Genomic DNA, 112,015 nt, shown 5'->3' on the forward strand with positions numbered 1-112,015 from the left:
GTAGCTTAGACCTTTGCTTCGTCACCGCTCAGGTACTGCTCCGCATTTGTCTATGGCTATTCCTCCGTTGATAAAGACTGTTTCACACCATCCTCCTTTAGTTATTGCACTTGATGGCAACCAAATTCTGAGGTCATTCCTCAGGGATAACTAGGGCGGCTTCGCAACTGAAGTCTTCATTTAAGCCTGGAACTGACGGAGTTCCTTCCGTCTTTCTCAAGCAACACATCGATAGCTTGGTGGCTCCTCTCTGCCTTCTGTTCGAAAAGTGGGGTGTTTCCTTCCTGCTGGAAATCAGCGGAGATGTTTCCAGTGCATAAGAACAGGCTTGCAATTGCTTATTACAGCTAAAATGCTATTTTTCGTTATTATGAAACAATGGGATACTATGATGATAATTTTTATTTGTAAGATGCAAGAAGCGGTGGTAATGATTGTATATCTATCTATCTATCTATCTTCTATCTTCTATATATATAAAAATGAATTTCTGTCTGTCTGTCTGTCTGTCTGTCTGTCTGTCTGTCTGTCTGTCTGTGTGTCTGTCTGTCTGTCTGTCTGTCTGTCTGTCTGTCTGTCTGTCTGTCTGTCTGTCTGTCTGTTTTTTTTTTTTTTTATAGTAAGGTTTAGGAAAGCTTCAAGAAGCCTGGCCTGTAGTGAAGGTGGCACGGTGTGGTATCCACTAGTTGCCTAGTGCAGCTCCACTAAAACCCATTCCTTACTCTCTCCTCTGCCTGGATCCCCCCGGGACCACTGTGAAGCGACTACTTCGGGGGGTGGCTGTGCTCATGCACTTGTCGTACTCTCAGCGCTAGCTGGCGTTGCTAGATCGCTGCTCTTCTCTCCATTTACGCTGCAGCTCTGACATAATCTGTGTGACTGCCCTGCTGACGGCATTCCAAGAGTCCTCCTCTCGACACATTTCATCAACGACATTCTCCACGTTAAGGACGGGCATCTCCGTTCGCACTGCCTCGAACCTTGGACAGTCAAAGACCACATGCTCCGGCGTTTCATCGACGTTGCCACACTCCGGACAGAGGGGTGACGCTGCGTGTCCGAACCGATGCAGGTATTTCCTGAAGCAGCCGTGGCCAGACAGGAACTGCGTTAGGTGGAAATTGACTTCTCCGTGTTTTCTGTTCACCCAGGTCGAAAGAATCGGTATTAGTCTATGTGTCCATCTACCGTTCTCCGTCGTGTTCCACTCCTGTTGCCACTTAGCCAATGACTCCACTCTCACAACTTTCCGTACTCTTCCGGCTTCCCTCTGCCTGTAGCACTCGCTGTCCTCCGCCAGGGTGATGCCGATAGGGATCATACCGGCGATAACGCATACTGCTTCCGACGAGATGGTTCTGTACGCACTCACGACTCGCATGGCCATGAGCCGGAACGTACTGCTCAGTTTCCTTTGGTTCTGCTTCGTTTCCAGCGCTGCAACCCAGGCTGGACCTCCATATCTCAGTATCGATGATGACACGCTGGCCAGAAGACGCCTCTTGCTACTGCTGGGACCAGCGTTGTTCGGCATGATTCTAGCTATCGCGTTGATGGCCTTCGAAGCCTTCTCACAGGCATATTCGACGTGGCTGTTGAAGTTTAGCCGGTCATCGATCATCACTCCCAGGTATTTTAACACACGCTTCGAGGCTATGGTGTGCTCCCCGACGGTGATTTCTGCCCGCTGTACCGCTTTACAGTTACTGACCAATAACACTTCCGTTTTGTGGTGGGCTATTTGCAGCTTCGCTCCTTTCATCCAGTTACCAATCATGTCGATTGCCTCGGTTGACAACACTTCCACCTCTTCCAGCGTCTCGCCTGTTACCGTCAAGACGACGTCGTCCGCAAAGCCAACGATCTCAACTCCTTTGGGCAGTTTCAGCGTTAGCACGCCGTTGTACATCCCGTTCCAGAGCGTTGGACCTAGGATGGAGCCTTGTGGAACTCCCGCTGTGATCCTAATCGATCTCTGTCCCATGTCTGTCTCGTAGACCAGAACCCGGTTCTGGAAATAACTCCTCAGGATCCTGCACAGGTAGTCAGGGACCCTCATTCTATGCAGTGCTTCGGTGATGGCCTCCCAGCTGGCGCTGTTGAACGCATTCTTGACGTCGATCGTTATCACGGCGCAATATCGATCTCCTCTCCGCTTCTGTTTGGACGCCTTTTCAGCTCTCTCGACCACTGTCCGAATTGCATCCACCGTCGATCTCCCTTTCCGGAATCCGAACTGCCTCTCCGACAATCCGTGCTCACTCTCCGTGTATTTCGTCAGCCTGTTTAGGATGATCCTCTCCAAGAGTTTTCCGAGTGTATCCAGCAGGCATATAGGCCTGTATGATGCTGGATCCCCCGGCGGTTTTCCTGGTTTCGGCAGCAACACTAGCTTCTGTATCTTCCACCTGTCAGGGAAGTGACCCTCGTTCAGGCATTTCTGCAGCACCATCCTGAACATGTCCGGGGATGACTGGATCGCCGCTTTCAACGCTACGTTGGGGATTCCATCCGGACCGGGAGCTTTCTTCACCTTCAATCCTTTCGCCACTACTACGAGCTCCTCGTTGGTGATTTCGACGTTATCTCCCTCTCCTTCTCCGTACGGTGTAGGTGGCCAGGTTGTTGGGTCGTGCTTCGGGAAAAGTCCTTCCACGATGACTTTCAGCTTCTCTGGGCACATTTCAGCGGGCATCGTTGGACCTCTGATCTTCGCCATCACGACTCGGTATGCGTCGCCCCAGGGGTTGGCATCAGCGTCTCGACACAGCTCCTTAAAACAGTTCGACTTGCTCTGCTTAATCACTCGTTTAAAAGCGGCCCTGGCCGCTCGAAACACTTCTCTTCGTTCCTCTCTGTCTGCTTCCGTTCTTGCTCTCTGAACACGTCTTCTGGCTCTGAGACAACTGTATATCTATCTATCTATCTATCTTCTATCTTCTATAAATGAATTTCTGTCTGTCTGTCTGTCTGTCTGTCTGTCTGTCTGTCTGTCTGTCTGTCTGTCTGTCTGTCTGTCTGTCTGTCTGTCTGTCTGTCTGTCTGTCTGTCTGTCTGTCTGTCTGTCTGTCTGTCTGTCTGTCTGTCTGTCTGTCTGTCTGTCTGTCTGTCTGTCTGTCTGTCTGTCTGTCTGTCTGTCTGTCTGTCTGTCTGTCTGTCTGTCTGTCTGTCTGTCTGTCTGTCTGTCTGTCTGTCTGTCTGTCTGTCTGTCTGTCTGTCTGTCTGTCTGTCTGTCTGTCTGTCTGTCTGTCTGTCTGTCTGTCTGTCTGTCTGTCTGTCTGTCTGTCTGTCTGTCTGTCTGTCTGTCTGTCTGTCTGTCTGTCTGTCTGTCTGTCTGTCTGTCTGTCTGTCTGTCTGTCTGTCTGTCTGTCTGTCTGTCTGTCTGTCTGTCTGTCTGTCTGTCTGTCTGTCTGTCTGTCTGTCTGTCTGTCTGTCTGTCTGTCTGTCTGTCTGTCTGTCTGTCTGTCTGTCTGTCTGTCTGTCTGTCTGTCTGTCTGTCTGTCTGTCTGTCTGTCTGTCTGTCTGTCTGTCTGTCTGTCTGTCTGTCTGTCTGTCTGTCTGTCTGTCTGTCTGTCTGTCTGTCTGTCTGTCTGTCTGTCTGTCTGTCTGTCTGTCTGTCTGTCTGTCTGTCTGTCTGTCTGTCTGTCTGTCTGTCTGTCTGTCTGTCTGTCTGTCTGTCTGTCTGTCTGTCTGTCTGTCTGTCTGTCTGTCTGTCTGTCTGTCTGTCTGTCTGTCTGTCTGTCTGTCTGTCTGTCTGTCTGTCTGTCTGTCTGTCTGTCTGTCTGTCTGTCTGTCTGTCTGTCTGTCTGTCTGTCTGTCTGTCTGTCTGTCTGTCTGTCTGTCTGTCTGTCTGTCTGTCTGTCTGTCTGTCTGTCTGTCTGTCTGTCTGTCTGTCTGTCTGTCTGTCTGTCTGTCTGTCTGTCTGTCTGTCTGTCTGTCTGTCTGTCTGTCTGTCTGTCTGTCTGTCTGTCTGTCTGTCTGTCTGTCTGTCTGTCTGTCTGTCTGTCTGTCTGTCTGTCTGTCTGTCTGTCTGTCTGTCTGTCTGTCTGTCTGTCTGTCTGTCTGTCTGTCTGTCTGTCTGTCTGTCTGTCTGTCTGTCTGTCTGTCTGTCTGTCTGTCTGTCTGTCTGTCTGTCTGTCTGTCTGTCTGTCTGTCTGTCTGTCTGTCTGTCTGTCTGTCTGTCTGTCTGTCTGTCTGTCTGTCTGTCTGTCTGTCTGTCTGTCTGTCTGTCTGTCTGTCTGTCTGTCTGTCTGTCTGTCTGTCTGTCTGTCTGTCTGTCTGTCTGTCTGTCTGTCTGTCTGTCTGTCTGTCTGTCTGTCTGTCTGTCTGCCCTCCCCCTTCTGTAAGGGGGGGCTCCCATACAAATGAAACAGACATTTCTGCATAACTCGAGAACTAATCAAGCAAATGGAACCAAATTAGGCATGTGGGGGCGAGTGTGGGGGTATAAGGAGATAATCATAGGGGGTAGCCCCTTAGATAATAGGGGGGGGGGGCTACGTACAATATAGCATGCTTTTTTTAAATCGGTGCATAAACTCAAGCTAATATTGAATCCCGAGCAAGACCGGGCACACTCAGCTATTGACATATAAAATTTGTCAATTTTGCTTTCAGAAGGTCACAACTATATCGCAAGTCAGTCCCATCTGTAAAAAACTGGAAATGAGAAATCGGCGTTCAACGATTTTTCAATTCACATGATAATTCAAAGCCATATCGATTGGCGGTCAAACTGAGTATCGTAAGAACTATATTGGCCACATCCGGACATGTTCCAGATACCATAGGGGAAGTGGGCAAAATCTGTCTTGACACAAATCTCATGATGCGATGTGTTGTCTAACATATTTTTTTTTCTAATGGAACTGACTTACGGTTACTTTTGGCTGTGGGACAATTTGACTTGGTATTGTTTTTCATTTTTCATGAACAAACCACCTTTTTTCAATAGCACATCTCAAAAAACATAGAAAGATAAACTAAATAATGATGCTAACTCAAAGTTGATAAAAATGCAGATGGGACTGACTTGCGATTGTACTTCCACAAAGTTTCTTGAACTTAAACTCAGTTCCACGAGCTCAAACAAAGCTCCCTTAACTTCTTCCCAATCCCAATTCATTGAACTTATCCGAAGTTCCCTGACCCTCTATTAAGTACATATCCTGAATTTATAAGAAGTTCTACGAAATCGTGGAAAGTTTACGATTTGTCCATAACTTACAAAAAGTAATAGTTCAGCCACAAACAAACAGGCATAACACTCACAAGTTGTTCATCGAACAAGCATTTAACGGTCAATTTAAAAGTATCTCAGTTGATAGTACTGCCACCTGTGGCGCGCATAGTCAATTCCCTTGCGTTTGACATTTACACACTACCGCCATCTGTTCAGCGTACTACCCACCCCAGCTACTCAACAGATGGCGGTAATGTTTTAGCGACGATGTTTTACAATGAGAAATATTCCATGAGTTATGTATGTTTGTCTGTGGTTCAACTATAGGAATTTCTGCCAAGATTTCTGAATTTGTACGTATTTCTTATAACTCAACTGTTTCCTGAACATCTACAATGTTGCCTGAACTTCTTCCAAGATCCACACTGAGGCAAAAGTACTTAAGAATTTCATAACGCATAACTTATGAACCCGGATGATTTTGATTTCATAAGACGCTTATGCATTTCATAAGCGTAACTTATGATTTTCAGAAGCGTCGATGAAGTTATCATTTTTGGATTTGAAGTCAGTTTGTCAAAATGGCGAATCATGGAAGCCTTGTGTTCAACGAACAGAGATTAATCGCAGATTTAATTTCGAATGTACCGGGTGTGTGCATTGGACTATTTCAGCAGGCAAAACTACGCTTAATAGACTTGCTAACGTTGGATGAAGCTTCTTTTTGTTCGCTGTTTTCGAATTACTCGCTTCCATTTGAAATCAACCAAATTTGGAGCTGGGTGCTGGATTGGCGGCAGAGAAATGTAAGTATTTGCATCCTATTTTAAATGATTTATGCTTTTTTAATTGATTTCATTTCAAGCACCTTCAAAACTGTTTGCTAGTGGAAGAAGTTCCAGATTTCGCTAGAAGTGGCCAGCTCCGGAAAGAAAAAGCAGTTATAATCGGAAATCCGATCGATGTAAGTTCTTGTTTCTTATTATTTCCTCGTGTTTTACCCCATTTTGTTTTTTTTTTTTCATTTTCACAGGATCTCCGAGTGTTTAAAGAGGAAATTCAAGAAAGTTATCCATCCGCTGATGAAGATTTCAGCCATGTAAACAAACCAGTTAACGAAATTGATGATTCGAGTGAGTTTGTTCTACCAGCAGCCTCGAGTTCAGCAACCGGAAAGCAGACGACAATCACGAACGCAGCTGTATTTAAGTTTGGAATTACCACTGAAGAGTCAAATTTGGTAGCGGAAAGTGCAGAAAAATTATCTACAGAAAAACTCGAGAAAAGAGGATTATTTTCACTTCGAAGTACTCTCAGTGAGCCTACATCAAATAAAAAGCTTCCTCCAGCTGTACGTACCGTCGAGGTTTTAGAGCCAGAAGTAGCAGAGCATTTTCCTGCGAACAGAAACGTGGAACAAAACAACGTAAGTTATTTTATAATATATTTGACTAAGTTCTAAAAATCTACTTCTTTACTGCTTCTAGGAAAGAGAAGAATTTTTGACATCAGCGAACAGCGAATCACCTCCTTTTCTGTCGCCAAACCATCTCCGAGCTCTTTTGGTAAAAACAGATTATGGAAAACAAGTGTTGAAAGAAGCGACAACGCACAAGCTTTCTAACGCGGGTCAAAAGCTAGTCGTCGACACGGTTGCCCGATTCCATTTATCTTTGGGACGAAAAACCACTGCAGAGTCAATAAACGACCTTAGTGAAGTCATTATTCGCGTTTTTCCCAAAGAATCAAAGGTAAAACTTAGTGAGAATATGACACGATTAAATGATAATGTTTTCAGTGAATGGTGATTTTATTTTTAGACAATTCTTCCGTTTATTATTGACAGTCAAACATCAACGCTAAGGGTTGTACTTGTACACCCTACAAGTAAAAAATTGACGGAAAAACAAATCATTTTATTATAGAAATTAGAATTTTGGATAATCTGGCATCATTTGCATCTTTCATTATTTAAGGATACATACTACCTACCGAAAGCTGATAGATCCAATCCTGGAGGAAAAGTTTTTAGCAGGATCAACTATATTAAACAATCTGAGCGTCAAAGAGCTAAACGAGACAAAGAGCACTTCGCCCCAATTGCCGAAGGAGACATCGAGTCGCAAGAGCTATCAGCAGAAGTGGAAGCAGCAGTACAGTGGCTCACCGTAAACACTGCTCCCTGGACAACTGTTATTGCTTTGTGGGAAGTTAGTTATCACGCCAGGAAGCGATATTTAAAACAATACAGTCGGGCTCAGAAGTTGATTGACGATTACCCACAGCTGCGAGAAAAGTTTGGGTTCCAACTGGTAAACAATTATTTAATTATTCTCAGTATTACATTTAATAACCCAATAATATTGTCTTGCAGCTTGACATCGACTTCCGGAAGCTCAGTTTGGGAAAACCTACAGATCACTCCCGGAAGTGGGAAACACTTTTCGAACCTATAGCACGTTATGCCAGCAAACATGGCAAAGACTCTTCGACAAAGCGCCTCATTGAAGGATTACGAAACCCGACATTTTCGACAGGTAAGAAAATGTCAAAATGGAAATTGTATGTATGATAATTTTAAACTAATCGATTTAGATTACAATAGTTTTGATTACAGATATATTGAAATATCGATAAAAAAATGTCGACTACTGTCGTTTTCGTTTTTGCGGTGTAGTAACACCGGTGTTACATCGCCGTACACCGACAAAATTCAGGGTGTAGCTATCGGTCTCACCTTTGTTAACAAACAAATTATGTTGAGTTGTCAATGACTCGCGCTTATTGCTGCTTACACTACACCGGTGTATTGTAGCAAAAACGAAAACGACATAAGACACTTCTGATGAGTACTCCACTTGACAAGTTTTAGCACGCATTAATGACTTTTGTATAGTAATATTATTTATGTATTTAATTATTTATTTATAGATGTTCACCTACTACAGCTTCTTCACGTGCTAAGTACAGTTCTCGTTCCTGTCAAAGCATCCAAGGGGTTCAAGCCTACCGTAACAGTTGCGCAATCGGATACCTTTCTGTTGGCCAGCAACATAGAATTAGGCCGCATCAAACTAAAGGAAACTCTGGAAATCTATGACAAGCAGAAGATACCTGTAGTGCCGAAATTGATTGTCATTGGAGAAGCTTTAGAAACAGCCTGTGGAGTTTGCTTTGTGGTGTATAAAGCAATTGAATATCAGCTTCCCACAATCACGAAGGGGATCGACGTGTTGTTGAAACTACACATTGTATTTGGTCTGCCTGTTTCTCGGTTGTCCAAGTTGGTTTGGATATTTATAGAGAAATTTGTCTATAATTCAGAGCCTTTGCAAGGAGGATACTTAGCTGTTAACAAGCTAGTGGATTACTTACGAAATCAGCCACAATGATCATCCCATGTTATGTTCCAGCATGCAACACGAAATTCGACACAACTGCTGATTTCTTGCATCACGTAGAGAAAGTTCACAGACTACCCTCGGATAATCACTTCAAGTGTCCTTTCATTGACTGCATCCAAGTTTTCACTCAGTTATCTAGTTTTAAGAAACACATTAAAAAACATGATTTCAGCAAGCTTATTCATGATTCAGCAGAACAAATGGTTCAGGAACCACAATTTCAAATAGATGTACCTACAAAATTAATTAGACTAGAGAAAGAAAAAGTTGTAGAACATGATGTTGCATTAGACAAAAATTTGAAATCCATACAGCAATCAGCAGTACAGTTCACATTGGATATGCATCGGAGAAATAACTTTACAAGACAAGACGTAAGACACATTCAGAAAGCAACAGAAGAATTTTGTACACGATCGGTGGAGAAAATTGAAGCTGTTAAGGTTGACTCTCTTAGTACACAAACTAAATATGAATTAGATAAATACCTAACACAAATCAAGACCGCCTTTCATTTTATTGACACTGATTACAAGTTTTTTGCGCACTTAAATGATTTGAAGTTATATGAAGGTCCAAAGACATTCGTTTTAGAACAAAATGAGGCAAAAGTGTCAACTAATGAGAATGGCAGAACATCTTGTTTGGTATTAAATCCAATAGAATTTCAAGTCCAATCTTTTTTCAAAACAGTTGAAATCCTTGAGAAGACTTTGCAGAATACTCCCTAATAAAAATTGTATGGTTAATTTGCTTAACGACGTGTTCTGGGTATCATCCAAACCATTTGTGGAATAGTTCAATGATTTGGGTTATCGTTCGTTTATGGTTATTTTTTATTAGGGCTGCTAATTTGGAAAAAGCTGACAAGATCACACACTTTGTAAATGGAACTGTGTGGGAGCAAATCAAAGCAAGGTATGTTCAAGATGAGGAAAACTATATTTTACCAATCTGGCTTTATGCTGATGAATTTGAGGTCAATGACCCATTAAGCTCCCACAACAATATAGATTCCGTATGTGGAATCTATTACAGTTTTCCGACCCTTCCTGATGCGTTTAGATCGAAGCTTTGTAACATTCTGGTTGCAGGATTTATCAGAAAAGTTACCATAACACAATCAGGCGTGAACAAACAAGTAGAGAAAGCATTAGAACCGTTCAAAAAACTGCAAAATGAGGGAATATTTTTCAACCTGAATTCGCATCTGATTAAAGTCCGTTTCATACTATGCTTATTTCAAGGAGATAACCTTGGAGTTCACACACTGTTACAAATGTCAACCGGGTTTAACGCAAATTATTACTGTCGTTTCTGTCGCAGGCATAGAACAGATTTACAAAAAGATACCATGGAGTGTGAAGAATGTTTGCGAAACACCATAAATTATGAACAGGATGTAGAGATTGGTAAACACTCGGAGACAAGAATTGCTGGATATTCTGCGTTTAATCAGCTAGCATCTTTTCACGTAATCAATAATCCTAGCGTAGATGCGATGCATGATCTGTATAGTAATGGAGTATGCAAATACGGTTTACTTTCAGCCCTCCATTATTTTGTGTACGAAAAAAGATTTTTTAGTAGGACGACTTTAAACACAAGACTAAATTTCATTAGTAGAACATCAGCTGATGTGAGCTTAAGTCGAATGCCAGATTTCGAAGAAGTATATACAAAAAAGACTAAGGGTAAAAATATAACTGGTAGAATGACGGCATCAGAAATGAAAGCATTCTGTAAGAATGTCTGTCTGTCTGTCTGTCTGTCTGTCTGTCTGTCTGTCTGTCTGTCTGTCTGTCTGTCTGTCTGTCTGTCTGTCTGTCTGTCTGTCTGTCTGTCTGTCTGTCTGTCTGTCTGTCTGTCTGTCTGTCTGTCTGTCTGTCTGTCTGTCTGTCTGTCTGTCTGTCTGTCTGTCTGTCTGTCTGTCTGTCTGTCTGTCTGTCTGTCTGTCTGTCTGTCTGTCTGTCTGTCTGTCTGTCTGTCTGTCTGTCTGTCTGTCTGTCTGTCTGTCTGTCTGTCTGTCTGTCTGTCTGTCTGTCTGTCTGTCTGTCTGTCTGTCTGTCTGTCTGTCTGTCTGTCTGTCTGTCTGTCTGTCTGTCTGTCTGTCTGTCTGTCTGTCTGTCTGTCTGTCTGTCTGTCTGTCTGTCTGTCTGTCTGTCTGTCTGTCTGTCTGTCTGTCTGTCTGTCTGTCTGTCTGTCTGTCTGTCTGTCTGTCTGTCTGTCTGTCTGTCTGTCTGTCTGTCTGTCTGTCTGTCTGTCTGTCTGTCTGTCTGTCTGTCTGTCTGTCTGTCTGTCTGTCTGTCTGTCTGTCTGTCTGTCTGTCTGTCTGTCTGTCTGTCTGTCTGTCTGTCTGTCTGTCTGTCTGTCTGTCTGTCTGTCTGTCTGTCTGTCTGTCTGTCTGTCTGTCTGTCTGTCTGCCCTCCCCCTTCTGTAAGGGGGGGCTCCCATACAAATGAAACAGACATTTCTGCATAACTCGAGAACTAATCAAGCAAATGGAACCAAATTAGGCATGTGGGGGCGAGTGTGGGGGTATAAGGAGATAATCATAGGGGGTAGCCCCTTAGATAATAGGGGGGGGGGGCTACGTACAATATAGCATGCTTTTTTTAAATCGGTGCATAAACTCAAGCTAATATTGAATCCCGAGCAAGACCGGGCACACTCAGCTATTGACATATAAAATTTGTCAATTTTGCTTTCAGAAGGTCACAACTATATCGCAAGTCAGTCCCATCTGTAAAAAACTGGAAATGAGAAATCGGCGTTCAACGATTTTTCAATTCACATGATAATTCAAAGCCATATCGATTGGCGGTCAAACTGAGTATCGTAAGAACTATATTGGCCACATCCGGACATGTTCCAGATACCATAGGGGAAGTGGGCAAAATCTGTCTTGACACAAATCTCATGATGCGATGTGTTGTCTAACATATTTTTTTTTCTAATGGAACTGACTTACGGTTACTTTTGGCTGTGGGACAATTTGACTTGGTATTGTTTTTCATTTTTCATGAACAAACCACCTTTTTTCAATAGCACATCTCAAAAAACATAGAAAGATAAACTAAATAATGATGCTAACTCAAAGTTGATAAAAATGCAGATGGGACTGACTTGCGATTGTACTTCCACAAAGTTTCTTGAACTTAAACTCAGTTCCACGAGCTCAAACAAAGCTCCCTTAACTTCTTCCCAATCCCAATTCATTGAACTTATCCGAAGTTCCCTGACCCTCTATTAAGTACATATCCTGAATTTATAAGAAGTTCTACGAAATCGTGGAAAGTTTACGATTTGTCCATAACTTACAAAAAGTAATAGTTCAGCCACAAACAAACAGGCATAACACTCACAAGTTGTTCATCGAACAAGCATTTAACGGTCAATTTAAAAGTATCTCAGTTGATAGTACTGCCACCTGTGGCGCGCATAGTCAATTCCCTTGCGTTTGACATTTACACACTACCGCCATCTGTTCAGCGTACTACCCACCCCAGCTACTCAACAGATGGCGGTAATGTTTTAGCGACGATGTTTTACAATGAGAAATATTCCATGAGTTATGTATGTTTGTCTGTGGTTCAACTATAGGAATTTCTGCCAAGATTTCTGAATTTGTACGTATTTCTTATAACTCAACTGTTTCCTGAACATCTACAATGTTGCCTGAACTTCTTCCAAGATCCACACTGAGGCAAAAGTACTTAAGAATTTCATAACGCATAACTTATGAACCCGGATGATTTTGATTTCATAAGACGCTTATGCATTTCATAAGCGTAACTTATGATTTTCAGAAGCGTCGATGAAGTTATCATTTTTGGATTTGAAGTCAGTTTGTCAAAATGGCGAATCATGGAAGCCTTGTGTTCAACGAACAGAGATTAATCGCAGATTTAATTTCGAATGTACCGGGTGTGTGCATTGGACTATTTCAGCAGGCAAAACTACGCTTAATAGACTTGCTAACGTTGGATGAAGCTTCTTTTTGTTCGCTGTTTTCGAATTACTCGCTTCCATTTGAAATCAACCAAATTTGGAGCTGGGTGCTGGATTGGCGGCAGAGAAATGTAAGTATTTGCATCCTATTTTAAATGATTTATGCTTTTTTAATTGATTTCATTTCAAGCACCTTCAAAACTGTTTGCTAGTGGAAGAAGTTCCAGATTTCGCTAGAAGTGGCCAGCTCCGGAAAGAAAAAGCAGTTATAATCGGAAATCCGATCGATGTAAGTTCTTGTTTCTTATTATTTCCTCGTGTTTTACCCCATTTTGTTTTTTTTTTTTCATTTTCACAGGATCTCCGAGTGTTTAAAGAGGAAATTCAAGAAAGTTATCCATCCGCTGATGAAGATTTCAGCCATGTAAACAAACCAGTTAACGAAATTGATGATTCGAGTGAGTTTGTTCTACCAGCAGCCTCGAGTTCAGCAACCGGAAAGCAGACGACAATCACGAACGCAGCTGTATTTAAGTTTGGAATTACCACTGAAGAGTCAAATTTGGTAGCGGAAAGTGCAGAAAAATTATCTACAGAAAAACTCGAGAAAAGAGGATTATTTTCACTTCGAAGTACTCTCAGTGAGCCTACATCAAATAAAAAGCTTCCTCCAGCTGTACGTACCGTCGAGGTTTTAGAGCCAGAAGTAGCAGAGCATTTTCCTGCGAACAGAAACGTGGAACAAAACAACGTAAGTTATTTTATAATATATTTGACTAAGTTCTAAAAATCTACTTCTTTACTGCTTCTAGGAAAGAGAAGAATTTTTGACATCAGCGAACAGCGAATCACCTCCTTTTCTGTCGCCAAACCATCTCCGAGCTCTTTTGGTAAAAACAGATTATGGAAAACAAGTGTTGAAAGAAGCGACAACGCACAAGCTTTCTAACGCGGGTCAAAAGCTAGTCGTCGACACGGTTGCCCGATTCCATTTATCTTTGGGACGAAAAACCACTGCAGAGTCAATAAACGACCTTAGTGAAGTCATTATTCGCGTTTTTCCCAAAGAATCAAAGGTAAAACTTAGTGAGAATATGACACGATTAAATGATAATGTTTTCAGTGAATGGTGATTTTATTTTTAGACAATTCTTCCGTTTATTATTGACAGTCAAACATCAACGCTAAGGGTTGTACTTGTACACCCTACAAGTAAAAAATTGACGGAAAAACAAATCATTTTATTATAGAAATTAGAATTTTGGATAATCTGGCATCATTTGCATCTTTCATTATTTAAGGATACATACTACCTACCGAAAGCTGATAGATCCAATCCTGGAGGAAAAGTTTTTAGCAGGATCAACTATATTAAACAATCTGAGCGTCAAAGAGCTAAACGAGACAAAGAGCACTTCGCCCCAATTGCCGAAGGAGACATCGAGTCGCAAGAGCTATCAGCAGAAGTGGAAGCAGCAGTACAGTGGCTCACCGTAAACACTGCTCCCTGGACAACTGTTATTGCTTTGTGGGAAGTTAGTTATCACGCCAGGAAGCGATATTTAAAACAATACAGTCGGGCTCAGAAGTTGATTGACGATTACCCACAGCTGCGAGAAAAGTTTGGGTTCCAACTGGTAAACAATTATTTAATTATTCTCAGTATTACATTTAATAACCCAATAATATTGTCTTGCAGCTTGACATCGACTTCCGGAAGCTCAGTTTGGGAAAACCTACAGATCACTCCCGGAAGTGGGAAACACTTTTCGAACCTATAGCACGTTATGCCAGCAAACATGGCAAAGACTCTTCGACAAAGCGCCTCATTGAAGGATTACGAAACCCGACATTTTCGACAGGTAAGAAAATGTCAAAATGGAAATTGTATGTATGATAATTTTAAACTAATCGATTTAGATTACAATAGTTTTGATTACAGATATATTGAAATATCGATAAAAAAATGTCGACTACTGTCGTTTTCGTTTTTGCGGTGTAGTAACACCGGTGTTACATCGCCGTACACCGACAAAATTCAGGGTGTAGCTATCGGTCTCACCTTTGTTAACAAACAAATTATGTTGAGTTGTCAATGACTCGCGCTTATTGCTGCTTACACTACACCGGTGTATTGTAGCAAAAACGAAAACGACATAAGACACTTCTGATGAGTACTCCACTTGACAAGTTTTAGCACGCATTAATGACTTTTGTATAGTAATATTATTTATGTATTTAATTATTTATTTATAGATGTTCACCTACTACAGCTTCTTCACGTGCTAAGTACAGTTCTCGTTCCTGTCAAAGCATCCAAGGGGTTCAAGCCTACCGTAACAGTTGCGCAATCGGATACCTTTCTGTTGGCCAGCAACATAGAATTAGGCCGCATCAAACTAAAGGAAACTCTGGAAATCTATGACAAGCAGAAGATACCTGTAGTGCCGAAATTGATTGTCATTGGAGAAGCTTTAGAAACAGCCTGTGGAGTTTGCTTTGTGGTGTATAAAGCAATTGAATATCAGCTTCCCACAATCACGAAGGGGATCGACGTGTTGTTGAAACTACACATTGTATTTGGTCTGCCTGTTTCTCGGTTGTCCAAGTTGGTTTGGATATTTATAGAGAAATTTGTCTATAATTCAGAGCCTTTGCAAGGAGGATACTTAGCTGTTAACAAGCTAGTGGATTACTTACGAAATCAGCCACAATGATCATCCCATGTTATGTTCCAGCATGCAACACGAAATTCGACACAACTGCTGATTTCTTGCATCACGTAGAGAAAGTTCACAGACTACCCTCGGATAATCACTTCAAGTGTCCTTTCATTGACTGCATCCAAGTTTTCACTCAGTTATCTAGTTTTAAGAAACACATTAAAAAACATGATTTCAGCAAGCTTATTCATGATTCAGCAGAACAAATGGTTCAGGAACCACAATTTCAAATAGATGTACCTACAAAATTAATTAGACTAGAGAAAGAAAAAGTTGTAGAACATGATGTTGCATTAGACAAAAATTTGAAATCCATACAGCAATCAGCAGTACAGTTCACATTGGATATGCATCGGAGAAATAACTTTACAAGACAAGACGTAAGACACATTCAGAAAGCAACAGAAGAATTTTGTACACGATCGGTGGAGAAAATTGAAGCTGTTAAGGTTGACTCTCTTAGTACACAAACTAAATATGAATTAGATAAATACCTAACACAAATCAAGACCGCCTTTCATTTTATTGACACTGATTACAAGTTTTTTGCGCACTTAAATGATTTGAAGTTATATGAAGGTCCAAAGACATTCGTTTTAGAACAAAATGAGGCAAAAGTGTCAACTAATGAGAATGGCAGAACATCTTGTTTGGTATTAAATCCAATAGAATTTCAAGTCCAATCTTTTTTCAAAACAGTTGAAATCCTTGAGAAGACTTTGCAGAATACTCCCTAATAAAAATTGTATGGTTAATTTGCTTAACGACGTGTTCTGGGTATCATCCAAACCATTTGTGGAATAGTTCAATGATTTGGGTTATCGTTCGTTTATGGTTATTTTTTATTAGGGCTGCTAATTTGGAAAAAGCTGACAAGATCACACACTTTGTAAATGGAACTGTGTGGGAGCAAATCAAAGCAAGGTATGTTCAAGATGAGGAAAACTATATTTTACCAATCTGGCTTTATGCTGATGAATTTGAGGTCAATGACCCATTAAGCTCCCACAACAATATAGATTCCGTATGTGGAATCTATTACAGTTTTCCGACCCTTCCTGATGCGTTTAGATCGAAGCTTTGTAACATTCTGGTTGCAGGATTTATCAGAAAAGTTACCATAACACAATCAGGCGTGAACAAACAAGTAGAGAAAGCATTAGAACCGTTCAAAAAACTGCAAAATGAGGGAATATTTTTCAACCTGAATTCGCATCTGATTAAAGTCCGTTTCATACTATGCTTATTTCAAGGAGATAACCTTGGAGTTCACACACTGTTACAAATGTCAACCGGGTTTAACGCAAATTATTACTGTCGTTTCTGTCGCAGGCATAGAACAGATTTACAAAAAGATACCATGGAGTGTGAAGAATGTTTGCGAAACACCATAAATTATGAACAGGATGTAGAGATTGGTAAACACTCGGAGACAAGAATTGCTGGATATTCTGCGTTTAATCAGCTAGCATCTTTTCACGTAATCAATAATCCTAGCGTAGATGCGATGCATGATCTGTATAGTAATGGAGTATGCAAATACGGTTTACTTTCAGCCCTCCATTATTTTGTGTACGAAAAAAGATTTTTTAGTAGGACGACTTTAAACACAAGACTAAATTTCATTAGTAGAACATCAGCTGATGTGAGCTTAAGTCGAATGCCAGATTTCGAAGAAGTATATACAAAAAAGACTAAGGGTAAAAATATAACTGGTAGAATGACGGCATCAGAAATGAAAGCATTCTGTAAGAATTTTACATTCATTGTTGGCCCGTATGTTCCACACGACGATCCTTTGTGGACGTTTTGTAAAGTTTTGATCAAGACTGTAGATTTAATTCTTCATAACACATTTACAGAATATGATTTAAAAGAATTGAAAAACTTGATACAATCTCATCATTATTTGTATCAGATGCTCTTTGAAGACACTCTTAAACCCAAGCAACATTTTCTCGTTCATTACCCAAACATAATAAAAAAAAGTTGACCGGTTGAGCGAATGATGTGCTTCAGAAGCGAAGCTAAGCATCAGGTCTTTAAAGAATATGCGCATGTCACTTCATCACGATTGAACATTGCATATACTTTATGTATTAAATCTTGCTTGCAATTTAGTCACGGATTTGGAAGTTGAAGGTGAATTTAATGTTAACACCCTACAATCGAGACCATACTGTTCGAAAATCGCGAACGAATGCCCTTTCAATGTGAAAGAAAAAGTTTTTTTTGCACATTCGATCCAATTCAAAGGTTCACAATTTAAAATAGGTCAATTTATAACAATATCGGAAAACGCATCGATCAAATTGTTAGAAATAGAAGAGTTTGTGAAACATAGAGAAACAATATATGCAATGTGCAGAAATTGGGAAAAAGGAGCATATGATGATCATTTATTAGCTTATGAAGCAGTAGAAAAATGTGATTCAATGTGTATTATTAGTATTAATGCAGTGATTGGATCTCCATTTTCTATTCATGAAGTGAAAAACCATTATTATTTCAGGATTAATAATGATTTTAACTAGATGTAGAGAATATTATTAAGTTTAGTATTATAAATAAACCAATGTTGTTAATTAATTATATTTCAATAAAAGAACATTTAAGCCGTAGCAAATGATTGAATATTTTACAGCAAGAAAACATAAGTTGATCGAGCTTTGTCCATCCTTAAAATAAGTGACGGTTGGATAAATTTCGAGCAACATATAAGCTTCTGATATTTAAATTTCTATTAAAAAATAATTCATATAACATACTTATGAATATTATAGCAAGTTAATAATGATATTCATAACTACGCATTATGATTTTCACAAGTAAATACGAATGTTATTCATTACACATGAATATGATTTTCATAAGACAACTTATGAAAATCTTAAGTGGTATGATGAACAAATTCCCATCCGAAGTCATAAGATAAACTTATGATTTTCATAACAGATCCTTTTGTCGTAAAGTCATTAGTCATTCTTATGGAATTCTTAAGTACTTTTGCCTCAGTGCATAATTATATATACACAGACAAACAGACGTAACTCTTTGAAAAAGTTTTTATTGATAACATAGTATATCAAAACGTAGGACCTCAGTAACGACATCTCTCGGGCTTCTCGCGGAAAACAAGCTTGCTCGCTAACTCACAAACAACATTGCATAAAAGTTCTATAGAATGTATAGGAACTTCAAAGCGATCTGATGCTAGCGCTGCGGCGAGTAGTTCGCGGAACTGATAATATTCAAATCTACTGTTAAATGCGTGAACGAAGATACACAATGAAGAGTTACGTCTGTTTGTCTGTGATATATATATATACATCGGAGAAGCAGTTCGAGAGCAATGGTATGCAGCAGTTGGAAGCCGTAGAAGGGTAGAAGTACCAAGATGTTTTTTCAGTGGAGCCAGTGATGCAGCGTATTCATGTGTCGCCTATCTTCGCATAGTAGATATGGGTACTCCGTTGCTGCAAAAACGAAAGTCGCACCATTGAAGCCACTTTCAATACCTCGATTAGATCTGCAGCAGCGATGATAATCATACGGCTGGTCCACAACATAAATGTACACCTTTAAGCCTTCCTATCAAACAGCGTTTCCTGTGGGTGGATTCTGCAACAATTTTAGCCTGGTTGAGATCCGATGGTCATCGCTACCATCCCTTCGTTGCATTCGGAAATAAAGCAAAAAAAAAGGAGAGATTTTCAGCTTGATCCCCAGAATGCCATTTCCCAGAATGCTATTCCCCAGAATGCACCATTTCCCAGAGAAAAAATCCCCAGAATGAACCATTACCCAGAAAAAAATCCCCAGAATGTACCATTCCCCAGAAAAGCATTCCCCAGAATGTACCATTCCCCAGAAAAGATGATGAAATTAGTAATTTTCACTTTTCTTTTTTTCTACTATTGATAATACACTATCACAGACAAACAGACATAACACTCGCAATTTCTTCATCGAACAAGCATTTAACGGTAAATTTAAAAGTATCGTAGTTGGTAGTACCGCCGCCTGTGGCGCGCATAGTCAGTTCCCTTGCGTTTGACTTTTACACACTAACGCCATCTATTCAGCGTACTACCCACCACAGTGTACTCAACAGATGGCGGTAATGTTTTAGCGACTATGTTTTACAGTGAGAAATATTCAATGTGTTGTGTCTGTTTGTCTGTGACACTATGTTTACTTTTATGGAACTATGTATTTATCAATTCCAAACCATTTTTTAGCTCTTTATAAAATGACAACCTTCAAGTTTTCGTGCACTTCGTTCATCATTTAATAAGTCAAAGGGTCTATTATGCAATCCAATTCAACCAGCCGGAAACTGTTAAACCTTATCGAAGAATTGTTCGACTTGAGTTGAAGAATTTCTCGCGATGGATTATAAAATCGGTGCAACTACCGGTTGAACTAATTTATAAAATTATTCCACTCATTATTATCCCAAATAGTCATTACCCCGAATCTCTTGCGAAAAGCTAATAAGCCGTATGAATAAAAAGAGTATGTATACTTTACTTTCCCATGCTTTTCTTACGGGGAAAGTAAAGTAAACGCTTTTATTCATACGACCTATTGATTATATATTTTCCTTATATATTAAAAGAAGGGAATATTCCTTTCTTTATCGTTTATCCAAAGAATTAATTATTTCCTTTTCTTATATTTTCAAAGAAGGGGATATTCCCTTCTTTATCATATATTTGACGAATTAATGATGTTCTCTTCTATATATTCAAAGAAGGGAATATTCCCTTCTTTATCGTATATCCAAATAATTAATTCCTTCTTTTTGTTATATTTTAAAAGAAGGGAATATTCCCTTCTTTTTCATATTATTTACATATTTAAAGTAGGGAGTATTCCATCCTTTATCGTATATCCAAAGAATTAATGATTTCCTTTTCTTAAATTTTCAAAGAACAGAATATTTCCTTCTTTATCATATATTTAACGAATTAATGATGTTCTCTTCTATATATTCAAAGAAGGGAATATTCCCTTCTTTATCGTATATCCAAATAATTAATTCCTTCTTTTTGTTATATTTTAAAAGAAGGGAATATTCCCTTCTTTTTCATATTATTTACATATTTAAAGTAGGGAATATTCCTTTCTTTATCGTTTATCCAAAGAATTAATTATTTCCTTTTCTTATATTTTCAAAGAAGGGGATATTCCCTTCTTTATCATATATTTGACGAATTAATGATGTTCTCTTCTATATATTCAAAGAAGGGAATATTCCCTTCTTTATCGTATATCCAAATAATAAATTCCTTCTTTTTGTTATATTTTAAAAGAAGGGAATATTCCCTTCTTTTTCATTTTATTTACATATTTAAAGTAGGGAGTATTTCATCCTTCATCGTATATCCAAAGAATTAATGATTTCCTTTTCTTAAATTTTCAAAGAACAGAATATTCCCTTCTTTATCATATATTTAACGAATTAATCATGTTCTCTTTCATATATTAAAAGAAGGGAATATTCCCATCTTCATCGTTTATCCAAAGAATTAATTATTTCCTTTTCTTATATTTTCAAAGAAAGGAAAACGCCTTGATCCATTAAGAAGTTTTTCTATTCTTTTTATATACGCGAAAGAAGATTCCAGGAGTGACTATAATAAACAAAAATAGTCAATCTAATACATGGCATGCTTTTCTTGGGAATAGTCCGTTCTGGGGAATGGTACATTCTGGGGAATGTCATACAATCACTAAAACAACTAAGCTCAAGCCTGTCATGATTTATTATTATTAAAATCAGTAGATGAAAATTTTATTGTACCCACGAGGATCAAGAAATTGAAGATTACCATATCAGTTCAGTATTGTTGTCACCATTCTAACCGCTCATTCGTCTCACGCTCCCACGTCAATCTTGCCGAACACATCAATTATGTTATCAAAGTTGTTGAAGTTTGGTCGCCGTGGCGCTGGTTCCGGTGGCAAGTACGGTTCGAACGGCACGTTGCACTTGGTAATCGGGCGCAAAAAGTCGCCCAGTTCCGGTTCCGGGTCGCGCTTTTCCTTCGCAATGTATCGACTGCTGAGAGGTTTCCGGCCGGTAGGAATCAGCACCGAATCGTTCACATTCACCGGGACCAATCCTTTGAAGACATTCTCGTCGTGTTGAAAGTTAAGTTTTTTGCTAATCTGGAAAGGTGTTAGATGCACAGTTTCGGTTATTTGTTGTGTTCTCTCAAAATTAATCATCGGATACCACTTTACCTGATCGCGGACAAACTTTTTGCTCTTAGGAGTAAGTTCACCTATGCTCGTCGGAGCTTTCGTGTGCGTGGACTTGACCTTTTCTATCTCCTTCCGGACATTCAAAGCACTGTGTAGTTCTGGTTGTTTGAATTTGTTCGAATCAGTGGCTTTGCCGGTGGAAATTCTGTTCTGTGTTGGAGCCCTGGAGGTCGCTGCTGCGGTAGTGATTTGTGTTGGTTTAAGAACTTTTGCCTTACTTCTAGCCAGAGGGATTTCAACGTTGCGGAGAAAGCACTTCCGGTAATTAGATTTGGAAAGTTTGCTCATTATTATTGTTAAACAACTTGAAAACCGTTATTTTTTGAAGCTGATGGAATAAAGTTCGGTGCAAAATTGCGCTAGGATTTTTCTAATTTGTTACAAAACAAACAGTCAAAATGTGACAGAGATGTTATGCGGTTTATATACAATGACATTTATATAAGGTCTGGGCCAACAGGCAGCTTGCTGGTGTTAGAAGCAAAAATGTTGTAAACATTGCTGAACATCTGCGAACAGATAGATATACGTCACTGCCAACATACTGAGAACAGATAGATATACGTCACTGCCAACCAATGACGTTTATATAAGGGCTTATTGGTGTTAGTGAAATGTGCAAATGGTTAGTGGTGTTCGTATTATATTGCAATGTTTATCTTTTTACACGAAACAGCTGTTGGCAGTGACGTATATCTATCTGTTCTCAGTATGTTGGCAGTGACGTATATCTATCTGTTCGCAGATGTTCAGCAATGTTTACAACATTTTTACTTCTAACACCAGCAAGCTGCCTGTTGGCCCAGACCTTATATAAATGTCATTGACTGCCAACAGCTGTTTCGTGTAAAAAGATAAACATTGCAATATAATACGAACACCACTAACCATTTGCACATTTCACTAACACCAATAAGCCCTTTGGCCCAGACCTTATATAAACGTCATTGTAACAAACTTGCACTTGAAAATGGGATTACGCAAGTGTGTGTGTTATAAACGTCAGAATGGTCAACAGGGGTGAACATATTTTGTTGTTTAGAATCGAGGGGAACGACACTCATCCGTTCAACTTCGTAAAAAATTATGGAAATGTACTGCGCATTCCTCACCAAACTGGACAAATCTAGATCAACATTTGAAAAGGGTGGAATTCCAAAATCACCATATCGAGAAAACACCATAAACACCAGTTTTAGTTACAACCAATGTGAATTAAATTTTATCCAACTTTTTTTTTGCATTATTGGGGCAGTCCACCCGCATAAACGCGAACCATAAATTGACCTTACCTAAAATGGTTAAAAATTGTTTATAATCCCTGCTAAACTTTAACTGAAATGGTTATGGAACTTTACATGAACGTTTAATGATAAAGTTTCAACCTTATGTATTATGGTTTTTTGGAACTGGACCTTACAAATAATGGGTTGTTAAGAACCATTACCATTCCAAATTCTTGTTTTCTCCATACATTTTCAGAAAGAGAACTATATAAGAACGTTTTTACTTATGATTTGAGAACATTAATGGTAATGGTTATGGTAGTCAGTAAGGTCCATTAATGGGTTTGTATTATCGCTCAACTTTACGTGGAATATATCGTGAATTGGTAATCAGTAAATTACAGGCAACCAATTCGCGATATATTCCACATAAAGTTGATCGATGTTACAAAACCATTCGTGGACCTTACTGACTACCATAACCATTACCATTAAAGTTCTCGAACCATAATTTAAAAGGTTCTAATATAGTTCTCTTTCCGAAAATGTATGGAGAAAACAAGAATTTGGAACGGTAATGGTTCTTAACAACCCATTATTTGTAAGGTCCAGTTCCAAAAAACCATAATACATAAGGTTGAAACTTTATCATTAAACGTTCATGTAAAGTTCCATAACCATTTCAGTTAAAGTTTAGCAGGGATTATAAACAATTTTTAACCATTTTAGGTAAGGTCAATTTATGGTTCGCGTTTATGCGGGCAGTTGAAGTAAGTGTGATAGCTAACTCAAAAATTAACGTTAAATCGTGTCTTCGGCGCACTTTTTCCTTGATCCATAAGGAATATTAAGTGGGCAGAATACACCAAGACGGTACCACGTAAAAGCGTGCTTTTATTAGCGATTTTTGAGGATGTCCAGTCAGAAATGCAAACTACAAAACATTATTTTTTTTATCAAACTGTGCCAAGACTAGTCACCCTATGGCTTCTAAACAAAAGTGAGGCAAATTCTAGCCAACGACAGTAAAAAAGAGTAAACAAATTTTGTTTAATAAATTAATTTTGACACATCGCACACCCTCCACCAACAGCTGTGCAGTGTGTCGACTGTGTGTATCGCTCGGCTCTTCGTATCTGTTTGTATTAACCGGGCAGTTCCATTTTTTTTCATCATCGTTATCAGTGCGATAAAAAAGAAAATTTTGCTATCTTGTCGTAATTTGCAATCGAATAACACTGTTCGGAGCTAGTAACAATCGTAAACCTTGTCCAGGATTACAGGGTTGATAGTGAATTTCTACGTTTTCTCTGTGCGAATAACAAGTGAAAATTATGTAAGGAATGTTTGGATAAGCAATTTTCACCAAGCAGAGCGTGAAAAACAAACAGTTACTAAGCTTTTTAAGAGCTCATCTGCGCCAAGGCCAGTCGGGCTGAAGAGGTGCGAAACAACAAAGAAAATGCGTTTTACAACTGCAGCGATTGCACTGATCGCATTCATCGTGATATTCTCGATATTCGTGGCAAATGTGGCCAACTTGGTTGGGATCGATAGCAAACTGAACAAGCGGCTGAATGCGGCTTACAGTAAAGGAGAGGAGCGGTGGAACATCGAAAAGCAATTAAAGCTCGACGACAGTCCACGACATGTGATGTGGTTCTTGCAGGTGAGAGCCCGGGTGAGGGAGTTTGTGGAAAAGCTACAAGTAGTCATAATTTGATTTCGTTTCAGATTTCCGACATACACATTAGTTTGTACTTGGATCCAACTCGTGTGTCCCATTTGATCGATTTTTGCAACCGTACGGTGGACATCATTCGACCCTCCGTTGTGCTAGCTTCAGGGGATCTAACGGATGCGAAAACAGCCAACTTCCTAGGGTCCAAACAGCACGAGCAGGAATGGCGTTGGTATCGGGATGTGTTGCGAGATACAAACGTGCTGAATAAAACTAGCTGGCTTGATATCCGAGGTAATCACGATAATTTCAACGTTCCCGCTTTGCAAACCAAACAGGATCTATTCACGAACTATTCTGCTCAAGGAAAGAAACACGCTCGATCCTATATGCATCAGGTGACGAAGGATGGCGAACGGTATAGCTTTATTGCGGTAGATGCCTGTTTGGACCCGGGCCCGAAGAGACCATTCAATTTCGTTGGAATGCTGTCCATGAACGAAACGCAACATATTATGAATTTGGCCGAGAAATCCCGTGCGATGGAAACGAACTATACGGTTTGGTTCGGTCACTATCCAACGTCGTGTATTTTGACGCCCGGGTTGGGAACGAGCGGAATCCGCAATCTGATTGGCAAGTATCAGGAAGGATATGCGTACCTATGTGGACACTTTCATAAGCTGGGCGGAGCAGTTCCTCAAATGTATACGATGCAGAACGAGGGTTTCCTAGAACTGGAACTGGGTGACTGGATGAAAAATCGAATGTACCGATTGGCTGCGTTCGACCATGGCCAGTTTTCATTCACAGACCTGCAGCACAACCAGTGGCCTGTAGTGTTGATAACAAATCCAAAGAATGTCCTTTTCAACATACCGGGAAAGGAGGATCCTCGCATCCAGTTTGAGTCAAGTCACATTCGAATGTTGGTATTTTCGCCGGCAAAAATTACCGAGTGCCAGGTTAAGGTGGATCAAGGCGAATGGATCGATTGTACTAAGGTTAGCCGAGAGCTGTTCGTTGTGCCATGGACGCCGGAAAGGTATGCTCGAGGATTGCATAAGATATCGGTATTCATACGTGATGAGGATGGCCGATATCGGGTGGTGGAGCAGGAATTCACCTTGGATGGATCGAGGCGGAAATTCAGTACCCTGGCACGGTTTGTGCTCATGTACGACACGAACAAAATATTCCAAGCTTTCTTTAGTCTCGCGTTGATCATCTGCCTGCTGCCGCTGTGTGTTTTCCGGATATGGCATATGCTCGTTAGAAGTGAGTATTTTTCAAATCAAGTTTCCCATGAGAAGCAGTCTATCGTGCGTTATTTTGTTTTCCAGATGGTACCGTCGCTCGACCCCGCATTCGAAGGTACTGCTTTCGAGGTTTGATCCGAAAGATGTGGATTCTTTCGACGGTCGATCGTTTGGTATTTCCATTAATCGCCTACTGTCTCTTTGTGACCTGTGGACCATGGTCGTTCGGCGAAGTTATCGATGGGCACGTCGGAATAGTTTTCGTGTGGGGCATTTTCGTCAACGGTACTTTTCTTCCGGGAACGCTAACATACTTCTACGGATTCTTCCAGCTGTTGTTCTGCCAATTTCCGCTGATCGTCATCTATGCAAGCAATGCTCACAAAAGGTCTTCCCATCAATTATTAAATTTGAACAAGTTCAAATCTAACGCCGATTCTTCTTTATTCCACAGATTGTACAGCGGCCCGGCGAGTGCGGAAAAGAAGCTTAGCTTTCTGGCTGCCACCTGGCACAATCTTCCCTTCCTGTTGATTATGCTGGTCGAACTGCTGCTGGCTCTCATCTTCTGGAATGCCTACGGTACGTTGGCATTTATCATCACGCCTCTTCGCACCTGGTCCATCGTGCTGAATCTGATCCTGTGGTACCAGTCGAAAAATCTACCCGAAAAGTGTCTTCGTTCGGCGGCGGCCCTCTGGTCTACATCGCCCGAATCTAAAACTACCCAGCTTTCCCAATAAGCCTTTCGGCTTTGCCTGTGTGTTTGTGTGTGTGTGTGTGTGTGTTTGTACATTAGAATGGAACAAATTTTCAGGAATTGAGTGTCATAGGTACCTATCTGCGGCAGTAGCTTTCGTAGAGCCAAACTGAAACAGTAGAATTTGATGCCTGTCTGTAGCTGACTTATTGCTTTAACTACTTATTTACTTTAAGCTATTATTATTCGTATGGTTTCGAAGTAAAAAGACCACTGACTGAACTGCGTAGAAATATTTTATTTTGCTAGGAAAAAAATTCACTTTCATTGCAGGTATTCGTATATTGTTTAATAGCACTAAAGATTATTTAATCATTTAAGTAAGAATATTTAATTCATTTGTTTATTACTCAAGAAACATTTCAAGTTTTACTGAGGATTTAAAGCATTCTACAAGTCTAAATTATTGCTTACAGAACCCTCATAAAATCCAAATTGTTACTTGGGTAATGTTTATTTATAAATAATACATTTGTATTTACACACATTTCTACAATATGACTAGCGTTTTGTACTACTTGTATTAGAGCGATTGTTTATGAAACACCACCGACAATTAGGAGCGGACTTTAGCTCCAACCATCAGATGATATTCTTTTAAGATTATAGTATTGACTGTTATAAGCAAACATATATGTGTATTAATGTGATAATAAAGATTACAGATTGATAGAACGGTTATTGCTAATTTTAAATTATTCCATTAAGATTTTCCTCAATGACAGATAGGGAATAACTAGAACACTGCTGTTACCATCTCTATGACTTTTAAGGCTCTTGGAGACGGTAGCTGAATGGAGGTGTTATTGTAAACATCAAACTTAACCGATTATGTGATTCGAGTCGAGCGTCACATATCAGAGTGACGACTAACTGGAAAAACCTAGAAAATCACGGAATTCATTTTTGGACCTGGAAAATCAGGGAATTTTTCTTAACCATAAAATATTAATTAAAAGTATGACTGAGCTCGCTAGTTTCATATACAAGAGTTAAGTTCCGTGACTTTTTTGCTACAATCCCCACTTTATCCGCTGTAGATTGAGAATTGTTAGGAATTTCAAATGTTAAATTTGAAATAGAGTTGCGAACTTGTGGTTGCTAAACTGAGCAGAAATTACTTTTATGATAAAAAAAAAAAAAAAAAACAACTGGGTTTTGACACATCACTGAATTGAACTCTGAATGGCGGGTTGGTATAAAGCAGTAGTTCCCAACATTTTCAGCTCCTCGGCCCCCTTTGTGAACAATTGGGTGTTCCGCGGCCCCGTGGAAAGTACCTTGTATAAATTACGCTGAGATGAATAAAAACCATTAATTTGATCAACTAGCATATCAACAAACAACAGCCAATCTAGTGTGGATCTCAAATCTAGTTACGATGCAGTGAGTAAAAATGAGCAATCATTTCTGATTAAAGATCATAGTTTAGCTCGTTCGCTCTTTTGTCAGTCGTACTTCAGAGTCTATGGAACATGGCAACATTTCCAATACTAACCTTTCGGGATTTGAGTGCTTGAAGATCGTCTTGGAAGTGAATTAGATGGGTTTGCTAGCCCTCTGAGATGAATAAAGTATTAAAAAAAAAAAAAAAGTTTCCAGGCCCAGTAGTTTCAAATCCAGCGAATTTTGATACCCAACAAATTATTGAACAAACGAACACTAAAATTAGCAATGAAATCATTTTTCCCTTGAACTTCCAAGAACATTTTGATTTCGTCCTTCATTGCCATTTGAACAAGCAGCGCACAACAGTGTAGAAAAGAAGAACTATGTGATCTGAATTAATTTGCTTGTAGAGTTCTTTGAATAAACGAGTGTTCAGTGCTCCAGATTTGATATAGTTAACAATTTTGATGACAGAATCAAGTATTTTTAACATTAGTTCCGGCAGAGTCTTGCTCTTGCTGACAAGGGCATACGGTGCGACTTAGCAACATTTTACTCAGGTGCTTTTTTATTGTAAATTTTTAGAGATGAACTAGCCTAAGGCTAAAAATCTCTTTAATAAAGAATTAAAAAAAAAATATATATTGTAAATTTGGTGTACTTTCATTAATTAAAGTCTAAACAGTGATTGGACCAAGTTTTGGATATTTTTGAAAAAACTTGATTTTTTTAAAAATCATAATTTATTTGTCCATCATTTCTTCATCTTGACTTAAAGTGCAATAGATGTCATTTTTCGTCCCCTAAAACATATCAACTAATAAAAAAATACATAAATTAATTTTTTGAGAAAAATTGTTTTAAAGATTTTATTTGAAATTAAAAAAAAGTTGGTTAATTTTTTTAGCGTGTTTTTTTTTTTTATTTCAAATAGTCTTATTTAGAGTCGGTGTATAATGAGTCACGCCAAGAGTGAAGCCAAGTCTACCTATTTAACTGTCAAATCGGCTACCTATCGTGCAAAGTAAATAAACATTACGATGCTATGAAAGGTCTACGAAAAGTATTGCAATGAAATATAAAATAAAATTAAAGAAATCATCATAAACACGCAGCGAGCATTAAATGGTCATGGGATACGTTTGGTTTTGATCAGTAATGAGAATTTCTTCTATTTTTTGATAAGATAATTTGACAAAATCACTGATATTATGATTCACTACAGCCGTTATTTTTGGTTCTCGCTAGAAGTCATTTAAAGTTGATGTAGAAGTCCTCTGTTGCCAAGTGAAAAGAAAGGGAATCCTTCGGAAGCCGTGATGCGAGTTCAACTGTTTTTCTCTTGGCGTGACTCATTATACACCGACTCTAGTCTTATTTATTATCTGCAATATTGCTGAAGACACCAAACCGATCGGGAAAACAGTTTTCGAGTAAAACTTTACTGAATATTGTGACTCATAGAAAGCAAAATTTACAGGTTTTATGTTTCAAACGCATACTTTGTAGCCTCGTCTTGTAAGTTACAATTAAAACATGTCATTATACCATCTTTTGGTTTTATTATTCCGAAAAACATTATTTTAGCTGTTGATTATAGAGTTTGAACATGCAACAATCACAAAAGCCCGGGACGGGACTTGACAATCGAGCTTCTCCTTCTTCTTAGTGTTTTTGAAGAATGCCCTTCGGAAATTTGTGCGTGGTGTTTCACGGAGTTGACCAATGATGCCAGGAATGAAAAAAATATTTTTTTCTATTTTAATTTAGCAGCTTGTACATCATTTTTGCTAAATATAATAAAAACAACCATAAACAAACAACAATATCCATCGCTTAAAGCACACAGTGCACTCAATTTTACAACTTTCCGTTGGCAAATATAAACAATTAACAACACCATTGACGTCAACATTGATTCCGGCATCACTGCCAGCCAGATTAATGCAATCCATATGTCCTTCCACGATTGCTACTGCCAAATCGACCAATCAGAAACTGGCTCGGATTGGACAGCAAATTTGCTCGAAATTGCTACCCAATTGTCAAGTCCCGTCCCAGACAAACGCAGGTGCTCAAGAAAGTGACAGTTCACATCACAAAACACATTAACATCAGCATGATGCTAGATAATAATTCTACCACATCCGAGATTATCGATGAATAGTGTATGAAATCGGATAATATCGACAGGTGCTTGTTATTATTCATTACGACTCGAATTTATCTTAGAATATCGAAATTTTGAAGCAAATTTTATTGAAATCCGTTACATGAAATGTAAATCGGATTACTTTCATCCCCCTTGCGAGCCCCTCATTTTATCTGTCAAACTTTCATAGCGAATCAAAACAAACATAGTGTAGTACTAGAATTTCGACTAGAATGGGGTACGTTATTCGATTTGCTTGGGACCAATAGGCTAGTAAAGTAGTGAGCCAATTTAAAATCGTTAGTTTCCACCAGTCTTCAAGGTTCAGCATAGCACTGATGTGCAAGCAGGCTTCTGCACTTACCTGAGCATTCATTCTATGTTTACGCATGCACTCAGACAAATGAACTTGCACCCCAGCATGAGTGCAACCCAAGTAACAATTTCCAGTTGAAGAAACGCTTTCGTTTTGATTTTGTTCAGCTGCATGTTGAATAATAATTGCACAATGTGTTCACCACAACTTTTATAAAACCCTTGTTTACACTCGTTTGGAGAACCTATACAACTGCAACACAAAGGTGTTGTCTAACGTATTCAGTAAAACGTTTGCCTAAAATCAATTTCTTGTTGAAGAAACGCTTCCATTGTGATTTTATTCAACTGCATGCTGAATAATAACTGTACAATTTGTTTATTACAACTTCTGTAAAACTCTTGTTTACACTGGTTTGGAGAACCTGTTCAACTACAGCATTATATGTCTACGCGGTATAGGAGTAGACGCAACTTTTATACAACGTTTATAGATACATATTTAAACTCAAGCTTTATTATTTTGGTGAAAGCTCTTATACAACGTTTGTAGACACTTCTTGACAGCTGCTTTGAAATTTAGTAGAGAGTAAACCTGAGAGGCGTTTGTTGCACTCTTTTATGACTCCTAAATATTAATTGAACAGCAAGCGGTGAAAAGCGTTTACAGCACTTTTCAATGACTCCTTAACAACCGGATAGAAGCAACTTTTATGCAACGTTTATAGATACATATTTAAACTCAAGCTTTATTATTTTGGTGAAAGCTCTTATACAACGTTTGTAGACACTTCTTGACAGCTGCTTTGAAATTTAGTAGAGAGTGAACCTAAGAGGCGTTTGTTGCACTCTTTTATGACTTCTAAATAATCATTGTACAGCAAGCAGTGAAAAGCGTTTATAGCACATTTTAATGACTCCTGAATAACCGTTGTGTAAGTACTCACAATATTCACAGATTAAAATTAATTTAACAATTGTTGTGGTACGCCACAATAATTGCTTGTACAGTTTTTATTAATTTAATTTATTTGTGCACATTGACAAAATATGTAATTATGCCATAATTCACATTCTGTGATCATGGAGGAAGTAGTAGTAACTAGCATCGGTTTAATCTTTGATTGATATTCTTTCAATTAATCTCCCTGATAATTAATTGAGAGAATTTATCTAGAAATGTTATCGTTGATTATATGATATATGTCTTAAATTAATGTTTGCTCGAAGCAAGATTCGAACTCATGATCCCGGATTGCCAGCCGCTTCTGTTTCCATCTGCTCTATTCTTGAATACATATTTTGATCATATGAGAGAAGTATATGAAGCTCATCTTGAGTGACTTCTCTTGCAGTCGAATAATCATTGCCTTATGGTCATATAAACGTGCCTATCACTTGTGCTATTTTTAGCAACAAAATTGTGGTTGGTGGTTGGTCGAACGTAAACAATCATTTAAGAGTGCTCCAAGCAGCTTTTGAAGCTTTTAACCAAATGGCAATACAACTACATTCTTGTTCAACTCTGGAAGCTATTATTCAACGTTTGATCAACTCAGGTGTTCTATAAGAGTTCCCAATGGTTTGTTTTGATGCGTTTATTCCACGTTCTATATAGCTCTTGTCAATCGGTTTAACTAAGGTGCTATAAAAGTTATCGTAGGTCTTATAAAGCATATAGTTAAACCAAACGTAAACAATCATTTAAGAGTGCTCCAAGCAGCTTTTGAAGCGTTTAACCAAAAAGGCAATACAACTACATTCTTGTTCAACTCTGGAAGCTATTATTCAACGTTTGATCAACTCAGGTGTTTTATAAGAGCTCCCAATGGTTTGTTTTGATGCGTTTATTCCACATCCATTATGGCTCCTGTCAAACAGTTTAACCGTATGTAAACAATCATTTAAGAGTGCTCCAAGCAGTTTTTGAAGCTTTTAACCAAATGACAATACAACTACATTCTTGTACAACTCTGGAAGCTATTATTCAACGTTTGATCAACTCAGGTGTTTAAAAGAGCTCCCAATGGTTTGTTTTGATGCGTTTATTCCACATCCTATATGGCTCCTGTCAATCGGTTTGACTAAGGTGCTATAAAAGTTCTCGTGGGTCTTATAAAGCAAATAGGTAAACCGAACGTAAACAATCATTTAAGAGTGCTCCAAGCAGCTTTTGACGCGTTTAACCAAAAAGGCAATACAACTACATTCTTGTACAACTCTGGAAGCTATTATTCAACGTTTGATCAACTCAGGTGTTGTATAAGAGCTCCCAATGGTTTGTTTTGATGCGTTTATTCCACATCCTATATGGCTTCTGTCAAACAGTTTAACCGAACGTAAACAATCATTTAAGAGTGCTCCAAGCAGTTTTTGAAGCTTTTAACCAAATGGCAATACAACTACATTCTTGTACAACTCTGGAAGCTATTATTCAACGTTTGATCAACTCAGGTGTTGTATAAGAGCTCCCAATGGTTTGTTTTGATGCGTTTATTCCACATCCTATATGGCTTCTGTCAAACAGTTTAACCGAACGTAAACAATCATTTAAGAGTGCTCCAAGCAGTTTTTGAAGCTTTTAACCAAATGGCAATACAACTACATTCTTGTACAACTCTGGAAGCTATTATTCAACGTTTGATCAACTCAGGTGTTGTATAAGAGCTCCCAATGGTTTGTTTTGATGCGTTTATTCCACATCCTATATGGCTTCTGTCAAACAGTTTAACCGAACGTAAACAATCATTTAAGAGTGCTCCAAGCAGTTTTTGAAGCTTTTAACCAAATGACAATACAACTACATTCTTGTACAACTCTGGAAGCTATTATTCAATGTTTGATCAACTCAGTTGTTGTATAAGAGCTCCCAATGGTTTGTTTTGATACGTTTATTCCACGTTCTGTATAGCTCTTGTGAATCAGTTTAACTAAGGTGCTATAAAAGTTATCGTAGGTCTTATAAAGCAAATAGGTAAACCGAACGTAAACAATCATTTAAGAGTGCTCCAAGCAGCTTTTGAAGCGTTTAACCAAAAAGGCAATACAACTACATTCTTGTTCATTTCTGGAAGCTATTATTCAACGTTTGATCAACTCAGGTGTTGTATAAGAGCTCCCAATGGTTTGTTGTGATGCGTTTATTCCACGTTCTGTATAGCTTTTGTGAAGCAGTTTAACTAAGGTGCTATAAAAGTTATCGTAGGTCTTATAAAGCATATAGTTAAACCAAACGTAAACAATCATTTAAGAGTGCTCCAATAGCTTTTAAAACTTTTAATCAAATAGCAATACAACTACATTCTTGTTCAACTCTGGAAGCTATTATTCAACGTTTGATCAACTCAGGTGTTTTATAAGAGCTCTCAATTGTTTGTTGGGAATGCTTACGTTCGAACATTGCTTGCTTCAGCGTTTGAAAAATGTCGTTCGTACTCAAGTGCAGCTCAGGTTTGCTTTCCGTTGTCATTGTGTGACTGGCAAACGCGGTACATTTTCAGCGTGGTGGAAAACTAATTTTTATCCAAAAATCTATTATTGGAAGGAAGTTATTGCTGGTAAGTACCCCGGAAGCGGCTGTTATTGTGAAGCTATCATGTGCTATCAGCTATAAGTAAATTTCAACAAATCCCATAAATAATTCTCCTGCTGGTTATTTGCTGTTGCGTTTCACAATTACCTGAATTTGGTAATTTGGTTCACACAACCAAATTGTAAGAGATCTAGGTGTAATCTTAGACTCCAAACTAACTTTTATAGAACATTACAATACTATCATTAGACAAGCAAACAGAATGCTAGGCTTCATTAAAAGGTTCAGTCATAATTTCGAAGACCCATACACTATTAAGCTATTATATACCACATATGTAAGGCAAATTCTGGAATACTGCAACCTAGTATGGAATCCATACATTTCCATACACGAGGAACGCCTAGAATCTGTCCAAAAACAATTCCTTTTATATGCTTTACGTAAATTGAATTGGACTGGATTTCCATTACTATCTTATGAAGCGCGCTGTATGCTCATCAATATACAAACACTTAAGAAGCGCCACCAATTTGCAATGCTTTTCTTCATCAACGACATTATTTCAATGCGCATAGATTAGGCAGAAATTCTCGCACAATCAAACTTTTACCAACAATCAATACGAAACTAACGATTTTAAATTGGCTCACCACTTTAGTAGCCTATTCGTCCCAAGCAAACGATTAACGTACCCTATTCTAGTTGAAATTCTATTACTACACTATGTTTGTTTTGATTCGCTATGAAAGTTTGACAGATAACATCAGGGGTGTGTGGATCACCCCCCGAGCATCTAGACAGAAAACCTTAGTTTCACGTACCCACTTGCAAATTGTAGATGTCTCCACCATACGTAAACAATGGGGTCAGCCATCGTTGGTGGCACAACTTTTTTCACATCAGAAAACATGTTTTTGTTTCACTTCATGTGGACGTCGAAAGCAAACCAAGAATAAATTTTGAGTGAGACGTATTACTTTATTAATCCACCAGTGGTGTGATCTGGCACTTCTTATTTCTGTAAATTCTGATATTCTTTTAAAAATTACCCCGAAAGCACCACCCTAATAAAAATGTTCCATACACGAACCATAACCCAAATGGCTTAACCATATGACACATAGTTCGGAACCGGCACAGGTTTTTAAGCACTTTTTATGGTTATTTCCTATGTGGGCACTGGGCAGTAACCCGATTAAAGGGTTTCGTTTATTTCGGTTATGTGGTTGCCGACAAACATCACTTAGTTCCCGGATTTTAGGGTCTTGTTCCGTCCACATATCCGGAACCAGTTAATCGATTGAAAGCCTATTAATTAACATTCTATAGAATCATGGTAGCTTTCATTTGGTTGTTGTTGCGTTCAATTCGGTAGAGTGGTTGCCGAGAAATACATATAAGAAAATTGTCTTACGCGCTCTCTCACACACATAAATAGACAGACATTTTCCGATCCCGTCATGCTGAGTCGATTGGAAGACTATTAGAAAAAATATCAATGTTTTTATAAAAAGTTAAAAAAAAAACAAAAAACTTAAAAACGGGAAAAAAAAGTTGATAAAAAAATAAGACCAATTGTAAATTTACTCCACCATTATTCGATTTGACAGAACCAGAGTACCAGAATTTTCGGGGTACATTAGCATTACACTGGAGCTGTTTAGTTGCTCCCGGGGTGGTGTGGATTCATGCAGAACATGCAGGGGTGAGTAAAATAGCTTGGGACTGCTTGGGACCGTTGTTCTGGTACTGAGTGAGCCAAAAATAATAATGATTTTCTTCGGGACCCAGTGGTCTTAGAGTTACCTCTATGCTTTTACACACCTTGTCGATATGTTAGATCTTAGAACACGGAATTAATTTTCCGAAAAATCGTACAGAACAAAGGGCCTGTTCATAAACTACGTAGACAGTTTTTTGGGATTCTTGACCCCCCCTCCCCCTGCGTAGACAATTGTCCATACAAAATATTTAAAATTTGTATGGGCCGTGGAGAATTGTCAACCCCCCCCCCCCCTAAAATGTCTACGTAGTTTATGGACAGCCCCAAACTATACAAAAAAATAGCCCAATCAATGGAATGATGCGCCTGTATAATTTGCATTGCGGAACTATTGACATCACTATGTCCAAGCAGCAAATAAAAACTAAGCTAAAACAGAATAGAATTAATGCATAGTACACACTAAGATTATTTTACAGATTTCTGCAAAATTTTACCAAAATCTCAACAGCTGAACGTTTGGTAAACAATTTTACAGTTTTACTGTAATTATTTACAGATATCTGTGAAACATTCACAGATATTTGTGAAAAATAGCAGGAAATCTGTGAAACTGTTTACCGAACGTTCAACTGTTGAAATTTCGGTAAAATTTTACAGATTTCTGTAAAAATTTCAAAGCGTGTATGTAAGTAAACATTGTAATAATCATTGTATGTAGTCTACACTGGCTTGACGAAATATATAAATAAATAAATAAATAAATACCAACCGGTGGAAATTACCGATTTTAAATTTGCTCACTACTTGACCAGCCTCCCAAGTACCCTGCGCTTCGGTCAGAGAGCGTATAGGGCGTCGTTGTGCCAATTTGGTCGTGGCACATTTCGAGTATGAGAGAGTAATTGCAGTTAGATCAAAAGTGCCTGAGAAAAATGCAAGTACTTTCGCAGATTACCCGAAGTTGCGATAGTGAAGGTATGATCACAGAAAAGCAGACATAACACTCTTAAAACATTCATCAAAATCGTTTTAACGGTCAATTTAAATGTTTCTTAGTTGGTAGTACTGCCATTTGTGGTGCACATAATCAATTCCCTAGCGTTTGATGTTTACACACTACAACCATCTGTTGAGTGTATTGCCGGTAGGGTTTACAATTATAAATGTTCAATGTGTTGTGTCTGCTTGTCTGTGAAATAACATTGAGGTAACGTAAGGATAAATTCAAAACATTGAGAAATATTACGCATCACTTTCAGAAATACTTCACTTCGCAACCGATGAACCATTCTAACGGCCATATGAGTACCCAAGTAACCATATAGTCGCAATATAGCTTGTATATTCTTACTTTGCTTGAGTATGGTTAGTTGGGGAATCTGATAAAACTGTCACTTCTTGAAACTGATCCCTTTCGTATTTCTTTCATTCTCCTTTCGCAAACGGTGGACCAGTGACTTTGGACGTGAGCCTCGTCCCAGATCACCATGGCAATTCAATAACATATGGTGGACATCAAACCGACCAAAAAAGGCGGAATCATATTAGAACCAACCAACCAAGGACGGTCTACGGAAAGAAATTGCCGGTGAAGCACGGAATGAAATACGAAGCGTTAGAGAAAAAGTCCAAGGGATTCCAAAAGAAGCAAATAACGACGGCGGAAGAGCAGAATATAATGAGAGCTTTCCATATATTAAAAAAAAAAAAATAAATATCAAAATTACACTAAATACATGCCAGGGTCGAAAAGAATATTTTCGAACCTGGAAGTGTGTATGTATCACCAATATCCATTTGATAACGGTGATGCATACATGCGGGACTTATTGTGAGTGAAAGTAACCTCGGAATGGGCGTGACTCTCCAGACATTCTGAAATGGGTTGCTGGATCTGCAATAGAGCTATCACCTTCTAACTCCCGGACTAAAGCTATCTACAATGACCATAAATGCGACATTGTAGAGAGAGTTCTTCCATAATAACACTGCCGGCCAGTGGGGGTTAGAGGGAATACACACACACACACACACACACACACACACGCAGACACACACACGCACACACACACACACACACACACACACACACACACACACACACACACACACACACACACACGCACACACACACACCCACACACACACAGACACACACACACACACACACACACACACACACACACACACACACACACACACACACACACACACACACACACACACACACACACACACACACACACACACACACACACACACACACACACACACACACACACACACACACACACACACACACACACACACACACACACACACACACACACACACACACACACACACACACACACACAGCTTTCGACAAGGATTTGTTCGTTGAGGCACTTCGTGTGGACGGGAGTCCCGTAGATCTAAATGCGGACGAGCTGACAGAAACGTTAGTGAGAGCATGTGACACGACCATGCCGAGGAAACTGGAGCCAAATAACAGACGGCGTCCAGTCTACTGGTGGAACGAGGCACTTAGTACTCTCCGCGCTAGTTGTCTCAGAGCCAGAAGACGTGTTCAGAGAGCAAGAACGGAAGCAGACAGAGAGGAACGAAGAGAAGTGTTTCGAGCGGCCAGGGCCGCTTTTAAACGAGTGATTAAGCAGAGCAAGTCGAACTGTTTTAAGGAGCTGTGTCGAGACGCTGATGCCAACCCCTGGGGTGACGCATACCGAGTCGTGATGGCGAAGATCAGAGGTCCAACGATGCCCGCTGAAATGTGCCCAGAGAAGCTGAAAGTCATCGTGGAAGGACTTTTCCCGAAGCACGACCCAACAACCTGGCCACCTACACCGTACGGAGAAAGAGAGGGAGATAACGTCGAAATCACCAACGAGGAGCTCGTAGTAGTGGCGAAAGGATTGAAGGTGAAGAAAGCTCCCGGTCCGGATGGAATCCCCAACGTAGCGTTGAAAGCGGCGATCCAGTCATCCCCGGACATGTTCAGGATGGTGCTGCAGAAATGCCTGAACGAGGGTCACTTCCCTGACAGGTGGAAGATACAGAAGCTAGTGTTGCTGCCGAAACCAGGAAAACCGCCGGGGGATCCAGCATCATACAGGCCTATATGCCTGCTGGATACACTCGGAAAACTCTTGGAGAGGATCATCCTAAACAGGCTGACGAAATACACGGAGAGTGAGCACGGATTGTCGGAGAGGCAGTTCGGATTCCGGAAAGGGAGATCGACGGTGGATGCAATTCGGACAGTGGTCGAGAGAGCTGAAAAGGCGTCCAAACAGAAGCGGAGAGGAGATCGATATTGCGCCGTCATAACGATCGACGTCAAGAATGCGTTCAACAGCGCCAGCTGGGAGGCCATCGCCGAAGCACTGCATAGAATGAGGGTCCCTGACTACCTGTGCAGGATCCTGAGGAGTTATTTCCAGAACCGGGTTCTGGTCTACGAGACAGACATGGGACAGAGATCGATTAGGACCACAGCGGGAGTTCCACAAGGCTCCATCCTTGGTCCAACGCTCTGGAACGGGATGTACAACGGCGTGCTAACGCTGAAACTGCCCAAAGGAGTTGAGATCGTTGGCTTTGCGGACGACGTCGTCTTGACGGTAACAGGCGAGACGCTGGAAGAGGTGGAAGTGTTGTCAACCGAGGCAATCGACATGATTGGTAACTGGATGAAAGGAGCGAAGCTGCAAATAGCCCACCACAAAACGGAAGTGTTATTGGTCAGTAACTGTAAAGCGGTACAGCGGGCGGAAATCACCGTCGGGGAGCACACCATAGCCTCGAAGCGTGTGTTAAAATACCTGGGAGTGATGATCGATGACCGGCTAAACTTCAACAGCCACGTCGAATATGCCTGTGAGAAGGCTTCGAAGGCCATCAACGCGATAGCTAGAATCATGCCGAACAACGCTGGTCCCAGCAGTAGCAAGAGGCGTCTTCTGGCCAGCGTGTCATCATCGATACTGAGATATGGAGGTCCAGCCTGGGTTCCAGCGCTGGAAACGAAGCAGAACCAAAGGAAACTGAGCAGTACGTTCCGGCTCATGGCCATGCGAGTCGTGAGTGCGTACATAACCATCTCGTCGGAAGCAGTATGCGTTATCGCCGGTATGATCCCTATCGGCATCACCCTGGCGGAGGACAGTGAGTGCTACAGGCAGAGAGAAGCCGGAAGAGTACGGAAAGTTGTGAGAGTGGAGTCATTGGCTAAGTGGCAACAGGAGTGGAACACGACGGAGAACGGTAGATGGACACATAGACTAATACCGATTCTTTCGACCTGGGTGAACAGAAAACACGGAGAAGTCAATTTCCACCTAACGCAGTTCCTGTCTGGCCACGGCTGCTTCAGGAAATACCTGCATCGGTTCGGACACGCAGCGTCACCCCTCTGTCCGGAGTGTGGCAACGTCGATGAAACGCCGGAGCATGTGGTCTTTGACTGTCCAAGGTTCGAGGCAGTGCGAACGGAGATGCCCGTCCTTAACGTGGAGAATGTCGTCGATGAAATGTGTCGAGAGGAGGACTCTTGGAAAGCCGTCAGCAGGGCAGTCACACAGATTATGTCAGAGCTGCAGCGTAAATGGAGAGAAGAGCAGCGATCTAGCAACGCCAGCTAGCGCTGAGAGTACGACAAGTGCATGAGCACAGCCACCCCCCGAAGTAGTCGCTTCACAGTGGTCCCGGGGGGATCCAGGCAGAGGAGAGAGTAAGGAATGGGTTTTAGTGGAGCTGCACTAGGCAACTAGTGGATACCACACCGTGCCACCTTCACTACAGGCCAGGCTTCTTGAAGCTTTCCTAAACCTTACTATAAAAAAAAAAAAAAAAAAAAAAAACACACACACACACACACACACACACACACACACTCACACACACACACACACACACACACATACACACACACACACACACACACACACACACACACACACACACACACACACACACACACACACACACACACACACACACACACACACAGGGCTACAAATGGTGAATTGACAACCTGGGAAGAGCGTTTTTCCTATCTCTGGTCCTCACAAGTTCCTACCTCACACCTCCCCGTGGTGTAGCCTGGGCAATGTTGTCCTTCTGACAATAGCAAAGTGAGGGGGTGCGACGCGAACACTGGCGCGGTAACCATAACACGGCGATCGAGGAAATGCTTCGTCAACCCGCAGGAGTGCCAACCGGCACATTAGGATCGACGCCAGTAAGATCCTTATTACGGCATACTGGATACGGCATGGAACTATGGACACGACACGGCACAATGGATTGGATACCACGCTACAGGGCTGACAGTCGTGCTATTCTGCTCCCTAAGTAAAGAAGGGTGACACCTTCTTGAAATGGCGAGTGGGCTAATAGTGCGGCTGCCCCCGTCCCGGTAAAACCTTGGCAGGCCTCCGGATACGTTCAAAACTCGTCACCAATTGGTGATTGGTGAGTAGTAGACTCAGATGTAACATTCCTGACTTACGCCGATCTGGCTCTGAACACGGCCCCCATGAAGGACCGTGTCAACCCTAGCATGGCCTCCCTGCTTGCATAGATAACCATGGGATCACGATAGGCGACTACATACAACGAGTGGAGATAGCGGCCCGGAGGGGGGACCCAACAGAATGGAGAAAAACGGAGAAAAAAACAAAAAAGAAGAAAATGAGAAAACCCAAAAAAATATGAAGGACGACGGCAAGACGCCAGAAATTGAAAACGGAGGAGCGAACGTGTTCGCAAGGAGCGGGATATTGCAGAGATCACCAGTGTTGAACCTGGAGGCAACAGCGAGTTCCAACAGCAGCAGTAAGCCCCAAGGTGAGCAGCAAGGACACCAAGGAGAGCTAGGTCTTATGCTAAGCCAGGTGTTCACACCGAAATCCAGCAGTAGCACACCCCAAGAAGGATTGCAGCTTGGGAAGACCAAATTGATGGAGGTCCGGAGGAGGATCAATGAACTCCATGACTTCATCAAGGATAAGAGCAACGTCCACAAGGCAATAAAGGAAATGGTGACGGGCATCAAATCCGCCATTATTGCTGCCGAACGTGAACAAGATGCGCTGAGGACGAGGTCCGTAACTGCCGAAAGGGCACTGATCGAGGCCAAGGAGAAAGCAGCAGCTGAAATACAGGAGACGCCAAAGGGACCTCGAAATCCACGCTCGGAGAAGAGGAAAAGGGAAACTCCAGGAGAGGAAGAGGAGTTGAAAAAAGTCAAGAACGACAAAGAAGACAACAAGGAGGAAGGCTGGCGTACCGTCGAGAAGCCAAAGGAGAAGTGGAAAAAACGAAAGGAAAAAGACGTGAAGAAGAAAGCTGAACAGAAGAAGGAGATACCCAGGACTCGTCGGGAGCGAAGTAAGGGCGATGCTCTGATCGTCGAAGCTAAGGACAAAACGTCGTATGCAGCACTCCTCCGGAAGGTACGAGAGGATCCGGAGTTGAAGCAACTAGGAGAGAACGTGGTGAAAACCAGGCGAACCCAGAAAGGCGAGATCCTCTTTGAGCTGAAGAAGAATCCTGCTATCAAGAGCTCAGCCTACAAGGAGCTCGTTGAAAAGTCTCTTGGCGAAGGGGCGAGCGTAAGAGCTCTATCCCAGGAGACAGTGGTCGAGTGCAGGGACCTGGACGAGATCACCACAGAAGAGGAGCTAAGAAGTGCGTTGAGAGTGCACTGCGATCTGGGAGATGTCCCGATGTCAATCCGCATGAGGAAGGCGTACGGCGGCATGCAAACGGCGGTTATACGGCTTTCGACAGCTGCAGCGAATAAGCTGTTGGAGACGGGCAAGGTCAAGGTTGGCTGGTCATTGTGCTCGCTGAAAGCCACTCCTCGGGTTACCAAGCAATTGGAGCGATGCTTCAAGTGCATGGGATTCGGTCACCAGGCGAGGAACTGCAATGGCCCTGACAGATCTGATCTGTGCAGGAAATGCGGAGAGAAAGGCCATATTGCAAGAGGCTGCACGAAGCATCCGAGGTGTATGCTCTGCAAAAAAGAGGACGGTAACGATCATACGACGGGAGGCTTCAAATGCCTAGCATACAAAAAGGCGATGGCAGGCCAACAGTAATGGAGGTAACCCAAATAAACCTCAATCATTGCGACATTGCTCAGCAACTGTTGTGGCAGTCGACAACAGAAACAAAGTGCGACGTTGCAATCATTGCGGAACCGTATCGAGTCCCTCCCGATAACGGTAACTGGGTTGCGGATAGAGCTGGGATGGCAGCTATACAAGTTATGGGCAGATATCCCATTCAAGAAGTGGTTGCGAGCTCATACGAAGGCTTCGTCATCGCCAAAATCAACGGAATCTTCATGTGTAGTTGTTACGCACCCCCCAGATGGACGATGGAGAAGTTCCACGAGATGCTTGATGGACTTACCGAAGAGCTGGTCGGACGACGACCGGTAGTCATCGGAGGAGACTTCAATGCTTGGGCAGTGGAGTGGGAAAGCAGGTGTTCCAATGCAAGAGGGCACAGTCTGCTGGAAGCTCTGGCAAAACTGGAAGTTATGCTGGCCAATAAAGGCACCAGCAGCACTTTTCGCAGAGATGGCCGAGAATCCATTATCGACGTTACTTTCTGCAGTCCGTCGCTGATGGCAAACATGGATTGGAGAGTGTGCGAAGGATATACCCATAGCGACCATCAGGCGATACGATATGGCATCGGTCAACGGAATACTGTGGCAGTACGGAGGACGAGAACTTGTGACCGAAAGTGGAAGACGAAAGCTTTCGACAAGGATTTGTTCGTTGAGGCACTTCGTGCGGACGGGAGTCCCGTAGATCTAAATGCGGACGAGCTGACAGAAACGTTAGTGAGAGCATGTGACACGACCATGCCGAGGAAACTGGAGCCAAATAACAGACGGCGTCCAGTCTACTGGTGGAACGAGGCACTTAGTACTCTCCGCGCTAGTTGTCTCAGAGCCAGAAGACGTGTTCAGAGAGCAAGAACGGAAGCAGACAGAGAGGAACGAAGAGAAGTGTTTCGAGCGGCCAGGGCCGCTTTTAAACGAGTGATTAAGCAGAGCAAGTCGAACTGTTTTAAGGAGCTGTGTCGAGACGCTGATGCCAACCCCTGGGGTGACGCATACCGAGTCGTGATGGCGAAGATCAGAGGTCCAACGATGCCCGCTGAAATGTGCCCAGAGAAGCTGAAAGTCATCGTGGAAGGACTTTTCCCGAAGCACGACCCAACAACCTGGCCACCTACACCGTACGGAGAAGGAGAGGGAGATAACGTCGAAATCACCAACGAGGAGCTCGTAGTAGTGGCGAAAGGATTGAAGGTGAAGAAAGCTCCCGGTCCGGATGGAATCCCCAACGTAGCGTTGAAAGCGGCGATCCAGTCATCCCCGGACATGTTCAGGATGGTGCTGCAGAAATGCCTGAACGAGGGTCACTTCCCTGACAGGTGGAAGATACAGAAGCTAGTGTTGCTGCCGAAACCAGGAAAACCGCCGGGGGATCCAGCATCATACAGGCCTATATGCCTGCTGGATACACTCGGAAAACTCTTGGAGAGGATCATCCTAAACAGGCTGACGAAATACACGGAGAGTGAGCACGGATTGTCGGAGAGGCAGTTCGGATTCCGGAAAGGGAGATCTACGGTGGATGCAATTCGGACAGTGGTCGAGAGAGCTGAAAAGGCGTCCAAACAGAAGCGGAGAGGAGATCGATATTGCGCCGTGATAACAATCGACGTCAAGAATGCGTTCAACAGCGCCAGCTGGGAGGCCATCACCGAAGCACTGCATAGAATGAGGGTCCCTGACTACCTGTGCAGGATCCTGAGGAGTTATTTCCAGAACCGGGTTCTGGTCTACGAGACAGACATGGGACAGAGATCGATTAGGATCACAGCGGGAGTTCCACAAGGCTCCATCCTTGGTCCAACGCTCTGGAACGGGATGTACAACGGCGTGCTAACGCTGAAACTGCCCAAAGGAGTTGAGATCGTTGGCTTTGCGGACGACGTCGTCTTGACGGTAACAGGCGAGACGCTGGAAGAGGTGGAAGTGTTGTCAACCGAGGCAATCGACATGATTGGTAACTGGATGAAAGGAGCGAAGCTGCAAATAGCCCACCACAAAACGGAAGTGTTATTGGTCAGTAACTGTAAAGCGGTACAGCGGGCAGAAATCACCGTCGGGGAGCACACCATAGCCTCGAAGCGTGTGTTAAAATACCTGGGTGTGATGATCGATGACCGGCTAAACTTCAACAGCCACGTCGAATATGCCTGTGAGAAGGCTTCGAAGGCCATCAACGCGATAGCTAGAATCATGCCGAACAACGCTGGTCCCAGCAATAGCAAGAGGCGTCTTCTGGCCAGCGTGTCATCATCGATACTGAGATATGGAGGTCCAGCCTGGGTTCCAGCGCTGGAAACGAAGCAGAACCAAAGGAAACTGAGCAGTACGTTCCGGCTCATGGCCATGCGAGTCGTGAGTGCGTACAGAACCATCTCGTCGGAAGCAGTATGCGTTATCGCCGGTATGATCCCTATCGGCATCACCCTGGCGGAGGACAGCGAGTGCTACAGGCAGAGAGAAGCCGGAAGAGTACGGAAAGTTGTGAGAGTGGAGTCATTGGCTAAGTGGCAACAGGAGTGGAACACGACGGAGAACGGTAGATGGACACATAGACTAATACCGATTCTTTCGACCTGGGTGAACAGAAAACACGGAGAAGTCAATTTCCACCTAACGCAGTTCCTGTCTGGCCACGGCTGCTTCAGGAAATACCTGCATCGGTTCGGACACGCAGCGTCACCCCTCTGTCCGGAGTGTGGCAACGTCGATGAAACGCCGGAGCATGTGGTCTTTGACTGTCCAAGGTTCGAGGCAGTGCGAACGGAGATGCCCGTCCTTAACGTGGAGAATGTCGTTGATGAAATGTGTCGAGAGGAGGACTCTTGGAATGCCGTCAGCAGGGCAGTCACACAGATTATGTCAGAGCTGCAGCGTAAATGGAGAGAAGAGCAGTGATCTAGCAACGCCAGCTAGCGCTGAGAGTACGACAAGTGCATGAGCACAGCCACCCCCCGAAGTAGTCGCTTCACAGTGGTCCCGGGGGGATCCAGGCAGAGGAGAGAGTAAGGAATGGGTTTTAGTGGAGCTGCACTAGGCAATTAGTGGATACCACACCGTGCCACCTTCACTACAGGCCAGGCTTCTTGAAGCTTTCCTCAACCTTACTAAAAAAAAAAAAAAAAAAAAAAAAAAAAAAAAAAAAAAAAAAAAAAAACACACACACACACACACACGCACGCACTCACACACACACACACACACACACACACATACACACACACAGAGACACACACACGGGGCTACAAATGGTGAGTTGACAACCTAGCTCTGGTTCTCACAAGTTCCTACCTCACGCAATAGCAAAGTGAGGGGGTGCGACGCGAACACTGGCGCGGTAACCATAACACGGCGATAGAGGAAATGCTTCGTCAACCCGCAGGAGTGCCAACCGGCACATTAGGATCGACGCCAGTAAGATCCTTATTACGGCATACTGGATACGGCATGGAACTATGGACACGACACGGCACAATGGATTGGATACCACGCTACAGGGCTGACAGTCGTGCTATTCTGCTCCCTAAGTAAAGAAGGGTGACACCTTCTTGAAATGGCGAGTGGGCTAATAGTGCGGCTGCCCCCGTCCCGGTAAAACCTTGGCAGGCCTCCGGATACGTTCAAAACTCGTCACCAATTGGTGATTGGTGAGTAGTAGACTCAGATGTAACATTCCTGACTTACGCCGATCTGGCTCTGAACACGGCCCCCATGAAGGACCGTGTCAACCCTAGCATGGCCTCCCTGCTTGCATAGATAACCATGGGATCACGATAGGAGACTACATACAACGAGTGGAGATAGCGGCCCGAAGGGGGGACCCATCAGAATGGATAAAATTGGAGAAAAAAATAAAAATGAAGAAAAAGAAAAAACCAAAAAAAATATGAAGAACGACGGCAATACGCCAGACAGTGAAAACGGAGGAGCAAACGTGTTCGCAAGGAGTGGGATATTGCAGAGATCACCAGTGTCGAACCTGGGGGTCACTGCGAGTTCCAGCAGCAGCAGTAAGTTTCAAGAAGAGCAGCCAGGCGTTGGGCTAAGCCAGATATTCACACCAATATCCAGTAGTAGCAAATCCCAAGAACTGCAGCTCGGGAGAACCAAAATGACGGAGGTCAGGAGGAAGATCGATGATCTCTATGTGTTCGTGAAGGATAAAAACAACGTACACAAAGAGATCAAGCAACTTGTGACCGGTATCAAATCCGGCATAACAGTGGCAGATCGGGAATGTCAAGAGTGGAGAAAAAGGGCCGAAAATGCCGAAAAGGCTCTGCTGGAGGCCAAGGAGAGCATAAGACTGGCTCAAGCACATGAGACTCCGAAGGGACCCACAAATCCACGTCCTGAAAAGAGAGATAGGGACACGCCAGGAGATGAGGAGGAGCCCAAAAAACGCAGGGACGACGAGGAAGGCATCAAGGAGATGGGAGAAAATGGTGCGTGGCGTAAAGTCGAGAACCAGAAGGTGAGGAAGAAAAAACAGAAGGAAGATGAAGTGAGGAAGAAGGAAGAGGAAGCGAGGAGGAAGGAAGAAGAAGCGAGGAAGAAGGAAGAGAAGAAGAAGGAAGACAGGAAGAATAAGGAGAATCCTAGGCCTCGTAGGGAGAGAAGCAAGGGTGACGCTCTGGTTGTTGAGGCGAAGGACAAAACGTCCTACGCAGCACTCCTCCGGAAAGTGAGAGATGATCCGGAGTTGAAACACTTAGGCGAGAATGTGGTGAAAACCAGGCGAACCCAGAAAGGCGAGATGCTATTCGAGCTGAAAAGGGACCCTACGGTTAAGAGCTCAGCTTTTAAGGAGCTCGTCGAAAAATCTCTTGGCGAGACGGCGAACGTAAGAGCCTTATCCCAGGAGTCAGTGGTCGAGTGCAGGGATCTGGACGAGATCACAACAGAAGACGAGTTGAAAAGTGCGCTGAAGGTGCAATGCAACCTGGGAGACGTACCGATGGCAATTCGGTTGAGAAAGGCGTATGGTGGCACGCAGACGGCGTCGATACGACTTTCTTCGGACGCAGCTAACGAGCTGCTGAAGACTGGCCGAATCAAGGTTGGGTGGTCAGTGTGCCCGTTGAAAGCTATTCCTCGGGTATCTAAGAAAATGGAGAGATGCTACAAATGCATGGGCTTCGGTCACCAGGCGAGACACTGCAAAGGCCCTGACAGATCTGATCTGTGCAGGAAATGCGGAGAGAAGGGGCACGTTGCAAAAGACTGTACAAAGCAACCGAGGTGCATGCTCTGCAAAAAGGAGGACGGAAACGGCCATGTGACGGGAAGTTTCAGGTGCCCTGAGTTCAAGAAGAAGATGGTGGGCCAGCAATAATGAAGGTAACCCACATAAATCTCAATCATTGTAACACAGCACAGCAACTGTTGTGGCAGTCAACAACGGAAACAAAGTGCGACGTTGCAATCATTTCAGAGCCATATCGAGTCCCTCTCGATAATGGTAACTGGGTGGCGGATAGAGCAGGAATGGCGGCCATACAAGTCATGGGCAGGTATCCCATACAACAAGTGGTGGCAATCCCATACGAAGGTTTCGTGATCGCCAAAATCAATGGAATCTATGTATGTAGTTGCTACGCACCCCCGAGATGGACAATTGAGCAGTTCCACCAGATGCTAGATGGGCTCACCGAAGAGCTCATTGGACGGAGACCAGTCGTCATCGCAGGAGACTTCAATGCTTGGGCAGTGGATTGGGGGAGCAGATGTACCAACGCAAGAGGGTATAGCCTGCTGGAAGCTCTGGCAAAGTTGAACGTCAGTCTGGCCAACGAAGGAACCATCAGCACCTTCCGCAAAGATGGTAGGGAATCCATTATCGATGTTACTTTCTGCAGTACGTCGCTAATGGCAAATATGAACTGGACGGTGTGCGAGGAGTACACCCATAGTGACCATCAGGCGATCCGGTACAGTATCGGCGAACGAACACCGGTGGAAATGCGGAGGACGAAAGTAAGCGAGCGGAAGTGGAAGACGAAGGCATTCAATAAGGATCTCTTCATCGAAGCTCTAAGGGTAGACAGCAGCGTCCCGGGCCTAAGCGCGAATGAGTTGACCGAATTATTAGCAAGGGCATGTGACACAACTATGCCGAGAAAACTGGAACCAACGAACAGGCGGCGTCCAGCCTACTGGTGGAACGAGGAAATTAGCACCCTCCGTGCTACTTGTCTTCTAGCCAGAAGGCGTGCTCAGAGAGCAAGAACAGAAGCAGACAGAGAGGAGCGCAGGGTGGTGTTCCGAGAGGCCAGGGCTGCACTGAAACGAAAGATAAAGCTGAGCAAGTCAAATAGTTTCAAGGAGTTGTGCCGCGATGCCGATGCCAACCCCTGGGGCAACGCATACCGAGTTGCGATGGCGAAGATCAGAGGCCCAACGATGCCGGTTGAAATGTGTCACAACAAGCTGAAAGTCATCGTGGAGGGACTTTTCCCACAGCATGACCCAACGAACTGGCCACCTACACCATATGGCGAGGTAGATGAAGACAACGTTGAACAAGTCTCCAACGAGGAACTCATAGCAGCAGCGAAAGGGTTGAAAGCGAATAAAGCTCCCGGCCCGGATGGAATTCCCAACGTGGCGTTGAAGGCGGCGATCCAGACGTTCCCGGACATGTTCAGGATGGTGCTGCAGAAATGTCTGGACGATGGTCAGTTCCCTGATAGGTGGAAGGTACAAAAGCTTGTACTGTTGCCGAAGCCCGGAAAACCGCCGGGGGATCCTGCATCGTATAGGCCAATATGCTTGCTGGATACGGTAGGAAAGCTCTTAGAGAGGATCATCCTCAACAGGCTGACGAAATGCACGGAGAGTGAACACGGATTGTCGGAGAGACAGTTTGGATTCCGGAAAGGGAGATCGACGGTGGATGCAATTCGGACAGTGATTGACAGAGCCGAGAAAGCTTCCAAACAGAAGCGGAGAGGAAATCGATACTGCGCCGTGATTACGATCGATGTCAAGAATGCATTCAATAGCGCCAGCTGGGAGGCCATCGCCAAGGCGCTCCATAGAATGAGGGTTCCGGGCTACCTCTGCAGGATTCTAAGTAGTTATTTCCAGAACCGGGTCCTTGTCTACGTGACAGACATGGGGCAGAAATCACTTAGAATCACGGCGGGGGTTCCCCAAGGCTCCATTCTAGGTCCCACGCTGTGGAACGGAATGTACAATGGCGTGCTGACGCTCAAGCTGCCCAAAGGAGTTGAGATCGTTGGCTTTGCGGACGATGTCGTCTTGACGGTAACCGGTGAGACGCTGGAAGAAGTGGAAATGTTGGCGGCCGAGGCGATAGATACGATTGGTAACTGGATGCAAGGAGCGAAGCTGCAGATAGCCCACCAAAAAACAGAAGTGATGTTGGTCAGTAACTGCAAAGCAGTGCAGCGGGCAGAAATTACCGTTGGAGAGCACACCATTGCTTCGAAGCGCATGCTTAAGTATCTGGGAGTGATGATCGACGACCGACTAAACTTTAATAGCCACATCGAATATGCTTGCGAGAAGGCGACGAAGGTCATCAACGCAATAGCCAGAATCATGCCGAACAATTCTGGTCCAAGCAGCAGCAAGAGACGTCTTCTGGCTAGTGTTTCCTCATCAATACTAAGGTACGGAGGTCCAGCCTGGATTGAAGCGCTGAAAACGAAGCAGAACCAAAGGAAATTGAGCAGTACGTTCCGGCTCATGGCCATGCGAGTCGTGAGTGCGTACAGAACCATTTCGATGGAGGCAGTATGCGTTATCGCCGGTATGATCCCAATCGGCATCACCTTGGCGGAGGACTACGAGTGCTATATGACGAGAGAAACCAGAGGAGTACGAAAAATGGTGAGAACGGAGTCGATAGCTAAGTGGCAGCAGGAGTGGGATGCAGCAGAGAACGGTAGATGGACACACAGGCTAATACCGACTCTTTCGACCTGGGTGAACAGGAAGCATGGAGAAGTCAACTTCCACTTGACGCAGTTCCTGTCTGGTCATGGCTGCTTCAGGAAGTACCTGCATCGGTTCGGACACACAACGTCCCCTTCTGTCCGGAGTGTGGGAATGTGGAAGAATCACCAGAGCACGTGGTCTTCGAATGTCCTAGATTTGATGATGTGCGAGAGGATATGCTCGCCCTTAGCACGGAGAATGTCGTCGAAGAAATGTGTCGAGAGGAGGGCACCTTTAACGCCGTCAGCAGAGCAGTAACGCAGATCATGTCAGCGCTGCAGCGAAAATGGCGGGAAGACCAACTAGAAAGTAGTAATGTGCTCACACAAGTGCGAACTGAAAGCCGAAGCCGGGAGAACTCTCCGTCAGAGTAGGCTGTATCCACCACCAGGGATAACCGAGTAGAACGTGACGCTGGGAGATAAATGGCTCACAAATTGGAGAGACGATCAGCGAACTGGAAGCGCCAATTAGCTGAGGTAAAGTGAGGTGCGTAATGCACGGCCCCCTCCGAAGTAATACGACAAGTGGTTCCGGGGGAAAAGGGCAAGGCGTCTAAGGAGGTTTTAGTGCGGTAAGAATCCCACACACCGTGTCACCGCGACTGTGCGCCCAGTCGTCAAGCGGTGGCACGATGGCCTTTTTGAAGGTTTCCTCCTTGCCAAAAAAAAAAAAAAAAAGAGACACACACACACACACATGCACACACACACCACACACACACAGGGCTACAAATGGTGAGTTGACAACCTAGCTCTGGTTCTCACAAGTTCCTACCTCACGCCTCCCCGTGGTGTAGCCTGGGCAATGTTGTCCTTCTGACAATAGCAAAGTGAGGGGGTGCGACGCGAACACTGGCGCGGTAACCATAACACGGCGATAGAGGAAATGCTTCGTCAACCCGCAGGAGTGCCAACCGGCACATTAGGATCGACGCCAGTAAGATCCTTATTACGGCATACTGGATACGGCATGGAACTATGGACACGACACGGTACAATGGATTGGATACCACGCTACAGGGCTGACAGTCGTGCTATTCTGCTCCCTAAGTAAAGAAGGGTGACACCTTCTTGAAATGGCGAGTGGGCTAATAGTGCGGCTGCCCCCGTCCCGGTAAAACCTTGGCAGGCCTCCGGATACGTTCAAAACTCGTCACCAATTGGTGATTGGTGAGTAGTAGGCTCAGATGTAACATTCCTGACTTACGCCGATCTGGCTCTGAACACGGCCCCCATGAAGGACCGTGTCAACCCTAGCATGGCCTCCCTGCTTGCATAGATAACCATGGGATCACGATAGGAGACTACATACAACGAGTGGAGATAGCGGCCGAAGGGGGGACCCATCAGAATGGATAAAATTGGAGAAAAAAATAAAAGTGAAGAAAATGAAAAAACCAAAAAAAATATGAAGAACGACGGCAATACGCCAGACAGTGAAAACGGAGGAGCAAACGTGTTCGCAAGGAGTGGGATATTGCAGAGATCACCAGTGTCGAACCTGGGGGTCACTGCGAGTTCCAGCAGCAGCAGTAAGTTTCAAGAAGAGCAGCCAGGCGTTGGGCTAAGCCAGATATTCACACCAATATCCAGTAGTAGCAAATCCCAAGAACTGCAGCTCGGGAGAACCAAAATGACGGAGGTCAGGAGGAAGATCGATGATCTCTATGTGTTCGTGAAGGATAAAAACAACGTACACAAAGAGATCAAGCAACTTGTGACCGGTATCAAATCCGGCATAACAGTGGCAGATCGGGAATGTCAAGAGTGGAGAAAAAGGGCCGAAAATGCCGAAAAGGCTCTGCTGGAGGCCAAGGAGAGCATAAGACTGGCTCAAGCACATGAGACTCCGAAGGGACCCACAAATCCACGTCCTGAAAAGAGAGATAGGGACACGCCAGGAGATGAGGAGGAGCCCAAAAAACGCAGGGACGACGAGGAAGGCATCAAGGAGATGGGAGAAAATGGTGCGTGGCGTAAAGTCGAGAACCAGAAGGAGAGGAAGAAAAAACAGAAGGAAGATGAAGTGAGGAAGAAGGAAGAGGAAGCGAGGAGGAAGGAAGAAGAAGCGAGGAAGAAGGAAGAGAAGAAGAAGGAAGACAGGAAGAATAAGGAGAAGCCTAGGCCTCGTAGGGAGAGAAGCAAGGGTGACGCTCTGGTTGTTGAGGCGAAGGACAAAACGTCCTACGCAGCACTCCTCCGGAAAGTGAGAGACGATCCGGAGTTGAAACAACTAGGCGAGAATGTGGTGAAAACCAGGCGAACTCAGAAAGGCGAGATGCTATTCGAGCTGAAAAGGGACCCTACGGTTAAGAGCTCAGCTTTTAAGGAGCTCGTCGAAAAATCTCTTGGCGAGACGGCGAACGTAAGAGCCTTATCCCAGGAGTCAGTGGTCGAGTGCAGGGATCTGGACGAGATCACAACAGAAGACGAGTTAAAAAGTGCGCTGAAGGTGCAATGCAACCTGGGAGACGTACCGATGGCAATTCGGTTGAGAAAGGCGTATGGTGGCACGCAGACGGCGTTGATACGACTTTCTTCGGACGCAGCTAACGAGCTGCTGAAGACTGGCCGAATCAAGGTTGGGTGGTCAGTGTGCCCGTTGAAAGCTATTCCTCGGGTATCTAAGAAAATGGAGAGATGCTACAAATGCATGGGCTTCGGTCACCAGGCGAGACACTGCAAAGGCCCTGACAGATCTGATCTGTGCAGGAAATGCGGAGAGAAGGGGCACGTTGCAAAAGACTGTACAAAGCAACCGAGGTGCATGCTCTGCAAAAAGGAGGACGGAAATGGCCATGTGACGGGAAGTTTCAGGTGCCCTGAGTTCAAGAAGGCGATGGTGGGCCAGCAATAATGAACGTAACCCAAATAAATCTCAATCATTGTAACACAGCACAGCAACTGTTGTGGCAGTCAACAACGGAAACAAAGTGCGACGTTGCAATCATTGCAGAGCCATACCGAGTCCCTCTCGATAATGGTAACTGGGTGGCGGATAGAGCAGGAATGGCGGCCATACAAGTCATGGGCAGGTATCCCATACAACAAGTGGTGGCAAGCTCATATGAAGGTTTCGTGATCGCCAAAATCAATGGAATCTTTGTATGTAGTTGCTACGCACCCCCGAGATGGACAATTGAGCAGTTCCACCAGATGCTAGATGGGCTCACCGAAGAGCTCATTGGACGGAGACCAGTCGTCATCGCAGGAGACTTCAATGCTTGGGCAGTGGATTGGGGGAGCAGATGTACCAACGCAAGAGGGTATAGCCTGCTGGAAGCTCTGGCAAAGTTGAACGTCAGTCTGGCCAACGAAGGAACCATCAGCACCTTCCGCAAAGATGGTAGGGAATCCATTATCGACGTTACTTTCTGCAGTACGTCGCTAATGGCAAATATGAACTGGACAGTGTGCGAGGAGTACACCCATAGTGACCATCAGGCGATCCGGTACAGTATCGGCGAACGAACACCGGTGGAAATGCGGAGGACGAAAGTAAGCGAGCGGAAGTGGAAGACGAAGGCATTCAATAAGGATCTCTTCATCGAAGCTCTAAGGGTAGACAACAGCGTCCCGGGCCTAAGTGCGAATGAGTTGACCGAATTATTAGCAAGGGCATGTGACACAACTATGCCGAGAAAACTGGAGCCAACGAACAGGCGGCGTCCAGCCTACTGGTGGAACGAGGAAATTAGCACCCTCCGTGCTACTTGTCTTCTAGCCAGAAGGCGTGCTCAGAGAGCAAGAACAGAAGCAGACAGAGAGGAGCGCAGGGTGGTGTTCCGAGAGGCCAGGGCTGCACTGAAACGAAAGATAAAGCTGAGCAAGTCAAATAGTTTCAAGGAGTTGTGCCGCGATGCCGATGCCAACCCCTGGGGCAACGCATACCGAGTTGCGATGGCGAAGATCAGAGGCCCAACGATGCCGGTTGAAATGTGTCACAACAAGCTGAAAGTCATCGTGGAGGGACTTTTCCCACAGCATGACCCAACGAACTGGCCACCTACACCATATGGCGAGGTAGATGAAGACAACGTTGAACAAGTCTCCAACGAGGAACTCATAGCAGCAGCGAAAGGGTTGAAAGCGAATAAAGCTCCCGGCCCGGATGGAATTCCCAACGTGGCGTTGAAGGCGGCGATCCAGACGTTCCCGGACATGTTCAGGATGGTGCTGCAGAAATGTCTGGACGATGGTCAGTTCCCTGATAGGTGGAAGGTACAAAAGCTTGTGCTGTTGCAGAAGCCCGGAAAACCGCCGGGGGATCCTGCATCGTATAGGCCCATATGCTTGCTGGATACTGTAGGAAAGCTCTTAGAGAGGATCATCCTCAACAGGCTGACGAAATGCACGGAGAGTGAACACGGATTGTCGGAGAGACAGTTTGGATTCCGGAAAGGGAGATCGACGGTGGATGCAATTCGGACAGTGATTGACAGAGCCGAGAAAGCTTCCAAACAGAAGCGGAGAGGAAATCGATACTGCGCCGTGATTACGATCGATGTCAAGAATGCATTCAATAGCGCCAGCTGGGAGGCCATCGCCAAGGCGCTCCATAGAATGAGGGTTCCAGGCTACCTCTGCAGGATTCTAAGTAGTTATTTCCAGAACCGGGTCCTTGTCTACGTGACAGACACGGGGCAGAAATCGCTTAGAATCACGGCGGGGGTTCCCCAAGGCTCCATTCTAGGTCCTACGCTGTGGAACGGAATGTACAATGGCGTGCTGACGCTCAAGCTGCCCAAAGGAGTTGAGATCGTTGGCTTTGCGGACGATGTCGTCTTGACGGTAACCGGTGAGACGCTGGAAGAAGTGGAAATGTTGGCGGCTGAGGCGATAGATACGATTGGTAACTGGATGCAAGGAGCGAAGCTGCAGATAGCCCACCACAAAACAGAAGTGATGTTGGTCAGTAACTGCAAAGCAGTGCAGCGGGCAGAGATTACCGTTGGAGAGCACACCATTGCTTCGAAGCGCATGCTTAAGTATCTGGGAGTGATGATCGACGACCGGCTAAACTTTAATAGCCACATCGAATATGCTTGCGAGAAGGCGACGAAGGTCATCAACGCAATAGCCAGAATCATGCCGAACAATTCTGGTCCAAGCAGCAGCAAGAGACGTCTTCTGGCTAGTGTTTCCTCATCAATACTAAGGTACGGAGGTCCAGCCTGGATTGAAGCGCTGAAAACGAAGCAGAACCAAAGGAAATTGAGCAGTACGTTCCGGCTCATGGCCATGCGAGTCGTGAGTGCGTACAGAACCATTTCGATGGAGGCAGTATGCGTTATCGCCGGTATGATCCCAATCGGCATCACCTTGGCGGAGGACTACGAGTGCTATATGACGAGAGAAACCAGAGGAGTACGAAAAATGGTGAGAACGGAGTCGATGGCTAAGTGGCAGCAGGAGTGGGATGCAGCAGAGAACGGTAGATGGACACACAGGCTAATACCGACTCTTTCGACCTGGGTGAACAGGAAGCATGGAGAAGTCAACTTCCACTTGACGCAGTTCCTGTCTGGTCATGGCTGCTTCAGGAAGTACCTGCATCGGTTCGGACACACAACGTCACCCTTCTGTCCGGAGTGTGGGAATGTGGAAGAATCACCAGAGCACGTGGTCTTCGAATGTCCTAGATTTGATGATGTGCGAGAGGATATGCTCGCCCTTAGCACGGAGAATGTCGTCGAAGAAATGTGTCGAGAGGAGGGCACCTTTAACGCCGTCAGCAGAGCAGTAACGCAGATCATGTCAGCGCTGCAGCGAAAATGGCGGGAAGACCAACTAGAAAGTAGTAATGTGCTCACACAAGTGCGAACTGAAAGCCGAAGCCGGGAGAACTCTCCGTCAGAGTAGGCTGTATCCACCACCAGGGATAACCGAGTAGAACGTGACGCTGGGAGATAAATGGCTCACAAATTGGAGAGACGATCAGCGAACTGGAAGCGCCAATTAGCTGAGGTAAAGTGAGGTGCGTAATGCACGGCCCCCTCCGAAGTAATACGACAAGTGGTTCCGGGGGAAAAGGGCAAGGCGTCTAAGGAGGTTTTAGTGCGGTAAGAATCCCACACACCGTGTCACCGCGACTGTGCGCCCAGTCGTCAGCGGTGGCACGATGGCCTTTTTGAAGGTTTCCTCCTTGCCAAAAAAAAAAAAAAAAAAAAAAAAAAAAAAAAAAAAAAAAAACCACACACACACACACACCACACACACACACACACACAGGTACACACAGACACACACACACACACACACACACACCCACTGACACACACCCACAGACACACACACACACACACACACACACGCACACACACACACACACACACACACACACACACACACACACACACACACATACACACACACACACACACAGACACACACACACACACAAACACACACACACACACACTTACACACACGCAGAGACACACACACACACACACACACACACACACACACACACACTCACACACACACACACACACACACACACACACACACACACACACACACACACACACACACACACACACACACAGACACACACACACACACACACACACGCACACACGCACACACACACACACACACACACACACACACACATACATACACACACACATACACACACACACAGACACACACACACACAAACACACACACACACACACACACACGCACACACACAGTCACACACACACACACCCACACTCACACACACACACACACACACACACACACACACACACACACACACAGGTTCAAGATCTCTCCTGATGCTTAGAGAAGGTCATGAACAGGCATGGGCAATTATTTACATTCCTTTACCTCTAAATTTTGTCATCAACAGAGTTCCGTAAAATGATGTATGAAGCTTTTGTAGGTTTTGATATTTGCTACAAGTTTTGTAAACAACACAAATCTTTATCTCTTATGCATGATGAACTAGAGCGGGCAGAATTCTATATTGATTTTCAGTTAATGTTATTTACATTCACTGAAAAACAATGGTGGGTTCTGTTCGCTCTGGTTCATCATGCGTTAGAGATAAAGATTTGTGTTGTTGACAAAACTTATAGCAAATATCAAAACCTACAAAAAATAAGTGTATCGTTTTATGGAATTTTGATGATGAAAAAAGTTAGAGGCCATTATGGAACTTGGAAGAAGTTGATGAAACTTCGTAGAAAATTTTCATTAAGGGGGTATTCCCGATCTTTTTTTTTCAAAAAATCAAATTTTTTTTTTCACGTTTTTTTGTACTTTAGACTATATACTTTCATCCCCCCAAGCCGTTTTCCGATCAGCGAGTTCGGTGTCCAGGCATAGCTGACTAATGGTAAGAACCCCCAAATGGTTTTAACTAAAGTCAAAACTTTAAACGCGTTTTTCTCGAAACCACATTTTTTTTACCGGGCGAAGATTTTTCTCAGAAACTATAAGAGATATTGACTTGAATCTTTGCGCATTTTGTTCCTTATTAAGTTCTTTGGAGCTTCTCCCACTTTCAGCCAAAAATATTAACATTTAACATTGTTTGAAGCACCTTAAAGCTGCAAAAAAGCGGGCTTAAAATCGCCTATTTTTTCATATGGCCGCCATTTTGTTAATTTGCAAGATTTTTTGCTGCCAACGGGAGAAGCTCCAGAGAATCTTATGCAGATTATTAATTTCATCACGAAATCTGTTTCAGATGAAGCCGTTCCAGAGAAAGTCTTCGCCCGTCCAGGCGTTTGCGGCGAACAGGGGTCTGTTTGCCGCCATTTTGTGACGTCAATAATGTCTTTTTTTATGTCGAAAAAAATTTATTTGTAAACTTCAATGTTCAATAAACAAGAATCCTAAAGAATTAGGCGCTTTACTATTCATTTTCCTTGAAAAAAAATTAATTGAAAAACAGGCCGAAAAAAGGCAAAAGATTGGGAATACCCCCTTAAGTAAAGATTAGGGAACTTTGTTGATGCTCATCAGGAAAATTAGAGCAATTGTTCTATTCTTGATTTGAAGAAATAATTTTTCGTTGACAATTCCATCGATAAGTTTTGGATTGGCTGTTCCACGATAATTACGTACGTCAGATTTTTTCGACCAGATGTAAAGATAGCAACTAGGAAAGAGTTTTTCCACATTTTGGTGAAGTAATTATAATAACATAATAACCACCTCAAGAACAAAACAATTTGTGCACACATTTTACTTCTTCCACGGACAACAAATGAATGGGAAAGTTCTCAACACAGGCAAACAATATGTCCTAATTCCATATGGTGCCAGTCCGCGCCCAGTCCTAAAAAATCCCATGAAATTGAATAGAAAATTGCTCCCACAAATGATTTGTTACAGATACAGTTCCAAACATGAGCAGAGTGTAGCAGAGTAGAGGGAAGCAGCATTGAAAGCAAGACTATAGAGGGAGAGTGTGTACAGTTACAGAGCTTTCTGCATGCATGGATAGAAAGTGGTCAAATTGTCATTCGTCACATTGTTTTCTGTTCGGTCGTGTGTCCTATCCGGATGTCCACCATAAACTGGTTTGCCCATGTAAGATGGTTCTGGACGGAGGAGCAAGTATTACCTACTGTGTACCGTAACACAGTGGACAGTGGAAACACTACAGTACCTACTATGGCAGAGATACTTATTCACACATCCGCACAGATGTGATGCAACAGACCATGGCCAAGGGAAGGGCAGGATAGGAGGGGGTGTAGATGACGAACTGGTAATCCCAACTGGTAAATGCAAAAGTTGGGTCCCTGCTCTTCTCGGGATTGTTGCGCAGAGCTGTGAGAAGGGTCCCGTCCGTGAAAGATACAATTCACATTCGGGAACAAGCATATAGGACCGTAGGAATTGGTTTGTGGGTGGTTTCGAATAGCAGCAGCAGCAGCAGCATCAGTGCAGTGGTTTGAGCGGGCGGATGTCTCCAGAAACAAATGTATCTCGGTTTGCTGTGCTTGCTGAAATGAAATAAAATGTGTGGAACATAAGACGAAGAAAATCTAGCATTGTGAATTCGGATTGCTGGGGATTGGTGCTTGTAGAGAGGAACAGCACTTTGCGGTGGATCGGGTGCTGGGTGGAGATTGAGAATATTAAACAGTTTTCAGATAAAGTGAATTTTTCATTTCTCCATGCTGGAATGCAGCAGCACATGTTTTTTCTTCTTCTTGGCTTCTTTGACATCTATTCGTTTCGTTGGTTTGCTATAGTAGCATGGTGCGATACTCGTTGCCAGGATTGTTGTGTAATAAAAACTTTTAAAATAAGTATTTATATTATTAAATTACAGTTATTTAATTTAGGTGCACCATTTTTGATGTTTTATTTCAAGAGAAATTTAACAAGTCTTCAAGTGGAAGAACGACGGAACACCTGAGTTCTTGCAATCGCCCAACTTGCTTTTAAAATTACTAGGTCAAGAGGTTTGCAGATTAAGCATACATACCATACCAATCAGGCTAAGGCCTTGATGTCCTCGGCTGAGCATTAGCATTAGCATGACAGACCACCGGAGGATGCAACTCCGTTATTGCCAGATCAGCTGCACTTACACAGAGAACCAATAGACGTTGCCTGGGACTAACAATCATCCTTAATGTATATCTAAACAAGGCAATACCAGCGCCGGCCACGTCCGAATGCTGATCAAGAATGGAATGGGTAGGAATATGTTGACGTAATACTCGCTTTAATAAAAGCCGACAACATCTCTGCACTTCCACGAGAAATCACTGGGATATTGGATAAAAGGGTTAGGATTGCAGCAGGATTCGTTTTGGTAAATGATATGCTGAATTGATGTCCTAACGATTCAATAGCGTGAAGGAGCTTGAGCTTGAACCTACTATCATCTGCTCAGTAAGCAAAACCGGTCACCAGTAGACCACCGAGCTCCTTATATCACATAACAATTACGATCAAGTTTCCGTTCAACTTGTTGTTACCAGGTTTCGATCCCGGCGGCGACCCCACCGACGACGACAACAACTGCTATTTAGAAGGATTTGATATGGATTTCCGATGAACACGTTTTTCCTAAATCTCAAATATTACTTCTTTTACGTACCGAATTTCATTACGCTTTACATAATATTATGAAAGAAAGACGATTTAAAGTATATCTCCAAAATGTGAGCTAAGGCCTTGATGTCCTCTGCTGTTCGATCCATGGCCACACGTCACCAGCTTCGTAGTTTGTGAAGGGTCCGCAGGTCGCCTTCCACTTGGTCGATTCATCTTTTGCTTGCTGTGCGCCGCTTCTTATTGTTCCAGTTAGGTCAGTTTCGAGAACGTCATCCAGGCGTAGTGAGGGGTTGGTAAAAGTTTCCCTCGCCAGGGGCGCTGAGTTACAGGGGCGCCCAAATCTACGATTGACTTTCAGAAATTTACCCTGCTGTACTTATACTGCTCATAGTTAAACTATTACCAGAGATTACGCAGCCAGTATACCTAAATTACTTTCTATGGAACTGTACAAAAGATGTTCAAATATTCAAATGTTCTTAATCCATAATTGGAAGTAACGTTAAAAGAATATTTCGATACAAGATGGCCGTAAAACGACAAGTAGTGCCAGCTATAGAAAGACAAATTTCTTCCTTCTTACCAATTTAACCGATCTGACAACTTATAATATTGCCAAGGTGTACGGGAATCAAGTTTTATTGAAACAAATTGATTTAAATTTTTTTTTGTCTGCTCGATTTATGGGAGAGAAACCTCATTAAAATTATCAATGTAAACGAATCATTGCAAACAACAACCATCACCACAGACATGGCAATTATACTTATCAGAGGCTAGCAAACATATTTGAGGAAATGAAAAAGGATGGAGATGATCGTGCTATCCAGTACGCAAATGAAAAATCCATTGAGCATAAACAACAACTCAAAGACAGCGAAAAATGAAAATGATCGAGCTCCCCATATTTGACAAAAAATTTATAACAGATGGAACAGCGCAGAGAGGCAATCGTTTATTTTTTTTAAAGGAAACGGACTGACAGTTATTCATATTCATCAATCGGGCTTTACTATTATTCTGATATTAATATAGTGGAGCATGTATCAGAGATAGACGTATTCAAAACACACACACTTAGAAAAATTCATGTAAATTTAGGTGCCCTGAGGCTGACGTATACGAGCGTCAATTTTGAAATAAAATTGATTCATAATAGACGCGAAGTTCAGCTCAATCAAACGTACTATCGAACTTTTCAGTCTCGGAGCACTTAATTTTACATGACATGTTTGTTTACGTCTCATCCTTTATGTCAAAGATGGATTGCGGCACGTGTAAGATTAAGTATTGCTAAGTGTGCAGATGAAAGAGCTATTACCGGAGCTGAGCTCTTCGACTCCTTTAAACCCTCTGAATTGTATCCTTGTCGCTGTTGTATTGTCACTTCCTGTTACAGTGATATCGCTTGAAAACAGCTTCAGCTATTTCAAAATTATAAAAAAGTTATCTACGTTCGCAAATGAGCCACTACGTTCCGGCATGGCTATTCTCTCAAAAGAAAAGGAATCGCTTCAGAACTTAATTTGAAAGATATTTTGAATCAGTTTTCTGCAGGCATTTATTTGAATTTATTTTATTGGGTGGCATGGTTGAAAATAGAAGAAACAACAAAGGTAACAATTCTTCAATGCACGAAGCGTAAAAATTTACATAATTGACAAATCTAAGGTAACCATGACATTTTGATCTTTGACAACAATGTGAATGAAAAAAGAGTCAGGATCTGCCATGATTACCTGAGTTTTGCCAATAAATAGTAAATGTTTACGATTTGTACAGCGAAGAATAGAACGAAAATCAAATTATTGCTTTGCTGTTATTGCGAATTGTACACTGAAAATATTTAATCGTTAATACTCTTACGCTCGTTTCGTAGATAAAACACATTTTTCGTAAATTGTACGAAACATTCGTATTGCCTGTCATCTGGCAAAATACTAATATTACGCCTTATTTTTATATTTGTACAAAGTATTTTAAGAATGTCCAGGAATATTTCTGAAAGATAGGGGAAATGGCTCTAATGTTGGCCTATGGATCTAACATTGGGCCAATTGCTAAAACACTGCTTTTTTTCAATTTTATCTAGATGAACGCGTCATTGGGACGGTACTTATCGATATTTTTGGTTGTTATTGAATTATTATTAGTCGATTGCTGAATTTTTGTATGGGCTCAAATTAGGTACATTTAGGCCGAAATTACATCCATTTCCTCTATCTGATTTAATGGAATTTATTCAAAATAATATTAATTTTTATTTAAATCACTGGTAAATTCTATCTGAGAGTGAATTTCAGCTAGGTACGTTGGTCATGACCGATCAGAAAGAGTTTAAGGTATATCATATGATGGAGTTTTCCAATCAACAACATGCGTCTCCATAATTGTTTACGATTTTAAACGTTTTTGTTAGCGATAAGTAGATTTTTAAGAAATACAAATAAAAAAAAAACACTGTTTTTTGTCTTCAAAGTTTAATGGGGCTAATTTTTTTCGAGAAATCCAATTCCGTGGTAAGAATTTATATGAGGGGGATTCTCTTCATCGACTTTCTATTTCGTTAATAATTCAGCTGCAAACACATTCCTTGATTCGTGTGCCATTCTGGTTGCTAGATGAGAACCTCCTTTATCAAACTATGTGGCAGAAATAGCGCAGAATCTGTTTGTAAAGCTATGGTCGACGAAGAGAATCGATCAAAGTCACTTACACCCCTTTTCAGGCATGGAAAATCATTTGCATTCATTTCATACATTCATTTACATTAATTTGCCTCTAACTTTTTTTTATCAACAGCATTCCGCAAAATGATGTATAGAGCTTTTGTAGGTTTTGTTATTAGCTACAACTTTTGCTCACGAAATGAATGCAAATGATTTTTCATGCCTGCCCCTTTCCTTCTAACCTCCTCATGAATAAACGGATTTAAAAAGTTTAGTACTAATATTTAAGTGAAAATAAGTGGTACGTTAAAAATGAATTACAGATTCGCAAAGTACGTATTTGGTACATCAAATTTCCCTGGTCGATCCACGCGTTAATTGCCGAAAGCGTATGTCTATCCAGCGGGGCACGAGTTTCCCGGGAAGCTTTGATGTACGTTCAAAATTCTAGAAGCTACGCTATGGTACGCTATTGGGACATTCCAAAACACGTATCAACTTTGAAATTCGATAAGTTTGTCCCGTTGGATAGATTGACGACGTCAACTCTCAGCTTCATTTTTACATGTCGTGAATTAATTGATGATTATGCCAACACTGGTTCATAATTTGTGTATCCCAAGTAACAATTCAAGGTAAACAGTAAGAACATAAGCTGAATATTGGTTGATTTAAGGTGTACAAAACTGATTAACATCAAGCTGAAATATAGCTGATTAGTAGTGCATGAAGTGAATTGTGTCCCCATACTTCAACCTCAATAAGTTAGCCTAACTGAAGACTGAACAAGAAATATTTAAACTTAACACTACTCCACAAATCAGCAATGCGCTACAAATATTTTGGTAGCTTGATAGAATAATATGATTGCACAATATTTTTAAATGTCGTCAATGCCACGCGTTGCAATTCGGGCATTTTAGTTCTTGTAAATTCACTGCCCATCTTACTAAACCCAAGCAGCATCAGGAGTATAGACAAGGAAGAGGATGTTTTTAGGAATATCTTCAGGTAGAAGTGGACTGCGACTACGTATTCCTGCATTTTGACTTGATTGTATACACTCACTGCACTGAATTTTCGGACCACATTCCAAAAATATAATGCAATTATGGTCCATCCAAATGACCATCGAAATAAATCCATACCAGTAGGTATGGTTGACGTCTGTGTCAATGTCTGAGGCTTGCTGTACTGGAGTGGCGTTTGGCACAGGCCTTGGCCTTGATGACGCACCACACTGAATAATTCAAAGGGTTAAGATCGGGGCTGGATGGCGACTACATATCTTTCGGCCAGAACGGCAGATGTTCCCTCAGTCATTTCTGTATGCGGTTCGAGGTGCTCCGTCTTACTGAAAGACCACAGTTGGCTCCGGTTCATATTGCTCAGAAATCTACGGAAGGACATACTTACTATGAATGCCGCATACGGTATTTTAAGTATGAAGAAGTTACGAAGTCTTAAGAAGTTATTTTATGTTTTAAGAACTCAACAAACAATTTGAGTTGATTAATAGTTGAATAAGCTATTTTATAGCTGTAGGTGCATATTTTTGCATTAATAAGCTCTTATTCAGCTTTTAATGTTTTTTGGGAAGTGCTCTGAAGCTAAAAAAAGAACTTTTATGAAGTTTCTTAAAATAAACCAGAGTTCCCATAGCTTCAACGAAGTTTCCCAAACTTGTATAAGGTTCCCAGTTCTTCATAGTTTTCCAGAATTTATACAAAGCACCCTAAATTCTTAAAAATTTTCTGAAGCTCTTCCTGGATTTATATTAAATTTTCTAAATTTCTTTGATGTCTTCTGTATCAACAATTTAAAAAATCTCATCTCACTGCGTCCTAGCAAGAAGTACGGTCGACTTGTTTCGCGCTCCGTTGTTTTGGAAGTTTTCTCGGTATTCGCTTGATATAAATTATCAGTTTTTTTCTCACTAAGTGACTCCTGGCATAGTTCCCGGTAAATTGATCGAAAAGTGAGTTTTTTTTTAGTAGAAAGTGTCATTTTCGGAACGAGTAATCCGTGCTATTGGAAATTCGTGAACCAATTTGGGCATCATCGTTGCGTGGTCACGCATACGCGCTTACGCATACCCGCGCACGTATCATCATCATCGAGTGTGAGCACCCGTTTCTACATCTACATCGTTCATCGCCTGTGTGCGCTGTGTACCGAGCCTCGATCAAGTGCACCACAACGAAGATCATCCACGCAGCGCGTCTCTTCCAGCCATCTGCGTAAACGCCTACACATATAACGCTCGGTGGTAGTAGTATAGAGTAATCAGATAAGTTTTTGTTTTTTTTTGTTTCTTTTCCTCCCCCATTAGTTAAATTTTCATTTTGTATTTCTGTGTTTGTAGTGTTTTCTGTGTATTGTGTCTGTGCGTTCAGTGGGAGAGCGTTTTGCGCTCCCACTAGTTGAACAAAATGGATGTTTTGTCAGAAGACGACATGGATGACCATTCATCTAAGAAAAATGATGATGTCATCCATGGTTCGTCGTCTCAGTCTGACAATGGGCAGGCTGAGAAAAGCTCCAGATTGCGGTCCTACCCGAATGACTCGACTGGCCCATGGGTTGTCTATTTTCAGCCCAAAAACAAACCCTTGAATGTTGTTCAGATATCTGATGATCTGACAAAGCGATTCTCTGCCGTGACCGAAATAACGAAGGTTAGGCACAACAAACTTCGTGTGACCGTCGCTAACCTGAAACAGGCCAATGAAATTGCTGTTTCCCAGTTTTTCACACTGGAATATAGGGTGTACATTCCAGCCTCTGATGTGGAGATCGAAGGCGTGGTCACTGAGGCGAGCCTGAACCCCGAGATACTGGAGAAGCAAGCGGTTGGCCGATTTAAGAACCCCTTGCTTCCTCCGGTAAAGATACTGGCCGTTCATAGAATGAAGTCAGTATCGCTCAGCGAGGGTAAAAAGAGTTTTACCCCCACAGACACGTTTCGGGTGACCTTTTCTGGATCTGCCCTTCCTCAATACATCGAGCTGGGAAAACTTCGTCTTCCTGTGCGGTTGTTTGTACCTCGGGTCATGAACTGCCAGCATTGTAAGCGGTTGGGACATACGGCCTCCCACTGCGGCAACAAGGCACGCTGCTCCAAATGCGGGGAGAAGCATGAGGATGGCGCCTGCGCAGCTACTGCACCAAAATGCGTGTACTGCAACGGAACTCCTCCTCATGCTCTCTCGTCGTGCCCGGCGTACAAACAGCTCGGGGACAAAATGAAACGCTCCCTTAAGGAACGTTCCAGGCGGTCTTTTGCAGAAATGCTTAAGACAGCCAAGCCATCGACCAACGAAACAAATCCCTTCGCTCTTTTGTCAGATGACGAGTCTGGCTCTGACTTGGCTGAGGAGGGAGTTTCTTTCAGTTTTCCGGAAGGTTCTGCCCGGAAACGAAAACGCATCCGTTCGCGGAAAGTTGCAGATCAAGAACCCCAAATCAGCTTGCCCAAATCAAGGAGTGGTGGAAAAAAGGAGACTTCTACTCCTCCTGGATTCCGCAGAACTGATTATACCCAGGATTTTCCACCTCTTCCGGGGACATCCAAAACCCCTGATGCCCCAATTTTAAGAACAGAAACCCCTTCTTCATCTGGGCTGTTCTCATTTGATGACATTGTGGACGGTATTCTCAAATACCTCAACATTTCTGATCCTATGAAAAGCATTGTCCTCACATTGCTTCCGACTGTGAAATCCTTCTTGAAGCAATTGACTTCAAAATGGCCCCTTCTTGCAGCTATCATCTCCTTCGATGGATAATTTTCCAAACGAGGTCGGGGATTTGATCACTGTTCTACAGTGGAATTGTCGAAGTCTTATTCCGAAATTAGATTCGTTCAAGTATTTAGTCCATAACAATAATTGCGATGCATTTGCCCTCTGTGAAACATGGCTCTCTTCAGAAATTGATCTCCCTTTTTTTGATTTTAACATTATTCGATTGGATCGTGAGGATTCACGTGGAGGAGGGGTACTTTTGGGGATCAAAAAGTGCCATTCCTTCTATAGAGTGAATCTTCCCGAATTCCCCGGTATTGAAGTTGTCGCATGTCAGGCTACCATTAAAGGTAAGAGCCTTTGTATTGCTTCTGTATATATTGCTCCTAGAGTCTCTGTTAATCGCAAACAACTTTTCGACATATGTGCGGTACTTCCCGCTCCATGGTTGATCATGGGAGATTTTAACTCCCACGGTACAGGCTGGGGGGAGCTGTACGATGATAACCGTTCTACTTTGATTTATGATCTCTGCGACAACTTCAACATGACAATACTTAACAATGGAGAAGTAACACGTTTGGCTGGTCCATCCTCGAATGGTAGCAGATTAGACCTCACCTTTTGCTCCAATTCACTATCGTTGGATTGCACTTGGCATGTAATCCAGGATCCGCACGGTAGTGATCATCTGCCGATCAAAATTTCGATTGCCAGTGGGTTCAACTCGTCAGAATCCGTTAACGTCGCGTATGATCTAACCCGTAACATTGATTGGACTAAGTTCCAATCCGCGATAGACGATACAGTATCGTCAGTGGAAGAGCTTCCGCCGTTGGAGGAATATAATTTCCTCTCTAATCTCATCGTCGACAGCGCACTTCAAGCTCAAACACGACCGGTGCCGCGATCGTCTATTCGTAAGAAAACACCATCGCTCTGGTGGGATCAACAATGCACGGAGGTTTACCGTAAAAAGTCCGACGCGTTTAAACTTTTTCGGAAACGCGGAACACGCGAGCATTTCGACGCATACACATCTCTTGAACGCGAACTCAAGAGCCTCATCAAGGCCAAAAAACGGGGTTACTGGCGGCAGTTTGTAGACGGATTGTCGCGCGAAACGTCTATGAATACGCTTTGGAGTACGGCGCGAAGAATGCGTAACCGGTCTACTAACAACGAAAGCGAGGAATGCTCGGATCAATGGATTCTTAAGTTCGCGCGAAAAGTGTGTCCGGATTCCGTGCCGTCGCAGTTGATTCCTCGCGAAACCGCGAATTCGGTAGACGAAATCAGTCAGCCTTTTTCAATGGTGGAACTTTCACTCGCTCTCCTTTCGTGTGGCAATTCTGCCCCGGGATCTGATAGAATCAAGTTCAACTTGCTGAAAAACCTCCCAGACGTCGCTAAGAGGCGCATGTTGAACTTGTACAATCAGCTCTTGGAGCTCAATATTGTTCCCGACGATTGGAGACGAGTGAGGGTGATAGCCATTAAAAAGCCTGATAAACCCGCGTCGGATCACAATTCATATCGGCCCATCGCGATGCTGTCGTGTATTCGGAAATTGATGGAGAAAATGATCCTTTTTCGCCTCGACAAATGGGTTGAGACGAACCACCTTCTTTCAGATACTCAATTTGGTTTCCGTAGGGGTAAGGGAACGAACGACTGTCTCGCGTTGCTTTCCTCGGAAATTCAGTTAGCTTTTGCTAAGAAAGAGCAAATGGCTTCTGTGTTCTTGGATATCAAGGGGGCTTTTGATTCAGTATCCGTTGAAGTTCTTTCAGAGAAACTCCACGCTTGTGGATTGTCTCCATTAATGAATAATTTTTTGTACAATTTGCTGTCAGAAAAACATATGAGCTTTTCTCATGGAAACTCTACAGCTTTTCGATTTAGCTACATGGGTCTCCCCCAAGGCTCATGTTTAAGCCCCCTTTTGTACAATTTCTACGTTAGAGAAATTGACAATTGTCTTAATGACAATTGCACGTTGAGACAACTTGCAGATGACGGCGTAGTGTCTATCACAGGGCCAAAAGAGGTTGACCTGCAAGGACCCTTACAGGATACCTTGGACAATTTGTCTACTTGGGCTATTCAGCTGGGTATCGAATTCTCCACGGAGAAAACTGAGTTGGTCGTTTTTTCTAGGAAGCATAGCCCAGCACAACCGAAGCTTCAACTTTTGGGTAAGCCGATCACTCATTCCAAGTCTTTCAAATATCTTGGGGTCTGGTTCGATTCCAAATGCACCTGGAGATCCCACATTGAGTATCTGAGACGAAAATGCCAACTAAGGATCAATTTCCTTCGATCAATTACCGGAACGTGGTGGGGAGCCCATCCACAAGATCTTCTGACGTTGTACCGGACAACGATTTTATCGGTTTTAGAGTACGGCAGTTTTTGCTTCCAGTCGGCAGCTAAAACGCACATCATCAAGCTGGAACGGATCCAGTATCGTTGTCTTCGTATCGCGTTAGGATGCATGCACTCGACTCATACTATGAGTCTCGAAGTGCTGGCGGGCATGTTGCCACTATCCGTCCGTTTTTCAGAGTTATCTCTGAGGCTCCTCACCCGTTGCGAAGTAATGAACCCACTAGTGATCGAAAACTTTGAGAAGCTTCTGGAGCTAAATCCTCAAACATGTTTTATGACTATGTACTACCTTTATTTAACACAGGATGTCAGCCCTTCAAGAAATATTCCCAATCGTGTAGTCTTCTCCTATTTCGGCAATTCAGTGAATTTTGATTTATCTATGACGCAGGAAATCCGTGGAATTCCAGAGCATCATCGTACTATGATTGCTCCGTCATTATACGCTGCAAAGTTTGGCCATATTGATTCTGCAAGAACGTTTTTCACAGATGGATCTCGAATAGAGGAGTCCGCTGGTTTTGGTGTATTTAATGAATTTCATAGCGCCTCTCGAAAACTTGAAGCTCCTTGTTCTGTGTATGTGGCTGAACTGGCAGCAATTCACTACACTTTGGAAACTATTGCTTCACTTCTTCCACACCACTACTTTATTTTTACGGATAGTCTCAGTTCTGTCGAGGCTATCCGTTCCATTAGGCCGGTAAAGCACTTCTCGTATTTTCTCTTGAAAATACGAGAACTGCTTAGTGCTTTATCCGTGCGCTCTTTCATCATCACCTTCGCGTGGGTCCCTTCGCATTGCTCAATTTTGGGCAATGAGAAGGCGGATTCACTTGCGAAGGTGGGCGCTATGGAAGGCGACATTTATGATCGACAGATCGCCTATAGTGAATTTTTTTCTATTTATCGTCAGCAGTTGCTCGTTAGCTGGCAACATCAATGGAGTGAAGGGAGCTTGGGACGATGGCTACATTCAATTATCCCTAAGGTGTCGAAGTTTGCATGGTTCAAAGGGTTGGACTTGAGTCGAGACTTCATACGCGTGATGTCTCGTCTCATGTCCAATCACTATTGTCTAAACGCTCACTTGTTCCGTGTGGGGTTGGGAGACAGCAATCTCTGTGAATGTGGACAAGGTTACCAGGACGCTGATCACATCCTTTGGTCTTGTGCGGAGTATCGTGGAGTCAGATCACATTTTTATGATTCCCTTCGGGCTCGAGGTAGACAACCTAATGTTCCAGTTCGGGATATTTTGGCTAGACGCGATCTGGAGTTTATGAAACTCATATATGTTTACTTTAAGGATATTAACCTTAGATTATAAGTTTGATTAACCTTGTGTTTAGTTTGTATTTTGTACGTGTGGGGTTTTTTTTTCAATGTTTGTTTCCAAGATGAATAGAAATAATTTCATGCTTTAGGATTAATTAAATAGTTGTATCGTAAACCACATTTCAAACCTCCTTCTTCCCTTTTCCCATCCAAAAAATTGTAAATCTCCACTAACCTCGAGACAACCGCGAGTACTCGGTCCAGTTCCTTTAACTTTAAATTTAAGACAGTAATAATGTATAACGCAAAGAATAACTCGGCTCTGTAAAGTTTATTCGATTAAGCCTGTACAAATAAATTAATTATAAAAAAAAAAAAAAATTTAAAAAATCTAATGTAGTTAAAGAAAATACGCTGAACGTCAAACAAAATATCCTGAATTTCTGAAAAATTCGCTATATTTCTCTAAAGTTCGCATACTTTCAACAATGTTTGAAGAAGTTCTACAAAATATATGTTTTGGTCCTTAAATTGTGTTCCGTCGATCTGTTTTCCGTGCTCAGCACCAATGCTACCAACGCCAGGGAGGCAGCTTTCACACCTGGACCCTACCTATCGACCCATCAACTCATGAACCGGGGCCTAACGGCTTTACTTCCCTAATTTGAACTTATAGAACTTCAAGTTTTCATGTTGTATAAAATTCTCTGAAGTTCTCTGAAGTTCACTGAGCTTCTGCAAAGTTTGCTGAGCAATGTAGAAGCAATGTTCAATGAATGTTTAGAAAGTTTTCGTAGTTCTTCGATAAAGATCTATGAAGGTGCTTGAAATTCTATAACTTTTAATTTCAAGAAGTTCTCAAAAATAAAATCATGGTCTCCTAACCTTTAAGAATTACTCCTGACTGCTTAACCCTCCGTTACTCGCGCTGTTGTACTTTGTACACACACATGAGTTTTCCATTGTCATTTTGTTGCTGAGTTACCAATCGATCTGAAACCAACGAATATTCCTTAAAAAAACTTGTTTTGATCGAAACAAGCTAAACTTTGATTACAATAAACACCTAAAAATGCGGATAGTAAGGAAAATGTAAATGGAAACCGTGGGATTACGAAACCATACTACGTGGGATTTGACTTCATTGATTACAATATGGAATAAATCGAGATCCTGACCAGATAGAAAGTTACTGTCTCCGACAAAATTGTTCAGGAGCTCATAGTCTTGTCGCTGGTGGACAGTGGTTCAGAATTTCCTCACTATGTAGCGCTAGTATACATGTGAAATTTTAGCATGTGATATTTCTCAAGATCCTGACCAAATAGAAAGTTACTGTCTTTCAGTATACACGTGAAATTTTCATATAAAAAATCTCGAGTTCCCAACCAGATAGAAAAGTACTGTCTTCGGCATAGTTCGCAGGTGAACAGTAGTTCAGAGTTTTCTCACTTTGCGGCGCTACTATACATGTGAAACTCTTGCATATAAATTACCTCTAGATCCTGACCAGATAGAAAGTAAATGTATTCGGCAAATTTTTTTGGGAAGTCAAGATCTTTTTGTTGGGTGACAATAGTTCATAATTTTCTCACTATGCCACGCTAGTATATATACGTGCCTTTCTCGCATATTTAATAGCTCGAGATCCTGATCAGATAAAAAAGTTACTGTCTACGACAAAGTTGTTCAGGAGGTCAAGGTCTTTTGGCTGGTGGACAGTAGTTCAGAATTTTCTCACTTCATGGTGCTAGTATACATGTGAAATTCTCCCATATAAAATATCTCAAGTTCTTGATCAAATAGAAAATTACAGTCGTCGGCAAAGTTGTTCAGGATATCACAACATTTTTGCTCGTGGACAGTTGTTCAAAATTTTCTCACTACGTAGCGCTAGTGAAATGTGCAATTCTCGCCTGTAATATATATCGAGATCCTGACCAGATAGAAAGTTACTGTCTTAAACAAAATTGTTCAGGAGGTTAAACCCTATTTTTTAGTGCACAAAGTTTCAGAATTTTCTCACTACGCGGCGCTAATATACACGTGAAATTTTCACGCATAAAATATCTCGAGATCCTGACCAAATACTGTCTTGGGCAAAGTTGTTCAGGAGGTCAAGGTCTTTTGGCTGGTGAACAGTAGTTCAGAATTTTCTCACTGCGCTGCGTTAGTATACATGTGCAATCATCATATATGCTACAGCTTGAGATCCCGAACAGCTAGAAAATTACTGTCTTCGGCAAAGTTGTTTAGGAGATCAAAGCTGTTTTGCTGGTGAACAGTAAATAGTTCAGAATATTTTTGGTATGCGGCGCTAGTGTGCATGTAAAATATTTGTATATGCTATAGCTTAAGGTCAGAAGGTAACTGTCATCGTCAAAGTTGTACATGCGGTAAAGTTCTTCCGGATGGTAAACATGCAAATGTGTTTTGTTCAAAGCTCTCTCATTTTACGTCAAATTTTTGATCTCCTCAGGTTATTTGAATGGTATAGAAAATGGTATTGAGCCATTTGCCTATTCGAATTTCCAATCAAAATTTTTCAAATGTTCTAAAAAGAACGAAAATTGGACGTTTTTAGGGGGTGTCCTTAAACTTATGATCGGGAGTGTACGGTTTTATAAATGTCTCCATTCAACTGAGCAAAAGAGCCTAACTCTCTGAGTTAGTCTCGTTTTCCGTGCACACGTAAATACAGTTTTTTTTTGTTCTAGACCCCTCGATAAGACATTTTGGAACTAGCCTAGAATGAAAGGGAGACTCTAAACATTAATTTGGTGGCAGATTCAGCGATATTGATCTTTTAAGATAATGTTTTCCATCTGAGATACGTGTTACCACTAATTTATCAGAGGTATACAAGTGGACTCCACTTACTCCAATTTATGTATCCACAAATCTGCATGAAAATCTTCATCAGTTAAAGAAAACCAGAATATATTTGTCTTATCCCACTTAGGCTGATGTAAATTGTATTTTCATTTTATGATATTTGATATGCGAGAATTGCCCAACAATTTCTGAACTACTGTTCATCAGCCAAAAGATCTTTATCTCCTTAACAGCTTTGCCAAACACAGTAAATTTCTAGCTGTTCAGGATCTTGAGATATTATATATGCGAAGATTTCACGTCGACCAACGAAAAAGTTTTGATCTCTTGGACAATTTTGCCAATGACAGTTTAGCAGGTCTCGAAATATATCTAATGCGAGGATTGCACGTGTATACAAGCGCAATTATGTAGAAAAAAAAATGAATTTCTGTCCACCAACCAAAAGGCCTTGCCCCCCTGAACAACTTTGCCGAAGAAAGGAATATTCTATTTGGTCAGGATCTCGTGATATTTTATATGCGAGAATTTCTCGTGTAGTGTGAAAATTCTGAACTATTGTGCACCAAGGAATAGGCATTGACCTCACGAACAACTTTTTCGAAGACAGTAATTTTCTACCTGTTCAGAATCTCGAGCTATAGCATACGTGAGAATTGTACACGTTTACGCCAAAAATCTGGGCTACACAAGATCACAGAGAACAGACGTTCAAGCTCGATCAGAAACTTGTGTAAAATAAGTGGGAACGTCGCCGTTACGTGGTGTTAGCATCTCCTGATTTTCTCTATAAATTTTCCACTTTGGCGCTAGTATCGATAAATTTTCTGTTGAAAATTGCCACTTGGCGCTACTAGCACTTAGTGTCTAGTGTAATTTGTGCAATGCCAGCGCCATCATGTTGTCAAAGAGGATTTTTAGGTGGAGAAGTCGCCGTTAGTGGCGCTTAAGTCAAATAGGAATCTTTACACAAGTTTTTAGAGAAATTTTGTTCGAGCCTCCATGTCTGTTCTCTGTGACAAGATGTTCCATATAGTCTAAAATTATCTAATAGTATTTTAATTTCGTTTTAATGGCTTTCTCAGTCTACACACTTAGTTTTTTTTTCTACCGAGCTCGGCTGCGCAAATCTGGGCAAAAAAAGTTTTACTGAGATCTCAGCAAACATTTCATTTGTTTGCTGAGATTCAGTTAACACTCCGAATACGGTGGGTAAAAAACTTTACGCCGACTACGAAGCCTCCGAAAAACGTGTAACGGCAAGTTTGCAATGGCTCAACTTAGCCATTTCTTAATGAATTTCAAAAATTGTGGTACCTTTAGAATTACTAGGATTTCTAGATGATTTTCATTGCAAAAAACTTGAAAATAGAGTCGTCTACTTTTTTAAAAAGCGAAAAGAGTTGTTACACGTTTTTTTGAAAGGTGTGTTTGTAGGGTTTTGCAAGTGGCGCAAGATCTGTAATTTAGATTAATGGGTACAAATGTTCACAATTAGCCATAATAAAGTCATGGTTCCTATATATGGATCTTGGAGACAACGGAACGGTCCTCGAAAAATCCGGCACATCCATAAAAATGGTCAATCCATGATCCTGATCCTAGAGCTCTGCGGTTTTTTTGAAAACATTAGGAACTGTGATATACACAAATATTTGGGGTCGTGACAAAAACATGTACCTCGATGGCCATGAGACCGTCCTCCGGAAGATCCGGAACATCCGTAAAAGTGGACAATCCATGAAACTGATCCTAGAGCTTCGTGTTTTTTTTAACATTAGGATCTGTGATATAAGAATGGATTTGGGTCATGGACCAAGATGGCCATTGGACCGTCCTCCGGAAGATCCGGAACATCCGTAAAAGTAGTAAATCCAAGATCCTGATGCTAGAGCTCCGCGTTTTTTTTATAAACATTAGGAACTGTGATGATAGAAAGAATTTGGGCTTGTGACATAAATATGAACCTGGATGTCCATAGGACCGTCCTCCGGATGACCCGGAACATCCGTAAAAGTGATCAATCCATGAAACTGATCCTAGAGCTACGCGTTTTTTTTTTAACATTAGGGTCTGTGATATAAGAATGAATTCGGGGTCATGACATAAACACGTACTGGAGACGAACCAGCCCAGAGCTGAAAGTCTCCTTAATAAAGATAAAAAAAAACACGGACCAGGATGGCCATAGGACCGTCCTCCGGAAGATACGGAACATCCGTAAAAGTGATCCAGAAGTTTCACAGTCGTATCACAGTGTTTAAAAAAGAACTGCAGAGCTCTAGGATCAGTTTCACAGTATAATAAAATTACGGATGTTCCGGATCTTTTGGAGCACAGTCTCATGGTCATCTGGATCCATGTTTATGTCACAACCCTAAATTCTATCTAAAATCGCAGTTCCAAGAGTTTTTGAAAAAAAAACCACGGTTTTTTCACAGTTTCATCGATGATCCACTTTTACGGATGTACAGAATCTTCTGGAGGACGTTCCAATGGCCATCCAGGTTCATGTTGATGTCTCGACCCTAAATTCTTTCATATATCACAGTTAGAAGTGTTTTCGACAAAACTACGGAGCTCTAGAAACAGTATCATGGATGGACCATTTTTACGGATCTTCCGGAGGATTGTCCCATGGTCATTCGGTTCCATGTTTATGTTAAGACTCCAAATTCATTCTAATATCGCAGTTCCACGGTTTTTCGTTCTTGGATCAATTTTATGGCTTGCAATCGGGCTAAGATCTTGTTGTCCTCTGCTGTTCGAAGAAGTCGTATCCACTCTGCTCGATCCATGGCCAGACTTCACCAGCCTCGTAGTCGGCGAATGGTCCGCAGGTCGCCTTCTACTTGGTCGATCCACCTTGCCCGCTGCGCGCCTCTTCTTCTTGTTCACTGCGTCGTCGTGCGACATTCTTACGACATGCCCAGCCTACCGTAGTCGCCCAATTTTTGCAATGTCAACGATGGATGGTTCTTCCAACAGCAGGTGCAATTCTTGGTTCATTCGCTTCCTCCACGTTCCGTCATCCAAGGGCGCGTTTGTCCTCCACGAGCATAGTCAAGGTCTCGTGGCTGTAGACGACCACCGGTCTAATCAGCGTCTTTTAGATAGTCAACTTCGAGACTAATTTTATTCGACCGGAGCGTCCTCCGGAGTCCAATGTAGGCACGATTCCCTGCCATAATGCGTCTTTGAAATTCTCTGCTGGTATCATTTTCCACGGTCACCAGTGAGCCCAAATACACGAACTCATCGACCACCTCGATTTCGTCACCGTCAATCTGAACTCGGGGTGGGAGGCTAACATTGTCTTCCCTTGAACCTCTTCCTTTCATGTATTTTGTGTTTAATACGTTGATGGCAAGTCCAATCCACCTAGCTTCAGCCTTCAGTCTGATGTACGTTTCCGCCTTCAGTCTGATGTACGTTTCCGCCTTCGTCTCAAAGTTCCGTGCCATGATGTCGATGTCATCGGCGAAGCCAAGAAGCTGGATGTACTTCCTGAAAATCGTGCGACTCGTGTTTATCCCTGCTTTTCTGATCACACATTCTAACGCGATGTTGAATAACAGACACGAAAGTCCATCACCTGTCCCCAATACTCAAACAACGCATATCACTTGATCCATCGTTGCCTTGACCAATTGCGTCAGTTTATCTGGAAATCCGTACTCGTGCATAATCTGCCATAGCTGATAACGATCGATTGTGTCGTATGCGGATTTGAAATCGATGAACAAATGATGTGTAAGCAAGTTGTATTTGTGGCATTTCTGCAGAACCTGCCGGATCGCGAATATGAACCCATGAATCCCTGCTGGTATTGCCCAAGAAATCTCTTGCAAATGGTGACAGGCGGTGGCGTATAATTTGGGAGAGTACCTTGTAAGCGGCGCTCAGCAGTGTGATCGCGCGGTAGTTGCAGCAAACCAACTTGTCGCCCTTTTTGTAGATTGGGCATACAACACCTTGCTTCACTCCTCCGGTAATATCCCCTCCTCCCAAATCTTGGCAATTACCCAGTGCAGCGCTCTAGCCAGTGCTTCACCACCGTATTTTAATAGCTCACTTTGTTGTTCTTCTCTGTTGTTCAACTTCTTGAAGATCAGGGGCCAGTAGCCTGTCGTCTTCTGCACGTGCTCCAAGGTCTGTTGCCGTGCCACCTTCGTTTTCTGCTGCATCACCGTTGAGGTGCTCGTCATAGTAATGCTTCCACCTCTCAATTTTATGAAGTGACCATTTTACGGATGTTGTTGATCTTCCGGACGACGGTCCCATGGCTATCTATCATGTTTAAGTCACGATCACAAATTCATTCTTATATCACAGTTCCTAATGTTTTTTGAAAAAAACTGCGGAGCTCTAGGATCAGTTTCATTGATTAATCTCTTTTATGGATGTTCTGGAATTACCAGAGGATGGCCCCATGGCCATTTGGGCCCATGTTTATGTCATGACCCCAAAATATTTCTTATATCGCAGTTCCACATACTTTCAAAAAAACCGTAGAACTCTAGGATCAGTTTCGAGCATTGACCATTTTTAAAGATGTTCTAGATCTTGCGGAGAACGGTCCCATGGCCTTCTGGGTACATGTTTATGTCACGACTGCAAATTGATGTATATATGACAGTTCCAAGTGTTTTCGAAAAAAAAAAACGTGCAGCTGTAGGATCAGTTCCATACATTGACCACTTTTACGGATTTTTCGGATCTTCCGGAGGACGTTCCGATGGCTATCTGGGTCCATGTTTATGTCACGATCCCAAAATCATTCTAATATCAAAGTTCCTAACGTTTTCAAGAAAACCACGGAGCTCTAGGATCAGTTTCGTTAATTTTCCACTTTCACGAATGTTCCGGATCTTTCGGAGGACGGTCCCATGGACATCCAGGTTCACGTTTATGTCACAAGCCTAAATTCTTTCTGTCATCACAGTTCTTAATGTTTTCAAGAAAACCACGGAGCTCTAGGATCAGGATCGTGGGTTTACCACTTTTACGGTTGTTCCGGATCTTCCACTGGACGGTCCGATGGCCATCTTGGTCCATGACCCAAATTCATTCTTATATCACAGATCCTAATGTTAAAAAAAACGCGTAGCTCTAGGATCAGTTTCATGGTTTGATCACTTTTACGGATGTTCCGGATCATCCGGAGGGCGGTCCTATGGACATCCAGTTCCATGTTTATGTCACAAGCCCAAATTCTTTCTATCATCACAGTTCCTAATGTTTATAAAAAAAACGCGGAGCTCTAGGATCAGGATCGTGGATTTACTACTTTTAAGGATGTTCCGGATCTTCCGGAGGACGGTCCCATGGCACACGCTTATCGTGGTAACAAACAAAAAAAAAATGACGACAAACGGTAGACTGTTTTACTCTTGAAAAAGGCCACAATAAACGGCTGAAACGTCGGGCAATGCACAACTAGCTGTTTGGATTACCCTAGACTGAGAAAGCCATAACACCGAAATCTTTAGTATTTTAATTGTTAGTCATTAGTTGAACTGTTGAAACAACAAGAATAGATATGGATGAAAATAATGAGCACACATAAAAAGTTAAATCAATGCTGACTATTTTATGCTATATGGACAAACTTAAGACGGACCGAAAAGTTCTGGATCACATGCTACCATGTGAAGAAATGGTCTTTGCAGTTTTCCTTAAGGTTTGACTAGCTTCTAAATCCCGTCAAAATGCGAAGAAAAAAATCCACCCTCACGTTATTTCCCTGCTCGACCAGGAAGTAGCCACAACTGCCAGAAAACTCCCCACACACACGACACGTCTTACGTCGTCGTCGTCGGCTGGTAAGCAATGCCATGTTTATAGCACACAGTTGTATTGTGTGACCGTGCGCCAGAAGAGGAGTATTATCACATTCTATCCGTGTTGATCTGGTCGACATATTTCATGCTCGGTTCAACTCGGAAATTCCACCAATATTATATGTATTTCAGCAGCAGAGATCAGCAGTAGTAGCAGCGTACAACAATGTGAATTGTGGAATGCCATCAGTGAACGCTGTTATTATTCAGTGCCTTGGTTATTGGATATTTCGGTCTTGGTCTTGCGTCCGGTCTCGGCTAGTAGTGGTCGCACAGTAGACAAGCACTGGAATGCTGATAGTTCCGGTTTCTTCCCTCCTCCGTGAGGCTCAGCCACGTCACACTGCTGGCCCAGTTGACGGTGGACTTTAGTGGAAGAATGTGGTAGGGATTTCGGGATTGTGCTAAAATGCAGACATAGCGTGTAAATATGAGGTTATCATTTACGAATGTAATGTATTCAATTATTGGGTGCTGCATCTTGATTGTACCTGAAATAGGTTTCATATAAGTAACCACGACTGTTAGGTCAATGACATATGTGCTGCTTGAGTAAGAGGCATTTGACGATTCTCGTTAATTCGTTAAGTTTTCAAGAAGTTTAGGGTCCTGCTGGCCTTTTTTAACACTATGATTTGTTGTTCAAATACAGAAAGTACTTACAGCAAAGTCTCTCCGGGTAGAAACTTTGCTATTGATATCTAAAATTCATATAATATGATGAAGTCATTTTAAGAACCTTTGTTCAAGACAAAAAACTATAAGGGACAGCCCTATGGGGCTGTATGCAATGGTGACGTAGGACTACGTGATCTTATATTATAAATTTTATTTGTTAAGTGCAGCAGGAGCTTGTGTTTTGTGTAGGAATAGGAATTTGAGCGGGGATCTCTCTGTTTATACTCTTTAGCATGACGCGCTTGGAATAGATGACCCACAGCGACTCACGAAGAGCTACTGATTCCAATCAATAGCGATGCAGCTTCTTCCTCCTGCTGCTGCTGATGCCGACGACCGGACACAACCACACATGGTGATTGGAACTGAATCCGATCAGCGGTTGTGAGCACCCACACACTTATTTTTTTTTTCACCGAGATTCCAACAGCCGAGTAGTTCTGCAATTTATTTCGCTGAGATTCAGTAAAACAATTGCCGAGACTCAGCTAACAAATATCATTTTGCTGAGATTTCAGGTAACAAACAGATATTTTGCAGATACATCAGCCAAAGTAAATACCGATATAATCGGCTGTTGAAGATTTTACCGAGCTAGATTAAGTGTGCATCATAGCTAGCTGCTTGCGGGAAGCCTTTCGTTGTGTACTGGAGAACACCACCACTCACCACGCGGTGATTGAATAAACACCGTTTGGTGAGACCGGATGGAATTCAACTTTGAAATCGCTTTTCGCAGGCAATCGGTGATAATTTCAATTATCGCAGCAACAGTTGCACATTCGTGCAATTTTCAATAGTGACATTTTGAAAAATGATAGTCCTAAATTTACCAGGTACGTAGGAATATTTCTGATCTATTGATGATAAAATTATTGAAATTGGTCCAGGCGCAGCTGAGTTATCAACGATCAAAATCTTTCATAATTTTGTTTCATGTTCCATTTACGGTTTTCACAAAGTGTACCCCCATATAGAAATCACAGACGTAGTCCTACGTCAAAACATCTCTCAAGTGGACGAAATTAAAGGGTGAAAATGGAGTACAAACTTTAATACCACTTTAACCGCATTTTCTTACCAAATATCGTGCCCAAACAGCAAACATTCCTCATAATAAGTTGCTGCAACTTTATTGTGACTGAAATAAGTTTAATATAAGTAACCGCAACTGTTCAATGACATATGTGCTGCTTGGGTAAGAGTCATTCGACGATTCTCGTTAATTCGTTAAGTTTTCAAGATTTTTTGGGTCCTTGATTTGTTGTGCAAATACAGAGATTACTTACATCTCCGTTGAAAAAAACTTTACTATTGATATCTAAAATTGATATTATGAAATCATTTTAAGTTCAAGACAACAATTTCCTATCTCTCAAGTGGACGAACACAGTTCGAAAAGTAGTGTAAATTTCTGTTCAATATGATGCACACAAATGGAGCGTCATATTTCATATAAGTTTACATTATATATCATGTAAAGTTCTAGCACAATTCATGCAATGTAGCAAATATTGTATACAAAAGCCCATCTTTGTAAACAATATTGTTTACAAGTTGCTCGGTTGTGTGAAATTAAATTTAAGTTTACGTGAATGAATGTTTACATCACAATTAAAATTCAGAATTTTTATCTGTGAAGTTATAGCGCGTCATGTAAATACTTGGACAAATGGTAACGTAACAAAACATTTAGGTATTTTATTTGAAAACATTTAGGTATTTTATTTTGAAAATTCATTAGGCATCCCCTTTGATCCCCCTAAGAATTGTATTTGTAACAGTAGGGCATAAGTTGCTGATCAAAATAATGCTGAGATTAGCTGCTAATACCTACACTCAAAAATAAATTAAATAAAAAAAAAAAAAAACTTAAAAGGTATGCAAATTCCCACTTCACCTTATTGAGTCCGAGCCATGATCTTCGGCAGTGGTCATGCGTGATTAAATTCTAAATAATCACTTGTGATAAAAATTTATCTTTTCAGTATTAAATTTTATTATTTTAGAATATCAATATATAATCAGGCAAGAATAAAATTCAATTAAAAATTATTAAAATAGAATCAAAAAGGATTAAAATAGAATAAAAAAATACTAAAATTTATTCAAACAAGATAACTTTCAATTTTACCAACCATGATTAAACTGTGTTTATTATCAGATAAAAATCCTCTAACAAAGAAATACAAAATCAGATAATTATTTTTAAGCAAGAGATTATTAATATTTAATCATTCGATATGATTAAACTGAGTTTAATGATAAATTGATTTTATTTTAAGCAAATTGAGAATAGATTAATTTATTTATTTTTATTTATTTGTCGTCAATCAGTGTAGACCGTTTATCAGTGTACTATCCTGGAAGATACACACCCTTATAGATAATGTAAAAAAATAAACGAACGTAAATCCTTAAAACAAAGAGATTCAATTTTACAGCAATTACAACTTTGTAGAACATTATTTTTTTCCCTTGATTTGTTTTCCGTCGATCTTGTTTTCCTTGCTGAGCACCAATGCTACCGACACCAGGGAGGCAGCTCCCACACCTGGACTGTACCTATCGACCCATCAACTCATGAACCGGGGACCAACGGCTTTACTTCCCGTGAGATCAGAGATATTATGCCTCAGAAAATCCCGCCGACGCCAACTGGGATTGAACCCAGGCCTGCTGGGATGAGAGGCAATCACGCTTACCACTACACCACCGGCGCCGCTATTGTAGAACATTTAAAAAATGGAAAAATCAAACAAAAATGTTTTTGCAAAAAAATCTTATTTATCGTTTGTACTCCATTTTTCCCCTATAATTTCGTCCACTTGAGAGATAGAAAATTTGTCGTCTTGAACAAAGTTTCTTAATATGACTTAGATGTTTTCATAATTTTAACAAAACATAAGAAAGTTATTTTTTATCTGAGTGTATAGCCCCCTTATACAAAAATGTTGGTACGAAGTCAACGATGTTGTTTTTGTACCGAAGGAGGCAAATCCGCCAAACTCGCGAAAACTTCGCCCAATAGAAAAATTATGTGCGATTATGAAGGGCAAGGTCTTCAAAAACGACAAGGATTTGAAGAAAGCGTGGATTCATCAGTGTGTAAGAAAGATGGCGCAAGTGTTGCACAGGATTTGATGGGTAGCGTTAAGTCCAAGGTGCGGGAATTTAGCCTAGGAGAGGAGGTTGAATAAACCAACTTTGTAAAAACATAGCTAATAGGGGAAATGGTTCTAATGTTGGCCTATGAATCTAAGATTGGGCCCATTGCTAAAAACCAGCTATTTATCAATTTTAACTAGATTGACGCGTCATTGGGAAGGTACTAATGGATATTTTTGGTCGCTATTGAAAATTTAGACGATGGCTGAATTTATTTATGCGCCCAAATTAGGGGCATTTCCCCTCCCAAGTAACAATTTTGGTTTTATAAGGGTTCTGTAGACCATGATTTGGACTTGTAGCATGCTTTAAAACCACTTTAAAACTTGCAATGTTGCTTGGGCTATGTGTTTATTTATTCCCTGAGAGTTTCAAAAATTTCCGACATAAAATGAATTTAGAATGAAGATCTTGAAACAAAAGAACAAAACCCTTATTCTAAACTTGAAGCTCATAAACGGCATCGCCGCATAGTGCATATTTCTTTTAACGATAGTGTATGCACACAACGAATCAGTGTAAGCTCTGTTACACATCCGTCTGTGTGCCGAGCCTCTTAAAGTCCCATGGCAACTCACATGTGTGCCGGGACACTCGACTCGACAAAAGGGAAAAACAACATATCTGTGCAATATCCATTGAGAGTGCATAAGAGCCATTCAGATGGGAGTTTTTATGCTCCGTTTTCTTCAACCAAACCATTCAGATTTGCTCACAATGCACTGCCATGCCATATTCCGATCCGGCTACCAACAACATTACATTATACTGCGGCGACTCAAGGAAGTGCTGCTAAGTGCAATGTTCCGTGGATGCACATCATCGGTTTTCGAAGTATCACCAGAAGTAGTGGACATCCATTTTTCAAATGGATTTTGCTTCGCTTTGATATCTTCAGTGGGTGAAGACTTCTTTATAGCGATGCAAGAATAAGCGAATTATATTGTAATGGATCCATGCACTTGAGTGCGGTAAAGTTGGGAAACTCTTTGAGACTACTGGAGATAATGGAAACTTTTAAGACGTACCTACATTTATTCTTAGAATTTGCATCATTGAGTAGATGATTACGGTTGGAGGTTCCTAATAAATCAAAGTAGAAAATTACTTGTTCTGACAACCCAGCACAAGTCACACATTTATTTCCATTCGCTGTTTCAGCACAAAATCAAAGTGTGAAGAAAATAATTTAGCACAACTGATGCCCGAGTATGGCAAAGTCAAAAGGGGAACACGTAATATTTCGTGAAATGAAAAATAAGTTGCAAATGAACAGTCACTTTTCTCGACATCACACCCCAGCCGCTGTCAGGTTCATTCTTTCTTCCTGGTGGCATGTAGTTCCATAGTTTTCATTCGGTGCTTCTTTCAGCTTCCCTAAGCAAAAAAGCATCATCACCCACCACTCGCCAAGAGGAAGAACGACGACGACGAACGATGGCAGCAGCTGTTAGTTATGCTGCCAGCATAGCACACGCCGAGTAGTCCTTATTGTGCAATCACGTGTTTTCACATGTCTTGCATTTTGCAGAGAGAGAGCGGGAAACGCCCCTCGTCCTCTGACCTGATGTCTTCTATAACTGCTGTGGTGGGAAAGAACATTGTAAAACTAAGAACCCACAATCAAGCTGTGCGGTGCTCTCGTAAGGTGAACGGCAACTATATGGCGGAAAGTATCATCTGTACCCAGTCGAACCAGTAGCAGCGTGCCCCTAACAAGGATATTATTCACTCTACGGTGCGGTGGTGGAGAGCCACACAGAATGTTGAAGGAAAAACAACGATGTGACTTATGAGGAAGGAAATTTGCTACTGTTCCGCGTTCTATGGGTGCTAATTTTCATGCGAAAATTGTGATGTATGAGAAAAATCTGCTTGCGGGAAGGAATGTGTCAAGGCCGAAATAATTCATTGTTATGGTTTTTTTCCCGGAAGTATTTCTCGTTAATGAATACTGCAATCGAGACAACAAGTATATGAGCTCTAAATTCTATGATAACAACAACTTTTTTTTTCTCAATCGTGATGAATGTGGGCGTCCTGTATAAAGAGAATGAGGGAATGATTAGTCATTTACAGTTAATTCCAATACCTTATTTGCTTATCCTTGACAGATACGCGTATTTCGTCTACAATGTGCAGACTTGGCTTCTTCAGTGTCTTGTACGAATACTCGACTGAAGAGGTCATCGCAACTTACCGAATATATATTAACCTAGGTACATTTTCACTTAGAAGCTAGGTAAACTTTAATCTTATCTCCGGTAGAAGCAGGTACTCCACTGCTTACTTATTGATGTGTCCTAGGTAAAGGGTGATACGGTCAAAATTTGGTCAATATCAACTTGACGTATTGCTTTCAATTTTGCAATTAAAAAACCTGAACACCCCTTATTTTGAAGGTGTGTGTGTGTAGAATGTTGCTCCTATTTTGATTTTGGAATTCACTCTTCAGTTGTCAAAATGCCGTCCAAGCAAGAAGAGCAGCGTATCAAAATTTTGCTCGCGCATCGCGAAAATCCGAGCTACTCGCACGCAAAGTTGGCAAAATCGCTAAAAGTTGCCAAATCAACCGTTACAAATGTAATTAAAGTGTTTGGGGAACATTTGTCGACAGCCAGGAAGTCTGGATCGGGGGGAAATCGAAAACCGGAAGCCGCTGAGACGACAAAGAGAGTTGCCGGTAGTTTCAAGCGAAACCCTAACCTCTCTCTCCGAGATGCCGCAAATAAGCTGGGTGTATCGTCTACAACCGTGCATCGAGCCAAAAAACGAGCCGGACTATCGACTTACAAGAAGGTAGTGACTCCAAATCGCGATGATAAACAAAATACGACGGCCAAAGCGCGATCCCGGAGGCTGTACACGACGATGCTGACGAAGTTTGACTGCGTGGTAATGGACGACGAAACCTACGTCAAAGCCGACTACAAGCAGCTTCCGGGACAGGAGTTTTATACGGCAAAAGGAAGGGGAAAGGTAGCAGATGTTTTCAAGCACATGAAACTGTCAAAGTTCGCAAAGAAATATCTGGTTTGGCAAGCCATCTGTACCTGTGGCTTGAAAAGCAGCATTTTCATAGCTTCCGGGACTGTCAACCAACAAATTTACGTGAAAGAGTGTTTGAATAAACGTCTGCTGCCTTTCCTGAAGAAACACGGTTGTTCCATACTGTTTTGGCCGGATTTGGCATCTTGCCATTACGGTAAAAAGGCCATGGAGTGGTACGCCGCCAACAACGTGCAGGTGGTTCCCAAGGACAAGAACCCTCCCAACACGCCAGAGCTCCGCCCAATTGAGAAATACTGGGCTATTGTCAAGCGGAACCTAAAGAAGACCAAAAAAACTGCTAAGGGCGAGCAGCAGTTCAAGGCAAACTGGCTTTCTGCGGCGAAGAAGGTGGACAAGGTGGCTGTACAAAATCTGATGGCAGGGGTCAAGCGTAAGGCCCGGCAATTCGGATTTGGAAAAGTGGAAGCCTAACTGAATATTTTTCCTGAATTTTATACTAATTGAATTTGAAAAAGAAATTTTTTTTAGCAATCATTATATTTTCTAATCATATCGATGGTCAGGAATGATTCTGAAGAACTACAACTGTGCCTCTATATTATCCTGAAAACTGTAAATGAACAGTTCCACGCTAAAATGCCGAATCGAAAAAACTCGTCCTTTTCCGATTTGCGCAAATCTTTGCATAATTGTGTGTTTTTTGTTTGGACAAACATTATATTTTATCAAAGCTCTTAAAAAATGCAAACTTTTGGAATATTTAAAACCACGGACACTTGAAAATAGACAAAACTTTTAGACCAAGAATTTTTGGTCAAATTTTTGAACTTTTTAATGATATACTACTACACAGGAAGCAATACTTGGAACATTCTTAATTCTGTTCAAAAATTACATAGAAAAGCTTGTTAAGTTTGAAAATATGACCAAAAGTTGAAAATCGAATCTTTATTGGTCAAGTGTCCATAGTTTTAAATATTCCAAAAGTTTGCATTTCTATTGAGCTATATTTAAACAATCAATTATGAATGAAGTAATGAAATTGGGTTGTTAGCGGAATGCTTAAATAAAAGAGCAAAAAAGGTTATCTTCCATTTAATTCCACTTAATTAATTTTGGTATCTCTGTGTATAATCGGAACCTACCTAAGTACATACAATTCTCTACGAATTCGCAAATCGGTCTACACAATTTGCAAAAAACGTGCCTTATGTCCGACAATGCCATTTTGCATCGTCATAAAGGGTGTCCACGATGGAATTGCCACACTATGAAATTGCTCTAACTTTTTAACCGTTGGGTAGAATTTAATGAAAATTTGGGTGGATTTAGTTCATAGTGCATTATTTACATCCTGCAAGTTTTAAAGTCCTGTGATCAAAACTCGCGGAAATGGAGTCGAAAGAACAGCTCGTGCGTGATAAAATCTTGCGCATTCATCACGAGAACAAGGATCTCTCGCATCGTTCCATCGCTAAAACGTTGGGAATCGCGAATTCCACGGTGTCGCGAGTGATTAAGCGGTTCGAGGAACGGTTGACCACCGATCGGAAGCCCAGAAGTGAAGGAAAAAGTATTCCGTACAACACCAAAAATCACAACCGCGTAGTTGGGGCCTTCAACCGAAATCCGAACGCCTCCGTTAGGGATGTGGCTAAGAAGCTGCACCTAAGCCGAAGTTTTGTCCAGAAGGCTGGGCTTCGAACGTTCAAGGTACAAAAGGCCCCTAATCGCGACGAGAAGCAGAACAAGTCCGCCAAAACCCGTACCAGGAAGTTGTACCTCAACATGCTGACGAAAGTTGAATGCTGCATCATGGACGACGAAACATATGTGAAGGCCGACTTCAAACAGATCCCTGGCAACCTGTTTTTCACGGCCAAGGATAAGTTCAGCGTTCCGGAGCATGTCCGCGCTCAGAAGATGTCCAAATTTGCGAAGAAATTGCTGGTTTGGCAAGCTATCTGCACGTGCGGGAAGCGGAGTGCACCTTTCGTGACCCAGGACACGATGAACGGACAGGTGTACATAAAAGAGTGCCTCCAGAAGCGGCTGCTTCCTCTCCTGAAGGCCCACAACGTCCCAACAATCTTCTGGCCAGATTTGGCCTCATGCCACTACTCCAAGGACGTGCTGAAGTGGTATGCGGACAATAAGGTCAATTTCGTGCCGAAAATGTTCAACCCTCCCAACACTCCGGAGCTCCGCCCCATCGAGAAGTACTGGGCGATTATGAAGCAGCACCTTCTTAAACGACCTAAGGTAGTGAAGACAGTCGAGGAACTGAAGAAAGTATGGGTTTACATGCAAAAAAAACGGTTGATTCACAGGTTGTGCAGAATCTTATGGCCGGGGTTAAGGCCAAGATGTGGGCATTTGCGTATGGACTGTAAATAAAATACGAGTAAAATGGTAAAATGAAGTTTAATAGTTATTTCTCAATCCCTGAAAATTTGATGGCAATCGGATGAAAACTCGAATTTTGCGAATCAATTTTGTGTGTGGCAATTTCATCGTGGACACCCTTTATCGCCATTTGGAATCCAGCCTTATTTTTGAAAAGGACATATAGAAAAATATCAAGCTTATCTTCAGAAAATTTTTACTCGAAAACTGTTTGTCCGATCGGTTTGGTATCTTCGGCAATATGTCAGGTAGTAGATAAAACTATTTGAAAAAATATGCACTCTAAAAAAATTTACCCAACTTTTTTTTATTTCAAATAAAATGTTCTCAAAAAAAGATTTTTTGTATTTTTTTATTTGTTGATATGTTTAAGGGGACAAAAAAGCCATCAATTTGCATTATAGGTCAAGATGGAGAAATGATGGAGAAAAATCTGATATCCAAAACTTGGTCCAATTACTGGTTTGATTTGATTTTATACAATGAAAGTACACCAAATTTACAATAAATAAGCACCGGAGTAAAATTATGCTAAAGTCGCACCGTTTTCGAGATGTAGCAGTTTGAAAGTAGATACCGTATGCGTGATAATGTTTGCACCATCGTACAAATAAGGTTCCCGTTTCACCTGTGCATACAATGCCTTGGTTTTCTTTGCATGCACGTAACCTATAGCTCATACCGTAGTAGGCTGTGTATAAAAGAAAATGATTTACTTATAGCGAATTTGTTTATTATTCAGTTCCAACCTGGATCGGGTATCAAGATCGGGTCTGCTTGTTTTCTCGCAAACGTCAGTTTGATCGTTTGTTTTTTAAACCTAGCTCAGGTTGAGATTCGTACTGACAAAAAGTTCGGTTTCGCTTTGCACCATGACGAAGTGGCAGCGTATTCGTGATTTGTCCCACGCGCAAATGTCGCAAAAAGACATTTCAATCGCCGTGGGAGTGTCCCGGTGGACCGTCAAAAGGGTTTTAGACCGAGAAAAGAAAGGACAACTATCCGCGAGGGTGGCCACAGGTCGTCCGAGGTCAGCTCGGGTTCCGAGGGTTATCGCTGCTATCAAAAGGAAGATTCGGGTGAATCCAGTGCGTTCAATAAGGAAAATGGTAGAGGAACACCGGATCAGTGACTTTACGGCACGGAAGATCGTAAAGGAAGATTGCGGGGCGAAGTCGAGGGTACGAAAAAAAAACTCACATGATTACCAACCGCATCCGGGAGCTACGAGTCAAACGATGCAAGAAAATCTTGAACTTCCTTAAGCGAAAAAATCCGGTAATCCTGTTTACCGACGAGAGACCGTCGATCCCGTATCAAATTCCAGAACCGACCGGTATATTAGTTCTCTTCAGGTAAAAGACATGGCCGACGAGCACAAGAACGTGTATCTGACCAAGCATCCTGCTAGCGTTATGGTGTTTGGATTGGTGGCTTCCGATGGCATAAAAATGGACCCGGTGTTCATTCCAGAAGGCGACAAGGTCCACACGGAGGTTTACATCAGGATGTTAAGTAAGTATGTTCTTCCGTGGATCAAAGAACAGTACGGTCCGAAGCCAAATGTTGTATTTCACAAGATGGGTCTCGAACCGCACTAAGAAGTGGTTGCAGGAACATCTTCCGTTCTGGGCGAAGGATATGTGGGCGCCATCCAGCCCCGATCTTAATCCGCTGGATTACTCAATATGGCGCGTCATGAAGGCCAAGGCCTGTTCTAAACCTGGCCAAGGCCTGCTCAGACAAACATTGACCCGTACCTGGAGAGAAATGGATCCAGACTACATTATTAGAAACTGCCGTGCATTCCAGACGCGTGTGGAGGCCTTAATTGCAGCAAGTGGAAACTCGATCGATGATTAACATAGTTTAAGACTCTGAGAAACATCCCCCCTTTGCATAAAGAAAAAAAAATCGAAAACGAAATTTTTGAGATTTTTTTTTTCAATTTTGACATTGCTCAATGGTGCAAACATTATCACGCATACGGTACTGGTCCTTTGAATTTTAGATTGAAATTAGTAAGGCACTTTTAGTTCACTTCACTCTAGCCTTTCACAATTATGATTTACAATGATAAGCACTTATAAGCTATTTTCTCAGCTGATGATCAATTTTTGATTGAATTTCATGAAAACTAGTTATTGATTGTCTTTGAAACCGATATTTTTTTGATATGGTTAATCGGTTGCCTGCGCAGCAACACTGTATATTGCACTATCACAACGTAGCCAGAATTAGCTGGTGTATAATAGTCACGTCAAGAGAAACACAGTGGAATTCACATCATGGTTTTTGAAAGATCCCTTTCACTTGGCAACAGAGGACTTCTGCATCAACTTTGAATTGCTTCTAGAGAGAAAGCAAATTGGCGGCTGTATTAAATCATTATATCAGTGATTTTGTCGAATTATCTTAACATAAAAATAATACAAATTCTCATTACTGATCATTACCAACGTTCCCCATGACAATCTAAAGCTCACTGCGTGTTTATGATAATTTCTTCGATTATATTGTATATTTTATTGCAATACCTTTCGCGGAGCTTTCATAGCATCGCAATGTTTGATTACTTTGCATGATAGGTAGCCAACTCCAAAAAGATCACACGTTTAAACACGTTGATTTCTACTGTTTGAAACTTTGAAATGTTGATAATCATTCGCTATCAATTTAAGTTTATTGCACATTGAATCACACTACTGTTCAAAATAGGACTCGAATTGTATTGCATTTCAATGCGATGTGAATTGCTTGTCCTGCAAGGTAAATATCGAAAACATGAGTTGTAGTTTGTGACTTCATCCTTATCAACCAGCCTCATATATGAGAACAATCGTGGCCCAGAGAGATCGAACGAAGACAACGGCAGCAACACACCCCCAACAGTCGAGGATCAATTCCCAAATCAGACCCATTGAAAAAGGCGTGAGGCTCTGCCCTCTGGCAGCTTTGTTTTATATATTGGTCGATTCAATTCTGGAGTCGGTAAAGTATAAGTCGATAATAATATTGTTGAATATTGTTCAGCATCGCTTCATTTTTTTTACAATTGCTTTATCTGTACAGGCTCAATCGAATAAACTTTACAGAGCCGAGTTATCATTTTCGTTATACATTATTACTGTCCTCGCGGTTGACTCGAGGTTAGTGGAGATTTACAATTTTTTGGATGGGAAAAGGGAGAAGGAGGTTTGAAATGAGGTTTACAATACAAATATTTAATCAATCCTAAAACATGAAATTATTTTTATTCATCTTGAAAACAAACATAAAAAAAACCCACACGTACAAAATATAAACTTAACACAAGGTTAATCAAACTTACAATCTAAGGTTAATATTCTTAAAGTAAACATATATGAGTTTCGTAAACTCCAGATCGCGTCTAGCCAAAATATCCCGAAGGGAATCATACAAATGTGATCTGACTCCACGATACTCCGCACAAGATCAAAGGATGTGATCAGCGTCCTGGTAACCTTGTCCGCATTCACAGAGATTGCTGTTTCCCAACCCCGCACGGAGCGGAGTGAGCGTTCAGACAAAAGCGATTGGACATGAGACGAGACATCACGCGTATGAAGTCTCGACTCAAGCCCAACCCTTTGAACCATACACACTTCGACACCTTAGGGATAATTGAATGTAGCCATCGTCCCAAGCTCCCTTCACTCCATTGATGTTACCAGCTAACGAGCGACTGCTGACGATAAATAGAGAAAAATTCACTATAGGCGAATCGATATCGCTCCATAGCGCCCACCTTCGCAAATGAATCTGCCTTCTCATTGCCCAAAATTGAGCAATGGGAAGGTCGTGCTGGGCTACGCTTCCTAGAAAAAACGACCGTGGAGAATTCAATACCTAGCTGAATAGCCCAAGTAGACAAATTGACTAAGGTATCCTGTAAGGGTCCTTGCAGGTCGGCCTCTCTGGGCCCTGTCATAGACACTACTCCGTCATCTGCAAGTTGTCTCAGCGTGCAGTTGTCACTTAGACAATTGTCAATTTCTCTGACGTAGAAATTATACAAAAGGGGGCTTAAACATGAGCCCTGGGAGAGACCCATGTAACTAAATCGAGAAGCTGTAGAGTTTCCATGAGAAAAGCTCATATGTTTCTCTGACAGCAAATTGTACAAAAATTTATTCATTAATGGAGAAATGCCACAAGCGTGGAGTTTGTCTGAAAGGACTTCAACCGATACTGAATCAAAAGCCCCCTTGATATCCAAGAATACAGAAGCCATTTGCTCTTTCTTAGCAAAAGCCAACTGAATTTCTGTGGAAAGCAACGCGAGACAGTCGTTCGTTCCCTTGCCCCTACGGAATCCAAATTGAGTATCTGAGAGTAGGTGCCTCATAGCCTAGTCAGTAAAGGCACGGTATTACCAAGCCGGAGGCGGCGAGGGAATCTTTCGGGTTGGAAATTTTCTCGACTTCCCTGGGCATAGAGTATCATTGTGCTTGCCACACAATATACAAATTCATGTATTGGTATTGGCATCGAAAGCTCTCAATTAATAACTGTGGAAGTGCATTTAGAACACTAAGTTGAGAGCACGCAATAAGCTAATATGCGCTAAGCAATAAGCTTGAAATCAGTGTTCACTCGGCTGTCGACAAAAGCAGGCCACTCTCGATGTGTGCTGCGCGATCGTCTGTTTTCTCGGCAGCAACCATTGTGTGGTCCTCCTCATTGTTCTTCATCAGCAGTTCTTTCGGTCGATGCGTCGTCGACTTTGGAAAGCAACCGTTTCGTGATGAGTGAGTGCTGACCACGTTTTGCGTCCATTGCTGCAATGGACGCGCTCTGACCCTCGTTGGCGTACAACAATTTGCCATACAATGAAACCACTGGAAGCGGCTGGAGAAGGCTTTTTGGATAGCGGAAGATAAAGTGTTTATTGTGTTGTACCTTTTGACTATAGTTTTAAGATGTATTGTATAGTGACCAAGAATCCTCGGCTCTGTAAAGTTAATTCGGTTGAGCCTTATCAAATAAATTAATAAACAAAAAAAAAAAAAAAAGCTTGAAAATGCGAATAAGAAGAAGAAGAAGAAGAGTAGGTGGTTCGTCTCAACCCATTTGTCCAAGCGAAAAAGGATCATTTTCTCCAACAATTTTCGAATGCACGATAACATCGCGATGGGACGATACGAATTATGATCTGAAGCGGGTTTTCCAGGCTTTTTAATGGTTATAACTCTCACTTGCCTCCAATCATCCGGAACAATATTGAGCTTCAGGAACTGACAAAACAAGTTCAACATGCGCCTCTTAGCGACGTCTGGGAGGTTCTTCAACAAGTTGAACTTGATTCTATCAGCCCCCGGAGCCGAATTGCCACACGAAAGGAGCGCGAGTGAGAGTTCCAGCATTGAAAAAGGCTGGCTGATCTCGTCTACCGAATTCGTCGTTTCGCGAAGAATCATCTGTGCCGGCACGGAATCAGGACATACTTTTCGCGCGAACTTGAGAATCCAACGATCTGAGTACTCTTCGCTCTCGTTGTTCGAAGACCGGTTACGCATCCTTCGCACCGCGTACCAAAGCGTATTCATCGACGTTTCGTGCGATAATCCGTCCACGAATTGCCACCAGTATCCGCGTTTCTTGGCTTTTATGAGGCTCTTGAGTTCACGTTCAAGAGAAGAGTACGCTTCGAAATTCACGGGTGTTCCACGTTTCCGGAAAAGCTTAAACGCGTCGGACTTTTTACGATAAACCTCAGTGCATTGCTGGTCCCACCAAGGGGAAAGAGGTTTCCTACGGAAAGACGTTCCAGGAACCGGCCGAGTTTGAGCTCGGAACGCGCTGTCCAATATCAGATTGGAGAGGAAGTTATATTCCTCCAACGGTGGAAGCCCTTCTACCGACGACACGGCTTCCTCTATCGCGGTCTTGAACGTTGTCCAATCGATATTACGGGTGAGGTCGTACGCGACGTTAACGGATTCCGACGGATTGAATCCACTGGCAATCGAAATTTTGATCGGCAAGTGATCACTACCGTGGGGATCATGGATCACATTCCACGTGCAATCCAACGATAATGAGTTAGAGCAAAGTGTGAGGTCTAATTTACTTCCATTTGAGGATGGACCAGCCAAACGTGTTACTTCTCCATTGTTAAGAATTGTCATATTGAAGTTGTCACAGAGGTCATATATCATAGTAGAACGGTTGTCATCATACAGTTCTCCCCAGCCTGTACCGTGGGAATTCAAATCTCCCATAATCAACCGTGGAGCAGGAAGTACCGAACAGATATCTGAAAGTTGTTTGCGATTAACAACGGCTCTAGGAGGAATATAAACAGAAGCAATACAAAGGCTCTTACCTTTAATAATAGCCTGACATGCGACAACTTCAATACCTGGAAATTGTGGAAGATTCACTCTATAGAAGGAATGGCACTTTTTGATCCCCAAAAGTACCCCTCCACCACGCGAATCCTCACGATCCAGTCGAATAATGTTAAATTCATAAAAAAGGAAGATCTATATCTGAAGAGAGCCAAGTTTCACAAAGAGCAAATGCATCACAATCATTATTGTGAACTAAAAACTTAAATGAGTCTAATTTTAGAATAAGGCTTCGACAATTCCACTGTAGAACAGTGATCAAATCCCCGACCTCGTTTGGAAAATTATCCATCGAAGGAAATGATTGCTGCAAGGAGGGGCCACTTCAATGTCAATTCCTTCAAGAGGGTCTTCACAGAAGGAAGCATTGCCAGAACATTTTTACCATAATTCGTTCTGTGAGGTGACAGTTGAAATACATGCGTGATGGTACGTAAAAATTTAAGTTTGCTAATATTTTTCTGAATTTACGCGTTGTGAGATAATATCATTAACAAAAAAAAAAAATCATAGAAATTTCTCTTCGTCATAAGAAGGAAGTGGAAAAGACGTCCAGCCTAGTTTCCTAAGAGCAAATAACAAAAACTATTTTTGAACTGATTCTATACGATTTATATAAGTTTCATGGTACGGAGTCCAAACCACATTGCAATATTCGAGAATCGATCTCACGTAAGCTATATAAAGTTTTTTGATGGTCTATGGGTCTTTAAAATAGTAACTAAATATTTTTATGAATCCCAACATATTATTTGCTTTGTGAATTGTGGTATTCACATGACCTACAAATGTCAACTTCGAGTCAAGAATTACTCCTAAGTCCCTAATTTTATCGCACCTTGCAACCAGCTGGATGGGTAACATTTAATCTGAACACTGTTAAGTTTGAACCCCGCTAATCTACACGCCGTGTAAATTAAAAGTTGCTCAAACGCCATAGGCCAAACGCCATTTTTAGCCTAGCCTATGAGCCTTTGACAGAAATGGAACGATGCGAAAGGGAATAAAGAATCAAATTCGAACAGCAAATAAGGCTACCAGAATCTCCCTTTTCTGCTGGTCATAGGGTTACTAGAAGTTCAAATAAAAAATGAACCCCGGTAACTTGCATGAAGTGTCGTTTATATTAACGGGGGTCAACTATATTTGTGAAAAAAGCGGCACCGGTGGTGTAGTGGTAAGCGTGACTACCTATCACTCCAAAAAGCCTCGCTTTAATCCCAGTCAGCACCGTCGGGATTCAAGGGAAGTAAAGCTGTTGGTCCCAGGTCAATGAGTTGATTGGTTGATAGGTACACACCAAAAAATTCTGAATTTTACTGGCGATGTAAACATCCATGCATGCAAACATTCATACATGTAAACTTCCTTTTCACGTAAACTAGCAGCTTGCAAGAAATGTTGCAAACAAAAGTGGACAGTTGCATACAATATAGGGAATATTGCATGACATGTCTCATAAATTTACACGATCTATAATCTAAACTTGTATGATATATGACGCTCCATTTATGTGCATCATAGTAACGGAAATTTACACTACTTTTTTTTAGCTGTGTAGGGTGCATGTGTGGGAGCTGCCTCCCTGGCGTCGGTAGCATTGCATGGAAAATAAGATCGACGAAAAACAAATCAAGGAAAAAAAATATACTGTGGTGCAAGCACAATGAAGACTATGCCCAGGGAAGTCTAGAAAATATCCTACCCGAAAGATATTGTAGCCTGGACTTGGAGTTGAGCCCGCCGATAATTTATTCAATAATCCATGCCTTAACTGACGAGGCTATCTAGGCCTAAAAAAAAAGAAATAGGCAGATTGAAAACTTCGATTATCAAGATTTGTTCAACATATTGCAGCAGCATACCACAAGGGAATTTCACTTGAAATGCCAACCCATCGTGTAAGATATGTAGCAAAACATATGCTTTGGCATAATTATTTCCTCTTCGATGAAAAAAAAAACACATTCATGTTGCTCACAAACACACATGCTCACATTTCTCATGGAAACTTCGGCATGCTTTGGGGCCTGGGGGAAAGCCACTACTCAAATTCCTGCCATTCATTTGTGAACATTTCTCTATCGTTGAGTCAAGCTTCCGCTTTGCCACATCGCAATATCTTTTGCATTAAATATCTGCAGCATTTTCCACATTATTATCAAAATAACACTCCAACTATGGCCATCGGTGTGGCGTGGTTTTTCGAGGGTGAGACATGACGAGTCTGAGGAAGCCCAAGACGCGCGGATTTCCTTCTGCGTTGAAGCCGCTTGTTCCTCGTCCGCTCTTGGGGAGAATGATCTAGTGTAGTGCGCAGGCAGAAAAGTACCGAGTAGGACTCCAGAAAATGCGAATCCTTTTTGTCATCTCGAGAGTTATGCTTTCAAACGAGGAGCGGCCGGTTCACCAAGCCTCACCGACCCGACGTCAGGCAGGGAACGACGAACGAACGCAAGAAATTGTTTCCAAATGCATAGTTTTGCTTGTGCTTATGATGGCACACGAGGCACTCGTGGAATCGAGCGTGGAAAATATGACATAGAGCTATGAAATATCTCGTTAAAAGTTGCCTCCGGGAATGCAGGCCCCGGTTTCCTTTTAGGTGGAGTTATATCTGAAATGGTTTTTTTTGCTTCTGAATTGCCACGTGGTTTGTGGTTGTGTTTTGCTCGGAACATTTTCTTGAACTGGTGTATTTTGAGGAAATTTGCATAGTAAAATGCAAACCTGCCCATTTCTACATGATTGATGCATTCAATTTAACTGCAGTCGTTGACATAATGGTTCTCATAGTTCTAACTAATCAAAGCATCCCAGAAACTGATGCCAAATATTTGCCAACAAAAGTAAATCCTCATTCAAACTAACGTATGTGTCAGGGTTCCCGCAAAAATTCTCCCTTTTCTCATTTCATTATTTACAGCTATAGAAATGTCGTTTGATTTGAGCCAGCCCTCTATCCTGTTTTATGCAAAAAGTGACTCATTCTGCACAAATTTGCTTTTGTTTGGTAGTATAGAACTCCCAACTTTATGTGACCATTTCGCCAGTTCCCTCCCTAATGCTCCCTTGCTTCCATTTTGGTCACACATATGAAGTTCTCAGCCGCACTCGATCTGTCTCTCTTCGTTCCACATACATAGTTTTAACCAAACGGAGTGTAATTTAAACATTTCGCATCTACTTCTCCATGCTTCGAAGGCGAAAAGGATCCCTCTGCTAGCCTAAAGCTTTCCATCTTCACTTGGCTCTGATTGTGCTCCGATGCTTTTTTGAAAAGTCCAGCACCGTCCTGCTATACCGCTCCCTATCGTTCGTGGGTGTGTGTGTGTGTGTGTCTTTGTGTTTGTGTTTTAAGCTTTATTTGTTCGGCTTAGTGAAATCCTAACCCCGAAAACCTCATTGTCCACAGAAAACTTGTACCCATCAACAGACTGAAATTGGTTTAGTTATGCTCAATTTCTGAATTCTCCGACTCGGAAAGTGGGTGTGAGAAGTAATCTTATTCGACTGAACTTGGGCTATTTTCCCTCTGCTTTTTAGGTTACGTTTCGACTTGTGCATCTGGAGGATGGGTTGTTTCAGGCTAGACCCGTGCGCCGCATCGCACAACTAATTAACACTTTTAGCTATTTGGGCCTCCCTTAGTTCAGTCGGTAAAGGCGCGGCTACAAAGCTAGACTATGTATTCTGGAGGAGACTGGGTTAAATTCCCACTCAGATCTAGGAATTTTTCGGGTTGGAATATTTTTCGATTTTCCTGGGCAATAGAGTATGATGATACTTGCCACATAAGTATTCTAATGGAAAAATGAGTTTGTTTAACTCATAAATCGCATAAAGTGCAGGAACTCAGCGATGAGAAAATTTGTCTCATGTTTGTCATGGTTTTTCCAGGATTTTCCTCATTTTCCAGCAGATTTTTGAGATTTTCCACAGGAAAGCATGAGGCAAATTTTCTCATCGCTGAGTTCCTGCACTTTTGGCGATTATGAGTGAACTAAACTCGAATTTGGGTCGTTCTTATTCGCCGTGCAGGCATTGAAAGCTCCTTATTAATAACTGTGGAAGTGCATTTAGAACACTAAGTTGGAAGGACGCAATAAGCTAATATGTGATAAGAAATAAGCTTGAAATGCGATGAAGAAGAAATTTATTTGAATATATTGATTATAATGACTTATTTTGATATTTGAATAGCGGAATGTACATGAAGATTACCATTTTTTTTTTAACATTTTAATGAAAATATGTCACTGATACTTTGAACATATTGTCGAAATTTTATTAAAAAATCATCGTCCCAGACCCATAAAAAATCAAAATATAAGACCTTTAAAAATCTCCCGAAGCCTCTCAAAATCTTCTCAGATTTTTTTTTTAAAGAAACTGGAAGTCTTGAATATTTCTTTTAATTCTGTTTTTTTACTTCAAATCATTATCAATTTAAAAAATCTAACTCTCAGCAACTTGAACATTAAATACATCCCAGAATCTTGATACTTTCGGAAAGACAAACTGCTGTCGGGACGCTTCCCTGCATGGTGGAGTTCCCAACAAACAATTCAGAGTCATAAATAAGCATATATATTGAATAAATGCTGTATTACAGTGTACAATGCTGAATAAAACGAATTGTCGAATTATGTGCTGAAAAAAGCTCATTGTTATCGATAGATGCACATTTATTCTACTGTTTGATCTAATAACAAACTGAATAAGTGTAATTTGCGCATACATTGACGCGCTTTAATTCGACTGTTTTCAATTGATTTAATAACATACTTTATTAGACTGTGTGGTACGTGCCACGTCAGAAATAATGAAAACAATCACTACAAAAGAATAATTAACACCCATCCCTGCCCCCCTCTCTTATTTTCGGGTTTATTTTCCACAGTTGAATAATCGTTTAATAAATGTATAATAATGTCAAATTTAACGTTACTTAACATGAAAATCAAGCGTATACAGAGCATCACTGTTTTAATTAAGGGGAAGCAGTGTTGTCTAATAAACGCTGAATAATCCAAAATGTTATCGAATAAGCTCTGTTACAACTCATATAAGTCGAATAACAGCTTCTCGACATATCTTATACAACACCAATAGTTCAATGTGTTGTAGTTGAATAAAATCTTCAGATTTGTGTGTACAAAGCCTGAACAGAAGTTATTATTAAAAATAATGCAAGTATTATTAAGCATGCAGTTGAATAAAATCGTCAAGAAGTCGTTTCTTCAATAGACGATTGTTTGTTGGGTTGTTCTCCTACTAAGTGTTTAGGAAAATGCTACGCTCATTAAGTGCGAACCTATTAATAAAAAGCATAAGGAGGCGTCAATCAAAGGGGGAGGGAAACATATTCGTGTACATTCAAGTTTCACTGTTTATGAAACATTTAAAGTTCACTGTTTATGAACGCTCTCAAGATTTATTTCTATTACCAGCATTGACATTTATAAGGCTGGTTGTCAGCTATATGGTTTCTGAAAGACTACCATGTGGTATATGTGGAAATTTCTACCTCCTCGATGAATTTCATGTCCGGAATTCAGCTGCAGTTTTTAGTATACCCAACAAACAATGAAAGCTGAATAAGAGCTTATACAGGCAAAAATATGCTTCTTCAGCTTTTAATCAGCTCAAATTGTTTGTTGGGTAAAGAAGAAAGTAGATGTTTTGTTTATAGCTTCCCGCATAAACGCGAACCATAACTTGACCTTATCGAAAATGGTTAAACATTGTTTATAATCCCTGCTAAACTTCAACTGAAATGGTTATGGAACTTTACATGAACGTTTGTGTGATAAGGTTTTAACCTTATGTATTATGGTTTTTTGGAAGTGAACCTTTGAAATAATGGGTTGTTAAGAACCATTACCATTCCAAATTCTTGTTTTCTCCATACATTTTTTAAAAAGGAATTATATTGGAACCATTTTAGTTATGATTTGAGAACTTTAATGGTAATGGTTATGGTAGTCGGTAAGATTCACTGATGGTTTTGTAACATCGAATATATCGCGAATTGGTTGCCTTTAAATTACTGATTATCAATTCGTGATATATTCCACGTAAAGTTGACCGATAATACAAAACCATCAATGGACCTCACTGGCTACCATAATCATTACCATTAAAATTCTCAAACCATAAGTAAAAAGGTTCTAATATAGTCCTCTCTCCGAAAATGTATGGAGAAAACAACTATTTTGAATGGTAATGATTCATAACAACCCATTATTTTCAAGGTACACTTCCAAAAAATCTTAATACATAAGGTTAAAACTTTATCACACAAAAGTTCAGCACGGAAAACAAGATCGACGGAAAAACAAACCAAAGGATATAAGAAAATAAAAAAAAAAATACTACACTGAAGAAAAAATTACTTAAAAATTTCAAATTGCTTACTTACCTTACCAATCAGACCAAGGCCTTGATGTCCTCTGCTGTCCGAAGAAGTCGTCTCCACTCTACTCGATCCATGGCCACACTTCGCCAGCCTCGTAGTCTGTGAAGGGTCCGCAAGTCGCCTTCTACTTGGTCGATCCACCTTGCCCGCTGCGCGCCTCTTCTTCTCGTTCCTCGTTGGGTCGCTTTCTAGAACCATTTTCACTGGGTCGTTGTGTGGCATTCTTACGACGTGCCCAGCCCACCGTAGTCGCCCAATTTTTGCAATGTGGACGATGGATGGTTCTCCAAGCAGCTGGTGCAATTCGTGGTTCATTCGCCTCCTCCACGTTCCGTCATCCATCTGCACTCCACCGTAGATGGTACGCAACTCCTTCCGTTCGAAAACACCAAGGGCGCGTTGATCCTCCGCGAGCATAGTCCAGGTCTCGTGGCCGTAGAGGACCACCGGTCTAATCAGCGTCTTGTAGACAGTCAACTTCGTACGGCGGCGTAATTTAATTCGACCGGAGCGTCCTCCGGAGTCCAAAGTAGGCACGATTCCCTGCCATAATGCGTCTCTGAATTTGTCACCAGTCCCAACAAACAATCGTCTATTGAAGAAACGACTTCTTGGCCATTTTATTCAACTGCATGCTTAATAGTACTTGTACTATTTTTAATAATAACTTCTGTTCAGGCTTTGTTCACACAAATCTGGAGAATTTATTCAACCACAACATCGAAATATTTGGTGTTGAATAAGGTATGTCGAGAAGCTTTTATTCGACTTATATTGAGTTGTAACAGAGTTTATACGATAAAATTAATGGTTATTCAGCGTTTATTAGACATCACTGCTTCTCCTTAAAACAGTGATGCTCTGTATACGCTTGATTCCCATGTGAAGTAACGTTTAATATAGACATTATTATACATTTATTAAACGATTATTCAACTGTGGGAAAATTAACCCGAAAATAAGATGAACGGGAACAGGGAAGGGGGGTGTGGTGTGTTTTTCTTAAGTGTATTGTATTTCAATATTTCTGACGTGGCTCGCACCACACAGATATTAGAAAATTTATTAAATACTTATACATGCCGTTGTTAGGGAATCGAACCATGTACCTTCCGATCACCAGCCGCTTGCCTTGTCATCTGAGCTATCCTAGAATTCATCATATGGGCAACTCAATAATCTATAAAAGCTTGCATGAAAGTAAATACCTATCAGCACTCCCGATCGCAAATCTAGCTCCTTCAAGGCCCTGTGGGAATGATTAATTCATTCATCGTTGTTTTAAATGAGACCAATGTTGCCTCTTCACATCTTCAAGTCGAAAGAAAGGATGCTCGGTTATATTTTAAACTAGATCAATGCATTCATTATCGTGAGTCATGTGATCGATGATTACTATTTAAATTAATTATTGTAAAAAAAAAGGTTTGAGCTTGGGATTGAACTCATGACCTTCTAATTGGAAAGCGGAAACGGTAACCAATACTCTACTGATTTCGCCTTGTTGTAAGACTGAATCAGTGTTGTCGAATAATGAATCTAATACGTCGTTTATAAAGCATTTACAAATCATGTGATTACAACATGGACGCATAGTTGTATAAGAGCTATTATGCTGACTGTATTCACCTTTATTCACCTTTATTCAACAATATTGTAAAGTAATGCAATGCAATCTTATAAAGGAGCTGGAGAACATTTATTAGACGTCTAATAAAGCATGTTATTAAATCAATTGAAAACAGTCGAATTAAAGTGTCAATGTATGTACAAATTACACTTATTCAGTTTGTTATTAGATCGAACTTCTGGCGTTGAACTGGGAAGACATTTAACACTTTTACAGCTTTTAATAAGTAAATTAATCAGATCAGAGCAAACAGTGGAATAAATGTGCATCTATCGATCTCAATGAGCTTTTTCAGCACATAATTCGACAACTCTTTTTATTCAGCATTGTACACTGTTATACAACATTTATTCAATGTGTATGCTTATTTGAGACTTTGAATTGTTTGTTGGGGTGAGCCCAAATACACGAACTCATCGACCACCTCGATTTCGTCACCGTCAATCTGAACTCGGGATGGGAGGCTAACATTGTCTTCCTTAGAACCTCTTCCTTTCATGTATTTTGTCTTTGATGCCTTGATGGCAAGTCCAATCCGCCCAGCTTCAGCCTTCAGTCTGATGTACGTTTCCGCCATCGTCTCAAAGTTCCGTGCCATGATGTCAATGTCATCGGCGAAGCCAAGAAGCTGGATGGACGTCCACAAGATCGTGCCACTCGTGTCTATCCCAGCTCTTCTAATCACACTTTCTAACGCGATGTTGAACAGCAGACAAGAAAATCCATCACCTTGCCGTAACCCCCTTCGAGATTCAAAGGGACTCGAGAGTGTCCCGATACTCGAACAACGCACATCGCTCGATCCATCGTCGCCTTGACCAATCGCGTCGGAAATCCGTACTCGTGCATAATCTACCATAGCTGATCCCGATCGATTCTGTCGTATGCGGATTTGAAACCGATGAACAAATGATGTGTGGACGCGTTGTATTCGCGGTATTACTGCAGATCCTGCCGAATTCCGAAAATTTGGTCTGTGGTAGCACGGGCACCCATGAATCCCGCCTGGTATTGCCCCACGAACTCTCTAGCAAATGGTGACAGGTGGCGGCATAGAATTTGGGAGAGTACCTTGTAGGCGTCGCTCAGCAGTGTGATCGCGCGGTAGTTGCAGCAATCCAACTTGTCGCCCTTTTTGTAGATTGGGCATACGCCACCTTCCATCCTCTCCTCCGGTAATATCTCCTTTGCCCAAATCTTGGCAATTACCCAGTGCAGCGCTCTAGCCAGTGCTTCACCACCGTATATTAATAGCTCACTTGGTAGTTGATCTACACCAGTTGCTTTGTTGTTCTTCAGCCGACTGATCTCCTCCTCAACTTCTTGAAGATCAGGGGCCGGTAACCTGTCGTCTTCTGCGCGTGCTCCAAGTTCTGTTGCCGTGCCACCTTCGTTTTCTGCTGCTTTAGCTTTCAAATTGAGTTTTCTTAAAAACATTTTTTATATCTTATTTTATTTACAGAAAGTCATACCATTTATCTACAAGTTACAAGTTTACATTTCAAGATGGGCACTTTAAAAGGATAAAAAGCTATTCAACAAAAAATGTTTCGTCTTTCCATTGAATGAAATCTACGCAGACGAATTAATTGCCATTCATCCAGTCCCTTCCTAGATCAGGAAAATTTTTTGGTTCCTTTACAGCATTGAAGCCTTTGACTAATAAAGCAAGTTATGCTAAGTGTTCACTGATTTTTTTTTGAGTACAGAAATAAGAAATTACTAAATATTGAAAGAAGTCTTCCTCGAGGTTCTGTGACTGTAAAAAAAAATATAAATTTTGAATCGAACTGTCAAAATGCACTGCTTTGTTCGATTGGAACAGTTTTTTTTAGTTTTCTGGTGACAGTCGCCACAGGTAAAATTCATATCACATTGAAGTTGAAAGACGAAGAAATTAATCATTTTGTCAAGCTTCTGCATTCATGTTCCATCATATGTCACTGCTGTTGTTTGGAAACTAGACACAATCTGTTTTCCTATAATTGTTCACAGAGGACACTGCATTGCAAAACATGCCTGGTACCTCTATATATGCATTTAGATTATTATTCGAAGTCCCTCCTTTTTTACACATTCTGCACACAAAATAGCTCACCCCTCACAGAATTTCCCGCCGAATTTTATTTATGGGGCGGGGCATAAATTATCTTTTGCGCAGAATATGTAAAAAAGGAGGGACTTCAAATGTTAAAGCAAATGCATATATAGAGGTACCAGACATGTTTTGTAGTGTCAGGTACTCTATTTTGTAATCTGTGAAAGGGAAATCACAAATCGAGTGTCAACAAAACACATGGCATGTTGAGAGATTGAGATCGTGAGAGCAAATTCTCTCTCTCAAATTTGAATTTTTTGGCTCTATGAGAACTGGTAGTAAAGCAGGTAAAACCGTATGGGGAAAAATCATTTTTAATTAATTGTAGCTTGTTTAACAATAATTTCCGGGAAAAAACTGAACGACAAAGTCCCTGATTAATTTCTTTAGGTTGTCGTTCACTTTTTTTGACTTGAATATGCACCGAAAGCGAATTTTTCCCACTTCTCTCAATTTCTATATGGGGATTTTTATCACTTCCTACCAACGGAACAGCGCCATCTCTGTGGAAAATGGTCAAACAAAATGATTAATTGCTAAAAAAACATTTCAGCGAAGTGTTTTGGTGACACTAACGTTTCAAGGTTCGTTGCCGGAAGCAGTTATTGCTTTCCGATGCCATCATTTACCCTATACATAATTTATTTTCATTATTATCATAGAGACTCTCACTCTCAGTTATTGGCTGGTGCGCCTCTTGAGGAAGCCCTGCAGAAAGATCTTTTGGAGGCTAAAAAATGTATCGGTGCACAGGTCTGTTCCAATATGGCATACAGTGGTCTAAACTCTTTATCCCTGGTTTTCACTTCAGAACCAGAGTCAACAATCCATTGTGCAGAGAAGGCACACACCAGATCGGATAACACTTTTGTTTCGAGTCCATATGTGTATTGGGTTGTTGTGGCGTGATTTTCTGTGGGTTCTTCCTAAGCGTTGCATCTGCTCTTTCTCTGATCTCCGGTCCTTTATGGTGGTTGATTGCTTCAAGGCTCAAGAGGCCTCTGCCAAATGGAACTAATCACCAAGACAAATTGTCCGAGATCACAAGTCAGTCCGCTGTATGCATGTGATTCTCGAAGAATGCCACAACCGAATCATTAGATAATTACTAAATCTTTTAGAGGATTGATGAATTGTGAACAGTGTCAAGGTTTGTTAAAAAGTCTGCTCGTACAATTATCCCCAAAATGTCGACACATTGTATTCCGTAGCACTCGATTTGTCACTGTGGGAATTTTATTAGTTTTGTCACTAGGTTCACATTCCATTCAAACCATCGAAAACGCTGCTTACTATGAAAAACCCATCACATTGATAGGCGAAGAATGTTTCCATTTCAAACCGACGACAATGCTTACCCAAACACTTTTCTCCGTTCTTCATCGGCACCCGAGCACGGACAAAAAAAAATAAGAAAAACGGGGAAATCTGCCCTCACATTCGTTGATATCACCCGTTTACGATATTTGCATTCAGGACCGACCGGGGCTTGACAGTAGAATCTTTAATATGCATATTTTACATATAAATGTGAATCCGGACCCATCCAAACGGAAGAAAGACCGCCATGAATGGCGAAACGCTCACCACAAGCATGTGAGCATTTTCCGTAACTTCGGTTTTATTACCACCAGGCATTCTTTTCCAAAGTGGCGTCGTCGTCGTCGTCGGTTTTATTCGTGAATTCTTTAAGGTGCAATTTACTTCGATGCATTTTCGAAAAACTCAAACCCAGTTTGTATAAACACATCATTTCAGATTGCAAAAAGCTTGCTACATTTTCTTTATAGAAACAAAAGGAATGTCGCCCCCCCCCCCCCCCCCCCCACAGAAGGAATGTAATGGCGAGAGCTTTTTTAACACGCTAGCTTGGAAGTAACCATTATTGAGTAATATTTCTATGGGTGCATGGTTTACCCATTTTATGAGCATCTGTTACCCATTAATGAGTAACTTTTACCCATTAAACATCAAAAATAGGTAAGAGTTACTCATTAAATGAGTAAAAAATTTACTCATTAGTAAGTTAAACCCCTTTTCTTCAAATTCGGTAAAATTTTATTCATTAATGGGTACTTTTAAGTTAGCGTGCAATCTGAAATGATGCGTCGAAAAAACCTGGGTTTGAATTTTTGAACATAGCACCAAAGTAAACTGCACCTTAAGGGTGTGATTTTTTTTCCGAATTTTATTTCGATTACAGTGTGAGACCACGCGGTGGCACAATGTGGCCATGACCGGAAAAGGAGAGCCATGTTCTGCTGCGGCGGATTTACATCATACGATCCGATCTGAAGATGCATAAAATATGTCATTTGTAAGGTGGAAATTCAATCAAAATCGAATTATGTGCAATGTTTGCTGCATGCACTGGAGCGAAGTGTTGGAATTGTTAGTGCCAGTTATGAATCATAAATAACAGCACATCATAATCGCAGAGCGTGTTGATTGTTCGAATTTCGTCTTCCAGGGTGCAGAATAATATGAAGTTCGACGTTTTTTTTTTTTAAATCATCATAAATTTTTGTATTTTCACTGTAAAATTTAGTAAAAATTGCTTTGTTTTAACTTTTATTCTCTTATTAATTCAACGTTTATCTATGTGCCGAAATCGAGTGCGAATCACCGACGAGCGTCGATTGCCAATAGAATAACAACATGGTTGATTTTAGCAACAGTTGTTACAAGATACTCAATAAGGGGCTGTCCAAATAATTAATCCGTAGTTTGTTTTTGAGAGGTATTTGAATTCCTAGCCTTTGCGTGGACAGCCATACAAATTATTAATAACATTTACAGACCTTGCAAATGTATCAAACCAACTTCCTACCTCAACCCTAAACTGGTGTGGTTGTAGGACAAAAGGTTGAAAGACAGAAGGTCGAAAAAACAAAAGGTCGAAAGACTAATTATCGGAAGACTAATGGTGGAAATGGACAAAATTTCGGAAGGACAAATGGTTGAACGGATAAAAAGTTGAATGGCCTGATGTAAATATTATGAAAGTGGTTTGTCATGACTTCAAACAAATTCACAAACATAAAATATTATTTATTTCCCTTCCTTTGAATTTATTTTTTTTTGCTGTAATGTTGTTATAAAAAATAAAAATTTAATTATATAATAAAAATTACTAAATTTAATACACCTTTCTTAGAAAGCATGATTATTAGAATGATTGAGATACTATTGTAATCTGCATTCAAGACGTTAAGTTTTAAAAATGTTTGCTTCGAATTTTTGTATAATTCTGAGAAGTGCTTCAAAATCACGACAATACACGCTGATATTGACAATTCTGCTTTGGTCACTCATTTGAGCTAACAGTCACAGTCAAGGCAAACCATGTCAATTGTCAATGACAATGCTGTCAGTGACGAACATGTGTAGATTTTTATATTTACTAAATTTTGTAACGAAATTAAATGACTTGAGCAACACAATTACATGGAGCCGTTAATGTGAACAAGAATCTACGTCCTGAACTACTTGGATAACAATAATGTTACACAGGATGTATGAAATTACGCTTTTTGTTGCCGGGATAATCTTTGTCATTGATGAAAAAATTAATAAGATTTTGACGAAGGTTTTTTTGAGTCTGTCAGTGAATATCTGACGAATAATTTTGTCAATATCGCGTAAAAGTCTGTCAATGACATAAAACTTAGATCTTATCTGTGGAAAAATTATATAAATAAGCTAATTGAAAATATGACCAAAAGTTTGTGTTCTCTATTTTCAATAATGATTTATTTTTTTTTTGAGACAATCCTCTTTTTAACACTTTTTTGAATTTGTTTCCAAAATTACAAAACAAACAAAAAATTACACTGTATATTTTACTCAGAGTTACTTTAATTTTAAACAACTTTGTCTTAGATGTCATTTCGATCAGAAGTGATGTTTTAGTACTTCAATTGATTGAAAAACGTCAAAAAGACGCCATTTTAAATTTAAATTACAAGATACAAAATGGCAGATTTTTTGCAAATATTTGAATTATTTCCCATAACACATAATTATGCAAAGTTTCAAGTAAATCGGATATGGTCGAATCTTAAATTCTTATTTTTTATCCTATTTGGCTTGGAGCTGGTCTTTTAAGTATGAGGATTTAAAAAAATTATGAGTAATCAAAAGCTTATATTTTTATTAGATTTTTCCTTTTTTTATACATGATCAATTCTTTCGAAAAAATTCGAGAAACTAAGCTATTTTCCAGAGGCTTTTTCTTCTTTTGCACGTGAGCAGTGTTTTAATGTATAAAATTTCAATTGCATTTAGTTTTCTTTAAATTACACTCAGGTCTTTTTTTACACGGTTGAACCTGCCGAGATTTTAATTTTGCACATGCTTAAATATAAAAAAAAAATCGGATTTTGATGCCATTCGTTATTATAGCATGCTATGGTTCTTATATACATATTTGAAAAATTTCTGTGCTTCTGTGATTTTTTTATAGTATGCCATTCGATAACCTATAGCTTGAAACGGATAATGTTATTAATATCAAGACAATAGGTTGTATCGTTGTCTAGAAATATTTAAAAACGGTTAAATCACGTCTCAGTGGCACCAACCGTGCACAGCAAAAAATAATTTTGATATCACATCAAAGTGGATGCACTTCAATTGTGTCAAAAATGGTGTAATATTACTTGCCAAAAAGGACAAAATTATCATTAATACAGTGTATGAACTGACATTATGCTGCTTTTACTGCATTTGTTTATTGTTGTGGCCATAAAAATTACATGAGATTTTTGACATGATTGAAGTGCATCCTCTTAACGGCGCCGGTGGTGTAGTGGTAAGCGTGATTACCTCTCACCCCAGTACGCCTGGGTTCAATCCCAGTCGGCGCCGCCGGGATGTTCTTGAGGCATAACATCTCTGATCACGCCTTCCTTTCGGATGGGAAGTAAAGCCGTTGGTCCCCGGTTCATGAGTTGATGGGTTGATAGGTAGGGTCCAGGTGTGGGAGCTGCCTTCCTGGCGTCGGTAGCATTGGTGCTCAGCACGGAAAACAAGATCGACGGAAAAAACAAACCAAAGGGGAAGTGCATCCTCTTGGATGTAACATTAAAATTTATTTTTGCTGTGTGTAAAAAAAACCGCGTAAAAAATCGTGTAAAAAAGACTTCAGTGTACACGCATTCATTAAAGAAATCAGTTTTTGAATTTTAACCCTTGTCCTTCTCGACGTTTTGTACCTTCGGTCGAAGGACAATAGGACAAAAGCACGAAGGGCCAAAAGGTCGAATGGACAAACAGTTGAATTGATCTTTGAGAGACAAAAAGTCAAATGGTCGAATGGAAAACATGTCGAATGGACAAAAGGTTGAATCGGACTAATGGTCGAAATGGACAAAATGTCTAATGAAGAAAAGGTCGAATGAACTACCCAACAAACAATTCAAAGTCACAAATAAGCATACACATTGAATAAATGTTGTATAACAGTGTACAATGCTGAATAAAACAAGCTGTCGAATTATGTGCTGAAAAAAGCTCATTGGGATCGATAGATGCGCTTTTATTCCGCCGTTTGCTCTGATATGAATAATTTCCTTATTAAAAGCTTTATAAACGTTGAATGTCTTCCTTATTCAGAACCAGAAGTTTGATCTAATAACAAACTGAATAAGTGCAATTTGCACATACATTGTCGCTTTTATTCGAATGTTTTCAAATGATTGAATAAAATGCTTTATTAAACGTCTTATAAATGTTTTCCAGCTCCATTATTAGATTTCATTGCATTCCTTTACAATATTGCTATATAAAGGTGAATACACTCAGCAAAATAGCTCTTATACCACCCAACAAACAATTCAAAGTCACAAATAAGCATATATATTGAATAAATGCTGTATAACAGTGTACAATGCTGAATAAAAAGAGTTGTGGAATTATGTGCTGAAAAAGCTCATTGTTCGACTGTTTGCTCTGATCTGATTAATTTACTTATTAAAAGCTGTAAAAGTGTTAAATGTCTTCCCAATTCAACGCCAGAAGTTCGATCTAATAACAAACTGAATAAGTGTAATTTGTACATACATTGACACTTTAATTCGACTGTTTTCAATTGATTTAATAACATGCTTTATTAGACGTCTAATAAATGTTCTCCAGCTCCTTTATTAGATTTCATTGCATTACTTTACAATATTGCTGAATAAAGGTGAATACAGTCAGCATAATAGCTCTTATACCACTATGCTTCCATGTTGTAATCACATGATTTGTAAATGCTTTAAAAACGACGTATTAGATTCATTATTCGACAATACTGATTCAGTCTCACAACAAGGCGAAATCAGTAGAGTAGTGGTTACCGTTTCCGCTTTCCAATTAGAAGGTCGTGAGTTCAATCCCAGGCTCAACCCTTTTTTTTTATTTGTGTAGAACATAATTAATTTAAATAGTAATCATCGATCACATGACTCACGATAATGAATGCATTGATCTAGTTTAAAATATAACCGAACATCCTTTCTTTCGACTTGGAGAGGTGAAGAGGCAACATTGGTCTCATTTAAAACAACGATGAATGAATTAATCATTCCCACCGGGCCTTGAAGAAGCTAGAGTTGCGATCGTGTGTGCTGATAGGTATTTACTTTCAAGCAAGCTTTTATTGATTATTGAGTTACCCATATGATGAATTCTAGGATAGCTCAGATGACAAGGCAAGCGGCTGGTGATCGGAAGGTACATGGTTCGATTCCCATACAACGG

At 41.5% G+C, this 112,015-nt stretch overlaps 4 protein-coding genes across 5 annotated transcripts; 3 read left to right on the forward strand and 1 right to left on the reverse strand.

Moving 5' to 3' along the window:
- Window positions 1–6,970: 6,970 nt before the first annotated feature.
- LOC135701517 (uncharacterized) lies at window positions 6,971–8,814 on the forward strand. Its single transcript, XM_065222334.1, has 4 exons — window positions 6,971–6,979; window positions 7,108–7,494; window positions 7,557–7,719; window positions 8,114–8,814. Exons 1-4 carry the CDS (start codon window positions 6,971–6,973, stop codon window positions 8,572–8,574), a joined length of 1,020 nt encoding a protein of 339 aa, XP_065078406.1. The 3' UTR covers window positions 8,575–8,814.
- A 4,836-nt stretch (window positions 8,815–13,650) lies between these two features.
- On the forward strand, window positions 13,651–15,494 carry LOC135701518 (uncharacterized). Its single transcript, XM_065222335.1, has 4 exons — window positions 13,651–13,659; window positions 13,788–14,174; window positions 14,237–14,399; window positions 14,794–15,494. Exons 1-4 carry the CDS (start codon window positions 13,651–13,653, stop codon window positions 15,252–15,254), a joined length of 1,020 nt encoding a protein of 339 aa, XP_065078407.1. The 3' UTR covers window positions 15,255–15,494.
- Window positions 15,495–21,099: 5,605 nt separating this feature from the next.
- On the reverse strand, window positions 21,100–21,898 carry Rcd4 (Reduction in Cnn dots 4). The gene is made up of 2 exons (XM_065222295.1): window positions 21,513–21,898; window positions 21,100–21,437 (listed from the first exon to the last, which is right to left on the reverse strand). Exons 1-2 carry the CDS (start codon window positions 21,819–21,821, stop codon window positions 21,144–21,146), a joined length of 603 nt encoding a protein of 200 aa, XP_065078367.1. The 5' UTR covers window positions 21,822–21,898; the 3' UTR covers window positions 21,100–21,143.
- A 1,983-nt stretch (window positions 21,899–23,881) lies between these two features.
- Window positions 23,882–95,174, forward strand: LOC135701500 (transmembrane protein 62-like). 2 transcript variants are annotated; one of them, XM_065222314.1, is made up of 4 exons: window positions 23,882–24,428; window positions 24,494–25,718; window positions 25,784–26,087; window positions 94,965–95,174. In XM_065222314.1, the coding sequence occupies exons 1-4, from the start codon at window positions 24,222–24,224 to the stop codon at window positions 94,993–94,995; spliced, it is 1,767 nt and encodes a 588-aa protein (XP_065078386.1). In that variant the 5' UTR covers window positions 23,882–24,221; the 3' UTR covers window positions 94,996–95,174. The 2 variants fall into 2 exon arrangements, with proteins under 2 accessions (XP_065078386.1, XP_065078385.1); XM_065222313.1 differs by lacking the exon at window positions 94,965–95,174 and adding an exon at window positions 26,154–27,095 and having other exon boundaries at window positions 23,883–24,428.
- Window positions 95,175–112,015: the final 16,841 nt, after the last annotated feature.

Source organism: Ochlerotatus camptorhynchus, unplaced genomic scaffold (assembly GCF_037179485.1).
Source record: "Ochlerotatus camptorhynchus isolate MF236.1 unplaced genomic scaffold, CSIRO-AGI_Acam_v1.1 ptg000165l, whole genome shotgun sequence".
Classification (NCBI taxonomy): Eukaryota; Metazoa; Arthropoda; class Insecta; order Diptera; family Culicidae; genus Ochlerotatus; species Ochlerotatus camptorhynchus.

What these genes read in the sequence shown, in the direction of transcription:
- LOC135701517 (XM_065222334.1), top strand. An exon ending in AAAAGTTTGGGTTCCAACTG is followed by an intron (nt 7,495 to 7,556) that starts GTAAACAATTAT and finishes ATTGTCTTGCAG; the next exon opens with CTTGACATCGACTTCCGGAA. An exon ending in AAACCCGACATTTTCGACAG is followed by an intron (nt 7,720 to 8,113) that starts GTAAGAAAATGT and finishes ATTTATTTATAG; the next exon opens with ATGTTCACCTACTACAGCTT.
- LOC135701518 (XM_065222335.1), top strand. An exon ending in AAAAGTTTGGGTTCCAACTG is followed by an intron (nt 14,175 to 14,236) that starts GTAAACAATTAT and finishes ATTGTCTTGCAG; the next exon opens with CTTGACATCGACTTCCGGAA. An exon ending in AAACCCGACATTTTCGACAG is followed by an intron (nt 14,400 to 14,793) that starts GTAAGAAAATGT and finishes ATTTATTTATAG; the next exon opens with ATGTTCACCTACTACAGCTT.
- Rcd4 (XM_065222295.1), bottom strand. Translation starts at nt 21,821, where the DNA reads ATGAGCAAACTTTCCAAATCTAATTACCGGAAGTGCTTTCTCCGCAAC. An exon ending in AAAAGTTTGTCCGCGATCAG is followed by an intron (nt 21,438 to 21,512) that starts GTAAAGTGGTAT and finishes ACACCTTTCCAG; the next exon opens with ATTAGCAAAAAACTTAACTT.
- LOC135701500 (XM_065222313.1), top strand. Translation starts at nt 24,222, where the DNA reads ATGCGTTTTACAACTGCAGCGATTGCACTGATCGCATTCATCGTGATA. An exon ending in ATGTGATGTGGTTCTTGCAG is followed by an intron (nt 24,429 to 24,493) that starts GTGAGAGCCCGG and finishes ATTTCGTTTCAG; the next exon opens with ATTTCCGACATACACATTAG. An exon ending in GCAAGCAATGCTCACAAAAG is followed by an intron (nt 26,088 to 26,153) that starts GTCTTCCCATCA and finishes TTTATTCCACAG; the next exon opens with ATTGTACAGCGGCCCGGCGA.